Source organism: Poecile atricapillus, chromosome 1 (genome assembly GCF_030490865.1).
Source record: "Poecile atricapillus isolate bPoeAtr1 chromosome 1, bPoeAtr1.hap1, whole genome shotgun sequence".
Taxonomy (NCBI): Eukaryota; Metazoa; Chordata; class Aves; order Passeriformes; family Paridae; genus Poecile; species Poecile atricapillus.
The window spans coordinates 40312611-40456789 of record NC_081249.1 but is presented as its reverse complement, the minus strand read 5'-3'; the positions used below and the strand labels follow the sequence as shown (position 1 = coordinate 40456789).

General features: G+C 40.2%; 1 protein-coding gene across 5 annotated transcripts; it reads left to right on the top strand.

Annotated features, from left to right (window-relative positions):
- Positions 1 to 30488: 30488 nt before the first annotated feature.
- Positions 30489 to 136994, top strand: MBNL2 (muscleblind like splicing regulator 2). 5 transcript variants are annotated; one of them, XM_058832682.1, is made up of 9 exons: positions 30489 to 30633; positions 68211 to 69045; positions 103020 to 103184; positions 106190 to 106390; positions 107497 to 107760; positions 113343 to 113396; positions 114089 to 114242; positions 118847 to 118941; positions 134037 to 136994. In XM_058832682.1, exons 2-9 carry the CDS (start codon positions 68872 to 68874, stop codon positions 134049 to 134051), a joined length of 1122 nt encoding a protein of 373 aa, XP_058688665.1. In that variant the 5' UTR covers positions 30489 to 30633; positions 68211 to 68871; the 3' UTR covers positions 134052 to 136994. The 5 variants fall into 5 exon arrangements, with proteins under 5 accessions (XP_058688665.1, XP_058688683.1, XP_058688659.1 ...); XM_058832700.1 differs by lacking the exon at positions 113343 to 113396; XM_058832676.1 differs by lacking the exon at positions 118847 to 118941.
- Positions 136995 to 144179: the final 7185 nt, after the last annotated feature.

Genomic DNA, 144179 nt, shown 5'->3' with positions numbered 1-144179 from the left:
TTCTGTCCCAAACATTTTATTATCTTTTTAGTCTGATAGCAGTTTTCTAGGCCACTGTGCAAGCTTTCATGTTATGTAGCAGTTAATCTCACCCAAAAATGGAACAACAGGTTCTTTTTCTACCCAATTCTTCAATCTAATCCAAGAAAAATAAACACCATTCCTTTTTATCTTACTACTTTTCCTTCCAGTGTGTTCTTCAGATACTAATACAGACCACAGTGGAAAGTGAAAAAAAAGAACACAGGCAGAAGAGGTTAAATTCCTGTCTGAAACAATTTGTGATTGGAAATAATAATATCCTCTAAGAGTAAATAAGAGAAACTCTAGCATTTTCTATGGATATTTTGAAGGTCTGACTGCCATGCATGAATGCTCAGATGTTGCTGTAATGGAGACCTTCAGAAAAGAATGGTTAGATAAAAATCAGGGTCTATCCTTTGCTCTTCTTTTCTAGTTTTCTTTAAACTTTCTCTGTATGGGTTTTTTTTCCTCAAGTAAGAGCCATGTAAAGAGGTTCCTCTTAAAATGATGGTGACTTTAGGTAAGAAGTTTTCCGAGAGCATTACAGGATAAACTTTCTAATCCCTGTCTTGAAAAAATGAATATTTAGATGCATCAGTATCTGTTTTCAATCCCATACTTCCATGATTTTGAATTGTAGTTACCTAAGTAGAATTCTAAATTTTTATTCCCTCTACAGAGAATAAAATATAATAGCTCATGGCTTCAGAGATAAATGTGTTTTTGTTGCTGTTGCTATGTTTTCATCTCTTGTATAATTCTTTTCTTTTCTTTTTACGTGTTTTTCTTAGCCTAATTCCCTATTCTCTTGTAGATTTGTACTTCAGATTTTAGCCAGAGGCATAAAGTGTTTCTCAGAAACCCTCTTGAAACTTCTCAGTCCATTCCATGAAATCAGCATGAATGTTCTTGTCTCGTGGGACTCCTAGAATAGATAAAATCTTGCGAGGGCATCTACGAAGTGAAAAACCACAAAAGGGAAAAACACAATCGAGTTGACTACAACCCAGCCTGCCTTTTTACCATGGGTGAGAAAGACCATCCTCTTATCAAAGAATCAAAGCCTCTGTCCAGCTTTCCCTGAAGACAGTGGAATGTTTTCCGTGAACTTGGCTCAGGGCTTCATCAGTGCCCAGCACTCTTCTGCAGTATTTGGCACTGAAGCAAGCGCTCATGTACAGTCAGACCATGGCAATACCCCAAATCACTGCTTCCTTCCCAGACCAAGCAACTCTGTGGCAATGTTTTGTGCTCAAATTCTTTAGGGCTTTTATTACTTTATCAAAGCTTGAAGACTACAGGTTATATTTTTCGGGATGCCATATGGACCATGCAGCCTAACTCACAGTAAAAATCATTTGGACTTTTAAGTTGGGTTGATATAGAAGGAGAAAACTTACACAGTTTTGAGGTATGATTTACAAGTAGCATTATTTCTCATTCTTTGCAGTCTCTCTGGGGTTCTAAGTCACAGTATTGCCATCTTGTACGACTCCCTTAGGGCAAGATGAACCTCGAATTAATTTAATTTGGCCTTTTAGGATCTATTATTCTGTGGGAACCACTGTTTGCACGAGCAATACCAAACATCAGCCATTTACTGCTAATACAGGAAGCAGAATTAAAATTTATTGTCGCTATTAAATAAGATTTATCTGCATTATTTACAAGTCTGTAAACATGACCTTTCATAAATAGATAATAAGCTTTTCATGTCCCTGAACATGGTGTCATTAGGTTATGACATACAGAGGCAATCGAGCTCCTAACTCTAAGTTAGGTTTTGGTAGAAGTTCAGGTATTTCATCATCAACTGCGAGCCATTGAGGATCTGCTCACAGAGAGTATGGAATACACAAAAGCTTTCCAGAACAATATACCTTTTAATATCACTGTCCCCTCCCCTTGTCCTGGAAAAGCTTGCAAAGAGACTTGGTTGCTTTGTTCATACATCACCCTGACCTGGGCATAAAAGCTTCTTCCTTGTGCTCACTTCAGGAGTCTTTGAGGTGCAGGTGATGATGGGATGTTAGGGAAGGTGTGTCTACATCCTCCACCTGCACTAAATTCTGAAAGGAGCCTGGGCAGTGACTAAGAACATCTGGGAACAATAGTTCAAAGTCTTGGATAACAGAAATCTCAGGGAGGGAACTTCTGTTTGGGAAAAGTTCATGCCATCTCATTTTACTTTACTGAAATGCTTGAATGACAATGCAGATTCTTGATGTTTCCAGTAATGATATCTCCAGAAAGGAATTAATATCTCAATAGGGCAAAACAGACACCTCTAGAGGGCTGTCTCCCTCCACTTTCCCTACAGGGACCATGGGGAACTAAGCTTTCAGTGGAGGTGCTTCATTTAGATGCCTTCAACCAGACACTAAACTGCTTTGAGTTTGGTATATGTAGGAAATCACTTAGATGTTGAACTTAATAAATTGCAGAAGATCTAGGACAAACTTCTGCTCTCTTTCAGCAAACCAAAGCACATCTTCAGAGAGAAGCATAAGGCTTCATTCACGCATTCTCTAAGTAAGTGATGAAGAAACATATTTTTGCTCAACACTGAAGCAAATCAATATCTGGTCTGGCATGGTTTAGTTCAAATCTTTTTCTCTTTAGAACTTGTACAACAACTGCCAAGCTGCACATGCAGCAGAATAGAAAAACCTGGAGAGAATGTGCCAGTGGAGAGGAGACAGGGGTTGTTTATGCACTTGAGTACACACTATATGCACAATCACATACATCACCACTGACTGCCGCTCCTGTAGGAGAAGTGGATCGCCCTTTGTGCTCAGCAATAGTGATTCAGAAGAAAACCCAAAGTTTTTGTTTGCTTTATTTTTTTTTCCTCATTCCACTGGCTAAAGGGACTACATAATATACTGTCTAATGTACAATACTTTAATATTTTCTATCCTTTAAAGTTACATTTTTTTGTCATCCATTCAGTGAGTTCTTGCTGTCTGAAATCTCTCTGACAGAAATTTCTCTGTTTCCCTACCCTTGCTCCCAGCTGGCTAGATAAAAATCTTTTCACAATAGCATCTCTCTCCACCTCCATTCCCCACAAAATCACTTTCTGTGATACCATAATCATGAAGATTAATGCACAGAAAAGGAAGAAGTGAAATCAGGTGTCTTACACTCTGTAAAACTAAGTAGGCAATGTGTTCATTTTCACTATGTCCAGGATTTTCAGAATAGTCCCAGCAATCATGAATCTGTTTAAATGCCTTTAAATATATCTCTTTAACCTTTGAAGACCTCCTCCTAGCAATTGACAAACTACTTTCAGTAGCAAATTAACTGTATTTGTAGCTCTTTACTGGCTTTTGGTTCAAAGGTTAGTAAACACTTTCATGTCATATGTAGGATCACTTATTTAGATATATATAGGGGAGTTTTCAAAGTAACTGCATTGAATGGAGTTAAATGTATTTATTCTGGGATGTTTTTGAAATCACAAGAATTCACAGTTGTGAAAGTTTGGAAAACCTGGTGCTGCTGTACTTTAGCTTTTGCTCAATATCCTTCTGCTAAGATTTCTACCCTACTAGATGCTGCTTGGTGCACACAGACCCAGGGCTGAAGTTCCATCCCAGCCTCAACCCATCCTCAGGAAGATGTCTGATGTGCAGAGCTGTCCCTGGGGTCCCTGGCTGCCCTGCTCCTGTGGCTGTGGGACAGCCCTGGCTGACAAGGCCCTGCCCTGCCACCCACCCAGCTCAGGGAGACACCTTTTGCCCACCATCCCAGCCCCAGGGAGCAGCCAGTCTTTTCCTTATGGAGAGGGGCATTATCTCTGCATGGAAGGAAAATAAACCCTGGTTTTCTTGAGAAGATAAAACCAAAACAAACCTTATTTGTAAGGACATTCTCTCCACATATTCCTTTCTGCAAGGCTACTGCATGCTATAACCAGTCATCAGCTATCATTGCTCCACGACAGGTCAAAACAATGAAAATCAGTATCATAACACAACTTGCACTGAGAATTAGAGTAATTTATATGCAGTAAGATTTACTAGAAGTGTTGAGATTACTGCTGAGCAGGGCTATTCCATCCATGAATACCAACGATTTCTGCTGAAGTATTTCATTTTACATGGTTAAATGGGCACAGGAAATCAGATGTTTTGAAGATGACATGCTCTGATAATCTGTGAATTTTCAATGAATTCTGTTGTTCAAAAGTCCAAAAGTAAAATGTAATTAAAGGGCATTGTTATCAGGAGTGGATGTGCCGAGTATCAGGGCACACTCATGCACTTAGTCGCCTGCAGGAAAACATGAAAAAATGAAAACATGACTGGCAAAGGAGTTTCAGTAGAAAAGCAAGAGGGAAGGAAAGACACATGAATATTTTGGTTGGCAAATGTAATTTTGCACAGTTTGCGTTCTTGTAAGACCTAGGATTTTGTATCAAAAGTGCTTTGGATCTTGATGAGCTGCACAGCTGGAACAAGTAGATGTAGAGAATTACCACATTGTTAATAGCTCAAGGTCTCCTTCCTCTCTATTGCTCTCACAATGGGTCACCGATAAGAGCTAAGATGTTTGTTTTGGTTAGTGGGTTTGGGTTTTTTCCCCCAGTTGTAGCCATTTGATAAAACCACAGCACTGTTTCCCTCCTCCTGTGTCCCTGACTCACTACAAAACAACCACAAGGGAGAAGGCAGAACAAAATAGCAGATGATAAAAATGTGAGATGGCCACAGTGGTGCAGGGGGAGCACAGTGGTTCAGAGGTAGAGAAGAGCAGTACAATACTCTGGGAGAAGAGAATACATTAATTATAGGGACAGTTTTATTTATCCAGTCTCATGTTATCATACAGTTTTATTGATCATAGAGCAGTTTAGCATACCAGCAGGAATGCTTTTTTGTATCCCACTGGGTACTACTGAAAACACAGAGTTATTTTACAGTCATTTGGGTCAACAGAATTAATTTCTTACATGTAGTGCCATTGCAATACCCATTTTTTAGTAGTTCTAGTTGCCATTAATGTTTCTACTGATGAATGCATATAAACAGCAGTTCACAAAACTTAAATGGATTAGTTTGAATCTCATCTTAAGTTCAATAAATCAAGGATATACACACATCTAGACAGTTTTAATGTCTCATCAAAAATATAGATCATTGCATTGGCTTTTTTATCCCAAAGCCTTCAGTGAGACCAAAAACTTTCTCTTTTTTTCTTTTTTCCCTATCCAAAGGAGCAGACAGAGGATTCTTAATTATACTGTAGAAAATATGGAAAGTCTCATGGTAAATATCCTTTTTTTCTTCCCTCAAGCAGGAAAGCAGTTAATCTTTGCTTTTTGCTTAGCAGAGATATGTCCCTATATAAAATTTTGGTCCTGACTTCTGTCACAGAGTCGTGACTCAAAACACTGGGAATTGCACTTCATGGTTAAAACATTTATTACCTGAGAAAAAGATCTTATTTCTAATCACTGCCCTAGTATTAGTGCTTCTAAAAATAACCTTCTTGTCTCCAGTCTCGGCTGTATTCTTCCAGTGCGGTTATTGAGAACCACTGAACCTGAAATATGGTTATTGCCTGTCTCATTAGGTCAGTCTCACACTTAATTATTGAATCTAAGTTGTGTTGACATTGCAAAGTTAGGCAGTTTGTCTCCGCTTTGGTTCTCTTGGTAAACCCTGAAACTTGTTCTTCTGCTGACAAAACACACAACCTTTTTTTTTTCCCAACTGCCTAACAGTTTCAGTTTATTTGAGCCATGTGGAGAAATAGTGGATTTCTTTTTATCTTTCTCACTTATGTCCAGTATCTTCTGCTTGACTTCACTGGATTATTGTAGCTCTCCTTCAAAAAAATGACAGGACATACATTGAGATTAGGAGCCAAAACGGTCTTCAGCTTTCCTCAGAGAGAAACTTGCCTAAAATAACATCAATTCTGAGCACTTCTTTATAGCTAATATCACTTAACAAAAGCTGTTACAAAATGAATGTGATGACCTCTACATTTCTGAATAGGTCACTTGGATTTAGTACTGCTGTAAATACAAAGATACAGTGCTACTGCCAGCGTTTCCACGAACTCAAGACACTTTAACAGTCCTTGGCACAGACACCATTAGTACCAAGTGAGCTGTATCTTCTCTCACAAGTGTGAGGTCTGGCAACTTCAGGGTGCCAATTCTACAGTTCTTCTATCAGCTTGTGTACCAAACACACTGGCAGTCTAGGTGTAACTCTTCCCCTTACTAGTCTGTGAACACAAGATTGTTTTATCAAAACATCATCCTGAGATTAAGTTTCAACACTCAAGGGAGAGGATAATTTAGAAGGATTTGCCATTCACCAAATGCTGTAACGACAATATCGGTACCTAGCTTGGCAGAGCTTTGGTATCATAAAATCCCAAGAATGTACACTTCCACAGTCATCTGCAGACCTTCAGGCAGGTGCCTGGTCTATGCAAATAGCTCCACAGATCTCTGTAGAAAAATTGATTATCCTCATCAATTTAGATTGTTTCCTGGTTCATTTAATAGAATTTTTTACCCTGATAGCAAAAAAATATTTGGTGAGCTTTCCAACAAATAGAGAGCCTCTAACCTTCTACGGACAGTTGCTGTGCTCTGTATCAAATTGCAAAGACTTTGATAAAAATTGTTGTCTTGTCTTCTGCTCTCACAGAATGTCAACAAGCTGCTACTAAACTAAAGTAACATGATCTGGCTGAGTCTGTGCTAAGAACTAAGTCCATATCCTCAAGTGTTTTCAACCCTACTGAAGTCGTGTTAAAAATGCTTAAGTACTTATAAGACCATGGGTCCACCTTGCATGTCATATATATGACATGCTGGTCTGTTCCTTGCAAACATGGAGGATAGAAGGTAGAAGTCAGAAAATATGCATTCAAAATTATAACACAGGAAGATAAAAATTGACCATAACTAAACTAAGTCTACACCTTCCTATGCCAAAACATCAGAGAAATGTAACATTAAAAAACCCCAAACATTATTTAAGATGAAAACTGGTCTAAAGAAGAGAGGCGATCGCCATGTATGAAAGGCTATGTTGCATAGACAGCAGAATGTAATTCCATAATGAAGCAATGGAGCTGCTGCCATAAGTCTGATTGCACAAATTTTATGAGGCTGAGGCAGCTGGGGTAGTTTAGCCTGCAGAAGAGGAGGGTCAAGGGTGATCTTATTGCTCCCTACTACTGCCTGAAAGGAGGTTGCAGCCAGGTAGGGGTTGGCCTCTTGTCCCAGACAATTAGTGACAGGACAAGAGGAAATGTCTTCAAGCTGTGCCAGGGAAGGTTCATGTTGGACATTTAAGAGGAATTTCTTCACAGAATGGGTAATTAGACATTGTAACAGGCTATCTGGAGACTGCAGACTCACAGTCCCTGGAGGTATTTAAGGGAAGACTGGACATGGCACTCAGTGACATGGTCTAGTTGAGAAGGTGGTGTTCAGTCATAGGTTGGACTCGATGAGGTCTCAGGGACCTTTTCCAACCTAATTGCTCCTGTGATCATTGATTTTTGTATGAGGCAGAGGGCTCTGTGGCTGCAGGACATATGAGTAGAGGGGACTGAGGGTGAGCAGAATATCTGTCCTGTTAGAGCCGGCTCATCAAAGAGGAAAAGGGTGTTAGAGAACAAGTGGGCTGTGCTGATGGGACTGAACTTTAAAGCGGGAGAAACCAATATAGATTTACTATTTCTCCTATTGCTTCTCTGGGTCTCACTTCCACCCCTCAAAATATAGTGGTAAATTCATGACTGAAATTATAGGGATTGCCATTTTCCTTTCTCTCAAAGGGGAAGGGTGCTGCAGGGCAGGAGTGGCAGACAAACAGTGCACATACTGCCCTGTCCACCATCTCACTAACCATTCCTGGGGGAGTGTCCCATGAAAAGCTTGGCTCATGGATGGACACACACTGTGATGAGTCTGTGCGGTCTCTGTCGCAAGCCCATGGGTGAAGTGCAGCTGCATCCAGTGCTGCTGTGTGCGACGAGTCATTTGTCTACAGGATAATGTCACTTGTCAGCAGTCTGCTCTGAAATGTGTGTGTGTCTGGGAGGGGAGGTGTCCATGCCATGAAGTGTTTTATGCACTGATTTCTTTATTTAATTATGACAAATACAGACTTAGATCTTGTTTTCCAAGGTGATATGTTTTGATGACTTCATGTATTGGTCTTCACTGCTTGTCCAACAGTGGGAAAATGGGAGCTGTCACTTCAGCTCCATACCCAGAGCTGGGTACATTAACTTGGCCTAAATCTTTAGACATAACAGTTTATCTGTCCTGAAGCAGAACAGACATGTTCTGTGATGATGCATCTCCTCTGTGTGCAGCAAAAGTCCCTTTGCAGACAATTCTTTCTTAGGAAATCCCCTTCTATGCGATTCCATGCCTGCATGCGTTGAACCCCATAGTGTGAATGTACTTGACTTTGAGTAGACATCTCTCATGGAATTCAGAAGATGCAAACCTTGTTCTTTGTCAAAAGCCAAGCCCCTCAAGTAGACAGAAGGTAGGTGGTTACAAGTCAGGACAGATAGCAAGCTTGTGTCTGGGGGCAGCTGGTGGCAGTCAATGCTGCTCTGCAGTAATTGTGTAACTTCATGGGGTTTTGCCTTACTCTGCATGCTAAGTAGATTATTCTTTCACTGAAGGGTAAGAAACCTCAAATTACCTCATGCACCCCACAGCCTGCATCAGCAGCATGTCTTCTAATTACATATTGTGCTAAAAGGTGTTAGTTTTTATCAGCTTTTAATTTGCTACCTTACAATTTCTGAATGTCTCCATAGTCTTGGGTTGAGCCAGGGAACAGAGCTGTCTCAACAAAGGTTTTTTATCTATCTTGCCTTTACCATTCCTTACTTTAACTACTATTATCATGCTGTCTTTTAAATGTCTGACTTGTGAAATGAACTCTCCCAATCATTCCAATCTATTCATGCATGAGTTTTCTGCACTCCTCATCAGTCCTGTTGCCTTTCTCTCAATACCCACAACCTCTGTTATGTACCGTGTTGTGTTGGCAGATGGTGAAAGTACTGCTGCAACCTGTTTCATTTTAATATAATGGGTACATAGTAATTTTTTGTGTGTGTTTTTTCTCATTGCCTAGGCGATATAAGATCAGGGTTTGGTTCTGAATGTAGTTGCATACTGAAGAAAGGCTTTTGCTTGAGCTGTCCCTAGTGGTAAACAGGTGTCCTTCCTGAATAAGAACTCCAAATAATTCCAAGTTTCCCTTCACACCTGTGCTATCTAGCGACATTGAGCTTAATCTGACATGATGTTATTTGTTTACCTCACTGGGGTAAGTCCCTCTGATCTTCCTGGGGGTCTTTGCAGGATCTGACCAGCCTTCATAGCCATCACAGCCTGTGGCGGATAGACAAGTCTGTAATTTGAGGAACTCTTTAAGCCAAAATAAGCTCTCCCTAGTCCCCAGCTGCTCGCTCGCTGCTGTGTAAGCCGAACGTGTTTGTGTGGTGACACCACGAGCCAGGCTGGGGAGCAGGCCCGGCTGGAGGCTGACACAGGGCCTGAGCCCTTGGCCCGGCCCACTGAACACCGAGCTGTGGAAGCGGCTGTGTCCACAAAAGCAGTGCAGAGGTGGGAATGAGCCACGGGGAGTGGGAGATACTGGGGATCCCTTCTTTTGGTGGCAGTGCTTCCTTAAACTGTCAAGCAATCTGTGACTTACAGCCTCGTTGAGAAATGGCAAGTTGTGTTAGAACAAGCTTTATGCAGAAGTATCTGTAGTCAACAAAGAGCCTGAAGATAACCAGGCTCTACACCTCAGGTGGCTTTTTGCTGTGTGTGTGCCTCCCTGTGCCCCAGAATTTTCCTTCCTGGAATCTCAGAAGGGAGGTTTCAAGAGCTTCCATCCAAATTTTGGTGTGAGATAACTGTTGAAAAGCAGAGCTGGGGTGATGCATTAAAAATCAAATTGGATTGGTTTGATATACATCAAACATCAGATACATAGCCAAGGCTATTAGGAGCTTCCAACAATAGGCAGATGAAGAATCATTAGCCTTGAAAACCTGGAGGATGAGATTACGATCACACAAGCCAATAAATCACACAGGTCCGTCTAGCAGAAGCTGATGTGATATAGCAGCAATTTGTTTATGCTGTGACGGGTCAGTTGGATCAGTGTCAAATCTTCTTTGCGATAAAATATTTTGATTTTAATGCATATCCTTTCCTAAATGGCTTCTATGAAGCCTTTATATCCAACACCTCTGGTCAATTTCAGGATTACAAATAGAAAATCTAAAATAGATGAAACTGATAAAACAGAATTATTGCAGGGTTACCTCAAGATGCAGATTTGGCATTGAAAGATCTCCAGAGTAAAGCAGCATTACATGACTTAAGTTCAATTCTATCCAAACCATTTAAAAATATTTCTAGTATATTCTTATAGCTTCAGCTTTAATCCCATCTCCTTTTGAGAGAAGATTCCCTAAACCATGTCTTTCTAAGGGTGATTTCAGGGATGACGTGATCTTTTTCTTACCTTTTCTAAAACCTTGACAAAAATTGTTCAGTCAGAGAAAGAGTGATAAAGTTGGGAGGATGACACAGATAGAGAATCTTACGCTCATGATGAATGTATCACTTCTTCAATTGGTATGAATTGATTTGATGCCACAAATTACTACACTTCTGAAAGTCTTACCTGCAATAATGGCCCAAATATTTGTAGCGTAAAATGAAGATTATTAATGTAATAATGTAATAATGAAAATAAGAAACTGCAGTTCTGGCAACAAAGTCTACTGCCACACCAAGCAGAAGATAACATGGCTATGTCAAAAGATTGGGTTTTGACAGAGGTATAATGAGTATTTTAGGCTTGTGCCATCTGTCCTTTTGTCCTTGTTTACTCTGGATTTGTCGCTACCAACATATAGGCAGACACTTCATCTGAGTAAGTTCTTTCCTTCTTCCTGTGCTTGTTTTCTGCTGGTACATTTCAGACCACAATTTCTTTTGTTCTCCACAGATTACAAATCATAATTTCAAATGTAATCTGGCAATTGGAGGATAAAAAATGTTTTTACAGACTGCCTCTATACTTCATTAAAAATAAAAATAAAATTTGGCATAATCTGAACTTTTTTTTCGGTAGGACAAGAAGCTTTGATAGTGAAGAGTTATCTTTTACTTGGGATTTTTTCTTTTAATGGTGGTCTCTGCTGCTGTAAACCAAAAGGGTGATAATTAGTGTCGCCTACTGTTTATGCCTTCTGCCATCTACAAAGATGAGCTATTATTATTCTGTCTGCTAATACTTGGAAAGGATATCAGTTGGAGAACTAATCCAAAATACAGCAAGTAAAGATCATTGTCACAAATGTCTGAAATGGAGAAATTGTTACAGATGTTGGAAATGAAAGGATTTCATTATATTGAATCATTCAGTCCATCTGCCCAGACTGTGCTTTGCTGTGCAGTCTCTAATGCTTCACATAAGTGCTAGAATACTGTAACTATTAAATAAATCATTCTCTTTGAAATGCATTGTGTTCACCCAAAAACCTTTTCCATAATTATGGTGCTAGATAGACCTGATCTTAAACAGTGGTCCAGTTCAGTGGGGCTTTATAGCAGTTGTTGGTCTTCCTGATCATTTCCAGTTACTGGTCTGGAGTCACTGTGAGGAAATTTCTAGATTAGACAGGCTTTCTGTGGAGAATTAGATTGCAAAACCATCTAGAATATACTGTTGGAGGTCTTTATTTTTGTTTTTTTCTTTCTTTACTTTTTTGTTTTGTTTTATTTCTTGTTAAGGAGTTACACTTTTGTTGAAAAGAAGTCCCCACCTTTGCAAAAGCTGTCAAACTGAAATTCTGCATCTCCATATGGTTTCTTCACAGGGACATGTTTTTCAGATGATCATGGTGTGTTCACTGTTTTGCTTGTGTTCACTGGTAGAAATCCAGAAGACAAGGACCATAGAGAGTTCCAGCATCTGGGTTTCAGTTTGTTTGGCATGTACTGCCTTTGGCAACAGGAAGGCAGAGAAGCTGCCATCTTCAGCAGTTTGGAGGAAGGTGTCCCTGAGCCACCTGGAGTGCAGCATATATCACCCTGCTGAGTGATGTGATTAAACAATCCTCCTTGTACTTGACCATGAGTGACATGGGATCCCCTGCACCCTTTTTTCTTCCCGTTCTTTGCTGTATGTGTCTCAGAAGCCATGCTCCACAGAAATGATGTAGAAGCCACCTGGAAATCCTCCTCTTGCAGCTGGTACAGGACCCCCTCCCCTTATCACTAAGTCTTCTTTTATCATTTCTCATTGCCCTCATCCGCCTGAGAAAATCTTCCTGTATGTTACTGGCATCTGTTGCAATTGACACCTAGTGCTAAGTAAAAGTTGCACACTCACAGAAAGTGTCACCAGTGCCTCTTGCTGATTAAAATCCTTAAGCACAACACAGTAATGTTTCAGCATTTCAAATAAATTTTAATTCTTGAGTACAAGTCCTTCAAGTCTGACACTCTATAGAGTCCTAAACTTTTTTCTTGCTTTCTGTAAATAAATCTGACTGCAAAAATAGTTAAATTCCCTCATGACAAGTAAGGGAGAAAACCTCCACATTTTCTTATGTAAACTCATGAATGACAGCAGCTATTTAAATCTATTTGATCATTCAGTCTTTCAAGTCATCTCCTTAACTAGATAGAAAAGTTTCAGTGGGATGTTAAAATGCTGAATGTGTGTGGGAGAGATCTACACTTTACAATGCTGGGGACCAGAAAATTGTGTTGTTCACAGTGCTTGTGTAAAAAGTAAGGAAGTGCTTTCTTACAGTGCTTACTTTTACAGTTTCTCACTAAATGCTTTCTTGCAGTTGGTAAGGTATTGATTTTAAAAAAAAAAAGAGGATTTGAGAACATACTTCACTGTAAGAATCATGTTCAATTCATGTATAGCTGATGATAGCTGACTTACAGCTCAGTTTTTGATGCCTGTTGAATAACCATTCCCAAAGTAAGATTCTTAAAAAAGTTAAGGGGTAGAGGACTTCAGAGACACCCAGTTCTTTCTCTTTTTAGGTACCTTGCTGAACCACACTTCATAAAATAAGTGTGTAAATGCTAAAATACAACATTTATTGTAGGCAAACAGTGTTGCAGATTCACTAGCAACACTGCTGATTTTTTTTTTTCTAACAGTGCAATTCCTTAAACTGTGATTGCTGTTATCTGAAATAATAATGCAGTATGCTGTTTATTGTTTATTATTTATCTTTTATGTAGAGGTTCCTACTTGCAGTCTACATTTGTTTAACCAAGAAGCTCAAAAGGTAACACACTGCTCCTGCTGATCAAAGACATAAATGAGCTGTTTTCTCTCCTGGCTTATTCAATGTATGCAAATATCTCTTGTTTTTCCCTCACCTCTCTGTCTTCCCATTGTTTCCTTGTTTTAGATATGTTTACTGTCACTATACATTTTTAATGAGGTGTCCATAGCTGCTTTCCTAAGAAGCTATTGATTATGTCTGTGCTTGTCAGTCAGTCTGTTTCAGTCCTCTCTAAACTCAGTATCTTTTGAAGCCATGGCTCCAGTTCAGCTGGATTTGTCAAAGGGATTTAAAGGTGATGTTTTCATGAGTTTTAAGGAACTAAAGGCTTTGCTAGGTAGGCAAGCACATCAGCAGGCCACTGTTGGAGAGACTCCAGCGTGACTTTGATCTGTTCAGCTTTCCCGTTAACCAACAAGCACGTGTGTTCTGGCCTGCTGGTCAGAATCCACACAGCTTGGAACAAGTCCAAGCACATGATATGAATCACATTCCCCAACAGTCACCCTTTTGCTAGACTAAGCAATCCAAGGCCTTTTAGTTTATGCTTGTAAAACAAGCTCTCCTTTCCTTGGATTATCTGAATATCATTTGCAACTGCTGGAATTTCAGCCCTTCTCTCTTAAGCATGGATGGGCAGAGCTGCCCACTGGACTCCAGCTGAGGTCACATTAGGACTAGGTGGTGTTAGTTTTTGCTTGACTCCAACGGGACTATTTTGGCTGATTTAAGACCTTTTGAAAACCAGCAAGATCTCCAGCACACTGAAGACGACTTGCCTTGGGCTGGGAAAGTCAGGAGTTACTAACTTAAGATTTTTTTCCTTTTATTTGCTTGATGTTTTAAGCAGTAAGATCAATTTCATGAAAATGGAACTCTGTGAAATGCTAGAAAGTATTTCAAGGTTTCGTTCAGAATTTATCTTCTAAAGGAGATTAATAATTTCTTCCCTTCTCCCACATTTAGTTTGTAGGAGTAGATCTCACAGTAGCAAATTTTACTGCTTGGCCATCCAGTCCTCTGTACCCTGCAGGAAAAAAGCTATTTTTTGAACAAGCTGTTATAGATATTAGTCTTACAATGTCTCTATGTCCGATAAGAAAGGGAAAGATGAGTGTAGGCAAGCAGCTGAACTAACTGGAAGACAGAAAAAGAGAAAGCAAATCTCTTTTGCATTGTGGCTGTAGAGATTGCTGAGAATTTAATGTTGGACATTAGTACTTAGCACTTAAATGTATGTTTGAACTGTAATTTCTAGTTACTAGAAGGTTTTCTGGCTGAGGAAGTGGGTGTGTAAGTGTCCGGCAAGTGTCCTTCAAACTTGTGTCACAAGAGAGAAACTATCTTCTGGCCTGTTTGAAATTTGATGTTTTTCAAATACACTTGTAGATTTTTAGCTGAAATACTGAACATATGTTTGAATTCTGTTCATCTTTTCTTCAGTTGACAAAGAGAAAGGAGTAAAATGAAAACAGTTTTTCTTATTAATAAGAGAAGATTAATTTTTCTACCTAGCTGAAAAGTATTGAGTTATTCTATTTCATATGGAAGTCAGTTCTCAGTAATGAAAGTGTTTTTCCTTTTATGTGATAAGATGGGTGGACTATAAAGTAGCTATAAAAAAAGAGGAATAGGAAATATATTGCTATAAAGAGCTACACCGTGTGCTTTTTGTTAGGATTGCTTCATAAAACCGACTTGCTGGAAGTAATCCACAAATAGGCTTAAAAATAAGCCTCAGAATTTTATTCTGAATATCTCATCAACAACAATAAGGAGAACATTATGCATATTGACAGAGACAAATCTTTGTGTCAAGTATTCACTGTAGTTTCAGAGCTGTTGCATATTTAATTGTGTTTGCAAAACATCTTCGGACATCTATTTTGAACTCTTATGTGAAGGTTTCCCATGATTCCCATTCACTAACCTGAAAAAGGCAATCAACCACATACGTTTAGATAACCAAGGCTGGAAGGAGCATCTGTTTTCCAGACATCTCTGTGTTGTACGTGACCTATGGTCCGATTTGGCTGAAATCTGATAGCGTTGTATAATTTCACATGCCATCATTAGAACATTCCTCTGAGGGGAAAAGGAACAGGCCCTGAGCCTGGGAGCGGCATCTTTGGGTGATCTTCCTGCTCTTAAGGAAGCTCCGTGCAGGATCGCATCCAGCACATGTGGAACAGTGCCCTGAGGATGGGCACGCAGGCTTTGGTGGGCAGGTATGAGCTGGCCTGCACACTGAGCACACAGAAGCCCTGTAACAGTGCTAGGGCAATGCTCAGCAGCACGTCCCAGGGCAAGGTTTAACAGCTGTGGTTCAGTCAACCACAGCAACACGGGTTGCACAATGGTCTGCAAAGGCACGCAGAGACATCCCCTCCTCTGGCTGCACCAGGCCTGCACATGCAGAGAACAGAGACCATGTGCATGTCAGCCAGCACCATGATGCACCAGGAGCAGGTTAATTGATCCACTGTTAGGTGCTGAGCCTCCTACATCTTCAATAAATGTGGTCTGAAGTTTTGACTCCAAATAGGTCTAATGGGGTGCTCTGCACCAAATGTCTCTGGCACATGTGTGGTTAGAAACTGTCTGATGTTAGGTTTGGGGGCTGTGGTTTGCACCCCCGCCTGGGGATGGAGCACATTTGGGGAGCACCTGGAGTGGGGCTTGAGATTTAGCTGAAGGAAATACAGTTTGTATATACAAGCCCCATTCCTTTTACGCAACAATGTGCAGCAAGTATGACTGACTGGGGAATTTGATTCGAAACTGCTTTAAGGGTTCAAGCCAAACTACCAGCATAGACACAGCCTAATTAATTTTCTAATTGTATTTGCTCACTTGTTCAACAATTCCTTTAGATCAACAAGATGTGTACAATTTATGTACAACTCAAAATCCGGTCTCATTCCATATGTTTTCTCCTGAAAGAGCATGTTAGAGTAGTTTGAAATTGAAGAATGGGCCATAATGAGGTGGAAAAATCCAAGTTTTTATTTCAATGCTTTCTCTGGGAAGTAACGTGAGTTGTATCAATATGAATTTTACTTACATTTTGATGCTGCATAAGTAATGGATTTAAACTCCAGAGAAGCAAGTCATGGTATCAGAAATCCTGAAATCGTGGCTACCACTGCAACATGATTGTTCACACAAACTTAAAAGTTATGTTATATTTTTGTGAATTTTTCCAAGTGATATATAGAGGAGTTTGGACAAAGAAAATGATTTGAATGCAAAACCTACTCAAGTTCCTTAAATGTTTAGCAGCCTCTACCTTTACAAACTTGGGAAAAATGCAACAGCCAGAAGATTTAAAAGTATATATTTTAATTGAAACCATAATTTCTAATCAACACTGAGAGTTATGCCTAGTATGAAAGGAATGCAAATTATATCCACTGCCACTGAAACAAGAATAAACTAGAAAACAAGTTTCAAGCTAATCCTTTTATCTATGATTCAAATCAAATCCAAGTCAGTAGCGTCTGAAAGCTGGTATTGCTGGGATGACCGTTCACTGATACAGGTGATGTCAGGCTGATTTCCCTGAAGACTGATGTGTGTATCACAAAACTCCAACCCACTTTCACCACACCTAACAAGTGGTATCTGGACAGTAAGCAGGTGGAGGAGCACAGAGCCAGGAAATGCTTTCTTATCCTGCTGATGTTTTCATTCAAGATGTGGGCAGAATGGTGAGGACACACACAAACCTGCAGTTCCAAAATACTTGGCATCGCACCTTCTGTCTGAGTAAAGCTCTCATGGCTCTCCCAATCTCTCACCTTTCACAGCTATGCCATTCCTTTTTTAAAAACAAATAAATTATTTATCTGCATGCAGGTTGCATGAAAATTGAATAACAGAGCAATATTTTAGAGCAGTTTACCAATTTTTATTACTATCCAGTGAAGTTCAAGGGTAGTAGTTGTAAACATTTTTCGTAAGTTCCAACATAAAAAACATATCTAAGAGTAACTTAGATCTTACCTCCCATGCTAATCCTCCAGTGAAGACTTAAAAAAAATAGGAAAAGGGGAAGAAAAAGTCTAGGTAATATTGCAATAAATTCCAAATTTTTGCCTCATATTTTATTAATCAGGAGTACTTTTATGATCTGGAATGGGGCAATTCTAGGTTTACATCCCAATACATGAAGATTAAAGTCTTTAACCCATGTTGTCTACAGGTCTGGTGGCAGAAATACTATGTGGAAGTCACCTCTCCAGATGACAGAAATCTAATGTGTTACCAACCAAACAAATATAAAAGGGAAAGATTAAAAAAAAAGAGTACCATAAATAATCTTCTGTAGCAATATTGAAAGTGTTTTGAAGCAACAGTTCATTCCTTACTCAGAAAGCTGGAGGCTGCAAAGGTCTCCTGGATTACCATAGTAACTAAAAGAATAATTTAAATCTGTCTTTTAAAGGGTTGTAAATAATGCAAGTGTAATATCAGTCACTGCTCATTGCTATTTCACATGCTTCAGAAGACAATTAGAAGAAGACTTTGGTATCACCATTCCTCTTGGAATGAAGGAATTCCAGCATAATAAAATGTTGTGTCCAAATCTTCCCTTTTCTCTGTTGTTTTTTTTTCTGGATCTATCTGATGAGAAATGAGAACTTGTACAACAGGCTTCATTTACATGTCTCTTTGGGAACCTGAAATGGTTGTAGATACCCACTTCTCTGCTTGTCTAAAAACACATTATCCTAAAGCACTGATAATATGAATCAGACTCTCTCTATGTGTGTATGTACTAAATGTTGAAGGATCTTCTGGGAACATTACAGTGCTAGTACAGAGCTGCAAACTCTGCATAAGGGTCTTCTGCATTATCTGCAAGAGTGGGAACACACAACTATATGGGTGCTGCTTTCAATATTATTAAAAATTTCACCAGAGAAAATATTTTAGGTGGGGATTTAAATATATGGATGAAATGGCACTGATGGTCTTGTACAGACAGCTATAGGAAAAAAGGGAGATAAAATTCTGATCTTGAGTGCTGGAATGAAAAAATATAGCAGGGCAAGAAATTCTTGAAGAACCACAAAGGTAACCTTTTTTGTGATGTAGAAAGTAGATACTTTTGACTCCTTTTGACTGCAATCAGATGGTTCTGTATCTCCCAGGTCAACTTCTCATTGTCACAGTAATTATGATAGGAATGAGAAAAATGCTTTCTGAAAGCAAGCTGAAAATTATTAGCAAATTGAGTAAAATGATGCTTAGAAATTATTTTTTTAGCAAACAACTTATACACATTTTTGTCTCATCTAACTACAGGGGTGTCCCTCTGTACAGAAAAGATACAGAAAAGGGACAAATCCAGCATACATCCTTAAAATAGCCCAGCACGTATGGAGATCTGGACAAAACTGTTTTCTTTTCAGAGCCTCTGTCACTCACATTCATCTTTCCCCTGGATTTGTTTTCTCAAATCCATCATTGTATCTGTGCTTTCTGGCTTTGGCTTAGTATACTGCTTGTTAGCTTCTTTACAGGGCCTAGAAATAAAGTCTTCCTTTTGCTTAGACTTCTCTTGAGCCCAGACAGCCTGATGCACTGAGAATATATACCTGTGGTGTTTGTGCCAAGGCTGTTTGGCCATGATCCAGGCAGCTTTTATGTCTTGTCCTCAAGGGAAACGTGCCATTGCTGCCTTTTCTTCCTGACGTGTGAGACAGCATATCAGGGAACCTATACCTAAGATAGTAAACCAGTAATATTTACCACTAGTATTTGCTGTATTTATTGCAGGCTCAATGGGAGCAAGTAGGAAAATCCTTTAGTATAAACATGTGAATTCATATCAAAAGACAGGGAAGGAAAAGGATGGTGTGACAGACAAATATATATATACACATTCATATATACTCAATACAAAGAAGAAACTTATACGCAGACTATTAAGGCACAAATCTTTGTATTGAAGTATTGGTAGGAAGTATGTACAAATTCTATGATGGTTCAGGTAGGGAAAATATAGAAGAAATCAGATATTATAGCATTAGTTTTAGTCCTTATTAAAATAGACAAGACCCATGTAGGTGGGCACAGAAGCCTTAGAAGAGAACATACATAGTTCTAGTCAATAACACAAAAAAGAGGATTTACTTTAATTTCTGTCTTGATAGAATTCTCTTAAATTAATATAATCCTTAGCCTACTAAACTTTAGTCTAACATTATATTGAATTCATAGCACTTGCTTTGCACTTTGAGGAGGCAAAGTGCTGTGAAGTATTGATCATGCAGCAAAAGGATGGCATTGAGTGTTCAAAACTACTGTGTAGTTTTCCTTGGAAGTAAAAACATATCACTCTCACAGCTTTTGTTTTGGCAGTGAGAAAATGAAGGCCAAAACTCAGATTTCCACCAAGTTAGTAGTCCAGTATAATCCTCAGTTTTCCAAATTTATTAGAAAGATTGGTGACAGAAATAGTTCTGTAACAACCCCCTCAATTTATATATAGTGCATTATTTTATTATCCAGTGATTTTGTATCCATTTTTCCAAACTCATTTTTCTTGTGTTGCCACTCTTTGTATTATCATTCCAGTGGATTGAATTTGTTTTTCAGAGAACTCAAGTACCACACTAATGGGACTAATGGTAGGTAAAACAACACAATTAGAAGGGCTAAATTCTGATGACTTTTGTTATTACCTAGGAATTCACAGAGTTGCATTTTTTAGCTGCAGCTGGATTTGAAATCAAGTTTTAAATCAAATGAGAACTTACAGAAATATTCTTATATAATTTCAAGCCTACATGGCTCCCTTAGGATGTGTTGCTATACAGAATAAACATACCTTTAAAGATGGGTGATTTATCCATAACATTAAGTCAAATGAATTTATATTGTATATTTATATAGTATCTAAGATAATATAGCCTAGTATCGCAAACCACAACTGAACTTGCCGTGGTGAAGTACCATGCTTCCATAATGCTACCAGGAGAAACAAGTTTCACAGCTGCATTTTTTAAAGTTGGTTTTGTTGATTTTTCTTTTTCCCCAATAAGGCTATTTTTAATTTTTAGCATAAACAAGATTCTAACCTAGGTAAGTAGAGGACTTCCACTGTTAAGTTCCTTTGCATTATGTTGGTCAAAAAAAAAAAGGACACTCAACAAAACATATGAGAGAAGAGCCAAAGATAAAACGCTCTTCAGATTTGTAAAACAAAGTAGAGAAGGACAATTAAGTGTCAAGGTATACATTCAACATACTTAAGGCACTGTTTGTACCCCACATGCTGTAAATTTGGTCCAGACTAGCCAAATCACAATTAGAAATAGGATGCTGCCAAATCAGATTTCTGTTCCATAAGTAACATGTGATGTGAAATCAAGTACAAGATTTCCCTGTTTACTGACAGGTAAGTTAACCCACAGATGCAGTGCTTCTTCACAGTGCAGTGTAGAATTCATCCACATGAAAGCATTTATATGAATTGTACATTAGTGGTGAATTATGTAGATGTGAAAGCATGTATCACTTTCCCATCTGCTGCTTCACTTTGTATTGCTCTATTGATTCAGAAATAAAAACTCTTCTGGTATTGCTCGAATAGTTGCTTAGTTCCAGCTCCATGTTCTGCCAGGGTCACCCAATGTGATTTTCTCATCTGCAGCTCCTAACTGGCCACTACGAGCCTTTTCTCTCTGATTGCAGATAGATTGCTAATACCCAATTCAGATGGCAACTGGGACTGGGGCACCCAGAACCACCTGGCTGTGAGTCTGCTTCGTTGCAGTTGGGAAACTTCTGCTTGTTTTGTTTATTTTATTTTATTTTATTTTATTTTATTTTATTTTATTTTATTTTATTTTATTTTATTTTATTTTATTTTATTTTATTTTATTTTATTTTATTTTATTAAAACATTTAAATGGGTTAGCTGCCTCTTGTTTTCAACAGTCATTTTTCATGTCAGAATTTACATTACTTACTTCATTAAGTCAGGTCATGAGGTTATGCAGGGCAGAAAATTAGAAGACCTAGAGCCCAACTAGAATTTAATCTGGTTACTGCCATAAAAAATAATAAAAAATGTTTCTGTAAATGCATTAGCAACAAAAGGAAGGCTAAGGAGAATTTCCATTCTTTTTTGGATATGAAGGGAAACATAGTGACTGAGGATAAGGAAAAGTCTGAGGTGCTTAATGCTTTTTTTGCCTCAGTCTTCAGTAGTAAGACTGGTTGTTTTCTGGGCACCCAGCCCTCTGAGATGGAAGATGAGGAGCAGAATGAAGCCCCCATAATCCAAGGGGAAATGGTCAATGACATGCTATACCACTTAGAGACACACAGGTCTATGGGCCACAATGGGATGCATCCCAAGGCATTGAGAGAATTGGCAGAAGTGTTCACTGAACCGCTTCCCATCCCATATCATCACTGCTGGCTAACTGCGGAGGTTCCAGCTGACTGCAGGCTGCCCTGTGTGATGCCCAGCTATAAGAAGGGTTGGAAGGAGGAGCCAGGGAACTACAGACCTGTCAGTATGACCCAGATATTGGGGAAGGTCATGGAGCAGACCATCCTGAGTACCATGTGCTGCATGCAGCACATGTGGGACAGCCAAGGGATCGGGCCCAGCCAGCATTGGTTCATGAAGGGTAGGACCTCCTTGACCAACCGGATCTCATCCTGTGACAAGGTGATCTGTCTAGTAGATAAGAGGAAGGCTGTGGATGTTGTTTGCCTGTACTCTAGTAAAGCCTTTGACACTGCTTCCCACAGCATTCTGGAAAAAACAGCTGTTCATGGCTTGGGCAGGTGCAGTGATTGTCTCTCTGTACTCGGCACACTGATGAGGCCACACCTCCAATTCTGTGTTCAGTTCTGAGCCCCTCACTACAAAAGAGACACTGTGGAGCTGGAGCGTGTCCAGAGAAGAGCAATGTAGCTGGTGAAGGGTCTGGAGCACAAGCCCCACGAGGAGCAGCTGCAGGAGCTGGGGTTCTTTAGCTGGAGAAAAGGAGGCTCAGGGGAGACCTTATCACTCTCTGCAACCACCTGAAAGGAGAGAGTAGCCGGGTTGGGATTGCTCTCCCAGGCAACCAGCAGCAGGGCAAGATGAAATGGCCTCAAGGCATGCCAGGGGAGGTTTAGACTGGATATAAAGAAAAATCTCTTCATGGAAAGAGTTGTCAAGCATTGGAACTGGCTGCCCATGAGAATGGTTGAGTCACCACCCCTGACAGTATTTAAAAGACTGTAGAGGTGACGCTTAGGCACATGGATTGTTGGTGGACTCAGAAGAGTTGGACTTAAGGATCTTAAAGGTCTCTTTGAAACCTAAATGATTCTATGACTCTATGATTACCTTGGTTTTGTACCTTCTTGCTTCCAGAAACTCCTACCTGTATTTTCACACCATAACTGAGGCTCAGGTACTTAGGAGGGCACCTAGGATCGTCAGTACATTGCATGTAGAAGGAAATTAATTATTTAAACTTAATTCATTTGCAGAACTACTCTATAGGTATAAAATTCTGACATAACTCATGTGAATTTGTGCCAGTAACTCTAGGGATCTGTTACGTATTCACTGAGTATATCCCTATAAAAGTAATTTGCACATTTTTAAAAATTGCTATAGTTTATAAGGGACTGGATATCTGGATTCATTCTCTAGTTCAAATGATAAACTATAAAAATATTTGCATTTTTTTCCCTGGATAATTTTAAAATCAAAGTTCTTAAACAGCCATCATTCTTAGACATTTAATAGGAGAAATGCTAAAAATGTATTCTAAATTGCAGAATAAATCTCTTTTCAAGAATAAAACAAACCCCAAACCTACAAAAAAACCACAGAAAACAAACGTGTGTTATTAATTTCATCTCTATTCAGAAACCATTTAAACATACCAAGGCTCCACTGGAACTTCGAGACATACTTAAGTGGTCTGAGAAGCAGTGATAAACTTAAACAAGTCCTTAAAGTTAAGTGCTTTGTTGAAACAGAATTCAGTGTTGCAATTCCCACCCTGTAAATTATTAAATAGATGTAGGTGAAACTGTAAAGTATGAACTTTAGCAACCTTTCTAATGGGTCTAAGGAAACTTCTCTGGCAAGGACTAACAATATTTAAAAATATGTGAGCTGCCATTTTAAAGAATAAAATGGTTTGGTTACATTTAGGTACAAAAATAGTATTTTAAAAAGGCATGTGGTGAAACAGATACACAATGAAGTTTTGTATAAAAATAAAAGAACGCTATTTTAAAGGTACAACTTCTTCAGCAGAGAACCTGCAGCACTAACTTCAGCCATGTTTTATATAATGTCATGGCCATACGACTGTGTCTGATTCCTTGATGCTCTGAAATTAGGTGAATATGGCCTGGGTGTAAGTCCTATTTTAATGCACACCTGGTTGGATTATTGCTTTTGTCTCTACTGGCCTTAAAAAACTATAGGATAAAGCACCCTTACAATATGTTCTCCTATATATGAGTTGTCAAAACATTTGGATCTTGGCAAATGACAACATATTTTATGCTAAAGCTTATCATCTATATGTAAAGCATCGAGATGGAAAATAAATAAAATTAGTTAATTCTAACCACAGAATGCTTGCTGGATAGTTTTCATGGGGGGTGGCAAAAAAAAGTAAAAAAAAAAAAAGTAAAAAAAAAAAAAATGTGATGAACTTCAAGGAGAAGGATTATTTTCTTTTTAAAGCTTCTTAATGCAGTATGCCTCCTCCCAAAGGGAATGACTCATTATAAGACCTTCTTTTGACAAAGAATAGTTAATTGTCACTCTAAAAATTACCCTGTTGTTTATGTATTTCTCATTAGAATCTGATTACACTCCATTTGCCTAAACAGGCAATGGTAGCACCAATATTCATCTGTGAAACTCTTAAAGAGCTAATTACCCAAAGCTTAGACTAATTGTCAGCATAAAGGACGGAGAACACGTCTTTGAAGTAGAAAGCGTTAAGAGAAAATGCCAGTCGTTCAAAGATAGCCACTTGGATATGCAGATCGACACGATTTCATTAGCATGTAAAGCTTTTACTGGGCAGAAAGCCACGCTGGTTAAAAAAATTAAATGAGGAAATGAGAAAATAGAAAATCAATTTGTAAAGACTCAGGTGGGGAAACAAAGTAATTAATGACAGGGATTAAAAGTAGCAAGAAAAGAAAGTTACTTGCTGGAGTACTAGCAAGCAATCGGATTAAATGCAGTAAAAGGGCATTTTACATAAACGTTAGGAGGAAAAGCAAGGAAGAATCTTACCTCAAGTAACAACATGAAATACGGTAGGTAAACAGCACAACAGATTTTTGGTATTTAGAACAAAGGGATTATGTTTCCATGTGAGAGAGAGGGAGGAAAAAATCACCTACAAAAAAGTTAGCAGCCAGGTTCTGCTGAAATCCAACTTCAGTCCTAACAGAGTTAAGCAAGAATCTGTGTTCAGCTGCTAATAAGGCATTTCCCTAGGTGGTGGGTAATTCCAGAAGAGTATTGTCAAAGTTGCATCAGTTTTGAAAAGCTTGAAATAACTTCTTGAATGACTACTGGTGTTATTCTTAACCATAGCAAAAAGATTGCTAATTTTGGATCTTATTAGCAAAAATTAGAGGTCAAAATACAATTAAGATCTGTCAACAGAGCATCCAAGAAAGTACTTACTATAGTTCTTTTGCTGTGGAGCTTGTGTCTGTTTCCTCCTTTGTTTTGAAAACTGCGTGATTCCAAGTGCTACAGACAGCTGTGTTCACATGGCAGCCATTGATTCCTTCAAAGCTTCCCAGTCAATACAGCAATAACACTTTGATTTAAAAGAACTTCCATTATACAAAATTAACATTACACGGATTAAAAACAGACTTGCTGTTTGATCTCCAGATGTTATTGTTAATGAAAAGACATAAAAAAAGTAGTTATTGTAATGATTTTTTTCCCCCAGAAACTTATTCTCGTGCTTAATACTTTTATCAATGATTTAGACAACATAAAATATTGTGGCAAAGTTTGCAGATGGTAGTAAATACTGCAGAGCATGTACTGCTTTTGACAGTGAGTCTGAATCATCTTATTGAGAGACACAATCCAACAAAAAAAGTCAAATTAAAAAGGTCAAATACAATGAATTACACATGGGGTCTGGCTACATTGGCTGTATGTATAGAATAGGAAACTTGGGGTCAGGAAACTCCACAATGTTACATATACAGAAGTAGACTGCATGTAGGGCAAGAGGACAGGCTCAGCACTGGTAGTTTGTTTTGGTCCTGTTTAATGGCTACCTACCACATGACATCATTGTATGACACGCTGTCAGACAATACTGAGCATGCAAACTCATACCACCGTGTTCTATCAGGGAATAACTGTGCACACTAGGCAGAACAAATGTGGCCAGCTTTAAGGGGCATAGAAGAAAGTTTAGCCATGTGCATGCAACACAAAGTGTCACTTGGCCACAGGGTCAAGTGAGAAGAGTCAGGGTTGGAAAGGAGTCATATATAGGTAGTATGGAGATGTCCCTCTGCAGTCCTGCTGGAGGACATGAGCACTGTGTTGCCCTGAGCATGTTCATTGCATTTACAGCTCTTCATTAAAACAATGAATGTATTAAAATCTTGTATATCTTGTATATCTGGGCTTCAGCTGGTCGGCTGTCACAGTATGGAAAGCCTTCTTTCTGGTGCACAATAGCCCAATTGTACTTTGTGGGTAGAGGGTTACTCTGACACACTAGAAATGAGCTGGAATATTAGTGGGAAGCCCTCATTTTCTGCAATTATATGGAGAATCTTTCTTCTCAGATGCTTGTCCTCTACAGGTTTTTCACACAGTGAATGAAGTGCCAAAGAATTTAATGAATCTATAAATGGGAAATAATTTGCTTCAAAGTCAGGGCTATTCTGTCTTCCTTTGAAGCACAGAGCGACAGTTTTCTCTTAGGATCATCTGGCAATATGGCACCACTACAGACTAAAGAGGAAGCCAGTCCCTACCAGGCCTTTGGTCAACTTCAGCTTCTCCATTTCTCTGAGCACAGCTTGCAAAGCTCAGTCTGCTGTGGGATAAGACAGCTTCTACTGTGATTGCTGAAGATGAGAACAATGTCATTGGGCTGGTTCTCTGTGGCTGTGCCTTGGGAAAATTTAATAGTGCATGGTACATTGTATATCTGTAATCTATTGATTCAATATGGCCTTGAGTACTGAAATAATGAAAGACTGCAAAACTTCCTAATAAATGTATCGTGAATGTATTTGAAGTGTTATTTCCCAAGAGCATCCTGAACAGATGGGGCAGATGCTGCAATTGTCGTATGAACAAATTTAATGTTGCATACATGAAAAAAAAAGACATTGCAAAACTTGTGCAGAAACAGCAGCTTGCAGACTTTGTTTCCTTGGATGACGGCATTGCACAAATATTGGGTGAATTGTTTATGGAAATAAGTATATTGGAATAATAATGGATAATCCATAATAACATACAGAAATAAACATACAACTAACTTGTATGAGTTCATGTTTTCTCCTTAATATTAAAAAAAAAAATAGGGAAAAGAATGAGTTACGGCCCTAGCTATGAATCCTGATGGCTTCTGTATGCACATATATTGGTGCCCACATACAGGAAAACTTGATACTCAGCTGAATTTTTCCATTCTTTAAAAGATGACATAGGCTTGAAGTGGCTTGATGGCCTTTGAAACAGCAAATTAATCTTTTAAAAATCTGGAGACAGGCATAATGTCAGTGAAACCATGCCAGCTTTCCTTTCCCGCTGTGCATGAATATACAGATACAAAAAGGGGTAATTTGTAAAGTTTCTTTTTACTGGTAGCCTTGAAAATAAAGGGGCAAAGAGAATTCATATCTGAATTTAGGAGTTTGCCATGGTCTGAAACAGACTGTTGGATTTTCTTGGTAGCCATTTTTACATGAAAGCAAATAAAAACACAGATTATGCCAGTATGGGCTGAAGTTACTTCATTCCATACATCTTTCCCTTGTAGGAAATTCCCAAACTGATTTTAGGCTAGAGAGAAAGGTGCTGCAAGGCATAGAGATTGCGTATGCGGGGTTTCTAGTGACACATAAATCGAAGGAACTCCTGGAATGGCCGTGTTTGAAATTCACATGTGGAGACACATGAGGGCACCACTGGGCGGGGATGGCTGCAGGTGGAAAATGGACATGTGCTGGCCCCTTCTGTGGGCCAGCTCCTAGGACTCTGTGGATTCCATGGCTAGTGGGCAGCTTCAGGGCAAGCCCCTGAGACAGAGCTGGTGCAGCAGGGAAGGCAAGAATGGAGACTAGAAACACGGATGTCACATTCTCTTAAAAGAGTCGACAGAGAGGCTGGCAAGTTTCAGCAAAAAATCAGCATAATTTCTGAGCATCATTTTATAATTTTATAAAATAGGAATAGTTCTAGTCAAACATCTTTTTAAAATGGTAAAAGCCCCTTTAGTCTTTGTGGTACATTTGTAGTAACAATTAATAATACAAATAAGACAAAATAATCCCTGCAAATATGAAAGAGTTAATGGTATTTAACTTTGTCTTGCCTTCTCATCAGTTTTCTAGGCTGCACTTTTCCAAGTAGGGTAATATTGACTAAGCCTCATTAAACTGATTGAGAAATAATTTTTTAAAGAAAAATGCAAAATTAATGATCCATACTGCAAGATCAATAAGCCACTTCAGAATGTACATTGATAAACTATTGCCACTAAAAATACTCTCAATTTGGTATGCAAAATGAAAAAGATGGGGGAAAGTGCTGGCTAGGCACTTAGGAAAGCATGAAATTCATACAGGGAAAAGCTGGTGAAGAAAGGGTGCTCTTGGCACTGACCCACTACTCAATGAGTCAGCATGAAATTGCCATTGCAACAAAAACAAATCACATTGAGGGATTTATTGGCAAAAGTTCTATATGTAAGTCACCATTAATTATTCCACTTTCTTCATTACTGCTGAGGCTTGGCTGGTCTACAGTGTCCTATTGTGGATGTTACATTCAAATGACTAGAGGAGGGCAACAAAAATGATACAAGTTTGAGAAAATGCGGCAATTTGAATCAAAAAGTAAAGTCTGAAGGGAAAATATGACTCATTATAGTTTTTTATCTAAAAGATTGTCATAAATGGGATAACATCAGTTATCCCCCACAGTCAAAGGAGGACGACAAAATCAAATCAGGTTAATTTTCAGAAAGAGGGGCCTGCTCAAAGCCAGTTGATGGGCACATCAAGTTGCCTGAAGAAAACAGGCACCTCATGGGTGGTTTTCAAAAGCAGGGTAAAAACCTGTGTTAGATTTGGCCTGAAATATATTTAATCCTGCTTCTGGGAGTAGATGCTTAATAGAAGGCCTCAAGAGAGCCTGAGTTTTATAGTATGTGCACTAAACTCTTATTGATGGAATATCCTGTTGAGGCTTTTTGCATATTTAACAATTTCTTTAGCTCTGCTTTCTCTCATTTAATGAAGATTAAAGCAATGTGCCAGGGGAAAAAAGAAATTACAATCTTATTTATTTTCCTTCAAAAACTGCCATTCAACAAGATCAGAATCATATAAAAGCAGGGAAGGAATAGATAGAGATGTTGCTGTTGCTGCTTCTGGTCACCTAGAGGCTACCATAATCAGCATTGGGTTATGTTGGAGCAGCAGCAGATTTTTAGATTTTATTTTCCACCCTTTTCAAAACCATTGTCTCCTCCTACAAACTGGGGGAGAGTGCTTACTGGACCTGGTGGTATCCTCAGCTAGGCCTTAGCTTGTCTTTGTGTATACTCTATTCTATTTCCCTTTCTAAGTAGAACAATATTACCATAATTTTTTTCACAGGGTATATTCAAACACATTAAACCATGGGGTCACCTTGAACAGACTGGTTAGAACTGGTTTCCAATTTTCCTTAAAATATTAATTTGTCACTCTGCTCATTAATCAAATTAAAAAATAAAAAAAGGATTTCTCTTTTTGTCCCTTTTTTCAGCCTCCTAACACCAAAAGGATGTGGCTAAGGTGAAAGGATCACTTTCCTTCTCAAAATGTAACACATTTTTCAGTAGCAGTTCAGTTACTGATCCTTGTGAAAGACCTCAGGGACAGTCTAAAGGAATTTAGATGAAATTGAAGTGCAGCTGCTTTCCGATTTATTTCCTGCTCCACCACCCTTACATTGGGATCCTGCAGGGGTTAAGATCCATCGAGGATGGGGCAGCTGCGGCCTCACCCCTGGATGTTGCCTGGCTTTCTGGAGAGCCCGTTCAGGCACATGAGCTGCCTGGAAATGAATTGTGGTGTTTGCCAGGTGAGGCTTCAGCCCTGCCAGCACACAGAGCAGGGGTTCTCAGGGCTCACGGGGGCCAGGGGTCGCAGGGGAAGCGCGGCCGGAGCGGGCAGTGCTCCAACAGCTCCGCTGAACCGCACATTTAGCTTCACCTGGCACAGGAGCACAAGCACAGTTTGACGTGCTGGAGGCAAACCGGGAATCATTGCAGCTGGATGGGGAATACTTCATGTCTTTTAGGGAAAGGTGCCAACCCTTGTTCCAGGGACAGCGGCCTCTGGGAGAACGGGGGCAGAGGGGTACGGGGGGCCTGCGCTGCCTGCTGCGGGTGAGGGGAAGAGAGCCCATTTTGCCTGCGAACGACAGTTCACAGGAACAGAAACTGCTCACGAATTCGGGTCAAAATGCGGGAAGAATAAGCCCTGGGAGTCAAGCCACGCGTTTGTTTCCTCCAGAAAATTGTCCACGGTAACCGGTGACACGCCATAGCTCCAGCAGTCAAAAGGAAGCCGAACGACACGACGCAAAACCAGGATTTTGGCCGCTCTGCAGCACCGCCCGCCCGCCGCTGCCCCCGTTGTTTTGCGGAGGAAACGCTCGGGCCCGTCCCCGAGGCGAGACACCGCGGGCCGGCCCGCATCCCGCCGGAGCCCCGGCCCGCACCCCGCCGGAGCCCCGGCCCCCGCGCTGCCGCTGCCCCTTCCCCGGCCCCGGCGGCGGCCGGACGGCGCGGGCTGCGGCGGGCGGGCCCGGCCCCGGGGCGGTGCGAGCGGCGCTCGGCCCCGGCAGGGAGGGGCCGGACCGCCCCTACGCGAGGAGCCGCCGCCGTCGCGGTCGCGGCGGGAGAGGTGACAAGCCGCCGCTGCGCGGAGCCGCCTCCGCCCGGCTGGGAGAAGCGGGTGTACCCCCGCTCCGCGCTCCGCTCCGAGGTAAGGCAGCCGCCCGCAACGCCGCCTGCCCAGCCCCGCTCCGGGGCGGCTGCGGGGCCCCGGCACGGGGGCAGCCTGTGTCCGCTCGCCGCGGGGCCGGGCCGCGTGGGGACGCGGCGGGTGCGCGGCGGCGGCGGGACTTCGGCTTGCCCGGCGCCCCGGGGACGAGTCGCGGCAGCGGTGCCGCCGGCCCCGGGGTAGCCTGGCGGCCGCGGCGGCCCGCGGCGCCTCCCTGCGCGGGGAGCTGCCGCCGCTGCCCGTCCCGCCGCACCCGGACCCGCCGTCCCTGCCGCTGCCGCCGCCAAGGACGCGGGAAGGCGCCCCGAGCCCCGCGCCGGTTCGGGTGCCCGCTGCTCCCGGCGCTCGCCTCCCCTTCGCTTCCCTGGGGAAGCCGCCGCGGCGTGGGACGGGGCGGGAGGCGGCGGGCGCTGCTGCCGGGCCGTCGCGTCTGGTTCAGCGGTGATTTATGGTTTTGTTAACTCAGCATTTGGCACGGCGTGCGAGCGGGGAGAGCGGCGAGCGGGAGTCATAACTTTGTGTTACTTATGGAAGGGAAAGGGCCCCGTGGGGCCGTGGCCGCTCCAGCGGCTTCCTCCAAATCCTCCCTCCCCGCTCCATGCCCGCCCGCTTCGTCCCTGCGCCGGGGGCTCGCTGCGGCCAGCGGGGAATAGCGCTGGGCGGGTTCGTGGGGGGGGGACACGACACGGGACTGCCACCCGTGAAGGTGAGTGTGACGGGGGGGGGGAACTGTCCGAAATGAAATGTTTTTCTTACTCCTGGATTTGCGTGGAAACCCTATATATTTATTCCTTGTGTACATATGTACTCGTCTGCATATACACAGAATATTCGCACATATTTTTTGAACTATGAGAACATTGCCTATAGGCTTCTGTTTCCAGATGTTTTGTTTTCTGTTTCTTTTGGGCATATTTACGTTTCTTTTTTTTGGGAGGGAAAGAGACAACAGTAATGTGGCTGAATATGTATTTGAACAGTAGCAAGGAATAACTTGTGTGCCTTTAATTCAGCTGCAGAGGATATCCATGTGGGATTAATATACTTAAGTGATCGTGTCACACTGACGTATCTTGTTCAGACTTGTAGATTTTTAAAGCAGTGTGGACTTGTAGGTAGTAGCGGAAGTGTAATTAATTTTAAACATGTGACTTGGCCTAGTGCTTATGATTTTAACGTGGTATTCATACCTTGGTAAATATGCATAGATTTAGCCATCTGTCCTCTATTTTCCCTTCGTGTGTGCACGTACCACACTGTGCAAATGAAAAAGGTACTTGCGGTAAGCTTTAGGGCCAAATACATATTTCAACTCTTCTGGGAAATGCTCTGAAGTTACTCTCAAGGACTAGTAGAAAGCGTCTTTCATACAGTTTCTGAGTATATTTAAAGTTTAAAAACGTGGTTGCTCCAGCATCAATTATGTCAATTTGTAGCTTGTATTTGGCACTGATACTATTTGCATTTGTCGGGTAAAGTTGACACTGGTGCTGGAAGGGATATAGTTTTTCCTACTGTGGACAAGGCCCTTTTGTGCAGTGTCAACCTCATGCTTTTAGAGGATGCGTGAACCCCTGGGCAGAGCCAGCCCTGCAAGTTTCTCTCCCCATTGATAAGATGGTGGTGGGGTGCCAGCTCCAGTGTTCCTACTGGAGATCATAGCAACAGAACTTCTGCCACAGGCTGGAGCTCCCAACTGGGGCACGCCAGTCTTCGGCACTTGCCGTAGTTGCAGGCATATGCTATGGCTTATCTGTGTGTCAGTGAAATTTGGAATAGCCATGGGCCTGGTACAGTGTGGGGGGTCTGTCTGTCTGTAAGGCAACCTGCAGGACAGTGCCTGTTTTCCTGCAGCTGAAGAGATGGGCTGTTTTGTTGTGGCATCCCTGCCATCACCACAGGAGTGGTACCTATCTGCATTGTGCAGAGAGGTGGGTGGATGATACAGCATAGGTCACTTCAACATGCCTTCTCCTCTGAAATTTATGTCCTCTATTATTTATGGCCCTCTCTCTGAAGAAATGGCCTGGGTTTAGTCAACAGCAACCCTGCCAAAATGTCTAATCTTTGGAACTGGTATGTTTGGGATTGCGATGCTGAAATCTTCATCTGAGCATCATTTTCTTAAATTTGGCTTTTATAGAATAACAGTTGTCATAAGAAGATTAAAAATAAAGTCTACTTGCTGCTAACACTTGGTGGGTGAAATTTTCATCTTCTATACTCCAGATGCTCTGCAGTTTCTCTGCTGGTTGCAGTCTCTAGAATTGTACTGTGCAGTACTAAATGGTTTTTCTCCTCACCTAGGCGTTCTTAAACTGTGGTAATATCTACCATAGTAAAAGTTGTACATGAATCCTGCCACCAATGGCATGTGAGTGCCATTTGGGGACCCTTCTTAGTATGGCTTTTCCTTGGGTTAAAAGATTGGTTACAGGATGCTGGAAAAAGTTCTGTTAAGTTTTTGTCCTGATTTATGGCAGTGAGAAAGAAAAAGTGTATTAAATTGGTATTCCCATTGCTGCCTGATGGTGTTAGATTTTTTTTGCATCCTCTGGGTAGCTCTTGGAATCTCAAAAACACTACATGATTATTTTACTCCTTATGCTGCCAAGTAGAATTATATAGCCTAATTTATTTAGATTTGGCGTGTTCTCACTGAAAGTCATGCCATGCTAGGTGAATGAACAGTTTTCTTGTTTATATTGCCTTCCCTCCCTACTCCCCTTTTAATAGGCCCTCACAGGTCTTACTATAGTTCTACTTGAATGTTTCTGAATTTTGTTGAATCTGGCAACAAAAATAGAAATAAAGAACTATGAATCACATTAAACTTGTTATCAAAGAAGGTATTTTCATGCTGTCAGTTACCAGGGTAGAAATCTCACTTCTCATGGCTCCAGCCAGTCCTACAGTCACATTTACTGCTCTTCTATAAATTTTTTTTCCTGACAGTTTATTGTTAGCTCTCTGTGGCTGAAGTACTCGGGACAGATGTGAACATGCTGCCTTCGTCTTTGAAGAATTACAAAGTCACCTAATTGGCTTCCAGATCACACTGTATTTTTCTTCATAGCCCTCTATCATAATTCAGACTTTTCCAGTCTACTTATTATTCCTTTCCAGATGTCTTTTAACAGTCAAATCTTTGCTGGATCACTTTTCCCCTGATGAATTATTATTTATTTTCTCAGAGGCATCTAAGAAATAAAATGACTGATGGATTATTTTTTTCTCCTCCCATTACCTTTCTTCAATATTCTCCCACGTTCATTTGCAAGTAGAGCTACTTAGAAAGTGTTCATTAAAATGTCATTGAAATGAAAGTCAAGGCAGAGTGTTAATCAAAAATGCTTTTCAGTTTCAAGTCACTCATTTCTCATGAATAAACCTTTAAAAACAAAAACAATCTCTTTTCTTCTGCTGATACTTTCTTTCCTTGTGTATTTTGCTGTCTTGATCATTGTGGTTGGATTATTTGTGGTAACTGCGTTTGACACAATCGATTGGCTGAGGGCTTTAGAGAAACACAGTATCAGAACACTCAACTAGTTTCAGAATAAAAACATATGGCTCAGTCAACTACAGGTATGAAAAAAGACTAGACCTCTTCAAAAGTCTTAAAAGCGCTGAAGAACTCAACAGTTTATCTTGCCTTGTAGTTGCATGCCAACATGTTCATGTCCATTTCATGCAGGAAATGTTGAGCTCTCTTTGGGTGACTGATGAGAGTGATGACTGTCAGGGGCTGTTCCTCTGCTGAGCCCAAGGTAGCTCTGCTGCTGCCCAGGGCTCGGACATGGTGAGCTGCGGGAGAGCGGGTAGATGTTTGAGCACTGTGAGGATGTAGCCTGGAAGATGGGAGGATGATGCTGTGTTACTGGGGAAGGACATGCATCACACGTTCTGGAGGAATCAGATTTCCTAGATTGGAAGGCTTCTTGGGCTGCCCAGAGTGCACAGGGGACACAGATGACTCTTTGCCTAGATAGAGCTGAGACAGCAGTGCTGTTATTGAGCAGCGTTTCAGTATGAAAGTATAATGTCAGTGTAAAGTCCAGAAATACTTCTGACCTATGACCAGTTGGGATCATGTATCTTAAAGCAACAAACCTAGAGTCTGTCTGTGGCTGCAAACTCTTGACAGGGCTTTCTTCTGCTCTCCACTGAATTCCAGGTTTAGGTTTTACTTCAGCTATTCCTCCTTGTTTGGATGGTGCTGCAGTGTTTATGCTGAAGGTTAGATAGGTCTGTTGTGCTTTCACATTGGCAGAATTTGAGACTGTTGCTGGCTAATTCACCTGGTTGTTTGACACTGATGTTAAAACGTAGTGTATAGGGAACTGAGCTTTGTAGGTCTCAACAGTGGAAAGAACAAGCGATGTGGAAGCAGCTTTTACTGCTGCCTTTTCTTCATTGCCCCTGGTTTATCCAGGAAAGATCCAAACCATTCATAATATTTTTGTGGGCCCTTTTGAGGCATCCCCCCTGGTGAGAGACAAATATTCCATGCCTCATGGTACCAAAAAGGAGGTCTGTGAGGTTGAGTTTATATCAGCCCATACATTCTCTGAAAAGAGATAATTTAAAATATGGGGAGATCCATGTCCTTTCTTTCATTTGATGTCCCTGGTACCATTAGGCTTACTGAAGTGAGCCAATAGTTGCTTTTGTTGTTTATCTTTTTCAGGAATGGGAGATTTGGCATTAACCAGTGGTTGCTCAGGACAGTATATCCACAAGTTTCCTCAGCAGTGGTAGGACTGACAGTTTCAAGGAGGAAGAAGACTTCCAAGTATTTTGTTAATGATTTCAGACTGGAAGGAGTGTGGTTGAATTTGCAGGTCTCAGTGAAAAAAAGACACCCTATTTTAAGATTAAGAGATGTCTAAATGGGCTTGGCTTGAGCTGTATAAGCTGGCTGTTGGTGGCTATGGGTGAGGCGCCGTTTTGTTTCCTGAGAGGGATTTCCAAGTGTGCACAAGGTTTTCACAAAGGGGAGTATTTCCTTGCTGTGCAGTATGTCTGAATGGATGTCATAGGCCTTGAGCGTGGAAAGACTTAGTATAGGCTTTGATACATTAGTTATTTCAGCATTTTTTGGCAATTTCTCCATTTGAGGGTTTCTATCCTATGCATATGGTGAGATACTGATAACATCAGGGTGATTTTTAGGTATGTTACTGTAGCAGAGTTTGTCAGGAGTTGACTGTGGTTTTGATTATTGCTGATGTGTGGGTCTCTGAGCCCTCAGGTCCTTGCCCTGCTGCTGTTGATGAGATCTGCAAGATTTTGGAGTTTCTCAGTCCTTAGTCTGCTGAGGCTTTCTGGTTCCTGGGAAGCTGGTCATGCTTTCACTTGCCTGAATGAGGCAATGATCTTTCCATAACTGCAGTAGTGTTGTGATATCCATAATGTTCAACTTCTCCGTAAAGTGTTAGGTCAAAAATATGATCAGCTTTGCAGGTTGGTCCAGGTGTGATCTGTGAAAGTGCCAAGAGGACTACGAAGAAATGGCTTTCCTTAAAAAATGCAAAGTGATAAGGTTTGGGGATTTTATCATGTTCAACCCTGTGTCAAAGCATCTGCTGAAATTCTCAAGCTTCGTAATTCTGGGACATTCTGCTACCTTCCATTGCAAGATATTAATGCTAGTCTTTCTAAAGATGTTTCTTTATTGTAATCTTTGAATAAATTTTAGCTTTGGCTTTTCAGGTTAATGAAATCTAATAAAGAAGTTTTAATATAAGCACCTTAGATTTCATATTTGCAGAACAGGTGAATGAAGTGCTTCTTGGTGTCTGCTTGTCTTGGGCGCTGTATTGTGAGGAGTGGGGAAAAAAGATATGGGATTTTTATCTCATCTAGAGAGCTTTGGGTGATGTAATGTATATAATATATTTCACTCATGGAATTGTGTATTGCCTGTTGGCAGTTAGAGATAGGTCTTGCATTACTCAATTCATTCACTTAATTTCATAATGCTTTGTGCTCTTTGCTTCCTGTTTGTAGTGGAGTGTATTTCTTCTGCTTCTTGCAGTTACTGGAGAGTATCTGATTGCTCTGGTTCTTCCCCTCTAATTCCTTGGAAAACCCAGTCTAATTTATACCATGGCAGATGAAGTGTGCTGTGTCATTCGGATTGCTGGGTCCCACAAGAGAGGCATGTGATTTGTCTTGGAGACACAAGCTGTTGAATCCTGGGAATGGTTAGACCTGGATATGCCTCCTGTGGGAGCCCTGGTGAGTGTGGACAGGAAGGATGAGGGCAGGGTAATGTTAAGATTAAGGCACATTCCATCAGAAGATGGTGTTGGTGGTTTCAGGCAGTCATTTTTTATTTTAAAATAACCTGTCCTTGCTGTTGTGAGTTAGAGGAAGGGAGAAGAAAAATCTGTCCACTTCCTGAGCTATAAAGAGGCCAGTTGACTAATAATGTGGCAATAACTGGAGGCTAGAGCTGGGTGGATCTCAATACTCCTCCCTCACAAAGCAGCAGAGTTTGGTCATCTGAATTGCGGTGGATGGCCCTGGGGCTGACAGGAGGCTCTTGCTTTCTGGAAAGCTTACACCATTCTTCTTTACAAATTTCAAAGATGACTGAAGTGTTTTTTTCTTACATGGTACCAGCAGTTCCTCAACTGCTAGAGCTGGTCCCCACTGCTGCTGAGTCCCTGGGGGAGTCTGCTGCTGGAAACAAACTGGGATGGGGGGAAAATGTCATTTGTACAGAACTGTGCAGAGGCTTTTAGGATTGAGATAATGAATTTTCTAAACAGGAGGAATAATTGAAACTGCTGTAGTTCCACTTTGCTTACTCCAGCAAGATTTTGTCAGCAGGTTCTTAGTTATTTGTTGATTTCTGCATAATAGAGTGAAAAAAGGAGAAGAATGAATGGATATCCATGAAAGTCAGATTTTTTGGCTTGACTTCTTTTTTTGTTGTTGTTTGTGGGTTGGTGGGTTTGGGGTTTTTTTGGCTTTTTGTTGTTGTTTTGGTTTTTGGTTTTGTTTTTTTTTTTTGAGCTGCCAGTACTCTTGAAGTTACATTGTCTCAAAAAGAAATCTTTGGAAATGGCCATAATTGGAAACAGCTAGATAAAATTTGGGGGCTTTTAAAGGACCTATAAAGTACTCCTATAGAAAATAAGCACTGCCAACTTCATTTATTATTGTTAGGTAGCATGATCTTACATACCTTTGTAAAATAGATGTGTATTCAATATGCAAAATATCTGAGAGTACTGAAATAGAAGGGTCTGAAATTCTGGGACATTTCTGTACAGGATGCAGAGCTTTTAACATATACCTTCTGTCAGCAGTACAAAGAGGAATCAAAAGAAGCAAATGCAAAACATCTGAGTGGTAGTCCCTTGTATATGCAACCAGTAATAAAGGGAAGAGAAAACTAAGTCTTTCTAGTTCATCCCATGTTAATTGAGCACATGGTCACAGCTTTTGTCAAGGCAGTACTTCTAGCTCAGATGAAGTCCTATTGCCATATCTAGTTCCAGTGAAAACTCACTTTTAGGGCTAGGGGTCTGGGTTGAGGGAGCTGGGCTTATTTGCTTGCATGAGAAGTAGGCAAGGGACAGTCCAGTAGCTGTTATAGCTGTTGGAGGATGATTATGAAAATAGTAGGACCAAACTGTACTTAGTAGTGCCAGGTGACACCAAGGGAGACAACAACGGATTGTTTCTTTGGAGATTCAGGTTGGATGTTGGGGAATTCTTGTTACTAGGAGAGTAGCGCAGCACACCACCAGTTCATCCAAAGGAGCAAATATCTGCCCTCTGAGCTTCTCAGGGCTCATCAAAGCAAAGCCATGCTGACCTACTCTGCTCTTGATGATAGTTTTCTTTTGAAGCAGAAGCTATACTAGGTAAAACACCCTCAGGTTTGTTACAGTCAAAGTTTCTAGGAGAATTCCACCCCCTTCCCTCCACCTCCCCCTTCTCAAGTGAAGAATTTTTTTGACAACTTTGGACTGAGCTGACCGGCTACTGTGGGATACTTGGTGGTAAGCTTACTTTCATACCCTCAGTACAGCTTTTGTAGTTCATACAGTAATGTTTCAGTGTACTGTGCTTCGAATAGTATTGTTAACCTAAGTATTTATGACCTGAGGACCAGCAGAATATTTTTGTCAACACGTTTCTTTTGTACTTACCTGTCCCTGAAGGAAGGGAACTCTTTGATGGTTAATACCCTGCCCAAATAGGCAAACCTCTCCTCATGGGTCTGCTGAAGGTAGCTTTGGCAGATGAGGTGGCATTACAGTTGCCAAAAGGGCAGCTGGCCTGCAGGGAAATTTAGCTTAAAGTCACAAGACTATACATTTCAATTCATAAGACTATACAAAATAGCAAATATAGCAAAAGACCTGTAACCTTCATCTTGTACTTTTTCCCTGCATTCTCCTTTGCTTAGTAGTACTACTTTTAAGTAAGCCAAAGGTAGCAGACAGGATATCTTATAATCTTATTTTGGCTGTTTTAATATATATTGGTGGTCATATTTTATCCTTATTAGAACTGATACGAGGGGGAACAGCCAAATTAATGTTTTTGTCAATTTCTAACACTTCTTTTTTTTTTTTGAGAGAGAGAGGAAGAAGAGAGTTGGAGAAAAATAGAGAATGGGTGAAGTAGCTGTGTTAGAAAGCTGGATGCTATCCCTGTACAGACATTTCCCTACAAATAAACTCTCCGTTCCATCTTTGGATCTCTGGTGAATGAAGTCCTGTATGCATTTTGATTTTTGAGGCAATTTTTTCTGTAATTTGCTTCATTTTTTGGGTGGTGGCATTAAATATTGGCATGTGCTACTTGGAACATGCTGTTTTTAGAGGTCATGCTGTTGGATGCCATTTTATCCCACACAGTGCTTCTGCTAGAAGACCTTGTTTCTTGCCCTGCATTACTCATACTTGTTTGCTTATTTTTTTCTATGTGAAAACAATTCTTGTTTCTCTTTGTGTTTACAGCTACTTATTACTTGGTTTCTGTTACATGACATTTGGGAAAAATGAAGGTTCATGTTCATGTATATAGTATTTTGTGACAGAGTAATTAGGCAAAGATCCACACGTAATGTTTAAAGGCATTATACAACAAAGTGTTCCTGACACTTCACAGTAATCAGAAAACAAGCTGAAACAAAGCAACCTCTTTTGAGGTGCAAATGGAAATTTGGAGCAAAACTCATGACTGAATGCATCTAAGTCTAATGTTTAAAGAAAAGCTTGCCTAAGTGAACACAAACTCATAGACTTCACAAAACAGAGCTGCCTGTTAACCAAAAGACTAGTTGCTTGCCAACAGTTCACTTGGCATAGCTTTCTCCTACCTGTCATCCATACTTCACAGAAAGAAATAAAACCCTGCACTTACATACTCCAGACCCTCTCTTCTTGCCAAAGTAATGCTTTTTTAATTATATAGAGTCCTCTGCTCTTACATGTGTGGGTTATTAATTGCTGTAAAAGGGTGAGGGATTGAATGCTGCTCTTACTGATTTTAAAAAACAAAAATTATCCAATTGGCTCTCATTTTCTGTGAAGTTTCCTGGAGCCTATTTTCTCTGCTTATAGTGGAGATTGCTTGCTGATTTTGCTGCATGCCTCTGAGCACCTACCCTACAGACTCAGACTGTTAAGAGGCAGCTTGTAGGGAAATGGGAGGCAGCATCACCTGTTAAATTAGGTTGTTTTACACCTGTATTGCAGTAGTGTGCAAAAACAATTGGGTAATTTTAATGAATTAGAAAGAGCAAGTTGAATTATTTTTTTTGCTAATTGAAGATGGGAAAATTCAAAATGTTACTTAGTTTTGGTAGCATTTTTTTGCCTTTCAGTTTATAATGGATTAATCTAATAGAGCTTTTGATTTAAAGGATAATTAGAGATTTCTCATCACATCACTCATTTAAAGATGTATTATTTGCAGTCATTGCTAGAATTATATGCAGGATTTCAAATATATTTGAGGCAGATAACTGAATCTACATTGATTTTAAAACTACTGGGTTTGCCTGCAGAAAACTTGCTTGGAATACATCTCTGATATAGTTATATGAAGTATTAATTTTGGTAATTTAGAACCTTCTTGGGGGACAGATCCTGCTCCTGTCTTCCCAGTAGGTTGGAAATCCCCAAGATAAGGGACAGAAATTTAGTATATGTATCCTCCACTGTATTCCTTGAAATACAAGAGGGTTTTCCTATGCCCATGTGACTCTGTGGCTGAGGTTAGTAGGTTTTATGAAAAGGTGATTTATCAAATGGTTTCCTCCTGTTGTGGGTTTGAATAGGAACTACTCCAAATCTGAGGCCAGAACAATGGGTATGGAGGAAATTAGTCATGGAGGGGTCTGAGGAGGAAGGAGCGTGTTTTTATCAGCGATGGAAGAACTTCCCAGTACATGGGGGTCTCACTAAAGATGGTTTATGCATCAATGGGTAGTGCTGGATTACACCTTTGCATTGTTTCCAATTGAGTATGAAAAACCTAAAGGTCCAACACTAATTTCTTAATTTGACGCATTTGGGAAGTATTCTTCCTAACCACATGGGCTTGAAATACATTTTTATGAAGGCTTAAGCATTTGGTGTTTATTTCAGCTGAAGTTGAAAACTTGAGAGTCTTCCATCAGGTAAATCCCTGGCCATGGTTTGTATTGCACAAACTAGGGGGACATGAAGTCATTTAGCAGAGAGAGATTCGTCTTGAATTTATGATGTATGTTTCTGGCTTACATAGTGCTTGTACTTTCACACTGTGATTCCTTGTGATTCATAAAACATATTCTGGATAGGGTTCAGCAGCTGTTGATAAAGGGTTTCTGGTTTGTATATAATGCTTTTACATTCTGCTGGAAGATTTTGAAAGATCTGTTCTGAAAGGAGTATTTCTGGGGAATTGGTTGCATTTTTTGGATGGGTACAGGTATCTAAATATATGGCATCTAAAGTGGCACTAGTCAATTTTATATCTGGGACATCTGTGTGGGGCTGGCAAATATAAAACATATCAGTAACCCAGTCCTTCCAGCAATGGCCACTGAAGGCCAACAGAGATTCCCTTGGGCATCTAGAAGAAACTAGGTATCTGGGTTTGGATGATTAAAATTTAAATTTTCATGTTTTAATACTTCTTTGATTTGGTATTTAAGATGAGCAAACTGAAAATGGCTTTTTATTCAGCTGTCATGAAGAAAAACAGAATCACTTTCCTGAAAAAAACTTTTGCATAAGTCAGTGTTCTAGAAGTAAGGCAATGTAGGTGGTTTGCCAATTTATTTTACTGAGCTTATTATTTTGCCGATTTATAGTGTCTGTCTTATGGAATAGCAGCATAATGGTTATTTTACCAACCTTCCCTCTCCCCAAAAATGTCCCCCTCCAAAACAGAAAAGAAAATCGAGAGGAGAAGCCCAGTTCAACTCTTCTTAGTTTAAGTTGGTGTCAATCAGTTGTTCAGAGGAGGAAGGCGTGAGTGAGTGCAAAGATTGCTGTTCAGTCAGGGGGGAAAAAAAAAACTGGAACATGTTCAGCATAGCTTAGAGAACAAGCTTATGTAGCTTATATAGCAACATAGCTGGAACATGCTTATGGCAAGCTGAGGATTTACACCAAAGCTGTAACTGTACATTGTCAAAATACAGGTGTCCTTTAGCTCTATGCTAATGTCTTTAGTTATTTGAACTGAATTTGAAAATCTAAAGAGCTATCCAGTGTATGTAACTGAAATATCTAAATATTTATGTTCATAATAAGGCTTCTTCTCTAGTAAGATTTCATCTCCTACATGTTTAATGAAGGACGTGATAGAAGAAGCCTAAGGGTGACCGTCTCAGGTAACCAATACAGAAACACAGATGCTTTTAGGATATGATGGAATCTCTTAGAATAGCTACTTTGGGATAGGATGAATCACAGCCCACAAATGCCTATTTCTCTTCAGTGACTATAAAGAGAGAGGGGGAGTAGAGTGACTCAGTGAAATGTGGTTGTTTATATTTGGTCAAATGTATTTCAAGCTAAGTGCATAAGGCTACAATCCTGAGGCAGCTCAACTCTCCATGGCACCTGGTGTATGTGTCTCAAACATTCAGCTACAAAAGCCTAGTTGGAGTGAACTGCAATTCTCCTCTGGCTGATGCCTTCATCACCCTTCCCAACTGGAACCACCCTCTAAAGGAATGGTGCACATGTACTTGGTCTTCATCCCAATGAGGAATTGGTGTCATCCTAAAATAAAGTCAGGATGCAGACTGGATGTGTGCCTGAACCCATGTGTTTGGATCTCACAATTTAGACATGGCTTAAACGCCTTGTACAAGCAGCGGAAGGAGAGAGAGCATTTGGAAAGCTTCCAGGAACCACCTTAATTTTGGTAAGATTGATTCCTAACATGTAGTTTGAATATGTGCCTGCTTCTGTGGAATGTTTCCATTTTATATTTCTCTCAGCATATATATGATGAAAATAGAATAGTCTGTTTTTCCTTTCTGTGCACAGACAATCTCCAGTTTTCTTAGGTTAGGGAGATGTTGGGATGTCTGGGAGGTAAGAAGTTAAAAGAGTTAAAAAGCCAGACTTAAAGTTCTTGTGGTAACCCTGTTTTTAAAACAAAGATTAGACCTGTCCTTTCAGAACCTGTTCCCAATTAGTAACTTGGAATTTTGATATTACTCTTTAAATTTTTTGACTTAATAATGATTTCCACCATCCCTTCAGCCCCAGTATAGAGATTGTGGTATTTTGCAAAAGCTGGCATCAGTGGTATTATATATGAGTGCCTAGTTCTAAAATCTTGGCAGCTGCTTTGACTTCTCTTTATGCTGTCATTCAGACCATAGCTACCAAAGCTGAATTTTGCTCGTAGTAACAGTTGTGGGAAGTTACTAAGGGAAGAGTCTATTACTGACACAGGAAATAGTTTTGCAGTTCTTTTTGTCATTGCCAAACTTATCAAAACGTCACTGTTGCCATAGGTCATCTATGCACAGTTCAAATCATCAATCTGCTGCAACTGACTATCACATAAATTGCTTGGTGACTTCGGTGCTGGTGTTACATATGTTCCACCCTTCTTGCAAAACTCCCTTTAAATTGACAAGTTTTGTTGTTTCTGGAATTAGACCTAATTGCTGTGATTCAAGAGTAAGGAAGGAAAAATAACTGTGTGGGTTCTGCATTTTTCAGTTCTCCTCCTCTTTATTACTTCCAAAATAGTCCACTTTTCTTCAAAAGTTGTATCAAGACCATTCAGAAAATTGTGTGTGAATAGTCACTGATAGAAGCATTTTTCCCTTGATTCATTAATTACAGGAGCATATCAGGCAGAGCAGATGGCATTTTCTGAGCTGGGAATTTACCTTTGTTTATTCTTTGTTGAGTTTGACATCTAAATTTCTTAGCTTCTCTAAGATGATGCTGTTTTGCCGTCAAATATATAGTATGTTTGTATAAATCGGACTGAAAATTGAATTTCTGGCCTTTTTCTTTGCAACTGATGTGAAAAATGAATGGATGCCTGGGCATATCTCTATTTGAGAACTAGTCCCTCCTCAATGTACAGAGCAATTATTTTTAAAAAATTATTTTTGTGCAGTCCATGAAATCATGCCTTACTATGGTACTACTCAAGTGCCATTTTTGAGAAAGAGCATATATTTTCTCTCGAACTTTTTGATGGGTCTTAGCTAAAGGGTTCAGAAATGGGATGTGATGTATTTTCAGCACGCCAAATTGAGTTGAGGGTCTTCTGATCTGCTGTCACGGGAGAATCTATAACATAATGACCCACACGAGGATCTGGGTGGGTGTGTGGCTGCTAGTTTGGTGTTTGTGATTCAGGAGTCCTGGGAGTGCTCTCTGGAAGCACCCCAGCCCCGTTTCACTGCAGTTAATGCTCTGCAGTGGCTGAAGAGCAGTGTGTGCACTGTGAAGCAGTGGCACTTGAAATTGGGTAGCTGCTGAGCCCGCACCTTTTCAGGGCTTGTGTTGCTGACTTGGCTTGGGTTTGTGGCGGGGAAGGGTTGAGCAAACTCGCACATTTCCTCCCTCTTTTGGAGCGAACGAATGGGCCACAGAAGCTCTCGGTGGCCTGTGGTCTGTGGAGAGGGCGGCTGGCTCCTGCTGACCGGTGCTGCCTGTGCTGCCTACTCTCCCTTCTCTGGCAGGGCCACCATCTTCTTCTGTGTCGTAACCTGCTCGACTAGACCAGCCAGACTCTGGCTCTTGCATCTCTTCCTCGCTGTCCCTCCTCTGCCCAGCCTCACGCCATGTTTTGGCCCCGATGACCTTTCTGGCACCCCCTCTGCAGTGCGCTCCAAAGGGCTTGTCTCACGCACGTCCGTGGGGCACCAGCCGAAGGGTCATGAGAGCGACAGGCGAGGTTGTCTTCCTGCTGTCAGCTCCAATGTCTGGTCTCTGGCAGATGGGAGCAGCAGTTACAGGGGAAATCCGGCTAATCTCCTGTAACTTGAGCCCATTACATGCTCAGTCGCACTGTGGGGCTGGTGCCTTTCCAGCCACATATGGACGGATTGCTGAAGGAATCGGACGCTTACTGCAGAACACTTTCTGAGATTTGCACTGTAGGGATCAGAAACAAAAATTAAAAAGATGCTGTGAGTCGGCTGAATATTAGCAGGTTTTAAAGTTTCATCAAATAGGAAAATATTTTCATATGCATAGCAAAACCTATTAAAAAACCTTGATATATTAAAAAAAATACCCTCAAAAACATCAAAAAAGCAAGGGATCAGCACTTTGCCAAATTTCAAGGCTGTCCCAACATGGGTAGAGGAGCCAGAGTTCCCCAGTGAGTTACAAATATGGCAAAGCAACATGTTTTTGTCTAGGCTATCTCAGAAATAGGCAAACTGTGTTTTGGCAGGAAAGTCAATAAATCCTGCAGCAGATGTCCAGCATGGAAAATTTTTGACAAGGGCAGCTCAAGTTTGGCAGAGTCAAAAGAATGTGGAAAATCCTGACGAGATGCACCAAGCTATCTTAATAATGGGTGGAGTTACCTCCCTTGTCCCCAGGGTCTCTCAAACCCACCAGAATCAACTATTTGTGGTTTTGTTGGGGTTTTTTTGAGGAGGATTTTGTTTTGGTTTTTTGTTTTTTTTTTAATATAGGGCAGAATAGAGACGAATGGAGGGGGTGAATGAACAGAAAGTATGGGCTGGCTGGCAGGAGCCTTCTTGGCAAGAGCACATTTCAGCCATGCCTGGAAGGGGAGGGTTTTCACAAATTGTGTGGGAGATGGTGAAGCCCAAAAGGAGAGTTTCTGCTTGCTAGATAGAGGAATAATGGATTTTTGGGAAGCTGTGTTTATAATATGCAAAATAGTCCACAGGAAACAATGGGGCCTTGGGACAGAGCTGCCAGTGAATGAGAGCTTTGTTTTCCTCTTGTCTATTCATATTTCTAAACTTTTAGTGGCATTTTAAACACATTTTACACATTTTTTTGTATAATGGCTTGAATTGCCTAAACTGCTGCCTAAAGTACTGTTGCGCTGCAATCCCTTTTTGGATAAAGATTGATTTTCAGCTTAAGCTCCTTTTTGTATTTTTCTTAATTGCAACTCTTGTTTAATAATCCTTGGCTGGTTTGTTTTTATGTTTTAAAACTTTAGAAAAATGTATAGGAAAACTGATTGACAGCAGACCTTGTGTACCAAGCGTGTTGAGCAACCCGCAGCTTGACTTGAAAATGGCAACTGGTATCGTAGTCCTTATGCCAGAATCTTGACACAAATGAACATCAGTTGCAAGCTAATTGCATGGACTTCAGTTTAGATGCTGCTGATGGGATTTGTCTGCCATGGATATGAATTAAAACACCATCGGATAGATTGTGTTTTCATTGAGAAACATCCCATACCTGCAGTCCCTAACAACCAGTCTGAAATAATCGAAAAGATCTTATGGTTGTATTGCTGTTAAATGCAGACACTGCACATAAGATTATGCAGTATTAAAATGAGAATATTACTGCCTGAATCGGAGTGTGTTTTTGCTGCATGTTAAAATAAAAGCTAGTTGGTTTGATATATTATGGTGCATGTGTCACCTTTACAAACGAAACAGCACCACTGCAGTTTTGCAGTTTCAGAAATGTTGTTTGTGCTTGCATTTACAAATAGCAAAAGCTTTGAAAATCCTTGTGCAAGAGATGGTGAAGCTGCTGTTGCAGCGGAGGGAAAGGGAGTTGTTTGCTTTTGCTGCGTATGTTATTTCATGGAGCTATCGCTTTGCCTCACCAGTAAAACTCCTTCCCTGTGCGAGGGAAATTCCTGGTTCATTGGTATGGATGCATTGTTTTTACACATTAGAAGTGCTGTGTTGCTGTGTCAATCATCCCGTTAGGATCAGTTTAAGAGCAGTAGGGCTGACGAAGCTGGGTGTGATTGGCTGCCATATGCTGGGAGGGCTCTGTGAGAAGGAAGGGCTGCAGTCTTTCAGCAACAGAGTTTAGGCTGTGTCTTTGCTTCATCATCTGAGGAAAAAAATCCCCAGATAAGTCACAAGGCTTTCTGAGAAAAAAAGCCCAAAACATTACAGGCTGCTCATCGTTTCGTGTGAGAATTAGTTACCATGATGCGATGGGAAAGATATGGCTGTTTGTTTATATCAGATGTTCCTGTTCACGTTGGGAATGTGTCGAATAGACAGGGCTAAACAAGGTAGGAGGATCCTTGTCTTTTATGGAATGTTTCAAGAGTTTGCTGCAGTATACTGCATACTGTATGTGTTGCTTGGGGGAGTCAGGGAAACATTGTTTCTCCCGTGAATGGATTCTATTTGGGTGAAATAGGTGGATTTTATGGTAACTTGTTTTCAAAGGGTATTAATTTCCAGTGTAAATAGCTCTCTGCAGAAATAGAACATGAGTATATGCATATTAAAACAAGTAAAAAAAGAAATAGGTCAGTGTGTTTCAGAAGTGCTGCTACCCTAATTGGATTTTTAGCTGGGTTGTTGTCTGGAAGTGCAGCCCAGCTTTAAGAAGGAGAAGGAGTCAATCTGGAAATCTGTGAAGTTTATAGCAGCTATGTTTGAAGATTTAGGTGAATTAGACTGGCTGATCTAAATAATTCCCTATTGGAAGCTTTAACTAAAGCCAAGACTGCCTGTTTTAGATTTATAGAAGTATACAATGAGATTACAGTATTTTACTCTGTTATTATAAAAGTATGGGTGTTTTTGACTGCGCTGTGATTCCTTGTGCTCTTCAAGGAAAGCTGGGGGAATTTTTCATATCGTAGTTTAGCTTATTGTAGTTTATTGTGGAAAGCTGCCCTTTCCAGGTCTTTGTCTAGGCAGCAAAACAGAACCTGTACACGAAAACAAGGAAAACAAGGTTAATAATACGTGCTGCAATTATCTGATCTTTATGCATTTTTAATGAGAGAACACACAGCTAGCAGAATAATTTAATGAGCAGGCTGGCTTTTAGAGCAATGATTTCACTGTGCTAAGGCACATCAACTTTCAGAGGAGGAGCCTCAGGAAGGAATGGAGAAGATTTATGTTAAATGCTCTAGAGAGAAAGAAGAGATACTTAGTCAGACATCTGTAAAATTCTGGAAGAATAGAATAGTCTTTAGTTCTTATTAGTATTTATTAGATAGGAAGCAAACTTTACCATCATGTTGCAGGAGGGCTCTGAGAACATTTCCTCATCCTGTGATATGCTGAAGCCTCTTCAACTTTCTCAGACTGCCATATGCATTGATGGTGCTCAGTAGCTTTCAGGATGAAATTACCAGAATTAACACTCTGACTTCAGCTGTGTTATAGCAGCATCATTTATATGTACAGTATATAATATAGTTGGGTTTTAATTTTTTCCCCCCCCTAAGATTAACCTTTGGTGAGATAACAAGAAAATGTTGTCTTCTTATTTATCCTGTAATAGGCATGTGCATTGCGTATAGATACTTGTATTCAGCTAGGACATTGATAGAAAAAATAAGCATACGTACTAAGGGAGACTAAAGATCAATTTCTTAAAGAGAAATCAGGTAGAAGAACCTTTTGCTGCCTAAAAAAAAAACTTTCAGTGATGTAATTTTGAGGGGAAAGTTTCAAGATTTCCTTTATCCTAGGAATGAGTTATACTAGTTTGCTACTGCAGCAAGTGGGCCCTTCTAGACCAACTGTCCATTGCTCCTCCCATTTTTCAAGGAGAAGTACAGGACACGTACTCAGAACTCCTGATGTCACCTCCTAACTCCTCACAGCTGACTGCTCAGAGAAGGCTGATACAACTTCCCCGCTCCCTGGCCAAGTACTTGCTGGAGACCTGTGGCTAGGTTGTTGACACATACTCAGTTTATGAACCGGTTATTTTTGAATGCTACAGTCTTTGAAGTAAAAACAACCTCGTGTCTTCTGGGAATTTCAAGCTCTGCCAACAAATGAAGCACATGCCAGGATGCAGAGCATTATTATTACAAATCCATAGGGTATGGATATGTACATTTAACTCTCTATCACTATTGATGCTTAAACGTGCTGTTCATGTGCAGACTGTGTTAAACAGTGAGGCAAAGACTGATAATTAGAACCAAATAAAATGATCTTTTTCAAGCTATAAAATATGAGACAAATATTTATTTGCAAGTAAAGCTATTTTCATGCACAGCTTTCAGAGAAAACTTTTCTCTGAAGAAAGAAAGTCTCTTACTTCCAAATAATTTCAGTGTCTGGTTTCCATCCCTTAAAGATCACAATGTATAGAGTTACCCTTGTTATGCCTGACTACCAAAGTGAAAATTTGCATTCATCACTTAGTCAAGTAGCTTGTATCAAACTACTGGCAGAAAATCAAATGACAAAAGGATTAAAAAAAATATTTCCTGGTTAAGGTGCATATATACTACTGCTTTATATGGTTAGGTAAATGAACCTTTGTCTTGGAGAGTAGAGGTGGTACTAAATATTATGTATTTACATTTATTATGTAAATAGTTGGTTTTAAAAGTATTTTGGACCAGATTTGGGTACCTCTTTTCATTTTGTAGTATATTTTCTGTTTAATTGCTCTGTGTGTTTCATCAGAGCTGTTAGTGTGGTAACCTTATGGTCTGTAGTCTGTCTGTTTTCAAGGAATAATTACTTTATTTACAATTTCTCTCTTTATTTTCCTAAGGTAGAATTTTCTAATGAGTTAGAGTTCCTGAAGTATAGTGTTTGACAACAGAGCCTTTATAAAGACAAACCAACTTCTTTATTTGTAAGTGTACATTTTACAGAAATGTGAGATAATTATGTGCTACCATTTTTAATTTATTTTTTTTTTCCTGAGCAAGAAAAATGGCTCTTAATGTTGCGTGGGATTTTCGGCACTCAGGTATCACCTCTGCTGAGAATGAATCTTCTTCTCTGTTGCTCAGAAATATGTCAGAAATAATCTGTACTGTGTTTATTCGTAAAAACTCTGTAAAATGTTCAGGTTTCATAATACTGAGAGATGAGAAAAAGAGTATTTAATTGAAATTACGTATTAATTATTTTGCATACAGTTTTAACACATTGCTAATATTTAAATTTCACATGATAGCTATTATTGATACTGTGCTTCCTAATGTTACTAGAAATTTCTGACTTTTGAGGATTGTTTTTTTCTTTTCCAGGGAAGAAACAGTTTTTTAAAGTCAAATTATTTTTTTCCTTTTTTTATGAATATGGCTGTTAAAAAATTTTAGCAAGAGAGAACTAAATCACTTGCTTTAAAATTTATTAGTATGTACTTTCTTTTTAAAACCTTTGATTGTGGAGCTAATTTGATATGTTTAAAACAATGTATTATGTGCACCAGTGCTATATAACTGGTCTGTAAACAGGCTGAAACTATAGCCTGAGGAAAATAAAACTCATTTCAAGAGAGTGTCAGTGCTGAAAACTAGTTCAAATAATGGCACTATTAACTGTTTGACTAATTAAACTAATCTCCTTATACATTATTAGCAAATGCAGTGACAGTTGTTGGTTATTGATATACAGAGTCTTCTTTTTAAAAAGTCTTCTTTTAAAACCAAACTTTTTGGCTCTATTTGGAGTAGAGGGTGCATGAGGAGGAAGAAGTTATGCAGCCCCTTTCTAGGATCTGCCAACTTCTTAATCACCACGATTTTTTATTACTCTTTTGTAACCGGGCCATTAAAACACTGAGCTCTCTCTCCGATAATTCTGGCGATGTCATGTTCTTAGTTCAGTATTTCAGGCATGCTAAAAAAGGAAAAGTCTGGGGCTGTGAAGATTGAGGAGCGTACCTAACAGGGGGATTATATGCAAAATCCTTATAACTAACACAAAGAAATACTAATTATGTAGGGGACTCTTTGTGCTACTGATGATTACTAAAGCTGTTGAGAACTGCCAGTGTGCAGTTTGCTGCTTCTGCAGAAGACCTGTAGGATTCCTGGAGTCGTAAGTCTGGCAGAGGACTTGGTGGGCTTGTGATACCTGAAACTTTGCCAGTTAAAAGAGCTCAGCTGTAAACAAATTGATAAATTCAGAGCTTCACACTCTTTTTATTATTTTTTTTTATTTTTTCCTTTTTTTTCTCCCTCCTCTTTCATATCTATATGTATGTACACAAATACATACACACATGCATAATATACACACATACGTAATATACACACACTCATAAAAATACAATTTTTCATCTTTGTAATTTTTGTACTACACAAACAATAGCTAATAAAGACAGTGGGAGGGATTAAGTGATACAGTCGTTGCATAAAGGAGTGGATCAGGAAATAAGAACAGATGGTTTATATCAAAGTCTATTAATTTTTTTCTGGTTTAAATCAATGATTTTTCTTTCAGCAGTTTCTGAGTGGATGATAAACATTTTGGGAAGTGTTTTGGGAAGATCTGGGTGTCATACATTGCTGAACTCATATATAGAGACAAGGTCAGTCTGGAGGTTCATGAGCTGTAAAATCCTCTCTCCTGCAGGGAGCACAGCACCTCTGACAGTAGGCAGAATTAGAGATTACAAGTAAGGAAAAATGCAGAAATGTTTGCCCGTGGTAGTTCTATAGAAGGAGAAAACTAGGATTTGGTTAGAAATGTCTTTTTCTCTTTTTTTGTGGGAATTCTGAAGGCAACTTTTCAGTATGCTTTTTGTGTATGATTGCTTTTAAGAGGCCTGGAAAATATTTTTTTTGGTTTTTTTAACTGTCTGCTGTTCACCTCGATCCAGACTGAATACTTTTTAACTTGAGTTTCTGAGGAATTTTATGTTGTTGTTTTGGGGTTTTTTTCCCCCTACTGCTCTGTTATATATACTTCAGGTATGTTGAATGGCTCAGTCCCCCAGCCCCTAGTTTTCTAAAACTGTCATGATTTATGTAATTTAAAGGTGTCATGGGCAGTGTTTTGAACTTGGTCTAAAACTAACCTACAATTTTCAAGTGGCAAGATTTCCATTATTTTCCATTGTTCAGAAGGATGATGTTACAATGCTGGGTTTCAGCATGTCAGGTTTGTGCCTTCACAGCCTCCTTTGGCAGCTCTGTGGGACACTCCTGCTAATGTCAAGGTGGGTAAAGTGGCTGCCTCTTTGGACAGCAAAGCCCTGTTTTTATTCCATTTAAATATTTTTCAGGTATTTCCTTCCACTTTTCTGACTATCTGCAGTGCTGTTATCACCAGCTATATGCATATTTCAAGCCTAGAGCTGCCTTGGTTTGTCAGCAGACCCCTCTGGCTGTGCCCCTGGCAGGACAGGCAGGCTCACTGCTGGCAGGAGCATACCTCTGCACCCAGTTAATGATTCAGGACTTCAGCACTGCCTCGCTCTTATTTACTTAAAAGGCTGTGATAACACGTATGGGATTTCTTTGATGGCTGTGTTCACCTGTGGCACAGCATCCCCTTCTACAGCCTCTGTCTGCTGCAAGGAGACCAACGCCAGCGTTCCCGCCTTCATCTCCTCACCCCCTAGCCAAAAAGTGGTGTGGCCTGGGCCACCTCCTCCAGCTGGCATGAATGAGGCTTTTGCAGAGGAGGACGCCGGTGCGTGGGCTGCTGGTGCTGGGGATTGCAGTGCTGCAGTCCTTATTGGCATGCTGAACATGCTCTGGCAGCACGGCGCGCCGCTGTCCTGGAGTCTAGTGCTTGTCTTTAAAAACTTTTTTGCTTCGTGCGTATTTTTATTTTTTTTTTTACAATTCCTTTGTGTATTTTAGTTCCCCTCTGCTAATGCTGGGAAACACTTTGGGGATGGATTACTTTATTGCCATAATTTTAAGGGAGTTGGTGTGGTAGCTAAAAAACTCTTAAGACTTCCTCTGTCACATTGGAGATGGCATAAAAGGCTTTGAAAGTGGCCCCACTGATGTGTTTATAAAAACCAATGCACTTTCCACTTCCCCCCCCCCCTCCTTTTTTTTTAAAGACCTCATTTAATGCTCAGGACTGTGCAGTGAGCCCACTTTCAAAGGCTTTAGTATCCACAGTAGCAGCTCTTTGAAGTGGAAACGCCAGCAGGGAACAAGCCTTCAGCTTAATCCTTGGCGTAAGAGGTCCTAAGTGGTGTAAGAAGCCACAGCATCCCTCTTGGTGGGTGGAGCTGGAGAGCAATACCTGCAACTGAATCTGTATCCTGGACCTTATCCATAGAACTAGAACTGGTTGGACAATTCTGTAGGGCAGGAGGGATCCAGTCCCTCTCAACTCTCTGGTTTTTCACTCTGGCTCTGTCTGTCCCAGCTTCTTTCCCCAGTTTCTTGAGGAGGAGAACCCAACTGAAGGGCAAAAGAGCAAGGCCTGAGAGCAAACCTGTTTGTGCTTGGGTTTGTTTCCTCTCTCAAGTTGGTAAATCTTTCTTCTGAAGTGGAGAGCCAGTGGCACAATCCATCTAATGGTCCTTGTGGGCATGTGTCTGTCCAGCTAGGTTGGTGGCCTCATGGTGGCCCCGGGTGCTTGTCTCCCCTTTGTCACAAGGAGGGTAAAGGAGATAGTGCTTTTTGGTCACCAATGACTCATTTAAGTGCTCAAAGCTAGGTGGGATGAGTCTGTCATCTCTGAAATACACTTTTTTGAAACAGAAGGTGAAAGGGTTGAGTTTCTTGCAGTGGGGTTTGTGAATCAGTGTGTCCCTGTGGATTTGTAGCCATTCTTGGTTGTAGAACTACACCGCTTGTAAGGAGCTGCCTTCCAAAAAATGAAGAAGGCAGAAGCGAGCAATGCCTTGCCTGGCATGTGGCTTGAGCTGCCAAGGGTGAGAAGCTTTTTGAGGAGGGCTTTCCTTCTCAAACATAGTAGCCATTGTTGATTCTGATGACTATTTAAATAACCCAATTTTTAATTGAAAAGTTAAAACTACTTGTTCATAGTTTTGACCTTCAACACATTACTTGCCATTTAGCTTCACTCTTGTGCTGTTTGCTGTGTGCAAAACAACTGTCTTTTTCACTGGTAAATGACTGAACACTCCCTACATCCTAGTCAAAATCTGGTGGTCCTCATTGTCAGTGTATGTGAATTTCTTACTCTTTCTGTTGTCAAAAACCTCACTGTTGCCTCTTTCCACAGTAAAGAAAATGTAAGCCTTTCCACTGTGATGATACTGTTACTGTTCTCTCACTCTTTCATCATTCCAGAGTTACATGCTCCCTGACAATACACACCAGTGTAATTCTTCTTTGTTTTGCTTTGATAGTGCCAAGTATTCTGCTTGTTTTATACTCCATCAGCTGCTGAATATTTTGCAGAAGTCTTAATCCAATTGCTTCTAATGTGCACATGATCTTTCCTCTGTAGCAGTGTCTTCTTGGAACCCAGTGTTGTGGGTTTACTATTCACTATTTGTCTGTTTTTCCCCTCACCTGCATTATTGTGCCCATCTTTATGTTAAAACTGATGTGGTTTTATCACCCAGTGAACTCATCATCATGAGATCTTTTTATAACTCTTCACAGTCGGCTTCGGGTATGACTTCACAAAAATTTTATGTCAACTGCAAACTGTCTTACTGCTTATGGCTATTGTGGCAAAGCAGAGAAGGAAGCTCTCTTGGCAAACCTAATTATGAAAATGACAGTATATTATTAGAAGTAAAACATGATATTTAATCTTGTGAGTTTGTTGTGAACTTCTGCTCTGACTTTAGTCTTCATACTGTCTGCAAAGGCTTAGCACTTTTAGCTGCTCTTTTAAATTAAATTTCTTTAACATCAATAAAGCCTAAGTCATCACGATAATTTGGTTCCACAAAAATCATCAGTTTACAAAGATGAGATGATTAATTTGCTTTCATTTTGCTTAATTTTGAGCTTTCAGGATTTGTATTTCCTATCTCTTCCCTACCATTGTCAGAATTGTACTACTTAATGAAAACTGACAGTTGCTTGTAAACATACTTGTAGGTGATAAGGTTATATGAAATGAACTTGATGTTTTCAGATTTCCAGTGAAATGGGCAAGAGATAGCTGTGCTGCAGTAGGGTTCTGTTCTTAAACTTGAAGATACTTGTAATAGGAATCAATATAAGGTGGTGATGGTTTGTGGGTTTTTGTTGTTTTTCTTAAAGAGAAATGAAATTAAAACGGATTTAGAAGTAATAGTCTCATTTCGTGAAGATAAACACCTGTATTTCACCTGTCTGGGACTCCAATCACCAAAACATGAGCATGCTTTTCACTTAGGGGAAAGATAAATGTGTTGATTATAATCTTTGAAGTGCTTCATTGGAAGGTAAAAAAATTATTCTCCTGAAATAAGACATTAAAATTTGTGGACAGGTTTCTACTTTTCTGATTCACAATTTTTAAATTTTTTTTGTGTTGCTCTTTTGACCCCAGTTTTGCAGTTAGGAAATTCAGGGTACATCATGCAGGATTATTCTTTAGTTGTTTTCCTGATGGACTTTGTTCATCTGGTAAAAAAATACGGGACCTTAAATTGTGGATTTCCATTCAAATTTACAGAACCATAATAATTAAATTGACCACTCCCCAATATGTAAATTGAATAAACTTTTTTTGGTAAGAAAGCACAGAGCTAGAATATCACTGCATCATTGTTGTCTCTCTTTTCTGTCTTTTCAGAGTATAATTTTTTTGGAGGGGTTGGGGTTTCTTGGCTTTTTTTTTTTTTGGTGGGGGATGGTGGGTTTGAGGGGGATTTGTTTTGGTTTGGGTTTTTTTTTGTTGTTTTGTAGGGTTTTATTGTGGGTTTTTTTTGCTTTTGCCTTTTTTGGGGTGTTTGGTTGTTTTGTGGGGTTTTTTTTGTTGGGGTTTTTGTGTATTTTTGGGTTTTTTGTTGTTGTTGTTGTTGTTTTTTGTTGTTTTTTGTAGTGGGCAGTCCTGATCAGTTGCTATAAAGTGGTACCGTGATTTCTATTCTTTCAGGTGATGGGCAGAAGGATAAATGTGGAGAAGAGGTATTCAAGTAGGTTTTCAGGATTTGAAATGAACCTATGCATTGTTATAAAGTGATTATCTCTGTGAAAGCCAAATATTGGTGCTGCAAACTGCAGCCAATAAAGTTGCAGAGGATTACTAGAGGGCATAACTTTGACCGAGACTGAGGTTGTTAATTTATTTATTTTTTTATTTTCATTTGGCTTGGTTTATTTATTTTCTGGTCTGGTTTGATTTTATGTCTCACCTGTTTTATACTGGAAATGTTGTATGAAATGGCAGAAATTCCTACCAGGTGTCAGGGACCAGAGTGTGTGCAGGCTGATATAAAATCTCTTATTTACAAGCTAAGCAATAGTGCACTAAAATGAGGCACATTCAAAAGACACATTTAAGTAATTTTTGAAAACTTGTTTTTGGAATATGTGTAAGCACAGCAGCAGCAGTCCACTTCTTACGTTTATATAGTTTTTCTTATCTCTGAGTGGTGTTGACAATGTTACTTATTTTACCAAATCAAATTTATTTTTCCTTTTTTGCTATTTATTCACTTTGTAACACAGAAATTTTGACGTTGTCTTTCAAAAATAGTGTTGTATATCAAGTTGATATTTGTGCATGGTTAAAGGAAGCTCTTAAACTATTTTAACACAGAAGTTATGCATGGCGATACATAATGTAAAGTGCAAAACAAAGTGTGTCTTTAAATATCCTTCTGCCACTAAGCTTGAACTACAAGAAATTAATCAAACTTTTGAAAAGGACAAAAATGTTGAGATTTACATTAACCAGTCCAAATTTTCCACTGCAATGTGAGCTGAAAACTGTCTCTTGCCAAAAGCCAATTGCTTGTGCTCAGTTGTCAGAAGCATCTCCATTGCTTTAGAAGTGCTGGCAAATGCCAGGCTGTGCTTACCTGTTCTGCCATTCCCAACAGGGTGGAGAAATCTCTGCAGTTACAGGTAAGCAGAGATAGTAGAAAAAGGTCTGGAAGAGGGCTCTATCAAACCATCGAGAGGAAAAGTGTTCGGTTTTCACTGCAAGCCATTGTAATTCATTGTGTCAAAGCATGAAAACATTTGATTTTTAAATGTTTTAAAGACTTTTTTTTTTTCTCTACTGCTCTCTTCACAATACATAGCTGAGTTAAAATAGAGGCTGTAATTTGAATATTGAGAAAATTTTTGATTTAACATAGGGACATGCCTGGCTCTGAGAGACTAATACTGCCTAGCCTGTCAGTATGGCTGCCTAAATCCATTCCCTTTTCAACTCTTAAGAGAAATTAAAACAAAGACTCTATATATTGAAGTTGCTTTTCAAAGATACTGGCTGGACTTTTTTGTTGTGGTTTGGGGTTTCTTTCCCTTACAGAAACCTGAATGTAGTTTATGTCCTCTTACTGTTGCAGACAAATGAACATGGTAGAAAAATGAGTATGAACACATCCAAAGTCCTTACTGTAGGCCAATAAACTTTCTGAGTTTATTTCTGTGTAGCCTTTCTGTGTTTAAGTACTTTATCTCCTGTTAGTTGTAAATTAAAAAAAAAAAAGGAAAAGGTTGCTCTCTGAAATGAAACTGAGTTGAAAAGTAACTTTCTTCAGTGGCAGGGGGTGGTGAGCTTTTTGGACTGAGGGAGACATGTTACACAAATCAAAACAACAGATCAATATGACCCATTTTTATTGGGTCAGTGCTTCTTAATTGGTGCTCAAGCAAAAAGGAAGGTCAGTAGCAGTACTGCACACCAAACCCAAGATTCGTCATCCTGGAGCTCAGGAAAAAAACAGTTTACTTGGTAGGCAATGTCTGCAGATGGTTATTGTGCACTCCTTCCAGTTGTAACTCCATTATTTGCCTTAGGATTAAATAGAAGTATTCAAGACTTCCAGGAAAACAGACATTCACCAGAAGTTGCAAGTCATATGAGAAAAGCTCTTCTTTTCTTCTCTGCCAGGAGAAACAAAAACAGTTTTAGGGGAAAAGCATTCTCTTTCTGAACTTGTGATAGCTATTTGACAGCTGAATAGTGGTTCACTAAATGCAAATTTATTTTATTCCAGAAAGAATGAGCTTGCATTATGTATTGTGAAATACAACACAGGTAGCCTTTGAAGTTTTGAATGTTTGTTTTGTTTAGGGTTTTCTGTTGTTTGCTTTTTCTTGTGGACAAATGCATGAATTTTGAAAATCAAGTTTCTTACTGTCATCTTCACATGGAATATGATTAAATATTTTCTTTACTCACCTTGGAGGACCAAAGATAATCAGGCAGGAAGCAATCTCTGTTTGCAATACAAAAAGGTAACCTACCTTCAGAAGAGACCAATAGAGACCAACTTGTTAAATACTACCTTTTTTTTTTCTTCGAGACCATGCTAAAACCCACATATCTGTTTTTTTCTTAACTGGGAAGGGTCTTTGAAAAAATGGCTTTTAGTGGGAGATTTCAGCTGTTGTCTGAACACTAGTATAAAAGCGCTATTTAAAAATATAAAAATAAATAATCTTTGAAGGTACTTGTTAACTATCTGCGATTCTATAGGTGACTTTAAAGTTAGGTTGCTGTTTTTTTTTTTTAACTGCTGTAAGATATGAAGTATTCTGGCACAGGCACCTAATCAGGCTTTGCAGTATGTCCTGTGAGATACTTAAGCAGTAAAGCACTTGTGTATGTTCTGCTTCATGAGGATTTCTTTCGTTTTTGGACGTTTTTAAACTAAAATACTGGTGTTGTGTGTTACGTGCATGGTACTAATGGAGCAAAAGGGGAATTGAATCCTTGTGATAAAATGGACTCTGATGAAAGCTTGCTTTGGCAGCCTTCAGCTCTGAGTACTAAAGACACTACTGAGGTTTTTCTTTTCCCTGCCAAAAGCACTTTGCCATTGTGATAAGTTGCTTCTTCCAAAATATGTTAGAGAAGCTTGTGACATGCTTTGGGTCTGGTAGAATGCAAGAGTGCCTTGCTTAAGCTGCTTTCCTTTCAGCAGGCTCTTAGGTTTTCTGACTTCTCTGTTGGGTTGCTGAGATCCCGGCTTCTGGGAGTGATCCTAGATGATGCAGCTTGGGGTGCAGAGGAAGGGGTCTTGGTGTTTCTTCATCTTGTGGTAGGTTTTAGAAGTCTTTTTCTCCAAGCTCCGCTTTTGCTGGAGCTTTTAGTTTAACACATTGAGGAGTACTGGTAAAACAACACAGATTCTCTTGAAAGCTTTTGTAATCAGTCATCTTACTCCCAGCTTCAAATGTGGTTTTCAAATCTTTGTGAATCTCCAAAGAAGTCCTGAAGTGTTTCCTTCCATATCCATGCTCCTCTCCTGAGAGGATATGCTTTTGTCAACAATTGTGAGGGACAGTCCGGCTTCCTCTTGGTACCCTACTTTTCATGCACGTTTTAAAGGACATTTCTGTCAGAGCAGCATTTGAAAAAGGGATTGAGGAAATCCATGGAAGAAAAATTCAGCAAGACTTGTTAAATACAAAGACATCAGTTACAGGTTGTTGGGAGAAAATTCTTGGAAATTATCACACTCTGCCTGCCCTGGTTCTGCACTCTTCTGAAGACTTCTAATATAAGCCATAGTCTCAGGCTGCATTTAGGGCAAGATGGACTCTTGATTCATCTGCTAAGGTCATCCTTGTGTGTGTTGTTATCCTGTGCTCAGGTAAAAGGTGGAGAAAATGGCACAGGAATGCAGGTATTTTATCTCAGTACAGTGTTGCTCTTGAATTTAGTGTAGGAAATCTGTTCAGCAGAATGGGTTTAGCACTTACAGGCAGTCGGAGTTAATAGCATTAAGTAGTGCTCTTGCTGCCCTCGCCTCAGGAGCTTGGTTTGGATGTACCATGCAACTTTCCAGAGCTGGGTAATTTGCTGGAGTATATTATTAATAATGCTGTTGGCAGTCTTAAAACAAGTGCAGCTTTTGAATTCAACATGTTGTTAATTTACATACAGTGCTTGGTTTATTCAGACTTACCATTGTCTTTCAGTGCAAAAGGATGCTGCTTGTCACATAAACAAATACCTCGGCAAGAGTTCTGTCTTCTTGGCTTAGAGCAAAACTGGACTAGAGAAAATAGAAAATTGACAACAGCCTGAGCTCTTTTAGATTGTGCTCCTGTGTAACAGCATGTTATCGGTCCTTTGGCAGGTGAGAACAGTCATTTGATCACACATTCCCTCCATGCCAGTCTATAAAAATTTCACAGTACATAAGCACACTTTTCTCTAAATATTTTACAGTCCTAAAAATGCATAAATAAAATGCATGTCTGCAGCTGGGTGTGAGTAGAAGCTCCTAATGCACTGGGGTACCCTTTCCTGGGGAATTGGGTTTGATTAATAGCTATTACGTGCTGCACTCTGCCAAAAGCAAAACATTTGTGTCCACAAGAGGCCAAGTGGTAACGTCATTGCTGCCGGGGATGATTAACTCTGCTTGCCGAGGCACAGAAACAGAAATTGCTTTTGCCCTCTTGTGAAGGTGGGAACAGAATTTTGTGTATGAAATTCATATATCTAGAGGATAAAATCAGGTTAATTTGGACTTAGAAAGTGTTTTAAGTTGAAAACTGTGAGAAGGTACAAACCAAGAGAGGAGGAGTAGAATAAAAACAAAAGTAGTTTGCTAGAAGAAGAAAATCCTTTCCTGCAATTGCATTTTAACTGAAGCATAATAAGCATTAGTTTTTCCAGCATGACTTCGAAGCACTTTGGTATTAGAAAATACTCTTGTGGGCTGTAGTCATCCACTGACCCAAAGTTCAGCAGAAATATTTCACGGTCCATTAGCAAAGTAGTACAGTGGGTTGCTGAAAAGGTCCCAGGCTGTGTCGGTTGTTTCACAGTCAGTGGTACACCTTCCTCCTCACCTACTTCCCCAGGGACAAAGGACATTAGTGTTATTATATTGTAAAGCCAGCTTCAAAGGGAAGCGGCAGGTTTTAACAAGAAGCTCATTGCCCTACTGTAAATAGTGGGGGACATACTAAAAAGCCTGAACCTGGCACATTAGTGATCGTGACAAGGAAAATATGGCTCATTTAGCAAAACTGATTTGAAGGTCATGCTCAGTTTAAATAAAGCAGACTGGTGTTTTCTAGTCTGTCCCCGGACTTCAGTCAGCTTAAATAAAACAGTTAGGATTGTCTCTGTGTAAAGTGTTCATCTGAATTACAGTTCACTAGTGTTTATCACTGGTTGTATAACAGGCAAAGAGATGTTGCAATAGTTGATCTCCACGTCAAGCAAATAAAATAAATAATGCTTTTTTTGTAGGTCCTGACACTTCTGACTTTAGCTGATTCATGTTGAATTAATATAAGACCCAGGATTAGAATTTTAGTATGTTTGGCTACCAGGCACAAACAAGTGGGCAGCTTCCCCGATATGGCAGTTCTGGCTTCTTCCTCATTTGAGCAGTACTAGTTTCTTCAATGCTACATGGGAGCTGCTTAACATCTTAAAGTGGAAAAAAACCCTGAAAGTGATTAAAGAAGTGTTCATAAATTTCATTTGAAAGAAAATGCATTCATCATGCTCTACTGTAATTGAATGGCTCTTCTTAAAAATGTTATGGTGACAGAAAGGTTTCCCATTCATATTTGCCATCCAAGAATGGATAATGTTTCATGGAAACCTGTCCTCTTTTCTCTTGTTTCTTGAATTTAGGGACTATTAATTTTTGTGACTCCACAATAGTTCAGAGGAGAGCCAAAAGCTTGATTTTGGTTTTAATCCTGTCTTCTGACTTAACTGTGCAGACACTACTATACTATACTGTGCATTGTCCAGTTTTAATAGATATCTTGTATAAGGGTACCTATAAAAAAGATGAATATTAGAAATTGGTTTAAAGAGAAGAACACAAAGCCGGTATATACTCACTGATTAATGATACCTCCGTACTGTTGCATCACTCCTGGTCTTTTTTCCCTAATTTGGAAAGCTGATGGTATTAAAAAAAAGCCTATCCACCACAGGAGAATCTTCTACATGTTCTTTCCTTAAGATGTAGTTTATTCAAATGTGATTTACAAGTATGCTGTCACATTATTTGTCTGTAAAATTACTTCAGTTTTTATTTAATTCATGTAGGCATCTTTCAATGTGGGATCCTCTTTGTATTGGCTAGTGGGGGATCTTGCACAATGAGGCTTAAATCGGCATGTGATGCCTGAGAGCCAGCCTTGTTTTCTAGGGACAGGGAGCATGTCCTGAGGGATATAGCACTGTAGCTAAAGGAGCTTGCAAAGAGGAGCCAGACCTGCTGCAGATGGAGTGCCCCGTCCTGCCTGCTCTGCTCCCTACCCCATTAGGAGTGGGACGTGAGCAGGTGGCCATGACTGTTGGGTTGGCTGGCACATGTGAAGCAAGGGAACATTATTCTGCACCTGATGAGGCAGATCAGAACAGATCCAGCTGTAGCCTGCGATTAAGCTGCAGTCTTGCTTTCCTCAGCAGGGAGTTTGGGGGACCTCAAGAGAGAACTTCACAGGGGAGTCAAGGAAATGCCAAGTAGCTGGAATTTAAAGCAACAGTGGAGTGAGCTTGTGGGGTTGTGGCTGTCCTTTAGTGGGCAGTTTATCTTCTGTTTGGAGGCCTTGGATGCTATTTAAAGCACAAACAGTGGGGGAAAAGGACATTTAAGAGTGTAACAATGATGTTTAGTTGAAAAACGGAAGCAAAGTTCCACCATCTTTTGGATTAAAGCACCTGCCAATGTTCCCTAAACATATGTCTGTGTCCTGAATGATTTGAAAGTGGGGTCCACTATGCAGCTGCAAACAAGAGGTATGACTTAGTGGGATTTGAATGCCTTTTCCTGGAATGAGTGTGAGGGTTCGGTAGTTGTCAGTCTTTGAATATCTGTATATGCATTGCGAACGTTCAGGATATGTAACTTGATCTGGTTACAGAAGCATTCCTATGCGTTACACTTATGCAGGGAATCTTTCCACTGGGTTTTGTCTGTAAACATAGTGAGATGCTAAGCAAGTTTCCTTTGCAAATAGGTCAACTGCTGAAGAAGCAGCAGTTTTTGGAAGCAACACAATTCTTGTCTGTAGTCTGAAGATGCATCTTGGAGTGGGACACATTGGTTAATCTGTGTTTTCAGATGTCCTGAGGCATCTGGAAATGGTTGTGTTTTGTCCCACATCATCTGACCCAGGTAAAATCACTGATTCGAAACTAGTAAGTCCAGGCTGAAAGAAGTGGCTAAGCTATTTATTTCTTAGAGGTCAGTTTATTTCCTGAACTAAAAGGAACATCATGAGAATCTGAGTTAAAGTAGTATGTGGTCAAGACATTGCTGCCTCATGAACTTGTGCTGTGGAGTGTGAAGCTAGTGATGCTTATGGTTAATCCTGCCTAGGTGTGCAGAGCCTATTTTCTGCTGCTTCCAACCAGACCTTAAAATTTTGCCATGAAATTTTTTGGGCCTGGTGTCTCCAGCGGGGCCATTGTTACTGCTTCTTTGTTAAAAAGTTTTTGAAATTTAAGACTATGAACATGATTTTTTGGAAGAAAGCAAAATTAGTTTTTGTTTATGTGTAAATGGATAAAAGTTGTAGCAGCAATCTGCTTTGGGCTAAGGGTTTAAAACTGTACAGTATCATTTCCCTCAGGTTAGAGAGTTGACCTTGGTCTTCCTTGAAAAAGATCTCACATTTGGCTAAGAAAACAGTTTGTCTCTGAAGAGTGGCAGTATGTGCACGCTGGGTTTGAAAACTAAGTTCTCAATACATTGTCTTGGCATTGGAGTATCCAGCAGGTGAGTTTTGGTCAATGTAGATAGGTCCTGAAGGTGAGTTTTTTCCCACCTGAGTTCAACAGAATTTGGGCAGCAGTCTGTAAGCCAACATGTTTCTCCCTGCTCGTGACCTAGAGAAGGCTCACCTTGCTTTCACAGCATAGTGAGTCTTTGGGGTCTGGGGGGATGTTTTGGGTTTGTCTTTTTGTTTCCTTGTTTTTAAAACAGTGTATTGTTTACAAATTATCAAACTTATAAGGCTAAATATATTTAGTATATCTCTTCTGTCTGGGAAAAAAGAGTTCATATACTTCAAACTGTATGGTCCTCTCTAAGTACAACTGAGGGTTTTCTAACTTTATAATTCTTGAGTTTCTGATATATTTATAGGAGAAATATATAAATTGATAAATTTTGACAGTAGGAGCAACAAATTGACCCCCAGTGTTGACATCTCTTACTGAACATTTTAATGTGATGAATAATACAGAGTGTTTAAACCTCAAAAAGTGTAAAACTGTTTTAACACCTTTCAAGTGGGCTTAGTGGTTCCTCTAGAGGTCTGTGGTGAGACCATGTAGAGGATTGTGCTCCTTTACTGGAAGTCATCAGATACATGACTTTTGAAGATGAGGTCTTTGTTCATTGCTACATGTTGTCTACTGAAGCATGAATACATCATGTTCAGGATGTCTCAGCTTCACTGTCAGATACTGCGTAATCCATTGCCACATAATCTGGCTGATTAGTAAAACAAATTACCAATGGACCCAAGCATTTCATATTTTGTAGATAGCAAGAGCTGAAAAGAGCTTTTCCAGCTGAAAGATCCACCTGGTTTGTAATAGGGCGGGGCTTTGTATTCACTTGCAGTTCCCAGAGATGAGGCTGTCTGCCCCATATTCCTCTGAGAATTTTTTTCTATGGGCTTCTAGTGTCTGTGTGCTTTGTCTTGTTTAAAATTAAAAGGGTTTTCTTTTCTTAACCTTGACAAAGGCCTTCTACTCCTATGCCTTGCTAGCTTTCTGCGAAAGGGAAGTGATGCTTATCCTAAAAGGGATCCGAAGCCAAATAGCTTTTACAAACACATGTCCATGAATTTAATTTCACTTAACCTACAAAAAACTGCTTTAGTAAGTGTGCATTCTTGATCAATTCCATTGATTCAACCGTGTGAGAAACTGAAAATAAACAATAATATTTGTAAAAAGACAAAAATAATTTGTTCTTATGTTGATTACTTCCTTCATCTTCAGTAAGTAAGAATATTTTGCAGCTCAGTTGTTTGTTGTAAGTTTTGATAGATTGTTTAGCTACAGTTGGGAGGGGATCATTCATGATAATAACAAAACAACTAAACAAAACCATCAAGCAAACAAAACCTTCTGCCAGGATAAGGGACACTTGGTGCTGAGGGTTTTATGCTGGTGAGGTACCATTGATTTTGGCAGGACAGCTAACTCTGGCTGACATGTTGGGACACAATTAGAAATAATGGGAAGAAGAGAAGAGTTTGCATTTGCTGGAGCCACTGGTTTTCTCCAGATGGGTGGGTTTTGCAACACACAAGGTCAGGTTAAGCTATGATGTTAATAATGGCATGTGGCCTGGCAGGCATTTTATTGAGGATTATTATGGTTGTTGTTGTAATATTTTCTTATGTAAATTCCATTATTTTCCGTTATTTACGTCCCTGTTTACTCAAACTGCTGGATTTTTTCCTGTAACCACAGTGTCTTCTGCTTTCCTTCTAAAATTTCTTCTTGTCCCTCTCTCTTCCGATGTTGACAACCTTTCTCCATCTTTCTTCCATTTCCTATAAAGTCTCTCCCTTCGTCTCTGTTTCACAGCCAGCCATTTCCTTTTCCTACCTTCCTCTCTGTTTTTTTCCTTCTCTTGAGCACTTTCCTCATAATATTGAATTCTGCATTTCTTGGCTTCTCCCATAATTTCATTCCCTGCTTTGTTTTTTCTCTCCCTTCTCCTCATTTTGCATCCCTTATGTTCAAATTTTCAAGACAGCATCTCTTCCTTGGTTCTCCTGGTGCAGGTGATGGGCAGAGGAGGTGTCCCAACTGCCTAGCATGTGGTTGTGAACACGTAGGTCATGGAAGTGGTAGGGATGAAGCACTCCAAACTATTCTATCCTCACCATGTTTGCATTTGCCTCCTGCTGAAGGCATGGCCTCCTTCAGAAAGGACTCAGTCCTGTCTCCTGAGTTTGCGCCATTAGAAACTCTTGAGGCACTTGATGACTCTTGAGAAATCAGATGGCATTGTTATGTTTGACAAGACATGGATTTTTGAGACAAACTTTTCATGTTTCCCTTTCTTTAGAAAATCTTGATGTAGCATGAGGGTAAGAAAGAGGATGATGTGTTTCACTCTTCTACCCTCCAACCCCAAATGCTTTTTGGTATGAATTCTTGCCGTAGTCTCACAAATCTCATATGTGATTCTGCTTTTCATGTTTTTAAAAGCCATGGCTACTGCCATTTCCATACTGTGTGCTGTTTGCTTTGCTGCCACACGCTGTGTCTGGTTTTTTTCAGTCTTAACACCTACTACTTGAGAAACAACTTTGTCAATTTTATGGTGTGCAGCCCTGCAGAGTATTACTACTTGTGACTTTCAGCAGTGTGCGGTACAACATTTACCCTTTTCCCAAAATTTCCGTCTGTCTCCTACAGCTATTACTGAAAACCGTTACTGACATTTCTGAATTGGAATGTGTGGCTCCAGGGAGAGTATTTCCTCTTTTACATTTAGCCAGCTAAATCATCAGCCCAACAAGCTATCAACAAGCTCAACAAGCCCTTGTGGAGAGGCTCTTCTTGTCTTTCCTCCTCTCTTTCCTTTTCATCGGTTATGAGTATTTTCTCACCTTTTTGTATGCTTTCAGCTTAATCTCATTCTTCATTGATGCTGTCAGACAACATTGATGGAATATTTAATTTGAGGATTTTTTAATTTATGTACTGTACTGTAATAGCATAGAATTATTTCAAAATTTACTGGTTCTCTTGCACCATGTTGTTCTTTATGACCAAGTAAAGCTAAGTGTCATCCAGACCCTTCTTATTGCACATTGGACTTGAAACTGAATTTTTGAGCAATTAGCATTGCATTGCTTTTATTCATGCTAGCAATAAGAACTTTTGGTGTAAGTATTGGTCGTATAGTAAAACCCTTCTGGTAGCATTGCTAAGTAATAGAAAAGCCTTTTCACGTGAAGACCTAGAAGTCAGATCTGGGATCTGATCCTGAAACTGGGTATGAGTAATTCTTACTCACTTAACTAACAATACTGACTTCAATTAAGACCAATGAATCCAAGCACAAAATGGTAACTGTTCTGACATGGAAAAGCTGACAGTGTTTTTAGAACTATTTTTATTGATGTATTTTAAAATCTCACTTGTTCCAGTCCTTCCTCTTTTCTTTTTCCTTGCACAAAAATAATCCATCAACTGTTTCTGGCTGGTATTTGCAAAGTAAAAGTTGTGTTCCTTTGAAGCTGAATAGAAGGAAACATCATGTTCATGGTTTCACTGTCTATGTATAAAATATAGTTAGTGGTTAAAATTTTTTGTAATATCTAACCCTTTGATTTTCAGATCTGTTTTTCTGTAAAATAGCATAGGTATTTTACAGTCCCCAGATAGTTTAAGTGCCATATTGGAATCTGAGGTTTTGATGCTGAAGGATGTATTTGTAGAGGTACACAAAGCCTAAATAAATCAAAAGAATATTTAGCTAAAGGCTGCTTCATATTAGAAAGGACTCATTGGAGCATGGTGACTTGGTGGTTGAGCCCTTTCATGAAGGGAACAGCCTCTAGGTTAATGGGAAAACGAACTCCATTGTCTGCATATGGAAGGTTTTATTTCCTATAATTTTGGAAAGACTTTTTGTGTTTTCTTTTCTTGAGAAATAGAGGGAGACATAAAAAATCTGACTACCATCCTCATTTCTAAGGAAGAACAAATAACGAGTAACAACTTATAATGTAGTAACACAATCTAAAGGGCCAAGTGATAAATTAATGGAAACGGGTTCTTGTATACAGTTTTGGAGACTAAGCACATTTGATTAAATTGTTTCACAACTAGCGTGCCTAATTATTGTGTCTGCCACATTCATCTATTTAAATCATTCCCAACTTTTGGATTGCTGCCTGGAATATTGCTGCAGTACGTGGCTCAACTGGTTATTCCCTTGTCATGTGTAACTTCACAAAGGAGGATGATTTTATTTATTTATTTATTTATTTATTAAAAAGGAGTCAACTTTGGCTGTATGTTTATAATATGTGATAAAAAGGGACTGTAGGTTTCATAATGTTGATTTGTATAAGTTGCACGTGAACTGATGCTGTATTTGTTTTGTCAGGTCAGTGACTTAAAAAGTGCCTTTGCCAAGTCACTTTTACGAGCGAGGACTGCTACACCCGTGTTCTCAAAATCCCGTCTTTGCCAGCCAGACATTGCCTTCACCTTACACCTGGCAGAAGATACCTCAGCTGTCTCCATTTGCCAATTAGTTGATGGGAAACTGAAAGCAGAAAAAGGATTATTATTATTATTCCTGGGACATGAGCAAATGACTGCATTGCTTTTCTCGGGTAATCAATACCGGCAAGCAACCATCAGAGGACTGCTATTCTATCAAGGAGTGCCATTGCACTGATGGACCTTGGCTTAAAACCGGTGCATCCGTGATTACAATCAACAAACCCACGTGTTTTACAGACAGAAATGCGACTGAGCATGTGTTTTCCCAGCCAAAAGTCTACAAGCGGGACTTAATGATTGATGAGTGACTGCTTGCTGATAAACTTTCTCTGCTTGGTCTGCTTTGCGTGTGTTGAACGTCGTTAATCGTCCCCCGCTGTTTGTTTTTTTAACTTTCTTTTCAATTAGAATTGAAGTTATTTTTTTCTGATTCCCTCCCCACCACCCTCCCCTCCCCTTTCCTTTGTCATTAGTTTTGGAAATTTCTTCAGCATAATTCACCTGACAGCAACTTACAAGTTCAAAATCAGCTTCTCATCATGGCTTTGAATGTTGCTCCCGTAAGAGATACAAAATGGCTGACATTAGAAGTGTGCAGGCAGTTTCAGAGGGGAACTTGTTCACGCTCTGATGAAGAATGCAAATTTGCACACCCCCCTAAAAGTTGCCAGGTTGAAAATGGAAGAGTTATTGCCTGCTTTGATTCCTTAAAGGTAAGAAAAAGAAACTGCATGTGTAGTGAAAATGCTACTACATGGTAGTGAAAGTAAAATAGGAAATGATGAGTGATTGTTCTTGGTAAGATGTATATTGAAACAAATGTTGTTTATCATAACGTTTATTTACTGAACCTTTTAAGATTTCTTTCTAAGGTTTTTGTTTGTTTTTTTTCAAATGTCACTATGTTGTTTACAAAAATTGCATGTGACTGTGGGATACAGAATTGGTTGCAGCTGGTAGGACAATTGTATTTTCCCGAGTAGATTTTATGAATTATAATTGTTTCATGGTAAATGAAAATACACAGTGGCACAATACTATGCCATTCCCAGAGTCCTAAAGAAACAAATCATATGGAAAGAGTGCAGATTTTTTCCTTTAGATCAGCAGAAGTGAGAAAAGTCTATCTATTACTTCAGATTTGACACAAAGGGTTGTTTACTCTTGGTATTGGAGACTCAGGTAAATTAATAGCATTGATAATTACATGTATGGATAGTGCAATTATGAGCAGAAGTTTAGGAACAGCAAAGGTATTCTCTTCTTTGGAGGATATTTAGCAATTATATTGTTAGGGCATCAGCTTCTTCTGACTTCCTAATGACATCAGGCATGCTTTAGAAAACTGTTTTAAAATATTCAGTGAAAATAGTTCATGGACTGCATAAAAAAAGATTAATGACCCCCTGGGATTTGAGGAGTACACAATGTTTTCCATGATGTGGATTTGTGTTCTTGTGTCAACAGAAGGAGAAAGCTTATTTCATATAGATAATTAAAGGGTAAAATTGAGAATTTCAGATTTTATTTTGCAAGTTTTACTTATGGCTTTATCTTCTGGGCATGAGAGAATGTCTTGGCTTGCTATTTTAGCTCTGAGGATCAAAATTTCAGTTACCAACAACTCTTCTACTGTGAAAGCATCAGTCAGAAAGACAAGAAAATTCAGCATGGTCTATTGCCATTATAACTTTTTCTTTTTTTTAGTGCAATGCATGATATTGTGCTAGGCATCTGCCTTCTGTTTTTTCTCATTTCTTCTTTTCTTTTGAAGATTCAGAAGACAGTATCTCAGGGCAAATGTTTGTGAGGGGGTTGTGTTCTGTAAAGCCTGTAAGCCAGAAGAGCACCTTTGGAGTCATGGCAGTATGTCATCGAGGGCTATTAATGACCTTAATCCATGGATTACTGCACGATAAACTGTAACAGCTTCTTTGTAGATGTTCTTGTATATTGGTTGTCTGCCAATGGGATAATTTTTTTTTTAAACAAGCAGACTGGTGTCTGCAGCAAGTGAGCAATACTCTGATTTTACCAAAAATAAGCAGGTCAGTGGAAGGGGGTTTTTATGTACTATTTTTATGTGTTGTAAAGTCTTGGTTCTGTGGCTGGGAGGTTGGAGATAAGCAGCAGGGCTCGGTCACCTCTGGGCTGGCAGGACAGTGGCTCTGCAGTGAAAGAGGTGCTGCTACTGCATCATCCTGGCCAAAGCAGCGATGCACCTGTCCTTGCTGCCTGAGGACAGCATCGCTCTCCCTGATAGTACTGAGCACTCACAGCGGAGTTGCCAACTATTCAAGCTGGAGACTTTTGTTCAGGGATGGTTATTGTCTGCAAATAAAAACTGGAGTCATAGACTAAGCTAATAATACCATGAAGAGAAATCCTGAGGGATTGCAGTGGATAACTTACTGACAAACCAGCATCATTGCTTAGTGGAGAGAAGTCCAAAACCCTGTAAAAAAATGTAGTTAAAGCGAGCAGCTGTGTTTTGACCTAGTGTGGGAGGACATCTGTCCTGAAGGGCCAGCCCACTCCAGCCCAGCTCTGGTGGCTGAAATGGTGCTGCTCTGTCCCACTGACCATAATCGCCCTCTCTCATGCAGAAGAGAGCATGCACCTGTGCCTTCCACCTTGCATCGTCTAGTTGAGTCTAATGGATTAGATTGCTGGGAAAGATGGGATTATAGCAAGAACTTATATTGTGACCTGAAGCAGCAGAGGTGGAGGCACGGGTTTCTTCCCAACAGCTCTGCTAGAGGTTGAAGGAAATCCCATAGTGGGACAACAGTGCCTTCAAGTGCAGCTGCTTGGCCCTGAGCATGAGTTGGAGTTGTGCATTTCCATGTGTTACCTGATCCTGCTGTGCACAGGAAACTGTTTAGGACCATTGTGAGTGCACGGCTCTGGGCTGTGCTGACTGGTGTCCTCACAGTCATGATCTCATTTATTCAGAAGAATGTTTGTAAATTGGCATATCCACAGCAAGAATGTGTGTGCCTGGTTAGCTCAGTTTGCTTATATTGCGGGCTAACGGACTTTAGGTTAGTAACATAAAACTGATACGTAGCTTTTGGAAGTACTGGTGTTAATCATACAGTTTCAGAATAAGGCTTTGGCACTCAACAAGTGGGATGACTTTTCATGTAAATGAACAAGCAGAACAGTCTAGAATTATAGATAAAATCAGAATTTAATTAAAAAAAAAACATGAGCTATTTTCCTTGCTGAATGTTGAACCACAGTTTAATGCAGGCAATTTTTCAGCATTTATTTATATAGCATCTAGAGCTCTGGAGACTTAGCCTTTTAACTGTCTTGCTTTGGTATACCTGCTGTAAAAATAAATTATGCTGAGTCTCTGGATAAACATCTTTCTACCCAGAAAAGACAGAACTTTTTTTTTTAGTCTATGATGGAGTTATGTTACATTTAGGTGATGCCTGGTAGTTACAGCTGCACCCTTAGAAGTCAGTCAAACACAAGATACAGGACTCTGAGACAGACTCTCCTTTACACACTGATTGACCAAAAGAGCCCCTGTTCTGGATAGGGATGTATGCTCCCCTGCATGCCATCTTCTTCCCAGATTTCCAGGGCAGACAAGGGAGCATGCTATCAGTATCTGCCAGGTGGATCAGACTACCAGGGCACTAGGGTGAAGCTGCAGGAGAGAGTCCAGTGAAAGGTCACAGAGATGATGATGAAGAGACTGAAGCATCCCTCTAATAAGGCAAGTCTCAGAGAGCTGGAGAAGGCTCAGGGGGACCCCATCAATGTATATAAATACCTGCAGGGAGGGTGCAAAGAGGACAGAAGCAGGCTCTGCTCAGTGATGCCCAGTGAAAGGGCTGGAGGCAACAAGCACAACCTGAACCATAGGAGGATCCCTCTGAACATCAGGGAGCACTTTTTCACTGTGATGGTGGCCGAGCACTGGCACAGGCTGCCCAGAGAGGTTGTGGAGTCTCCATCCTTGGAGACACTCAAAAACTGTTGAAGATTTAGTCCTTGAGCAGTTATCTCTAGGTTACCCTGCTGGAGACCAGATGACATCCAGAGGACCTTTTCAACTTCAACTATCCTGCAACTGTGTCACCAGAAGCACCTTCACATAGACTTTCCTGTACTTTTAGGATTTTTCTAAGCCAGCAAAAGCTGGCTTTGGGGCCAAAGGATGTAATCCCAGCCAGGGACACTTGCCTCCATGTCATACCATGCCCTCCTTTGTGCTCCCACTGATATCTTTGTGATTGTGCAGTGTACCAGTTTGGAAATAGGGATTGGATAAATTGTTGCTGTAGTTGCTGCAGAAGAGAGGAGGGGCTATGTGGCACCAGTGGAGCACTGGATCACTTCTACCAGTGCCAGTGCTGTGGCCTTAGGCTGGCCCTCTGGAGTAACATAATTGCGCCATAATCAAAATTTTCCTGTATTAAAGAAGTATATTAGTAGTTCTGGTGGCACCAAGTAAAAGCTCAACAAAATGTAATGGATCCTGTTTACTTTTAACTGAGAAGGCAGTTTTGGCTCCCAATACCTGTCCTTGCAATACTTGACTTTAAACCCAGCAAAAGTTGCAACAGCAACTCATTGGACTGATTACAGCTTTGAGGAGCCAAAATGCTCACTGTGGAAGACTGTCTGGGCTCTGAATATCCTTCATCTGTGAGATGCTCCAGGCTAGACAGAAATAGCTAAAGACTAATGAGCCTGGGTCAGATTCAGGCCAGGAACCTGCTGGTTTCAAGCCAGGTTTTGCTGCATGGCCTTCTGAGAGGCAGCTCAACATTTGTTTCTCCCTCTCTGGTAAAGGACAGAGTCTGCTCTGTTCAGAGCAGGGCATTTGTGGGGTATTAGGACAATGCAGGCAGATCATCCCCGTCCACCCCATGGGTGGTGGAAGTAGCAATTGGACAGAGGTGTGCCCATTAGCTGGCCACAGTGTGGCTGCCAGCAACGAGGCTCCCTCCAGCAGAAGCCCTACATGACTGGGTCACCAGTGTGGCCACACAAACACACCCAAATCTGTACTGTGAGCAAATGAACTTGGTGAGCTTGATGTGCAGGATGAAAGTGTCTCCAGCCTAATCTGGTTCACTGTGCTTGAGGTGAATGAAGGGGACCTTTCCTGGCAGGGCCCTGAGCCCTGGTGTCAGGTGGGAAGGTAAAGGGTGCTGAGGATGCACTGCCAGAGCCTCGTCTGCTGCCGTAACCATCCTGAAACCTTTTTGGAGCCCTTACAGGCTCCCCTTGGGATGCCTTTGGAAGGGTCTGTGAAGTGACCTGCCTAACCCAAAAGCTTGAATTTCAGAAAGTGCTTCATTTATGATTTTATACTTCTCCCTGGGCTGAAGTAGCTTAATCTAAAATTGAATGACGTGGATGTATAGCACTTAATATATCCCATTTAGATCCCTTCAGGGTGGACACTATAAGCAAGTCTGTTTTCAAGGCTTTCTTGACCTGTTAGTAGTAAAGAACAAAATCCTTTCAAAGGAATACTGATATATAATATAATGTGTGAGGATAAGACATGCAACATCTTGCTGTATTTTAATTGGAATAATTAAAAAAAACACATTAAAACGAATGGTGATGTTTAGGAGGGGGAAAAGGGGGAAGTTTGGCAGATAAGAAAATACAAACATGTGCATTTTGCTTAGAGTTAACTCTTACGTTTGCAGGCAAGTCTGAATTTTCAGTCCTGGTGTCATTTCTTGACTCAGATTTATACCCTTTCTTCAGGTCAGCTACTAAAAGGATATGTTGTCTAAGTTAATACAGGTAACAGAGATGGTATCTTCAAGATACTGTTGTTGCAAGTTCTATGGTGGTAACAAGGAAACAAAAGCTTCTTTAGGGCTCCAGATAACTTTTTCAGAGTGCCTGAACACTTCAAACTCTTCTATTTATTGAGCCAGCAGACTACTGTGAACTGGTCATCTGCATTTTCATGAAAGCCTTTTAAGAATATTTCTATCTGGTCTCAGATACAGGCACCACAGAATAAAAAGTAATTGAAAGCTGTGCAGAGACTTGCTTACCAAGTTAAAAGGTTACTGGGAAAAAAAAAAAAAAAAAAAAAAGAAATTTTAGGAACATCCACTATGTTGAAAGATATGGAACTGAAAATAATCTTTTTAAGATGGCCTCAGCTTTATTTAGAAAAAGGGGGAAAAATGCTTGTAAAGTGAGCAGGGTGTTTGTACAAGAACGAGCTCAGAGCTGGGAGGCAGTAGGTAGTAATTTGTCTTCCTGTAATTCTTTTGTGGGTCTCTAAATGTTTTACAATTGTCAGGGACTCAGGATCATTTCACAATTTGAAGTAAGTAATACCTGCTCACATTTGGCAGGTGAAGCATTCTGAACAGACTATAGATGAGCATGGAAAGGGGATTAGCTAGTTTTGTCTATACTAGAAAGCATTTAAATGACTGTTTATAGTGTCCTAGCTGGCTGAATTTCTGTCCATCACTTGGTTATGTGGTGTGACACCATTCACAGACAAGGTGAGTTCAAGGACTGTGCCCACAGCTGGTGGGAAAGAATGACTGAAATGGGCAAAGTAATTTCTCTTGGGCGACAGAGTGGCTTATACCTCCTGGGCCCATGAATTTTGCCTGCTTTGCTTCACAGTGACCCAGTTTCAGCAGGATGTTGGGGAATAGGCTGCCCTTTTCAGTAGCTGTGGGCTCTGGGGATGTGGAACTTGCAGGGTATAACTTTTCAGATGGAGGATACAGAATCCAGGTCTCACTCTTCCTGCAGAGCAACTTTGGTGTGTACTTTCTTTTTCACCCACCTCTTTTTTTTCTTGTAAAATGTCCAATAGTCTCTAGGTAGTCTGAGAACACTACCTGGCAGAAGCTTTCATGTGTCTGAGTTTCTGCAAAGTGTGGGCTTGACAAGAAAGTGCCAATCAAGGCCAGTTTTAGATAACTCTATTAACTCTGTGGAATTAATTCTGACTGAATTAACTCTGTGGGTTCCCTCTGTGTTCAGAATATCAGTGGCCACCCTGGGGCTGACTAAAGCCCCATTTAGCCCAGTGACCCAGTAATGGCCAATAATGGATGTCTTGAATGTGGTGTGTAAACATGCAGTGGCTTCTTGGAGTGCTTTGCTGGCTCCTAGGGATGTGCTGCCCAGGGACATTGAGAGCCAGACATGGCATGCTTGTACCTAATAGCTCTCAGTCACCATCTCTCCACTGGATTTGTCCTGCTTTTTAACCATGCTCACATTCAGCATGAACAGTAAGCACCTCCACAACTTCATTACGTACAGTGTGGAAACCAACTTCAGTTGTTCTTTTCAAACCTCCCCATCTCATGGATACCCCCAATTCTTGTACTTGTAAAACAGAAGAGATTCTCCTCTGAATTGTCCTAAGGATGAAACTGGGTGGGTTTTTTTCCACTGACTTGACTCTGGAAGGGACATGTTTCTCCCTAGTGAGTTCAAAGGAAGCCTTATGAGAGAAGGTTTTAAATCTGCTTTGTGGAAATGCTGTTCTCAGGACAGGTTTGATTCCCAAAGGCCCTGCTTTTTCAGGCTATGGCAATTTTTGCACTCAGAATAAAGTGCTGCATGGAATGATGCCATTCTATTTCCTGAGACTATATTTCACCTTATACCAAATCCAGGAAACTGTGAGCAGCTGCTAAAAAGAGGTGGTTACATGCAGGCCTATCACAGCTAGCTCCCCATTTTCAACTCTGTTCAGGTCATCTTGCAGCCATGCAACTTGAGTTGATCCAAAGGAAAGGGAAGAACTGCATTAAATTTGTAGTTGAAACCACAGATTTGGGCAGCACCATCTTAAATTACCAGCATAAACTGAGGTAAAAGGGGTTTAAGAACTGATAAGCTTTTTTTGAAGACCCCCTCCTTTATCTCTGAGCTTAGTATTTGTTATTTGTTTAATCACCTGTTCTTGTTTGTTTTCTGATAAAAACTCTCTATGTTCCCCTGTAGTCCTCAGCAAGCAAAAGTTCCTTTAATACTTCCTTTTTCCTGTTTGTCTCCCTCTTATCTATTCATGAAGCTGTCTCCATGCCAGCTCTTCTGGGTTAAAAGGGTTAAAAAGAAGGTAAAATTAAAAACCAAGTAGCTGAACTGCTGGGCTGACACACTTAAAAATTCATGAGCTTGACTTTAATTGGTAAAGAGAGAAACTGCAGTAAGCCTTTAGCTGTTGTATTACATGGTATTCAGCTTTTTTAAATTTTTTTTTTAAATTTTTTTTTTTTAAAAGGCCATTGATCATTGCAGGGGCCACCATCTTCCTTGCTAGGGTTTGTCTCTGCTGAGAGGAACATTTCTGATTTATCTCAGAACAAAGTTGGAGGCACAGCTCATCCCAGCCACCTGTGGGGCTTAACCTGAAGCTAAGCCAAGGGCTGGTCTCTGTGGTAGAGGACCACTAGCCATCAAGTCATCAAGTCTTAACCTGCTGCCCATGTGTCTGCCTTCAGACCGAGACTGTGAAGAGCAGAGAAGTTGAACCAGTTGAAGTTCATTGAACCAGTTGAAGTTCATTGCATAGCCTGCTACAAAAGCTGTGTGTCTCCTTCAAGGCCCTGTTTTGTTTCCTCATTTGTCTTTCTCAGCAGCAGCACCAAGAGCACAAAGCTGTCCTGGCCATCGCTGCTGTCACCTGTCACCACCTGACCTGCCAGATTTTAAAACTGCGCACCTTTTTATAACTTAAGTTCCATTTTCAAAGGAGAATGCAGTCGGATAGTGAGTTACACGGGCTTTCCTTCTCTCTGGAGTCAGGGGAAGGCTCTGTTCCCCAGGGTGTGGTTAAGTGGCAAAGCCTCTCAGTGCTCAGAGCAGGCGCTTTTCAGAGCAGGTGTGTCACAACAGCCTGTTGTAGTCCTACCTACCTCTGGCCTGGGAGGGCCACCTGAGGAGAGTGAGGGGGTGTTGCTAGTGCAGTTCCCAGATGGGAACGGAGCAGGGGGTGTTACCAGTGCTGTTTCCACTCCTGTGTTAGAGCTGGCTGAGCCAGTGATCTGGCCTGGGGAGGCTTGCAAAGAGCATTTCTAAGTACTGTGCCATACCCCTTCACATCAGATGCAGCTGCCACTCAGTTATCAGTCTAAATCTTATTATGTGAAGAAGAGCGGCAAGGCAGATTAGTTATGGCCACAGGAAACCTTGTATGAAAGGGCATGGTGTTTGCCAGATGTTCTTCAGATTTTCAGGCACTCCGGGGTGCTTCATATACCCATCAATTCACTGTGTAGTTTTTGTTGCTGCACCGATCCATGTTCCCCTAAGCCTTATAATAACCAGTTTGTGGGTGTAGTGAAGGCAAAATTCAATCAGAGTCTCTGACTCATCCCATCACTAGGATTTTGAACACAAGAGCAATTGCTCACTGCCCACTCCTCCCCCACGCTCCCTATTAACTCAGGTCACTCACTGTTCCCACAGGCTTGCTCTCTCCAGGTCTCCCCACCTACTCCTTTATTTTTCTGGCAGGTGGTTCCTCTTTCATTCCAGGTGCTTTTTTTTCCCCTTGGCCTTGTGTGTGTAGCTTTCTCTCAGCTCGGGCATCAGCTGTTCTTCCTAAGCTGTTATACTTTGCATCATAAAATACGAAAGACAAGGCTGTGCTTGTCTGATGGAAAAGCCTAGCAGAGACAATACCTGTATTCCTATTGGTCCAGTTCATCCCCAGCATTGCAAAGATACTTCAAATCTAAAAATCAACATAGGAATAAGGAAGTTTATTTTCAAGTCTATTTGACAACTGTGCCCTCTTCCAACTTGTTATTCCCTCATATGAGGACTGGCACCTTCTTTTGAGGAGATGGACTTTATTGGAAACCTATTGCAATAAGAGGAAAACTGTTGTGGTTTTAGAGATCTTGGAACATCATTGAAAGCCTGCTGTGAGGTGTAAGTCCCACAACTGAAATACAAAAGGCAATTAGAAGTATCCCTTTTCTTTGACCTTGATGCTTGTCTTGTGGCTGTGGGTGTGGTGTGTCACTCAGTATTAGATTCCTGCAAGGTCTTGACCACAATAAGGAAGAAATTAATAATGGTGGAAATAAACTGTCTTCTCATCTGCTTTGTTAATGAGTTGTGTGACAAGGTGATGTGAGCAGTGCCTCAAGAGTCAGAGAGCCCTAATGCTTGGAAAGATCAAATCATCAAGCAGTAAAAACAAAGAAGTAGAGAATCAGTGGAATACTGCATATGAAAAACATATGAGGGGTGTAGCAGCTGTGGTGCAAACCTTGGTGTGTACTTGCTGGCTCAGGGGCCCAAGGGAGGTGTCCTGCTCCCTGTGGGCTGCTGTCACCCTGCAGGCTCACACACTGAGTGACAGCACAGCACTGATGCCATGCTCCTGACTGACAGGTGACGTGGTGCAGTCACTGCAATGTAAATCTTCCTTTTCTCATGAGTTATTACGAATTTTCAGCCCTTGCTTCCTCATGGGACCTCTTGCTTTGAGTGAGAGAGGATCTACAGTGTGCAGTGCAGCTGCAGGGATGGCCTGGCCTAGCAGCCCGTCAGGTGCGCTTGCTGCCACCTCACCTGCATGTCCAATAGGCCAGGCAACTTCTAAACTTTGTAAAACCCCAGTTTATTTACTCTAATTTGAAATTGAGTTTGGGCCCTGAGCAATCCACAGTGAAGCTGTGCGTCTGACTGAATGGGCTTGTTTACCATCTTACATGTTGTCAGGAGAGGAGCTTACCCACTGCAGGCTGGTGGCACGTGTACAGATATGCAGTGGCCTTAAGAACTGCCCAGCTGTGATTCAAAGCTAACTGAGCTGCTGGGACCTTCTCTGTTGGTTCACAGTGAAACTGAAAAAATAAACTCCAGCATGTCAGAAATTGGACCAAGCCCTACTGACTGTTATCAAACAGGCCCCTAGCCTTCAGACCCAACTGGGTATATGCAACATAAGCCAACTTTTTAAGCCAGATATAACATGTGAAGGTCAGGAGATGTATCATGATTGTTTGAGGTTTGTCTCAAAGATAATTTTCTAGATTAGGCCATCACTTTAAAATTAATATGTATTTATTTTCTGGGGATTGGATGTGAGTCTCTGGCCTTGATTCAGTTTCCCGGTCAGAGGCATCTGGTTTGGGATGCCCTGGATACTCTTGATGGCTTTTCAGTGGTTTGTCAGAGGAGTGTGTTGCCTTTGCTGGCACCATGCAACAGTCCAGGATGTCCCAGGAGGCTCCAAGCGGTCCTGCTGGGTTCTCTGTGGCAACAGAGTGAAGCCCTTCTTGAGAGGCAGTGTTATCTCTTTTATTAACGGGAAACTCTGGTTCAAACTGCTTTGAGTAAAAAGGTGGACAGTGAATTTGTCATAGTGATGACCTAGGTAAGAAGAAAGCTGGGGTATAGGCCAGACTCAGAAAAAAATGTTTTCTGTAGCAGAAGAATGCCCTTGTGGAGACCAGGAAGGAGATGAACCAATGGGTAATTTAGACTTCACCCTTAGTAACATGAACAGCTAATGTAAATTTATTAGTTTGAAATAGTTGTGACCCATGTAATTGGGCTTATTTTTTGCTACCTATGAGAAAGGTAAATCTGTGAAAAAGAAAATCTCTCTAGGCACAGGAATGTCATGGCACTGAACTCAGCCTATTAAAAATAAAAAGATGGACAACCTTTTGCAAATTTGAATTAAATAACAACCATTACTAATGCTTTATGAAGATTTTAAAGCTAGAAATTAACCAGAATATACATTTGAAAAAACATGAAAATTACAACAAGGAAGTCTTTTTCCTCTGAAGTATAATTCTCCCTTACTTCATTTGCAGATGTGAACATATGAACATCTGTCAAGTGCCATCAAATATGCATGTAGTTTATTGATTTCAGATACAAAAGAGAAAAGAATATTTGCTTTTCCAACAGTATCTTAATGGTAATTTTCCCAAACTAGTGGATAATAATGGATGTCATGAAAATTAAGACTATTCCCCATATGCATTTTGCCTCACATTGTGCTTCAAAGCACTGGTCATACCATATGTGCCAGCATTACTAAAAATGCAGGCATGGGATTTGCATGTGCAGAGTTGGAGGTGTGTGGATATTGCTGTGGAGGTACTGCGAGCATCTTATCATGTAAGTAAATTAGTGTTAGTATGAAGGAACATGGGGGTGATTGTGTGCTTCATGCTGAACATGTTGATGCTGTTCAAATTCCAGCCTGCCACAGTTCTTGGTTTAAATCAATATAAATATTAATTTGTTGCAAAACTCTTATTCCTTCAGTGAGAGCTGTGTTAACTGATTAGTATGCATGAACCAGTTTGTGTTTGAAGTGCAGCAAACGTCTATGAGTCTCCTTCTTTAATTGAACCTTCTGGCTATAATTGTTTTTAGCCTGGATTCTTGAGGAAATGAGGCTTACACAGTCAGTCTGCTTCTCTTTCCCTCCTCTCCTGCTAACTTGTCAACCCACTGGCCAGTTTCAGCCAAATTTGACAGCGATCACAGTCTCAAGGATAATAGGGTTCCTACAAGTTTTTGAAAAACAGGTAGCCTAATACTAGAGTGGAGTAAGAGAAAGAGAGATACCCATAAGCCCTCCCACATGGAAGAGGTTCTTAGAGCATGCAGGCAAGAGGAGATCCTTAAAACTCGGTTAACCACAAAGAAACTGGGGTTTGGGATTTGCAATCAAATGTGTAAAGCCCTGCCTTCATTTGAGCCAATGTTTGCAGCACTACCCATTTAATGATAGTAATGGTCTTGGTGTTGGGCAGACATGTGGCAAAGTTACAAAGTGCCTACAGTCACTCCCACTTACCTTTAGCCTCCACTTGCTTCTTGAGCCTAGTTTTCATTATATTTTCCGTATTCAATCGTTAAAAATAGCAAATGTATCTTACTGAGTCGTTGGTACTTACCATGACTTCCTTTTCTTCAGGAAGAAGGAAATTTCCACCAGGAATGCAGACTTAGGGGTGTGCAAGGCAGTGAAAGGCTGCTGGATGATAGGTGGGGAAGGTGACACCCCTCACTGAAGCTGTCTGTTGTATAGAAAGCACCGCAAAAATTTTGCAGGCAGTAAGAGAGAGCAAGAGAAGATGTAACACTCTAGAGTCTGTGGCGAGTGCTCATCTGGAAGGAGGAGGTTTGCAGTTACCATCCCTGCTGCTAGGTTTCTTGAGGCATTTTTTCTTTAGACAGCCACTTGAAGGGAAAAAAAAAAAAGATACTGTCCTGGAAATAAAGGTGACTGTGTTTTATGTAAGAACCATATGCTGTTCTGTCCTAAGCTCATAGCATCTCATTTTATTTTTGGGGTAGCAGCCCTCTTGGGCTGTTCCTGTATCCTGCAGGAGTAAGTTGGTCTTCTTCATCACTCAGGGCTGCTCTAAGTGATGGTTACTCTTTCTACCTTTCCTTGGTCACTTTCTTCACCCAACCTTGACATTGTTGTAGTAGAGTTAAGTCCCTCACTGTTGGACCTGTAAGATGGTATCTCAAATGAGAACTACTATAAAAAAAAATACCATTTATCCAGCTTTCCCTAAAGTACCAACAGTAGTACAAGCAGGTTTTCCTTTATCAGATACTTCAGTATGCCAGCTGTTACAATATATGTAATGTGTTTAACGAGCAAGGGAGTTTATTATTAGGTAATTAAATAAGGCTGTTCTTTCTAATTAGTTATTTGCCTTTCAGTCCTGGATGTTGCAAAAAGATCCACTGTGATCTGTGTCAGCTGTATCTCAGTGTGCTTTGATTTTGCTATAAAGCAGCTGTGCATCTCAGCAATGCAGGTGAGAATCAGGGGTGTGAAAGTAGCCAGCAAGTTTTTAATGTGAAATGAGAAATGTTATCACTGGCTAATTAACTAGCGAGTGAAGGTTAATTAATTCAGAATATATCTGTATACATGCCCAAATTGTATTTAGTGGGTCAACTTATTGATACAGATGTGGAAATATCAAATGAAAAAGTAGTACAATAAGTTAATAAATGTGTAGCATCTTCAGATGCCATAAAGAAATGGTAGCAAATTGATTTTTGGTTCGGTTCAACAGAAGTTAATTAATTGCTATACCTAACAGATTCTGTTGTTCCCAGCATGCTTGGGATCTCAAGCGGCTTTATGGCTTGAAATGAGATGTGATTAGAGCAGCCCAAAGGAAGAGAGGATGATGCTGGTGAGGTAGCAGGGCCTAGCAGTAGTCTCTGGTGCTCTGCATCTCTGCATACCAGCAGAAGGCCACAGAGAGGACAGCACAGTTTGGAAAACTATGTTGGTTTTTCAGTGAAATTCCACCGAATACAGCAGGCATATAGAAAGGGGAAAGCTGAGGACAGATGTGCTGCTGTTAAATGTGACATGAAGCAACCTTCTCTCTAAACTCATTGTTTCCTGATAAAAACCACAGCAGGTATAGAGAGCATGGGAATACCGGGGTTGTTATGAAGATATTTAGATGGTAATGCATGTTCTTAGGTTTGGCTGTTTCATTCAGACTGGCTTGGAGAGCAGTGTTGTCATATGGAAAAAATTACTGTGCAACTATAGACAAAGAACATGAAAGAAAAGCCCTCAAGTGATCTCAATGGGAGGCTGAAACTTCCTGATATGGTATCTGCAGAATCGTTATTAAAATTTAGTTTGATTTTTTTTTTATTTTGCATTTCTTATGTGCACACTGTGTCTAATTAAAACCCTAGTTTAAATAGATAACCATAATTTATCAGTGTAAATACAGCAACTTTAGCATGCTTTCCCTTTCCCAAAGAATGTGGAAAGGATGTGCTTAAATTTTATGTAATTTTATTAAATTTGTGTAATTACAGGTGATACTTTCTGCTGTTCTCTCTATAAGGCACCATTTGTCTGATTATGCAGCTCAAACCTCTTAAAAATTTACTTAAAAACATTTACAGTATCTGTGAAAGTTATAATTGGCAATGACTGGCTTTCTCTCATATTAATCTTAAAATTTGTGAGTAGTAAATCAGAAGATATCCATCTTATATTTCAGCACACATCCCCTGCAAAACACCTGAATCTGCCTGTTTTAGCTGAAAGTCAGTCTTCAGTCTACAAGTCATAATAAGTACTTGCGTCATAGATAACCTTGGATATTGGAAGATGTTTTTTTAAATGGTGGCTTTTGACATGATGTTCTCTCTTTTTTGTAGCAAATTGTTTAAATCTGTCCCTTTGTTTTCCCTTTTGTGAAAGGGATGCAACTGGGGTTATTTGGGATTTTTTGCTTACCCTTTTTCTTTCAGAAGTAGGAGAAATTACTAAGCCATTCAAGGTTAGTAAGGAGAGACAATACTTTCTATTAGACCTGCGAACATAGCTGGGGAAAAAACAGACCAGTTTTTGTGTTTATAAGTCTTTCTTTGGGTAATGTTTATAGATCATCTTGGAAACACAGTGTGCCTGTCAGTACTCACTTGTTTAAAAAATGAAAGTATTTTAAAATATCTGGAAAAAGCTGCATCTCTGACACAACTTACTGTGCACCAAGGAGTCCATGAATGCATAGCTCACATACATACATACAGATATACAGACAAAATGTTTAGTACATGCCTCTCCTCAGCCTGTTTTACTCAGTCAAAAAACCCCACCACACTCTGTTTCTCTGTTTGTAAGGCAGTCTTTCCTTTCCTTGACTCACCTTGGCAGCCCTTGCCCATGCCTGCTTAGGTCTAACCCAGCTGATTTCAACATTGGTGACCAGAGGCGTGTGTGGCACTGCAAGCAGAGTCGCCACAGGAGAGGAGAAAGCCTTGCTGCCTTTCCCCAGCAGTCATAGTTTGATACATCCCTGGGGCTGTGATTGCCTTTTCCACGGTTTCTCACACCTGTGTCTCCACTGTCAGTCAGCAGTTGATCAAAGCATCCGTAATGTTCTCTTCTGCCGTGGCCAGCTCCCTCTCCAGGTTATAGCTGCGTGCCTTGCAGTCTGTGTCTGCGCTTATGGGTGGGGCTCATATCACATCCTAGAAATGCTCTGTTCTTTCATGCTGGTTCTTGCTCACCAAATTCCAATTTCAACATCTTCTGTCATACCCCGATGCTTCTGTCTTCCCATTCCCAAATAAGCAGGAATCGTCACCACATTTCATTAGCTTAGCTGGAGCTTCTGAAAAACACAGATCTAAAAACCACGGATCTGGTGTCCTGGAGATATAAAGCTTAATGGTATAATCAAAGTAGTTGGTTTCTGCTTCTGTGGCTTCATAGCCCCTCCAGCCTGTGTCCCCATGGATGACTTCTGCAACTGATCCCATATTCTAAGCCAACTGTAAATCTCCAGTTGATTTCATGGGGCACTTCTTTAAGTGCAGCCTGGTCTGCCTGTTTCCATTTTAGTGCCTCAATGGTTCTTGTCTGACCCAGGGAATTAAGTGGAGCAGGCTTTCTCTCTGACTGGGGTATATACTTTTTGAAGCTGTATTTATAAATCCATTAATTTTAATTGTTTGGGAGCTCTCATCTGGGATTTCATGATGTGAATCCCTACCAGTAGGTTTCCATGAGGGCACTTTCACAAGAGAAAAGCCATTGACATTGATGGTCAAGGGTTCTTCAAAATTAGCTGGCCAGTGATGTGCATCAGTATGTACTTACACTGTTTCTTTGAATAGCAAGTAAGTTGCTGGTTTTTTCTTGCTCCTGAGGGTTTCTTTAAAAAACAGAAATAAAAAAGAAGGTAATCTGTAAGATTTCTCTTCCTCTCAATTCTCTTTTTATTTTGAAAGGAATATTTCATGCTTTTGCAGAGGGTGTATGTGTTTGACTCTTTGTTTTCTTTTGCTTTTTTTCCCTCTTCTGTCAAAATTCCGTCTCTGTTTTCCATCAAGGATATGTGAAAAATATTTTCAATATATATCATTAAATAGTTTCCTTGTTCTTATACTACTCCCTAGGCATCTGCTGCTGGCTGCTTTTGGAAACAGGATACTGGACTAGATGGACCTTGGTCTAACACAGTACAGCTGTTTTATTTTCTTAAATGCTGAATCATTTGTCACCAAAAAAAAAAAATATTTCTATTTATTTACTTGTATGCAGCTGCAGTGGCTCTTGAGAAGCAGAGTCTGCGGTTTGCTCTTGAGAATATGAAGACAAATTCAGAGGTGTACAACAGCTCATCTAAGTAATTACAGAAGTGTTCCTAATTGTAACCTTCTGTCGAGTGCAGAGGCAACGAGCATGTGGTGTAACAAAGTGAGTGACTCCTGGAAAATCTGGTTCTTTGGGAAGAGCTGGAGACCACAACAGCAGAGAAAAAGGGCAGCTACCCCAGCTTGTACTCCTGAGGGAAATACAGGGTGCCAGAGGGGGTCAAAATCTGCCCCAGTCTTGTTAGCTGTTGTTGCCACTGCTCAGTAAGGGGAATAGGAGAAAATTGGGGGACAGGAGATGTCCGAATTCCTTAATACCATATCAAAAGTGTGGGTGCTAGATATTTTATTAAATAGTTTTAGCAAAACTGTAAGGACCCACAGCTAGAACCTTTCACACTTCTTTTTGAAACTTGTCTTTTGACATAAATTTGATCCTGAAAAGTAATAAGAAGTTAATGGTTATGTTGTTGTTGTTTGCTTGGGCTTTTTTAAGAAGCAGACAGAAATGTAAACTCAATTGCCTTATGTTTATTGTTTTTTTTGGTTTTGGTTTTTTTTTTGCTATTCCATATTTATGTACCACTGAACTCATCAACACATTTGTGGTATGCTGCAGTAAACCCAAATGTTACTGTTATTAATGACACTGGACTAAGGAAAATGGTCTTACAATGAGAACTTGAAAGACAAATCTGAAAGGATTCCTGGGCATTAATTTTATCTGCTTATTTGGCCATACATAAATATGGAAGTTTTATTAGGATTAGGATTTGCTTTCCCAGAATTTTCAAACAATTTCTACATTTAGACACCAAAGTAAGACTTCTGCTTTACTTCCACAGTATTTTTACCCATTTTGTCATCATTAACTGATTTTGTAATGAAGTACATTCTCATTTGATTTAATTATTTACAAGACGGTTAGTGTTTTTTACTTAACTGAAGTTTTATTGCATGATGCATTCACCTTCTACCTTTATGTTCTTATAGAAATTTTGCAGACCTTCAGCCTTTATGTTACAAATCATCAGAGCATTTACAGATACTGGGCTTTGTTGACTTGTTGCTCAGGAGTTAGTTAAAGTTGGCTGAATAGCTGTCCTAAATACTTCCTGGCTGTAGTACTTGGAATAGCAGTTTTCACTTCTCTGGTGATGGTGCAGTAGCCAACAGGCAATATATTTTTATCTGACTCCACTGTCCTTGAAGCACTTACATTTTAAGGAGCGTCTAAGTGTATTTTTATTTTAGGTTTAAACAAAGAAAAAAAAATTCTGGATTACGATTATTTTTTTCCTAACTATAAGTTAGCTGAAGTTTGTAGGGATATCAGTGGTAGTCTCTGATCTGTTCATGAGCACGATCAAAAGACAAGACCGGATGCAGTTTGTTTCATATATAAATTACATTTCCAAATGGAAGACGATGTTTATCTGAAGTCCATTAAATAGGTGCTTATGTAGCTAATTATTTGAACACACAAGTCCAGGCTGGCTCACCCCATGTTTTGTGGGAACTGCCAGTGCTAAGGTAAGGGAGGCTGGGTTGGGTTGGATTGGATGGGGTTGCTGGCTTTTCTTCTGGTTCCTTAGAGATGGGCGCTGGTTTGTAGTCAGCACCAGCAATCCCACACCTCTCAGTACAGCTACTCGGGGATAATCTTCCTGGATAATCCTGCTGTCTTGTGGGAAGAGACAGTGGGAGCTGGGGACATTGAGTATTTGTGTGGTGTCAAACAGCTGAGGGACCTCACCAGCTTGCTGCTTGGATCCATGAGCCACGGTGCCTGCTTGGGTCATGCATGGGCACAGAGAAATGTCGCAAAGTGAGTCTCTCATTTCCAGACTGGCCAATCTCAATTACCTGTACTCTCCTACAGCCTTAGGGGGTTTGTGGGGGTTTTAAGGGTGTTGGTGAGCAGTGGCAACGACCATGTTTCTATCACAGCAGAGTTGTCATCATCCTCTTAGCTGCAGTCAGAGATCTGAAAAATACTTCATTATACATCTAGGCTCTAGTGTGTATGGGTGACTTTGTTTTTAGCAGCACACATAAAAGGTAGATTTAAAGTGTTAGGATCATGGTTTTGAGATCTTTACAGGTTATCATGTATTTGTGTGTCTGCAAGAAGTAGATGATAAATTGGCAGACAGCTGTTTGATGATACATAAATTGTTGTCTGGTACTCAAATAGCTTAACATTTTCCAACTGTGATCAGATGTGTCTGAAATTGTTCAGCTTTACTCCAAGAGAGCTGCAGTTCCTCATTAATTCTAGTACTCCATGAGTAGTTAACCAAGTCTGTGTAAGGCTTTGCATTTCCAAAGAGCTGTGTTTAATTGCCTAGCAATCGGCCTTTATGTTGGTGTTTTTATTAAATGCTGAGAGAAGTTCTTTGTATCAGACTTGCTGGTGTGTTTGTATTGTTTTCCTGTAGTCTCCAAACTGGTAATTCCACTTGTTAAACTGGGTTGGCTTTTGCAATCTCCTTTGTTGTGGGATTCTCCCTTGCTTCCCCCAGTACATTCCAGAAATTGTTTGCTTGAAGGCAACTCTATTTATAAGCTTGTTTCATTTCTGTTTGATGTTTGAAAAGGTTTTTCATAGCTCTTACCTTTTCTTTGGTTTCTATGATATGCTAATCAAATGTTCTTTAGCTACTTAAAACTGAACACTTTATTTGTTAAATATAATCAGCCAAAGGAGTCCTCCAGGCATGCACTGCCATTCTTTACTGTCTCTCTTTCATTGTTCTCAGGATTATAGCATGGGAAAATGAATAAAGTATGGTCTACAGTATGGGTGGTGGCTGTAGACATGATGAGCCTTTTACTGAGGCCTTCACACCTTTAAAGTTCATGATGTTTCTTCTTCTTAATGCACAGTTGACTTTTAAAGCTAATTTGGTACTTTCTATTCACTAAAACTTTAAGACGGAAACTACCGTTGATGAGAAGAATTCAGATAAATACTTGCTGATGAAACACTGGGTTTTCAGTGTGGGATGGTAAAGTAAAATAAATTAAAATCCTGTTGATATCTACTGAATATGAATATCTACAATTTCCATAAAAAAATGTTAACAGCACTTCTGTAATCTTAGTGTTGATTTTAAATTAATTAAAAGACTTTTCCCCCATTGGCAGTTTATTCCTTTGTAGTGAGGTTGTCAAGGAAGATTGAGATTATTTACTATATTCCACAACATCTTTTATAGGAAGGCAAGATACTTGTAATCAGTGTGCTTTAAAGGTATCTAAAAATCTAAAACCAAATGAAACTCTTTAATTGTAAATAATGATGTGCTTGAGATGCCTTCATGTTGAACTCATTTCCAAAGCAATCTCTGTGTCAGAAGCCGTAGTTTTAGAGAGATAGAGGTACTCCTATAAAACTGTTTGTATGTGATTGGTCTGCCTATATATATAATCCATTGATTCTGTAGCATTTGACTTGTCTGCCAGTGAATGGAAATGAGTGCAGTCCTTCCAACATCCTCCAGCTTTTACCTGTGTGCTTGCAATCGACTCAGCAGTGCCTCGGGTCAGAGCTTTGCCCTCATAGGAGGATGCTCCATCTGTCTCACAGGTCTTCTAGAGGATCCCGAAATGAGTTTTACGTTCCTGTACCATGTGTTTTGATACCCTGCTACTTACCCTACAGAACAGCTTATGTGCCCCCAAGACTGGCCTGAAGATGAGAAAACATCTTTGAAAGTAGATCTTCCTTTGGCTTTTATTGTTTTATTTACTTACTAAGTAGTATAGTTTAAGGATTTAATAGCCTGAAGAGTAATATTTTGTAAGCTTCCCTGCGAATGAGTTGTAGGAGATAAATGACAGTTTGTATCAGGATCTGTACCTTTTGGGCATGACTTTAGATTGCACGTGGCAAAGAAGACCTAACTCTAGTCTTTGTCTTGATAACATGCCAAAATAGCTTTCATTGCTACATGTGCTAACTTTTATGCAGCCACTGTTGACTGAGAATCCCTCTCTCTGCTGTGCTGGAAATAGGCTACTACAGCCTTGTTTAAATGGTTATAGTGTTTAAAATTTTATTTAATATGTTATTGTTAAATTGTAGAATCCTCTAAACTTCCTCCCACCTTCCCTCCATCCAGACACTGAATCCCCAGTGATTAAACAAGGGAGTTGACTAAACCCTGTCTAGTTGCTGGTTAGTGATCTCATATTTTGACTATTTCTCCTGATGAATGGTACCCATCTATCACAATTTTTCTTTGCTGAAAAGCAGCAGGATGGGAAAAAACCACTGAATTGGCCATTTAAATCCTTCTTTTCCAGACTGTCTGCAATTACAAAGGCTTTTTGAAAAATCTGAATCAAGATGGTTTCAATTATGAGTAACATTTCTAACCATACTGCACTCTAACCTGTATGTCCTTTAGGTTGAATCTGACATACCACAATTATTGTAATCACTTTATGATGTGAGCATCAGACAAATAGAAAATAGAAACAAATAGTGAATGGTTTCTGGCTGTGAAAGAGCCACTCTTGTGGAAAGCATGAGATCATTATGCATTTTTTTCTTCCATAAAACTTTGCTTTGGTTTGTAGAGTTTTAATTTAATGTATTCTTCAGCCTTGTGACATTTATAAAGAATATTTAAACCAAAGTCCTCTAAAGTAGCTGTGATGAATGAGTCTCCTGGGAGTAATGAAAATAATGGTTCAGCCACGCTGCCAGGCCAGGTGATGAGCCGAGTACCTTCTCAAAGTCCACGTGCAATTTTGAGGTCTTGGTGGTTGTGGTCTTTGCCTTCCTGCTCCAGAGAGGAAAGTTCTCAGCACTTCTGGTGTCTCTGTTCCTGCTTGGGAGCAGAGAGCGAAAAAGTGGTATAATCTCCACTTAAAGTTTCTCACTTGGTTGTTGTCGTCACTTTGGCATAAAAAGCAGTGACAGAAGCCTTGGCTGTGCTGTTGGCTCCTGACCGCATCCTGCCTCTTCCCTCCCAGCACCCAAACAAAAGGAAACATTTGACAAAAAGAGGTTTGATGGGACTCTCTGTCTTGTGACTCCTGCTCAGATAAGGTGCAGTTAGTGAAAACACTTTACCCACAAAGGAAAGTCATAAATTATGTTGTACTTTGGTTCCTGTTTGCAGAACAGTATTTCAGACCCTGACTTTGTTTCTCCTGAGAAGCAGATGAGCATGGTGCCAAACCTGTGAAGGCTTCCAGGAGATGGAACACTGAAAGTTGTCGGTTTGTCACTATTGCAGCAGAGCCTGCTTGTCTCCCATAGAAACTTTAGGAGGATGGAAGAACAAGTAAACAAAAGTGGTTCCTTTCTCCAAGTGAGCTTGCACATACTAGATGTTGTATGCCTGTTCATACTTGATGAACTTCTTTTCCCTGCTAAGAGAGTTAAAGGTGGGAAGGTATCATCTTCAAAATGCTAAAGAAAACAAATTAAAGTAGTCTGTGTTCATGTCAAATGGATCAATTCAAGTAATGACTTTTTTTCTTTCTGTGTAAACCACCGGGGCTTTGCTCTGACACTGCAAAGTCTTGGTACACTAGTACATGATCCCTTTCAATGTAATTTGAAGCAGAACAAAGTGTTTGCCTTGAAATTATGTTGATGTGCTTATAGCATTATATTCTCCAAAATGTTGTTTGGTAACTCTTTATTCCATCAGTGGAGTGTATCAGCTTTGAACATACAACAACTGCTTGTATTGAAGTATTTCTGGATGAATGGACCATCAGATTTCATTCTTTGCATGAATGTTTTGCTTACTACCATTGTGTTTAAATACTTTTATTGCTCCATAAATGCTTGGGGTTGCTGTGATCATTAGCCTTTGGTCAGGCATGTTGATGAGGCACACATGAGTGTTTTAATACTAACAAACAGTGTGCCATCATCATCTGGATTTAATCTTCCCCACCACTTTCCAAATAATATCCTCCTTTTCTGTGGTTTCTAAGTCTCTCAAAATGCAATTATCTGGGCTGAAACATTTCAATTACTGACTCAGAGTGTTTATTTAAAGTTTTGGTGAAACACTTCAACCATCTTTGAAAAACAGTTGAGATGTAAATACCTTTGTTTTCCTTCCACTTTTTTTAGACTGGCTTAATAATAAATTTGATTTCTCATTGTTTATAGCTGAACCTTGAGATCCAGCACCAGAAAGGTTGCTCTGATATCAGTAATTCGCCTTCTGCTATTTTTTGTGAAATTTCACTCAAATTTGGTCATTTTGTAAGTGTGAAAGCTCGGCATCCATGCACACTTAGCAGGGGCTGTGTGCAAGCAGGCAGATTGCACATGCACTCAGCTGTTTTCAGACCAGTGACACACCTCCGTCTGGTGTCAGGTGCTGGTGCCAGGAGCAGGGAAGAGGTAATGCTGAAGGTGAGGAAGTGGAGAAGTGCAGAGCTGGGATTTGGCCAGGTGAGCTGGGTAGGAGCCAAGAGTTGAGGAAAATGTATTGGAGATGTGCTGTCCAGGCAACATCAGTGTGTGCTCTCTTCCAGCCCTGTCCTTCCCTGTGTCTCAGTGTGAGGTGGCATGTGGAGGGGTCAGGTCTCCACCCAAAGGGTGCTGGTGCAGCAAGAGAGGCAGGCAGTGGCAGAGTTGGCAGGAGATGGGCTCTAGGTCACATGTTCACCTCTTCCTCTGGAAACCAGTGAGTGGGTCCCTGAAACTGGGATCTTTGCTGCTGCCATGTGGTGGGTGCACTCCCAAATCCCAAGGTGTCTAGTGAGGCATCTGCATGTGCCACATGGATGCAGCAGCAAAGTGAAAGGAGGACAGACACCTGCAGCCAAAAAGTGCAGGCACTTCTCAACTCTTTGACTGTATTTGGTCTCAGTTTATTCTGCGTAGAGTGGGAGTAGTACTGTCTAGTATCACAAGAAGACCAAGAAATTCATTCATAATTTTAGCAGAGCCATTCCTAATGATCCTGTAGAGCCAGCCCTATGCATAGGCCCAGAAAGGGAATGAGTAGCTTGCACTGAGGCCAGAAGGTAAGTGAACATGTGTTAGAGTATTGACAACTGACTGTCAGGGTTAAAAGAAATGCCATTTGACTGCTTATTTGCTGTGTGGGGAAGGCTGTGCAAAATAGCAGATGTGGTTATGTAATTGAGGTTGGTATCACTGCTTTTACTGATGAAGATAGGTACCAGGGAGATTGTCAGGGTATTCCAGTGTCATTGCCATATAATAAATGGTAGGCAGTCTAGTGTGTGTGTGTTCCTCCCAAAGTCATGGATATATGCCTTGGAAAACCTAGAGGCATTATTTTAATTTGAAATTAACCTAGAATTTTATTTAGTCAGTGCTGAATCTGTCTTAAGGAAGAGTATAGTTATCTGCTCCTTCAACACAGTATTGAGAAGGTATAAGCACTCTTGAGACCACAATCCCATATTCTAGTACTGGAATGAATATAGTATTCAGGGAAAGTAATAAGACATCCTAATGTGTCTTATCTTTTCTCATAACCGTGATTTAGCTGCCTAATTCTGTAAGCTTCCATTTGAGATAAATGTAACTGCATTATATTTCTTGCTATTTTTGCTAGATCTTCTGGAAGCTTCCTAATACCTGGTGGAAGAGGATAGATAGCCCTTCAGTAAAAAGAAAAGGGGGTGGTTTTTTAGCTTACTGGAATGCCAGGGCTTCATTCTTTCCTCTTGCTTGAATTTATGGACCTTTTACCAGTGTTCTTTCTCCCCCTTTTTTTAAGCTGATTTAGTTTGTTGGTTCTCTGGGTATTTCTCACTGCTAACTCTTATGTCCTGCTGCTTCAGAGCAGGGGGTCTCACTGCCCCTCTTGCTAGTAATGCTGTTTTCCCCATTCCCTGGAGTTCAAGAGAAATTCAAGACTGCAAGAAAAGATGGAAGCTAAAATGTTTCACTGATGTTAAGAAACCGATTCCCAGAAGAGGAGGAGCATGAACTGGGTGTAGAAGAGGTGAGGAAAGGTGCCCTATTTCCCCATGGCTTTTCAGGTCAGGTATACTTGATTGCTCTCTGTAGGCAGCCCCACAGTAATATGGTATCTTTAATCTCAATAATTTATTTGCTGCTTCTCAGCAGTTATAAAAATTAAGGAGGATTTTATATGTGATTCTTCCTTGAAAATGCATATATATTAATTTTTAGGTGTTTATTTCTTTAATTTTTCTTTGTTTTCAAGAACTTTCCTGGTGTCAGACTCCAGCCCTTGCTGGCTGGTCCTAGGAGCAAAGCTGATGATTTATTAATAATGCAGCTGCGGTGCCAGCGCTGCCACTGAGAGTGGGTAAACACTCCTCCTCTGCAGAGGGACAAGACTCTGTACTTTTCACCTCTGCAGTTATGTAAGGTGTCCTTGGCCATCTGTGTATTTAACTTGGCCCTTGCTTTTTCCATTTGTTTACAAAATGGTTGGCCATGAAAGTGTGAAACCCCCAACAGAGAAGAGTCCCTGGGAGCCCCAGCAAATAGATGGGTGCATGGTGCATAGTCCTGAGGAGCAGCACCGGCACTCTCCAATGACATGTCAGGTCACCTGGTAGCAGTTCAGGGCTGCTGGGCATCCTGCTTGAGAGCTGGGGGCTGTGGTATGCTGCTATCCAAGGCAGTCACTTGCTTCTGGTGTACGTCAGGTCTGCCCTTCTCAGTAGTACACCAGTGGATCCCTTAGTATGTCAGGGACTTGTGACATCATACTGATGACCTTATCCATATGGTGAGACTATTCCAAACAATAGGCCTTTTCCAATTCACGTTTAATTCACTACAACTCTCAGGTGAAACTCTGAGGCTCCTTTGGCCAGGTGAGTTGCTGTAGGAGGCCAGTGGAGTCAGTTTCATAGCACTCTACTCCCATTTTCTTTCTGACCTAGTCAACCAGGCTCCTCAATGCCAAGGCATATCTTCTGCTCCTTTTTGATGCCGCATAACTGATTCTATGGCTTTTCCTGAGGTGCATTAAGATTCCTGGTTGTTGGTGAGGGAACCATTGCCGGCACACCAGTCTGTTGTGTGGTCCTTGCTGGGCTTATGGGCATCCCATCAGCAAAGACCTCTCCCCGTTACTCGCTATTTCTTTTCTGACTGGAGATGGTGGAGGATATGTGCTATGGACATTGGAGGATGAAGTCTCTGTGCTGAGCCACAGTGCCTTTCCTTTACAGGCCACTTAGAGAGAAATAAGGTGTCTCAAGGCTTGACTGTCAGTTCTGCAGTTACCCTTGCCTGCCTTATCACTGCGAAGTGGTGTTTCCTAAGCAAGGAATTTAATCTCAGTCTTGTTCATATGAGCAAGCTTGCATTAAAGTCAGCATATATCTGCTTGAAGGTTTTTATGGGAATTGGAAAGGAGGTGGGGAAAGAGATATGTCAGGAAGTGGTGCTGTGCCGTACCCATCTTCTTGTTTGGTGTTCTGCTGTTCTGCTACACCACTGTTGTCTTTTCTCTTGCCAGCTGCCCTCTTACCAGAGGACAATTTACCTCTCTTTGCTGGGATTAATTCTGGAATGGCTACTTTTGTCTGCTCTCGAGATATTGAGAAAATTTGAAGAAAACTGCCTCTTATCAAGCTCTTTTCTTCTTTTACAGTTCAGTCAAGTTAAATTTAATGTATGTTGTTTACCAGCAAAAATCTGTGTCACCTTGACTTACTGTGTGATCCAGCCCGCAATTCACACATTTCTTCTCTGTCTTCCACAAACACACTCAATCCTTGAGATGAGCAGGTGTGTTAAAGCTGCCCAGCCAGCAGTTAACTATGTGTAATGCTCTATCCTGAGACTCTGTGAAGGTTTTAGATATTTTTTTCTATACTGCAGGAATCAGTGAATATGTTGACTTGTCTGGCTGGGCAGAGTTGGAGGGCTTAAATCACTGCTCTGCTTCTGAAAGCCATCTTGAGTCCCATGGCAGGCTGCCTCCAGTCCTCCCACAGGGGGGCTGTGTTTGTTGCAGCCCTGCACAAGGCAGCTTCACGCCAGGTGAAGACTCTCACCACCCATGTAATAGAAATCAGACATCTGAGGAATTTCATCTGAAGAGGTTATGCTTCCCTCCACTTCCTTTATGTTCATTCTGTTGGGATTTTCCCTTATACTACTACCTGTTGGTTGTCTTTCATTCTGTGGAAGTTGTCTGTGTGCATTAGAGTGAAGATTTATTTCAAGGATTGTCCACATTTCCTTGTGATGTACTGCTGGTCAATGCTGTTAGCCAAACATGAAGCTAAGGTAAGAATAACTGGTTGATTTTGAGTGCCAGTGGAGGGGGGAGAATGAGAAAAGAAAAACAAAAGGAGCTACATAATTGGAGAAGAAATAATCTCTTTTGCCCTATTATTCTCAAATTATTTTCAAGGCAGTAAACACAGAAATAAAATAAAATGATATTAAACTGTTGTCTCTTTGAGTTTTCTGCTTATTTGTTAGAATAATCTCGAGGATGTTTGTCAAACAACTTAGAATTTTGTAAATGGTTTGGGGTTTTTTGGCATCTGCAGTATCTGCCTGATTTCTTTGTCTTCTAAGCAATTTAATATTGAGTACACTTCCCTTGATATTGCAAGGCAAATTATTAAACCATTCTCTATAGCTATGCTCAACATTTGTTTGAAAGAGCATCTTGAGAGACTCAGAGCTCTTTGTGCATTGCAAATGTGCTCTTCAATAGAACATTTTGTCTTTTTCCATTTAAATAAATATCTCCTATTAAGTCTTTAGTGGTAAGACTCTTACATCATTTAGACGTTCCATCTTTTTGTAAGGCTTCCATTTTTGTTCAATATTTTTCTATTTTTTCTGTCAGTTACAGGCAGTTCTTGTTCTCCACTTTTATGAATAAAATGATCAATTTTATTTTAGTTTAGTTTAGTTTATTACAAAAAATTGAAGTCATTAAAAGAGTAGCTAATGGGTTTTCTTAGCTTGTTGGGAACAGACTGAATTCACCTGAGAATTTTTTTCCTTCTTTCTTTTCTACCTTAAAGTAGGAAAGTGAATTTGCCTTCTACTTTTTCTTGAAACGGAAGTGTGTAGGTGCGTATAAATATGTATGCACACTCACTAACTTTGGTGGGTGGATTTGCAAGGTGGCTTTAAAAATACAGAACTAAGTTCTCAGCGATGTTTTAAAGTTGTTTTTAAGTTGTTTTTGTTGGTAGCTTTTCTCTGTTGTTTTTTTCCTTGCCAGGAAAACAGATCCATGGCCGAACCATTTCAAGTGTAATATAAGAGATGCTTGTGTTGCTTTGAAATACATTTTTTCCTTTAGGTCCTTGTGTTTGTAAGGCGTATGGCAAATAGTAAGGCTGAGGTATTTGAATTCAGCATCAAAAGCTTAATATTTCTATTAGTAGTACAGTTTAGTCTTTTTGAATTATTTTTCAATTTCACAAATAGTTCAAGATAAGGGATCTTATTCTGGTCTCAATTTCTTTCTACAAAATTATATAAAATTCTACTTAGGCTGAAAAATTGTGTTTTCATATGCATACGTGTTTTCAAGGCAATGTACTCTACATGCAAAATTATGCAAAATGAAAAAAATATTGAATTTTTTCGTATGCCTTAAGGCAGAAATAAAATGCTACGTTACATTTTTTAAAATCTCTGACTAGTCATTCTTAAGGCTTAACTAAATCCCCTAAGTCCTTGGACATATGCATAACTTTATGAGCATGTGTAGTCCTACAGATTGTGTGAGGTGGTGCATATTCACAGCAAGTGCAAAGGGAATACTTTAATGGGGCTGTAGTGTCTGGTTTTTTACTTCCTGAGTGAAGTTAGGAAGCAGATTGACCTGCATAGGAAAATTGAATTCATGGATTGTGATGTAAGAGGGAAATGCTTTTCAATTCAGTCCAAACTGAAGTCTGAGGGTTTTCCATGAGTGTTGAAATTACTGTTGGTGATTGAACTCTCTTGTACTAAAATATGTAGGGAAATGCATGCATTCAAATCCTGTAGAATGAGAGGAATCATCCCTCTCTGTGTGAATAGTCGGTGTTTTCTTTAGTGTCTTGGGGCTTTTTTCCTTTTTGATATTTCTGCATCTGAAAAATAACTTTTGAATTGGATGTTTTGGGCTCATGGAGTTAGTGTGGCTGTCTATGCATAGGAGCAGAAGCTTTAGTGTCTCAAAATACCTACCCTCCTATTGCTGGGTCTGTTTTTAGCCTCAGGGAGCACAGGATTATCACAATTGAAAAGTTCCTGGTTTATGAAATACTGAAATTTTTTAATTGATTGGGTGAGGCCACACATGTTCCCAACCAGAATTTGCTGAAAGGCTGCTGAGGAGGAATCCCAAAAGAGAAAAAAACCAGTTTTTGCTCTTGACAGGAACTCTTCCAAAGAGGTATTTATGGCTTAGGTACCACCCCAGCTGCTGACACTGCTGTCTTTGTGGCTATTCTTGCTATGTGCTGCCACCACCCTGGACAGTGACCTGTGCTAGCTCCCACTCTGCTGGGGTTTGAACAGTGTGTAATATCCTCAGCAGGCAGTGTTTAGCTAAGCAGCATGCCCACAGCTGTAAAGGCATTACTGTTTTAAAATGTGTTCTGATCTTTACAGGTGCAAGGCATGCAGAAAATTGCAAAAGTTTTTTTTTTTTTTGATTGGGAGGGGTAGTTGTGGCATCAGGTGATTATTACTTTTTAAAAATTTGTGTGTGTCTTTTCTAACTCCAGCAAATGTTTAGATCTCATGGTGTCTATCTGGAAACCAGAAAACCTTTTTTCCCTTCATAGTACCAGTTGCTCAGATGCCTTCTAAAACCATTTATGTCTGGAAGTCATATACTTCTCTTCTTTTCCCTTTAGACTGCATATTCAGTCTTGAGACAATTTCATCTGCATTTTAGGTTTAGCCTGTTTTCTTAAGGAAACAGGTTTTGCATAACTGCACTGTCCATACTTTTGCCAGCATCACCCTGTCGCCCTAATAACTTCTGAACAATGTAGCCAACTTCAAGCAAAGTTGCTAGAAGCAGACATCTCAAAGACATATCTCAAAATTCTTACTGGTTATGCAAAAATCTGTGTCTGGGTGGAAGAGAGATTCAGAGTTTTCCCCTATTAAGGAAAGGGCAGGAGCAGGCACTAAGCCCTCCCAAGTGTGGTCTGCCAGCAGCGTGCATGTCTTGGCCAGCTCCTCAGGACACACACGGCTCCAGTGAGTTATAATTATCCTGTGAGTTGTTTCCTGGGCTATAGTTAGAAGAGATGGGAGGGTGCTGTGGGGGAGAGGGAAGGAGGGAAGTGGGGTACGGTAGGAAGGTGGGAAGTTACAGAGAACACAGTTGAGTAGGGGGAGCTGGAAGCACCCTGTGGAGTGATGTTTGTAACAAGGGACAGAGGTCTGCAAGGCAGCAGGCCTCCTGCTTTCTGCTTCTCATTGGATAACCTGTTTTTTAAAGGCGTGTCAGATGTTAGGCTACAGTGTGAGGTGGGGGAGTCATGCTCTGTTATTTCCCACTACTAGCATCAATAAACTGCCTGAAATTCCGTGCCTGAGCAAAATAATTCTGGAAGCTTTAGTTGATTCTTGCCTTAAGAGGTAGAAGAAACAGTCTTTTGCCTTTTCTTTTTTTTCCCAAACATATTGCTTTTATGAAATATAATTTTAATAAGTAAAAGCATACTCATTATTATACATAAGCAATTCCCAAGCTTGAATTAATTATTGGTATTGTTACTATTAGAGTAAAATACTGAAAGAAGTTGTGAATTTATGAAATATTCAAAGACAGGAAATGGATCCTTAGGGTGTTAACATTCAAAGTTATGGGGTGTTACTTCTACATTCACCTCATTTTGCTTATTTTAAATTTAAAATTCTAAGCACATATCGAGCTTTTTAATATACTCTAGTCTGTGGGCTGTCTTGTGGCATTGATCTTAGACAAACTACCTGTTGTTTTTAATGGGAAAAATCTCTTGATTAAAAAAAAAATAAAATAAAGAAGCCAATGGTGTGACATGGCTTGTTAAGGGATGTGTTTTTGAAATTAAGCCAGTCAGGTAGCAGCTCCCGAGACCATTGCCCCTGCAGAAGCGGAGCCTTTCTTTGCTGTGCCCTAGTGTTGGGCACTGAAGTCCTTCGAGTTCCCAGCTCCTCAATGCACCCTTTCCCTCTCCCAGTGCTTTGCTAGAATGAAACCTGTTGGACAGCCTGACACAAGCCACAGCATGATCTATCTGGATAATTAGCAGTAGAAAAGTACTTTTTCTGTTAAAAATTTCTATTACCTGACTGAAGTGTGATGTTGGGCAATAGGCTGGTCAGCTGTAGAGGACAAAGGCAGAGAAATAAAGGCCAGAGTTAGGTACCATCCTTCCTGGATGAGGGGGAGTAACAGACTGCTGGGGGTGTAATCTGATGTCAGTTCATTGTTCCTATCCATTGCAGATAAGGAGACAGCTCATTGAAAGTGATTTTTTAGCGTGAACTCCCATGGGAAGTGCACAACCACTTATGATGTGCTTGTTGATAACCTTCACTTCATGGGTGACAGGAGTTTCTAGGGACCCAGTTTCAAACCAATTTGTCTGTGCCCTCAGTTTCAGAACTCAGACTCGTAGCTGGGAACAGGTTAAAAGTTGTAAGAAGCAATTACTTTTCCCTGCTGCCTGCCTTATCCTGCTGAGGGATGTGTGCCATCCTGTGCCAGAGGGACTGAATGTCTGTGGAACAGCTCCTAAACTACTGTGGTTTTCAGATGAAGCAAGCCTTGCTCCAGAGGCTTGATATTGATGTGCCTGAAAGTTAAAGTACTTGATTTTGTCTCTGCATTTGTGATGATGTGGCCTTCTAGCATAGCAGTTTTTTACAAAGTGGACTCTTTGATGGTCACCCAACCAATACGTTGAATACGCCTGCGTGTTGTGTACAGTTGCCTGTTCTGCTTTTTGGCTGATATGGGCTGTCATGTCAACTGGACTTCACATTTGACTTTTTAATAAACAAAAAATTTCAGGGTCAATATAATTTCATTTGACTGAGATGATACTACGAGTTTGAATTTTTGTTTGTGCAGTGAGCAGTAGCTGGGAAATGGAGCTTTTGGAGAAAAAGGAATGAAAAATTCCTTATAGGTGTTTTCCTGCTGCCATTGTAGGTCCAAAAAGTAAAAAAAAGCCGGTCTCAAAATTTATTTGATTTTGGTAGAGAGGGCAGATTAATTTACTCACTATTTTCAGTGCTCATTCCACTGCAGTTTATTTTGGGTCATTTAATTTCAACAAGGCTTGATCTGTTTAGAGGGCATTCTATAGCAGTGTGGCGGGACCACACAGCTCTTTTACAGTATGTACGTTCATTGCTAACCGGGAGCTCAAAAAACTGGTAAACGATGCACAGACATGAATAACTTCAGAGAGGACAGTACATTTTTGTATGGTAGGATTATTTTGAAAGTTTTCAGAAACAACCAATCTTTTGTGCACTGTGGGTTGCTTTGCAGAGCTTGAAGTGATGAAGTGTGCTTTCAGAAGTAAGACTGGAGGTCTAGCTGAAAGCACTCTTCACGTTTAAGGTACTTCAGAAGCCACTGGGTATGAGAGTTGCTCTCAGTCCTTGTTTAAGGAACATTTTTGATTCCAGAGGTTGATATTTCCATCAGATTCAGGAGTTTGATATGGTTTTCTGTTTTAATTTTTAGATTTGCTGTAGGAGCCATTCATATACAAAATAGGGTAAGGTAAAATAGATCTCAACTGAAAATGTCTAAATCAGTTGGCCTCATCAGCCAACAAAAAAGCATATGCTCATTGTCTGTGCTGAATCTGCTCCAGTTTAGCCTTATGATGGTAAAGGCCATATTCCTCCCCAAATGAAAGAGCCAGCTTTCTTTTGTGTCCATCAAATCATGACTGTTTATGGTTCTGCTCATGCCAGCTGACAAAGTAATGTTCCTTTTGTGTAATTCATTAAATCAGGCAGCATTAGTGATTCTCTAAACAGAAGGAAGGCATGATGTCCTGAAAGTGGCTGCATCTGTATTAGGAGGTTAAAACAGCACTGAGACCATTGTTCCTGAGTGTTGAGACCATTGCTTTTTCTTAAATTTTTAGTTTTCTTGCATTTTCTGTCTTTGTCTGTTTAGCATACTCCCAGCAGCAGCCAGAGGCAGTTCAGGAAAGGGCTGTTCTTAATTGTTTAATAGTGTGGAAATAGCTGTTTGCATTCCCATCAGCCTCGACACAGGAGAAACTTCCTGAACATGTTTAATTCACCCTTGAACAGCTAGTTATGACATCCTTGTAGCAAATTAGCTGCAGAATCCATGCTGTTTTGGCATCTAAGTCAAAAGCATTAACAGTAACGCTAGTTTTGGGACATTTGAAGCCTGTTGAAAGTTTTTTAGCAGTGTATGTGTGTGCATACACAGTGTCAGTCTATGTTTGTACTGTGTAATATTCCTACATAGGAATCTGGATGCTTTCTTGACTCTAGAAGGATATTCCTGCTTGTGTACAAATAGTAAAGCCCTAATACAGTAAATGGGAAGTTTACAAAGCACATCTTAAAAAATCTCAATTTGGAAACAACTTACAGGAGTGTATCCAATGCAGTTTGACTAATGCTTTAGGCCCTCTAGTCACAGCTCTTAAAATTCTATATTTGTTTGTGAGCCATGTCATCAAGGAGCTTCTGATCTCAGCAAGTCCTGCCCTGCAGCTGCACAACCTCCTGGTGCACCCTACAACTTCCTTTCTGGGGGAAAATATATCAGTGCCACTCTTCCTATGTTTGGGGTCAGCTTGTACCTCCATCTCCTCTAACCCAAGCCTCCTCAAGATGACAGCCCACCTATATTTTTATTGTCCCTTATTATCTATAACTGTCTAAAAACTCCTGCTTTCATGTTGATTGGAGCTCTCCTTTTGCTGTGTACCTTCAGATTTAGATCCATGCACTGCTTCTAAATTTAGGCTGTAAAAGTACCACCTTTACTTCTGTTCTTTTGTACTTGAATGGAAATAGTTCAAAGTTGCGCTGATGTAATAAAAACAGGAGGCTGGAAGGCAGTGAACTGGAATAGGGATGAATGTATGAGAGAACACAAGCAGAGAGTGGCAAGTCTAGATCCTCACTGCCATGATCACACAATTATTTTTAATATGATGTACTTAAAAGCTGCATTTCTCTTAAAGAAGGTTTCAATTTGTTATTCATCATGAGATGTCATTTCATAAAAAACTTTTATGTTACGATAACACCAGATACTCTAGCCAGGATGTCATGAGAGGTAGTTCAGCCAGTCTGGACAGTTCTGAGATTATTAATTGTACAACAGTGATCTGTACTTAACAATGAAAATGCTGATTCACAGCCTTTCTCTTTTTTTTTTTTTCTGTGGCTAATGGCCTTAATGAGAGGTGGTGGGCTGAGGCAGAGCTCAAGGCCATCAGCTCCTCACAGCCCTCTACATAGTTCCCAGGAAACACCTTGTGTTTCATTAGTTCTTGATTAGTTTATGATGTAATATTTTGCACGAAGGCATTAAAATATCATCAAAAGCAGCCAACTGATTAGTGTGGCTTCTTTTTCCAGGGTCGTTGTACAAGGGAGAACTGCAAGTACCTTCATCCACCAACACATTTAAAAACTCAACTGGAAATCAATGGCAGGAACAACTTAATTCAACAGAAGACTGCAGCAGCAATGCTCGCCCAGCAAATGCAGTTCATGTTTCCAGGGACACCACTACAGCCAGTGGTAAGTATGTTTCTCTGATGGTCTTAATGGTAAGTAAAGGTGAAGACTCTATTGACCTGCAAAAATCTGAATTTCTCTAAATAGCATCAATAAAAATATTTCTTGTCTGTTTACTTAAGGAGTGGTCAAGATTCTAGAGATATGCTCCTTTATATTTGCATTTCAAGATGTAATGGAGTGTTGCTGTGGACTTGATTTATTTTTCTTTTATCCCATAATAATTTGCATCTTTTTCCTCTTTTTCCCCCCCTTAATGCATTTCATATCATGTTTTCAAGATTTTTACCTGTAATCCTTCTGGAGGTGAAAATTTATATAATAATAATAATAATTTGCTAGTAAGTAAATGGAGTAGGAGTACAAAGTTTCTCAGGAGTCTATGGGTTTCAATGGCTTTAAATATTATTTAATCCCAGTACCAAAAACAAAGGTTAATGGGTAGCATTTTTTTACTCTGTTGAAGTCTGAAATGACCGAGGATAGGACAGAGAATTGGTGGTGCATGCAATTAACAAACTCAGTGTTTTGTCTTGAGGTGCCTGGGACACTTCAAATCCAGGTGATATGGAACTAGAGTCTGGCATGCATGAATAGCGTCTTTGGAAATGCAGTTGCTCTGGGCAGCCCTTGCAGTTGGGCTCCTTAATGTAGCATGCTTCCAAAGCATGGTTTGGCAGGTAATTTGAATTAAACTTTTCACACATGGCTGCTAATGATGTTTTTTCGATCTAAATTCCTAGTGTAAAGCATCCCACTGGGGTGGGTTTTTTTTCTCTAACCTGAGGCATCTGGAGGTTGGCATCAACTTCTGCAGTGTGTTTCCAAGGTCCGTTTTTAGTTTATCACAAGACATGGGCACTCCTAATTACTATTTGTTTGGCTTGTTCCAGACATCAGCATTTGGATTAGATTATTTACTTTTCAAAGTGCCTTTGTCTTTCCGTGGGCTACCACAGAAGTCAAATGTAGGTATCTCAGAAGAAGACATCTGCTTTTGGTCACTGGAAGCTCACCCCAGATGCCTTTTTCAATAATGCCTTTTTATACTTGAAACATCTGCTGTCAGGTGGGATTGGGAATTGAGTGTCAGGACTCCCTGAATTTCTGGTACATGTTCATCAAATTATGTCTGGTGATGCTGGCCTCCAAATGCATCTTGATATTTCTTGGGGATTTACTGCTCAAGTTTTCATCAGAAAAAGTTTTGATAGAGTAATAGATTCCACCGCTTATTATTATGAGAAAAATTGAAGTGGCAAAATTATACTTTTTTCTTCTTGTCCATTTCATCATTTGAACTTTACAATTTCTTTGACGTAATGTCTTCTGTACTGATTGCTGTGATAAAAATGCCAGGTCTGTCTCACATAAATTGCCAGATTAAGATGACTCAGCCTTGACCAAATGGATAAAAAGCGAAAGAAAATTTCACAGAAGTTATTTGATGATTTATTCTTAAAATTATATCTGACACAAAGCTGTTATTTATATTTCACATAACACATACTGTCTTCAACATAGTTGAACCATTGTTTCATATAAATGTTCATTATTATGTTCTTCAGAATTTAGCTCATGTTTGACATATAAACTGGATTGCTTGATGTCAAGCAGATTTGGTCATTGATTAAAACACAGCATAATACACTTTTAAGGGCAGTTAGATGCCATTTCTGTATACTTGGTTATATATATATATATACTGATTAATACATATATATATATATATATATATATATACTGATTAATCTCTATGCTCAGTGCATCTTATTGGTACTAAGTCACATCCATTTATAATTTAGTAATTGGTTCTAAAGACAAAAAAATCCAAAGAAAACCAAACACAAACTAAAAAAACTGCCTTCTAGCTCCTGTGTTTTCTTGTGTGTATTTTCTACCCGCTTTATGTCATGCAGGCCACCTTAACGAGAAAGACACTTCTCCCTTTGTTAAAGGGTTTTGAAGTCTTAGTGTTGTGCTGTTGTGTTCCGAGCTGCTGGCTTATTTAGGAACCTAATTTCTGACAAAGCTAATCGGAGATGTGTCCTGTTTTTCTGCATAGTTTTTCCTAATTCACAATTACAGCTTTGCTCTCTGGGGTGCTCAGCTCTGCAGAACTAAAGCACTTTCCAGGTCTGAGCATGGGCTGACCATGGTAATGTTCTTCCTCTACCCCCTGTGGAGCTGGTGGTAACAAACCCCCTATTCTGCCTCATCACGGCTGTTTTAGCATCATACAAATGCTCTTTCTTCTGGTCATGACTTCACTGACTCACTGTAGGAAGGAACAAAACAAGATTTTTAGACCCGTATCATTCCCTCCAATCAAAGTTTTTCATATGATGTACTAATCTAAGCCTGAATAATCCCTTTCTAAATATTGTGTCCAGCTGAGATTATAATATTTATTCTGCTTGCCACTGGTGACAGCTGAGCATACAAACGTTTGTGAAGGTGAGTTTTTTCAGTGTATGAGACACGGTAACATATAATTGCAGGAAGTGGCAAAATACAGTATGCAAACATACTGGAAGTTATATCCCAAAGAGCTCATTATATGTACTCTTATTAGAAATATGTCTTTAATATAGTTAATAACGCTTTAGCTATGAAATCTGAATACTTTGAAAAACAGTCTTTTTTTCCCAAGGAAAACAGGTATTGAGAAAAAGCAATAAAGTCTCTGTTATTTCTACATTTAGATGTGTAAATAAGCCTGCAATGTAAACTGGACCTCCACACAGATTCAGGTTCAAAGTAGGACTTCCTTTGCATCAGCAGACTCTTTTCCAATAATAGAGTTACAAAGGTGGTTCTTCTTGTGCTGATGGAATGTGTTACATGATTAAAAGAAAAGAGAATGTTGTGTGTTTTTGCAGCTGTTTAAAGTTTTTTCATTAAGAAAATGAATCAGTGCCAGAAAGAGCAGCAAGCAAAAGACAACTAGTAAGCTATCGATTAAGGGGCTTTTTTTTTTCATCTTGGTGTGTGTTTTCCTTTTTCAGCCCACATTTCCAGTGGGTCCCACAATAGGAACGAACACGGCTATTAGCTTTGCTCCTTACCTAACGCCAGTAACACCAGGAGTTGGCTTAGTCCCGACTGAGATCCTACCCACGCCGCCTGTCATTGTTCCTGGAAGTCCACCGGTTTCAGTCCCCAGTTCAACTGCTACCCAGAAACTCCTCAGGACTGATAAACTGGAGGTACTGTAGACTCCACTGTGACTATAAGCACATGCTCTGTTAGGCTGTGTGAGAGATCCTGGAGGGTGTAATTGTTGTTTTAGAAGCAAAGCTTAAATTTAGTTGCTACAGATAAAAAAACTTGTAACCGGGCAGGATTTCTGCACTTGCAGCCAGTGGTAATTAAATACTGTTATTTTTAAGGTAGTGGTTTTGCTTGTATTTAATACACAGACATCAACATGAGTTTTCATTTTTTTTAAAGTTCATCATCTCAAGAAATCTCAGGTATATGTCCCTGTAATTGCATCCCTTGATGAAATATCTAACAAGCGCATTTTTTATTTCACTAATAATTGCCTTGGTTTTTCTGCACTGATAATAAGGGAATTTTATAGCTTTATGGATTGATATTAGGGGAATGGCTGCCAATGCTGAAGGGACAAGCCCCCAGCTATGTGCAGAGCCTCCCAGCTGTTACTGGATCACTGCGTGGCTGGACTCAGTGGAATCTGTGATCTGAGTAGACAAGGAAGCCAAATGGTTCTTGCAGAAATTAATGTCTTTTCCCAAAAGCCTAAGCACCAGTGTCTAGAGCACGTTTCTTCTTAGGAAAATCAGTGTGTTCATTCTGCCCATTTTTGAAAATTATTTTTAAGTAGGCTGTCAATTTTGTTTGTAGACTCCATAAAAAATACAGTGCATCTGTATTTTCCCTGGGTTTCAGCAAGAGGAACTCCTTCCTTACCAGTCAACCTGCGAGAGTACAAAGTGTAGTCAGAGACAAAATATTTTGTGATTTCCAGCTAGTTTTGCAGTTACATGAGTAAGTATCATCCTTCCCAGCTGCTTTCTAAACAGGAGAAAGGAAAGGTATTTGGGAGTGCTTCTGTTGCAGGTTAGGTTTATTCAGTACCAGAGAGCTACCTGAGGATCCAAGAGCATAAGGGTAAAATAGGTGCACTCCATTCACCCACCAAAAGATGAAGGGTTTATTAAATTGAAGTTGCTGTAAAACTTGAACAGGGGAAGGGGGTAGGTCTGTCTTCTGGGGGCGTGGGACACTCCTTGGCCTGTTCACGTTGCCCTGAGCTGTGCCCCTGCAACACATGTTGTTTTGCACGTAGGTGTGCAGGGAGTTCCAGCGGGGGAATTGCGCGCGTGGAGAGACTGATTGCCGCTTTGCGCATCCGGCAGACAGCACAATGATTGACACAAACGACAACACCGTAACCGTGTGTATGGATTACATAAAAGGTCGTTGCATGAGGGAGAAATGCAAGTATTTTCACCCTCCTGCACATTTGCAGGCCAAAATCAAAGCGGCGCAACACCAAGCCAACCAGGCTGCAGTGGCAGCCCAGGCAGCTGCGGCAGCTGCGACTGTGATGGTAAGTGCTGGCATGTATGGCTGCCTTTTTTTTGATGCCTATTCTGCTTTGATTTAATGCTGTTTGCTTATACTTTCTTTTATCTTTTGCCTCTTTTTAAATTTTTTTGAATTTTTCTTCTTTTTTATTTTGGTGAAAGATAAGAATTTATAAAATTATTACTATTGCTTGATGGGAGGAAGCACTTACTTTTCTTTATGCCCTTATTTTAATGCTGTATTTCTATCCAAGACAGTGAAGCAAATGACACTCTATACCACTTCTGTTCTCTGCCTTAATTATATGTAAATTTTCCCCAAGTATTTCCAAACAGAAACAAAACTGATAAGCTTCAGTGTTCCCAGGAAAACAGGGACACATATGCTGTTTTAGCTCTTTGACGGCAGATATACATGTGGAAATTTGGAAGAAAAGCAAAGAGAGAACGTTTGCTTCAGAGATCAGTAGTTGAGCAGAAATCTGCATTGAGATTTAGCAGAGTCCACCTTAGAAATGAGACAACCAGCCAGCCACCTTGGTCTCACTGTACTGGTAGTGCAGAAAAACCAGGACACTCATCTGATCTACCATTAGTGCCTGCCTGAGGATGAGAAAGAACTGCCCTCTGTAGATCTACAACTATCTCCAATGACTAAAAAGTGTTGCCTGTATCTTTTTGAACTTTGGTTAAATACACTTGATGCCTAGAGACTTCTTGCCTTTCCTGCTGTTGTGGGCCAGTTACTTGAATCATGAGGTTTTAAAGTAGTGAACTATAATGGGAATCATTAGGAAAGAAACATTGTGGCTACAGTCAGAAGAAAAGAGAGTGAGGGCTTTTATTTTCAGATATTTTAACCTCTTACTTAAAACTGTTCAGACAAGACAGCTCACCCCTTCATCAGGATTGGATTCCTCTTACAGTTGCTACCAGGAAAGTTGATGAATTTAGTGGTATTGATAAAGTTAAATAAATTGAACATGCAGAATCTGACTTAAGAGACAAAACTGCTGGCAGCAAATCAAAGAATCATTGTCCTCATTGCTGGCAGTGGACGAATAATTAAGCAGATGTGGTTTGTGGACTTGTGGGCAGTGCATACAATAGTTATAGACAATACAGTTATTCTCTGGTTAAAAAGCCTACCAGAAACACAAGACAGTACAGTACATAACTACCCCAAGCTATTGTATTTAACGAATTAGAAAAGACCAGACTTTTTTGAAGGACAAAGGGTAAGTTATGTAAGAAAGTAAACCACTGAACAGAATATATCTTCAGTTTTAATATTCTTCCTCTAATAGTACCCACAGCCTGTGTTTCAAATTGGATGATTTTTAGTTAAAGCTTCCTGTGCTTGCAGAAATTGAATACCATCTGGAAATTAAAGCAGAGAAGATTGGGGTTTTATTCTGATTAGCTTCTGTTGTGCAATATTTATTGTTCATTTAGAGAATGTAATATTTCTAGGCACTATACTAAATAAGAAAGGAGAGAGATGAGGGGATTAATTTTTTTTTGCACTTTGGTAATGGTTGCAGATATATATCCTGTGGTTTTAAATAAGGCTTAATTAGAGTTGCATTAGTCTCAAAGCAAGATGAAGCGTCTTTGGAAACACAGAATTGAAATGTTAGCAGTCTAATGTCACAGGAGAAGGCAACAGGGACCTGTAATTCAGGGGTAACATTTTACAGAGAAATATGTAAAAAATATTCCAGCCCATTTCCCCTGCTTAAACAGGGGAGCTAGAGGAGATTGCCCAGGATTGCCTGCTCGGTTTACTAAAGTCTCTAAGGATGGAAATTCTGTAACTTGAAAATGTGCTACATACTTCCAGTAAAAATAAATGCTTTTTTTTGTTTTTTTTATCGTACATTTAAATGGAATTTCTTTTATAGAAATTTGTTTCCATTGCCTCTTCTCCTGCCTCTGGGCACCACTGGCTACATCTTTACCCTGAAATCAGGTATTTGTATACCCTGATGAGATTCCACTGTATCTTCTCCAGGCTGAATTCAGTCCCTTGATCATCCTTCAGGTCCTTTATGGGAGTGTTTTCTGCTACACCCATATCTTTCTTGTGCTGGGGTGCCCTGGACAGAGTGCTCCATATGTGACCTCACCAGGGCTGAATAGAGGGGAAGAATCACCTCCCTCCACCTGTTGGTGATACTCTTCCCAGTGCAGCCCAGCATGCCATCAGCTACCTTTGCTTATGAGGGTGCATTGCTGGCTTGGTGTCCACCAGGAATTTTAGGGTATTTTCTGCCAAGCCTTTGTGGCCCCCAGCGTGTACTGGTGCCTCGTGATGTTCTCGCCCAAGTGCAGGTCTTGATATTTCTCTTTGTTGGACTTAGTAAAGTTCCTCTGTGCCCATTTCTCCAGACTTTCTAGGCCCTGTGAGCAGTAGCACGTCTATCTTGTCCAGCTATCAACCACTCCTCCAAGTTTCACATCGCTGGTGACTGGCCTCCAGCTGGGCTCTGTGTTCCTGGTCACATCCCTCTGAGCCTGGCACATGAGACAATTGTCAGTCCACCTCCCTGTTTCCCATTTAGCCCATGATAAATAAATTTGTCTGTGAGAATGAAATGGCATTGAAATCAAGATAAGCAACATCCAATGCTCTCCCTTCACCTAGTCTTATCCTAGAAGGATGTCAGGCTGGTTAAGCACAATTTCCCTGTCATAAATCTAGGCTGACTACTTCCCATCATTGTCTTGGCTTTCATGTGTTTGCAGATGGTTTTCAGGAGGATTTGCTCAGTTGCTTTTCCAGGGACTAGGGTGAGGCTGACCAACCTGTCAGTCCTCAGGCCTCCCTTCCTGCCCTTTTTGAAGATAGGAGTGTCATTTACTTTCTTGCAGTCTTTGGGAATTTCCCCCAGTCACAGGGATCTTTCAAAGATAATTAAGAGTAACCTTGCAGTGACATTGGCCAGCACTCTCAGCACCCAGGGTGCATTCTTTATTTCCTATGGGTTTGTGTACATACTTGTTTAAATGTTCCCTAGCCTGATCATCCTCCTCCAAGGGAAAATCTTTTTCACTTCATACTTTCCCACTGGTCTCCCACTGGCCTTGAAGGCTAGTCTTGCCAGTAAAGACTGAGATGGAAAGGATTTTCAGAACCTCAGCCTGCTCCATGTCCCGTGTCACCAGGTTGCCTGCCCCATTCAGCTGTGGAAACACATTTTCTGTAGTCTTCCTTTTGTTGGTGAGAAGCCCTTCTGGTTGTCTTTCACATCCCTTGCCAGATTCAACTCCAGGTGATCTTTGACTCTCCTAACATACCCCTGCAGGGACGCAGGGCTGTGTCCCTGTTTCTTCTGAGACATCTGTCCCTGCTCCCACCTCTTGTGGGCTTTCCTTCTTTTTTTTGAGTTTAGTCAGGAGCTCCTTGCACATTCATGAAGGCCGCTGCTGAGTGGATCTTGTTTGTATTCCAGGAGACATTAGAGCATACCAATGTGCTGTATGGCAGGCAAATACTGTGCCTCGGATGTTTGATCATTTTTAACATTATCTTTATTTCCTTTTTGTATCCTCTTCCTCTCCAGCCTGTAGCTATTGATTCATTGGTTGTTAGTTATGTAAATCCAGTATTGAGAAGGAGGTAATCTGATGGAACAGAAAGAGGCAAAGGAGGTTTTACTATCAGGATGAAATAAAAGAAAATATTAAGGTAGGAGCAGTTTGAAAGCTTGAAAAGAATGGGAGACTACATGGAAGCAAGGTTGATGAGTATGTTTAGGAGCAGATCAAGCCTTCAGGTTGGTGAGACTGAACTTGCTGGGGAATATGAGGGGAAAACCAGAATAAAGCTTCAAAGTAGGAAGGAGATGTTAAGAAGAGTATGGAGAAAAACTGGAAAAAGGCAATACAAACAAAGAGATAATAAGTTAACAAGTGAGACTAGATAAGATCTGTATTTGGATAAAGAAGGTAATTAACTGAAACACTTTACTCTTAGCAATGTTGATTTGAACTTGTGGAGTTCATCATTGCGTAATGCTGAACTCAGTTGTACTGCGTCGCCTCTGTGTAGGCTTCCCTCTGTGGTGGAGGCTGAGTGGCTCTGGGGCTGTGCCCCAGGCAGTGGAGTGATGTCCTCTGCAGTGGTACCTGGACAGTGCCCTGCTTAGACAGAAGTCTGTCCAGATCCCCACTTCAGACTAGGTCTTTCTTGTTGTGTCTGGGTCGTGGGCCCAGAGAGATGAGCAGATCCTGTAGATCAGGGTGTGTAATCCAGAAAAGTGCTAAAGAAGAGATGAGGAGGGTGTTGAGAAGACTCGTGAAACAGAGACAGGAACAAGGAATAAATAAAATGAGGACTATCCTGCAAAATACCCTGTTGGCACCTGATAAACTTATGACCGCAAGGTGTTTGCAGGCATTATGTGCCTTGTCCTCTTCCCCCACCTCAACTTTTGTTCCATATTTCCACATACTGATTTCAAGGTAAACATAATCTGCATATTCTAAAAAGAGCTAAATATCAGCCTGTGTTTAAAACACAAAAGTAAAAATTTCAATTTCTAAATAAATTTTCCTTTCCTTTCTAAAAATTTGTAAGAATTATTTACACTATAAAACTTGAAAGTAATATTTTATATGAGAATTATTTTTACAGAATGCTGTCATATCAGCCATAAGTTTGAATTTACTTTGAAAGAATACATAAATGTATATGCCTTTGTACTATGCCTAAATACTTTCTTCTGAAACATTAATAATGCTGGACTAGTATCATAACTCATATGTTAATGTTGGCTTATGATCTGGGAGCCCAATTTTACTCCCTGCTCCTGAAGCTAATACTGAAGGTTATAGCAAAATTTAGAAAGTATGTTTTCGATTCTGAAAGATCTTTTTCCCTCTCAATGTAATGTGGTAAGTTACAAGATAAAAAAAATCTACAAATATGACCCCGCTGTAGGAGAAAAGAAAAGGAATTAATGATAAGTTAGTGTAACTGGACATACTATGTACTCTGTTTTGTATTGGCAAAGGAGAACTCTCTCATCCTGACCATTGAATGGTCCACTTCTCTAAATTAAAAAACACTCACCTTGTAAGCACTGATATCAATAGCTTTTGTAATGCATTACAACTTACACTAGTGTTTTGTATCTGAAAATGTGGCCTCCCAAATCAATTTTCCCACTTCAAAATGTGACTGAACTAACTTATCAGGAATTCCAATAGGTGTATCCTTAAAACTTTCTGCATCTCTGTGAAGTGTTTATATGATGCTTAATAGTGTCTGCAAGCTGCTGTTTTACTCAACTTTCCTGAATTTCAAACATCTATATTTTACTCTCTTATATGCTTTTAACTAAGGTATAGTAGATGCATTTTTGCTTCGGTACTAATTCAAAATGTAATATTCATTTCTTTAGAAGACATTTTTGTTGTTGTGCATGCCTAGTGTTTTGTATGTTGTATATTGCATTCAGAATATTTTTTTCCTTCTCACCTATCCACAAATGCAATGCCGTTCCCATGACGCACCTCTGCTTGCTGTTTACCTGTATGTTAATTCGCTTGACTCCCATTGGCCCACTGCCATCATGTGCTCGCTGCCTGTTATTAAAAGACTCAGTCGACTGCCAAAGCAATGAAGCGACCTCTCGAAGCAACTGTAGACCTGGTACTTTGACCTTTCACCTTTTGCTTTGCATGTAGCTTTTTTTTTTTTTTTTTTGTTCTGTTTATTTTATTAGAATTTTTTTTTTTCCTTCAGAGAAGCAACTAATGAAATTTGTATCGCTTTACTTTTAAAACATCAACCGGAAATGATTTCACATACTCGTTAATTTACCGGAAGCTCTATTTATCCATCTCATTCTCATACGTAATAGACTGCAGACGATTTAGTTTGGTTCCTAACACAGTTTCATCTTTTTTAAATCTCTCATGAAAAGTCGAATTGAGATAAAACTGCTTTTGTAATTGAAAACGCGTAATGTAATCCATTAATCTGTATAATAATAGGAAATGATATTTAAATTTAAAAATAAAAGAAAATACTTGGCAATGAAACACAAGTGGTTTTTTCTCCCTGTAATATTTGAAAACCTACTTAAAGGCAATGCCATTTTCGTTGCTTTAAAGCAAACGTTTCTTTTCAGTAGTTGTGCTGCTACAGTTCTAGGTTAATAGTACCATGCTTTTGCTACCAATAACAAAATTTCACTCATTTTACATTGCTGTGCTTTGAGTTAATATGCATGGCGAGGCATCTTTAGCTGCTTTAAAAAATAGTAAGTTTTTGTATTTATGTATATGTTATGGACAAGGTTTTAAAAATGGCGCCATTTTAACTAACTTTCTTATTTACAGGCCTTTCCTCCTGGTGTTCTTCACCCTTTACCAAAGAGACAAGCACTTGAAAAAAGCAATGGTGCCAGTGCCGTTTTCAATCCCAGTGTCTTGCACTATCAACAGGCTCTTGCCAATGCTCAGTTGCAGCAACATGCAGCGTTTATCCCAACAGGTATGTTGTATCCACATGGAACTGGTTTTGTGTCCCTGAGGTAGCCTCTGTGTCAGGCAGTTGCACTTAACAGAAGGTTTTATTATGCTCCCTGCCCCACTTGAGGTGAAGTCTGCGCAGATGATTGCACATTATTTTAATTCCTCTTGCAAAGGACGAGAATTCAAGCAGAAATTCAACACGCCGTTAAAGCTGCTTTTTTGCACATTCATAGCCTTGCTTGTCATTCTCCAGAGTTTGCCCCTTTTTGCCTACCGTAAATTGGCCAGATTTTTACTCATATCTGTTTCCACTAAAAAAAATGCTGGAAAAGCATCATGCTTCAGAGGTGCACAGAATCCTCCTGCTCCCTTGGCTGCTGTCTTGCAGCTGTGGGGATTTCTCCAGCCCCACACGAGCACCCTGAGAAAGGGAACACCAGCCATAAACTTCCAGTCAATATCTGCGTGGAAGCACAGCGTGGCAAAACACATTGGCTGCACTAAAGGGCTTTCAGCCATCAGATGCATTTTCCTGGTTTTGGAGCACCACCAGAACTTTTCCTAGCATTTGTGGCTCATAGCTGGGGCTATAATTCTTCACAGGGATGACCTAAAGATGAGTGAATGTAATTTACATTTCAGTGCTCAGAGCTCTGTGAAAGCATTCAGAGATGGCTTGACCTGTACCCTGGCTTGGTAGCAGGGCTTCTCTTTAATTCTGTGAGAGAAGGGATGTGCTGGGTGCTCTGTGAGCAGTAGCAACACAACCCTCTAAATTGTGTTAGTCACCCCCACTCCAACTTCCCAAAGGAGAACATCCCTTCTAAGGAATTCTGTGATTTCATTCATAATTAACAAATTATGTATTTTATTGTCAGGGTGTTCTCAAGTGTGAACTTCAGAATAGTTTAAAACTACGTGTTTGCAAATGTGCTCGACATTTCAGCAGTGTTATTTTAGTTTATAGAAATAATGTCGGTTAAACAAGGAATGAAAGGCAACACATGATCATTTCCCAATCTATCAGCATTCCCATATGTTTTTAAAGATAAAAAACAAACACAGATGGCTTTGACTTCATGGAATTTTTCTATAAGGCCTCAGTAACAACCTTGGAGCCTGCCCCCGTATTTGTAATAGTAAGTAATAGCATAGCCTTATTTTTAGCACATTGGTGCACCAGAATATCTGTGGCAGAAAACACACTGACATTTATGGGAGTGTTTGAAAAAAAAATAAATAAATGGTGAAACTGCCTATTTGGACATGAATGGAAGACTGCCCTGTGCTTACAGAACATACGGAAATGTCCACGAATTTATTTTACATTCAAACTATGAGAATTTGTACCATGATAGGTAGTTTTCCTTCTTAAGCACTCCCTTTCAGGGCTTATTCCTCTTATTTGCAATTGACAAGGACTTCAAATTAACTATGGAAAATACAGTAGTTTAAACCTTTTAGAGTGAAAAAGCATTTGGATATTTTCCAGACTTTTGGAATGTTCATGCTTCCTTAAGTAGCTCACTTTTTGTACTTTTTCTTGTCCATCCTTCTTTCCAGCTAATTGTTGCAATTCTAGTTTTAGCTGACAAATTTCTGGTGGTAGGAAGGGTGGATCTTGGAACCAAACCTCAAGGGACAGGTTGTTGTCATGCCCCAAAACAAGTGCAAAAAAAAAAGAAGAAACAGAGGTATAAAATAGCAGATGGAGCCCAAGCCCCAGAGTAGAACACCTTTCTTAAAATCATGAACCTCCTGCTCTTTTCAAACACCATCAGCTCCAAGGAAGGATATTAAGGAGAGGAGTGGGGTATGGGAGGAGTTCAGGAAAGGGGAACACCCTCTGTAAGAGTGGGTGTCATGAGCTTTCCATTAAAGATGATACATCTGATATTCCCACATTTCCTGGGAAGGTTGGATTTGGTGGGTGTAAGGACTGTCATGCAACCCACATCTGAGGAGCGATGCATGACGTTATCTGTTGGATTTTAAATGATTATATGATATTTTCTAAACTGGTATAATTTTCAAATGTGTTCCTTGTGTGTGTGTGCGTGTGTTAAATTTTAAGACAAGTTTTGCTGCTGGAATATATATAAAACTTAATTGTTTTATATAACTTCTCTGCTTTCTTAACCACTGGCTCCCCTAATAAAAAGTGTGGGGCTTGACTTAGCATGGCTTACCTCTGAAGTTCTGCACTTTGTTTGTTTCACATCAGTTTGATTGCTTTGTCACCTTCTCCTTATTGTTTGGTGAACGATCTTAAAAACAGCAGATCTTTTCTCTCTTCCCATTGCTGTTTGTTAGTGTTTCTATAGCCTCTAGAGGAGGAACTTTGTGTATTCTCTGGGGACTGTTCTTGGGTAAGGTCATTCATAGTCACGCAAGTCCTGCGATGGTCCCATACGGGGCTGCAGTAGTGATTCAGCAGGAATACAGGGAGCATATTTGACTCTGTGTCAAATATGCACCTACCTGGCACTAGTCTCCTTACCTGCTTGCCTTCACCAGCTTGCTGTATGCACTGTACTGGAAATAGGCTGATCTCTTTCTTTCATTTGGCCTTTCCAGAAAAAGTTAAAGGTGGGCTAGGCACCAAAGCCAAACTGCATGGCAGGTGAGCAGTCATCCCACAGCATCTCTGAGGTGCTTTGGGAGCCTTCTGCTGGAATGTTACACACTTGGAGGTGTTTAGCTTGGGACTTGTCAAAGTACTGTTTTCTTTGTGTTAAGAATGAGTACATTAACATTAAACACATCAAAAAATTGGTGAATGTTGATCTGCACAACATTGAGCTTTCTGAATTATGCAATGAGTTGTAAAAGTCCCAAATACTGTGATCTTTAACCAAAGATGTTTTAATAAACAAAAACCTGTTGCTGCAATAGCACTAAGTCAAAGGTACTATTAATAAAGTAAAAAAGTTTATGAAGTATCTTGAATATGTACAGAAACATGCCAAAACCCACACAGTACATATAAAGGAGTTTAGTAAGAACACAATCACCTTTTTGTGTTTAAGCAAAACTGTGAATGACCTTACAGTTTCATTTAACTAACTTACTTCTCTGTGGTTATGCTTGAATCTCACTTTGAATGTTAACTCTAAACAGCTAACCTGTTTCTTCCCTTTATCCACTTTTTTCACCTATCATTGCATGACACGCAGGGTCAGTTTTGTGCATGACACCCGCTACCAGTATTGGTAGGTTCCAAATTTCTTTATTGATCTCTTTTTTTTATACTGTATATGATGTATATTCACTTGTTTCAAAAATCCTAGGCGAGATTTAGCCACTGGCTAGAATTAAAGGTTCGCTTGTCCTTCTGGTTGACTTTGCAGAGTGTTTAGATTTGTAGATGAAAGCTGCAGTTTAGACATGATATCACCTGCTATAACAACTACACTGCAAAAGCATAATACCATGAATTCCAGTCTGCTTTTCAGTTTCCAAAGTTTTATTTCTCTTTATATTTTATATTGTCTAGTACTATAAAATCATAAAATACTGGAAAAAGCCAGCAAATTTCATCAGTGTTTTAAAGTTTCATAGTGGTGTGCCTATTTCTCCTTTGCTGTGTGTTAGAAAGTTTTATCAGCGTTTCCCAGACATGCCTACTTTGATCCACAGAGGTTCTGTTGAGACTTGCGATCTGAATCTCCTTCTTTAAATATATTTGCAGCTTTAAATTAACATTTTGGGCATATAAAGTGGAAGTCCAATGCAACAGCCTCTGAGACAAAAAAGTAATCTTTCTCTCTTGCCCTATCCCAGTGATTTTATTTTTGGGTTTTGGGCCTCCTCACATAAACAGTTAAAATATCAAGCCTTTAAAACATCAAATTAATAATTCCCCCATGAAGATGCTGATTAAAATTCATTCTTAAAATGAGCAAAAGCAGTGTCTTTCACAAAATCGATCTTGCTTTTTTAGATCAAACAAAGTAGTATACATATCAGGATAATTATTATCATCACTCTCCTGATTTTTGCCTCAAGCAGATGGTAATTTAACTCTGATAAAGTTGAAGAGTTATGCAGTGCTAGTAGGAAAAAAACACATTAATTGGATTATAAAGGAAGACAACGAGTATCTAGCTTACTTCAAAATGAAGATACATGAGAATAATTCATTTTTAATTGTGTTTAAGAATTAAGATGAACATTTAACAGTTTTCTTCCCAGTATAAACCGCTGGGGTTTTTTAAGTTGGATTTTAATTTGGAGAGCTTTATAGCTGTACTGGGGGAAAACAAATTGTGCACGTAACAATCCGCAGGTAACGGGCTATTTTGGTAAAGGCCTCATTTGCACAAATAATCTTCTTCGTAGAGACAACACTCGCATTTTCAGTGGTCCTTACTCTTTTTTTTCTGGGAATCGCCGATTGTGTTGACAACCTTCCTTTAATTGTACTTGTAATAAGCTATTTTCCCTTTTTTTTTATTTCTCCGCCACGCTTTCTCGCTTTGCACTGTGATTGCATGCCATCTGCCGGTTTAACCCATGACGATGGCTTGCCGCTCTTGATATTCACCATGCCAAAAATACCACTTCTCTTACCATAATGCTGCACCCTCCTGTTCATTGCTTCCATGGTTCCCCTCCTGAAAGTACCCATGATGCACAACGCTACGGCCGCCACTGTCTCTGCAGCAACAACTCCTGCAACAAGTGTTCCCTTCGCCGCAACAGCCACAGCAAATCAGGTTTGCTCCTTTTAAAGCTTTCTTTCACAAGATCCTGAACTCTAAATGAGTGCTGAGATTTTTATTTTAATTTTTTTTAACAAAAAAAATTCTCACAGAGAATTTTTTTTTATTATTTCTGTGTTTACCCCATCAAATTTTACTTTTATTTTTAAGTCGTTTATAGCAAGTGTTTGTGGGACAGGTTGCACTTATTTAGAGTTAACATTTGTTGCAAATAATGATGTAGCTGTGTTTTGTGTTGCGATGTTTGTACCTAATTATTGTGTAATTAACCCAGCTGGAGTTAGAATCACCATAGTACTGGACTACTTACAAAAGTCTATTATTAACTCCTAAGTTCAAAAGAAAGATCATCACAGGTTTCAAATGTTCAGGTGTGTTAATGTAGCCTTCTTCTTTAGGTGTGGAAGTGACTAATTTGTAAGCTTGGAAGCGTCAAAAATCACAAGCAGGACAAGGCAACTGGAAAAAATATTGAAGGTTTTCTGTAAATATTAGTCATGAAAACAGCAATCAGGATACTTATGACTATGCCTGCTTTATATTTGAATGTGTATCTTTAACCTGGGAATTACATTTCCCTAAGGAAGAACGTTGATAGAAAGAATCCCAAGGGTTATGGTCTGAGGTAGGCTAAGAAAGATACTTCTCTTCTTCTGCAGTCTGCATTACTGGAAGTTTTCATTTTGGTTGGATTTTTCCTCCTCCTGTAGGACCCTGTTCCCAGAGAAGACATATCTGTTGCAGCCTGGAGTGTGTAGCTTTGACCCTTCTGTTGGGGCAATTCCCACCCTGATGTGCCAGGAGAGGAGTTTGCACAGCATTTGGGTCATTCTGGCTTTTCTGGTTCTGGGACCATGCTCAGGCACTTCCACCTGAGATGTGCTTCCCCTCAGGTTCTGAGAGGTCAGATGGAAAAGGAAGCAAGCAGATTTGCTCACCAGAAGAAAGCAAAGGGTTGTGTCCCCATTACCTTTCCTTGTGTTGCTCCTGGACAGACTGACAAGCTTGTGGCAGACTCTGTAGAAATGCTGTCCTGTTGGCTCCTTCCCCTCCACTTGCCAAGGACTTAGAGAGAAATCAGTGAAAATGTTTTGCTTAATAATATTATACTAAGAGGTTTATTTTTTTTTACTAGCATTCCCAAAACTATTTAAGTATCCCATGGAAAAATAGAAGTCTAGTGCAAGAGTTTATTTTTACTAATTTAGGAAAAATATACTACCTCTGAAATACATCCTACTTTCTTAGAGAAACACAAACCAGTCCACTTTTTTTTTTTTTTTTTAAGGTTCTTTTGCCAACATTGTGATGTTTTGGCTTCTAGCATTTTCATCAAAAGAGGGTTGTTATTTTGTGCTTGCGTTTCTGAGAGCTAGCTTGTAAAAAATGCTTGGGAGAAGGATGAAAGTGCAGCAGGCAAAGGGTGAATTACATGGTCCTTCCAGAACTGTCTACAGCAGAAAATGGTTTGGTGGTATCCAGTATAGTTTGGTGATCTCCAAGTGGTGACAGACAGACTTGAAGATGCTAAGGGACTAAGGAAAAATGGGATGATTTAGGGAGGGGTTCAGCCAGGGACCCTCTCCAGCACAGGAATGCAGCTTGGGCAGCTCTACCACCTTCACTTCTGAGTGCCAGAGGGGGCGACTGTGGCTAAAGGTAGAATAAATACATAGATGCCCACACAAGTATCAGTAAGCAGGTTTTTTGTTTTGGTTTTTTCCTTTTCTTTGTTAATGGGGACCCTTTCACACAATTAACTAGTGACACCGAGAAGACAGAGGTGTGCCTTAACGTTCTTTCTCATCTAGCAGGATGGTAGGCAGAGCCCCTTCTTTCCCAGTGCAGATTTTGTTTGCATTGGAGGATTATAGCATCTCAAATTTAATAGGAGTTGTAGAAAGTGTCTGTATTTATCTAGTACATATATTTGTGTGTCTATACATACAGTTCCATGCTGAAATTAATGGATGGTTCAACAGGAGGATGTGTTTTCACTTGTTTAACTTTAGCCATTTGTATGTTTGGCATTTAGTTCATCTACTCTTCTGGAAGTCCATGTTAGGGCAGGGTAAATTGCCCTGGAGGGTCCTGCCTCTGTCCCTTGCCTGTGGAATGAGTGTAGGTGTGTTACAAAAGCTCTGCACCACTGCATGTGGAGGAGATGAGTCTCACCTCAGGAGCTCGTTGGCTTCTGTAGCATGTGCCATCACAGTCTTCTTTTTCCTCACTCCTGTCTTTGTTTTAGTCATTGTAAGTCTTTAAAAGCTACTGTAAAAAAACCCATGTATTTCAAAGTAGGGAAAGTAGTAGTATCTCCTTCTTTATAAGAGACAAAACTCCAAGTTTTCTGTTTATTTACAACATCCTAAGATCGGAAACAAAGCTACAATGCTACAAAAGCCCCACAGTAACACTGTGGCACAAATTGTCAGTATTTCTTTATACTGAGAAACACAGCAGGAGCAGGTAATTACTTTGCTGATTAACATTACTTTTTTCATGGTCATAGCATTCTTTGTGTCCTCTTGTATGGGTTTAAACTCTCCTGAATATTTCAGGAAAGGACTTTTTTTTTACTCGCAACTAGATAAAATTTCCTTTTCTAGTCTGTGCCATGCTGCTTTACATATCTGTGAGTACAGTTTCCTCTTTCCAGTGTTCCTACCATTTTTTATTTTTTTTTTACAATCTGCAGCCTTCAGCTTGTCCCATTTCAGCTCCCATGGCTTCTCCTCACAATTCCAAGCATGAAAAGAAAATTGTAGCAGAGCTTAATCATTTATCTTAGTATCATTTGGTTTAGTATTTTGACCTGGGGAAAGATTGCTGGTCTTCCTGGGATTCAGTGTGATGATCCCAATGCCTTTGAAGCACAAGCAGAAGGGAAAAGTCAACATCCCAAAAGTTATGGAGTCTCAGCTGATGGCTAATAAAGCATAGTAACTCCATTGGGTCCAGTAAATAATTCAGTATGTGCTATCAGCTTGTATTTTGAAAAAAAAAAATTCATTCTGTCATGTCTTCTATATATCCTTTCTTTCAGAAAATAACATGAATAAGAGCTCAAATAATACGAGGAAGAGTTCTTAATTAAGACACACCTGCACTGGCACACACTGTCAGTCATGCTTGGCCAGCAGCTCTGGGCATTGTGTGTTCAATATAGGGCACAAGGCACATGAGAGGATTGTGTAAAGTTAAAGGCTGTGTACATCTATGCAGGGTGACACCCATTAAGAATATATGGAAAACTGGGCATCTCTTGCTTTTCCTTTCTTACAAAGGTTAGGTTTTAAAAATAATTTTCTTCCAGTGTACTTCAGAGGGGAAGAGAATTGCTTTGGCGTGATGCAATGTAAACAGGATGCAGCAAAAGTGCTTTAGCAAACCCTGTTTTACAAACTCTGATTAAAATCTTACTCTGATGATACAAGAGCTGGTGCTGTTGCTGTTCACTCAAGGCAGTACCCTGCTTACTGTAGCTGCTAGGCTGTGGTGAAAGGAAATGGAGGGGAGTGGACTTCAGCTTTCCAGTAAAAGGCAGCTGGAAAGGTACATGTCCAGGAGCAGCATGACAGGTCAGAGGTAAAAGGCCCTTCCCCTTTTCCTTCTTCCACCCTTCACAATTGCTCCAGCCATTCCTGCCAGGATAGGGTTTGAAGCCTCAGCTGCTTAACCTCGCTTTAGCAGTAGATGCTTGATGAACTTTCAGTTCAGTTGTGTGGGGATGCTGATATTGTTTTCTTGGAGCAAAGTTTGAAGTTGTGTGAAATGATGGCGAGAAGCAGCGTTAGGACATGAATACACAGGGTTTGGTCCTAGCTCCCTCTAGTGCATGCATGTGGGGAGAGGAACGTAAAATGTCCTGCTTCAAATATTAATACAGTCCTTGTGTGTAAATATATACTTCAGAGATCTTAACAAAGCTTTTGTTATTCCTTCAACTAGTGGACTAGCAATACTCAAGCAAGCAAGGAAACTGTTACCTGCTGAGCTTCACTCACAGGTAGAATCGCAGAATCATTTAGGTTGGAAAAAAACCTCTAAGACCATCAAGTCAACTGTTAACCCAGCACTGCCAAGTTCACCACTGAACCATGCCCTTAAGTACAGCAGCTCCACATTTTTTAAACAGGCAGGCTACACATCTTTCTCCAGGCATGGTGACTGCTTTGGGCACTGTTCCAGTGTTTGACAACCCTTCCCATGAAGAAATGTTTCCTTATATCAAATCTAAACTTCCCCTGTTGCAACCTGAGGCCATTTTCTCTCATCCTATCACTTGTTACTTGGGAGAAGAGAACAATCCCCACCTTGGTACCACCTCTTTTCAGGTGGTTGTAGAGGGAAAGAGCAATACTTACTTACTGTTTTTTTGGGCTAAGAATGTACAGTGCTGTAATTTCAGGATGATACAAAAGTCATAGATCTTAAGGAAAATTATTTTGGAAGTTTGTTTCTCTTCTTGTTTTGCTGTTTGTTTAGTGAGAAAATACAGGGTTAGAAACTTGGGGAAAGGTTAGATAGAGCCTACTTGGAGGTGAGGATATTCATGTCAATGGAAATGCAGAAAGATGTGACTTCCTCCATCCTGCACACCAAAGATCATTTAACAGAGGATGATTTATCCTGACATTATTTGAGAGTGGTTATTCTGACTTTTGGGGCTGAAGTTCAATTTTAAATAATGGCAAACACCTCCTTGTGGGGACTTTAAATTTCTAAATTAGAAAGCCTCACTACTGTTCCATTTGTATATATATATATATAGATATATCTCAGTGAGTCCTACAAGGATTAGGCTAGAACTCAGCCCAAAATTATGACACTTAAGTGTTGGTGTCTAAGTATGGGTGTCTACATGCAAGATACAAGTTTAAGTACCCATTGTAGACTGTGAAGTTTGTCAGCCCAGTCAGATGAAATCTGGAGAGCAGCCTGGCTTGTCCTTCAAAAGTCTCACAGGGCTTGGTTCAGTTGCCTAAACATGTGTCTGATGATGTTTAAGATTGTCCTAAGATAACCATGCATGTCTAGGTTACCCAAGACATTTTCACAAGCTTGGTGGATGCAATACAGGACCTACAGACAGATTTGCACACCTACTTCTGAACTGGCAGCTGGATGACAGGCAAGAGACATGAGCCCTTAGCCCAAGTGATACTAAAATCCTGGTGAGCACGACCCAAGCCTGCAGACAGTGATCACATGAAGGGATCTCCAGGCTTTGCTGGCTTATTGACTACGTTGTGTCCCCTCAGTGAGTGTGGTGGGGGGTTAAGACACCAGCATTTCTGTGTCCTAAACTGTATCCTTAGGTTCTGCAAGTATTTCCATATACGAAACCAGTTCACGGTTATTAAGAGGACATTTATCAAACTCCAAACAATTCCAAGCAATGTGAGTCTTGCTCACATCACATCAGTCCTGAACAGTACATGGCTTTATTTTTTGTACCAATGAAAATGGGCAGAGACTAATAGTATGAAAATAGCATAATAAAGAATGCTGCTTAAAGATGTTATTTAGTGACATTATTCTACTTGTTATGCTACCTTTTATCAAGAAGGAAATAGATAAGAATATATGCAAGGGAAAAATTAAATACTTAGAGCCTGTGTCTAAAAAGAAATATAAGATCAACAGGCTGTCTCATGCTTAGGCTTGTGATTATCTGGCACAGCTGCTTTAAATTATGCATCAGCGTTTGCACTGAATTAGGTGGCAATTATGCAGATATTAATTATGAAATGATTCAGTAGCCTTCAGTTCTGTCAAAATCTGCTAGAATACAATGAAGCATAATAAAAATAGTTATGTTTGAGTGTTACAAACAAAAGGACAATTAAAACGTTTTCACCAGAATTCAGAAACTAGTTAACATAGTGTAAAATACAAACATGCCAAACTTTTGGGATTTGGGACACCATGTGTGGTGGCTTTGTCAGGAGGCAGCAGAGCCAGGACGTGCAGAAACAGAGCACCTCTCCTTGCCAAGGTGCCTGCAAAGGCAGCGCCATTCCCAAGGGAGGCTGATTCTTCTCAGACCAGAACATCATGGGGCATTGACTCGAGCCTGAATCTCCCTTTCTGCACGAAGCAGAAGTTCCAGTTGCTCCCTCCTGCAGATATTCCTTGGTGTCCCCCAACAGGGCTCCCTCTCCATTCCTCTGTAAACCCAGGAGAGGGCAGGGCATAGCGCTGCTGACAAGGCTTTTACTGTCGCACGTTCCCGTTCTTCCTCATGGAAACCTGGTGTTCTTTGTAAACAGGGAGAAAATAGCAATATACTGAGAAAAGTAATTGGAAAACCTGGTAAATATTAGGAAATGGACTTTTTTTTGTCGTTGTTTAAAAGCAAGCTTTTGAGAAGGAAGGTGGGAGGTGGAAACAAATGTTATTTACATCCTTAGTGCCAGCCTACAAGAACATTACAACTTAAAATCTGAGCAAAATTCATGTTAGTGGTTTGAAAATCTTTAATTGCAGTTTCTGAGAGAATGAGGGAACAGGTAGGAAAGTACTTTTTCTGGGAATAATGAGTATCTAAACAATTTTAATTGGGGTTTTTTTGTTGGTTTTTTTTTTCCTGACTGAAAGCTTTGGTCTAAAAATTCCATAAAGTTCCAATGCTCCTATAGAAAATTTTGTTCTAACAGGAGAAAGATTTGAATCTGACTTGGAAAAGTCCAGAAAAGGAGACAGAAGAACAGGTTCCATCCTCAAGACACATTATCAGAGTGAATACTTTCAGGGAGCCAACTTGGAGCAGAACAGTGTTGGGCATCTAGTGAGCTCACCTAAGGACTGACAATCTTGCTTTGTACCTGCACCAGGCTGGAAAAACAAACATAAGTAACCCTTGATCATGAAGAACCATTTCTCTAGAGAAGGTATTTAAATAGCAATAGCTTGTCACAGTAGGAAAGGCAAACTCAAACTGCTTGCTGCTTCTTTCGTGCTAGACACACAAGAATCACAAGCCTCATCTCACTCAAATTATCTTGTCTGACACCGAGTTACAGGTAAGTAGCTGTGACTCGCACACTCAAGAAGTGAGAGTTTCCAATATTAAAGCCCACAGCAAATTTTGAACAGTGTCGAGAAAACATCCTTTGAATTGACTTGAAACAAGTGATGCTACAAAGTAAGTGGCAAAACTATTTTCTAAGGCACCAGAAAAGCAAAACCAAAAGATGAGTCTGGAAAGTATAGTGGAACTCTATTTTAGTCTCATGCAAACTTCAGCCAAATCTTTGTTTTAATAATATTTTTGGCCTCTTGACATGGCATGTTGTTTCTTTGTAGATGATAAAAAGCTCCAGCAGGCTTGTATACAGAGCTTTAGATCGCATGTTCATATACAAGAAGCCAGTGGGGAAGAAACGGAAAAATCTCTTCTGTTTTAGTTTTTGGTTTTTTTTTAGAAATTCTCCCATCATACCCCTCTCCCCTGTATAGGACTAAAACCTGACTTCCTCTGGTATCCTGCTAGATGGCACTGTCACACAACATCAGCACTAAGCGAAGGCTTCATTCTTTTATGTAACAAAAATCAAAACAGATTTCCCTTCTCTGTTACAGAATTTTAAAGAAAAAGTGTTGATGTCTGATATGATAACTTCATTTTGTGTTCTTGCTTTCAATTATTCAACAGCCGATACTTTGACAAGTGGAATAAAAGTCTTTTGGGGTATATAATTATTATTTAAACATAGGGAATTATTTCTAAGGTCCACTAATTTTGTAGGCATTTGGGGGGAAATGAATTAGTTTCATGGTGTATACATACGGCTCCATGTGAGTCTGGGTTTTTCCATCATAAAATTTTAACAACACAGAGCAGTGCGGAGCTCCAGATGTACTTGTCTAGGATTCTGTCCTTTAAAATAATTGCATCTGGACATCTCTAGGTGCTTCTTCCCCTTGAATTAAAGAAATATCATTTTTATCTTGATATGTTGGTAAAGTATGATTTATTGCCTACTAGAAATGCCAGTCTTTGGGTTTGAGTGTGCAGGAGGCTGCACTGGAAACATCTATATATTTATTTTTGTTGATTGTATTTGTTGTGACTTTCAGCTGGATGCAGAAGTTTGCTAACTTGCCTGACTTCATTTTTGGTGCAATATTACCTGCTATGGCACACATTAATATGTGTGTCTGTTTATGTGAGAGTAATCAGATAAGAAGAAAATTAAGGTAGTGGCAAGTAGTCAAAAGTCAGGAAGGTTAAGATTTCCTCAGAGAAGTGAGTTTTATAAAACTGACACAAGGTCTTATGAATAACCTTGATGAACACGAATTTGTTACTTTCCTGTGTTTGACTTCAGTTCTGGATGTTGTCTCTTGCTTTGAATGGAGTCTGAACTGGAGTGCCAGATTTTGGGAGAGGAGGGGTTTCAGAGTAGTGATATCTGCTGAGGAGCCTGCAGAAATGCTGGCTGTGCCCTGCGTGCAGTGGTGCCTTCACCTAAAAAGGGTGCTGTATGTGTAGTGGCAGCCTCATCTTGCATGATGTGGGCATGCTTGGTGTCTAAAAGGAAAATGCAAAGCAGGTTTTGTTAAAAAAAAAAAAGGCTAAGTGAGGATGTCAGGGCTGGAGAAGTAACACCCCTGCAAGAGGAATATGGGCACTTCCATGGATAATGCACAATTTGTGCTCTCAGTTTCTCTGTACAAGCCTATTCTGGCAGTTTCTAAAATTCAAGAAGAGGAGGAAAATTACCTAAAAGTAGGAAGTGAAAACCACAGATTACTGCAGTAGCTCAGACCTGCTGGAAGGTAAAATTGAGTGGCTGTCCAAAACAGTCACTGTATGGGTGCTCCTAAAATACTACAGCAGTAGTTCTCTCACTTCTATATAGTCTGCCTGCTGCCTCTGCAATGAGTTAAAAATAGATTTTGGTAGAATATATTAGAGTATGTTATGATCAATTTTTAGCACTGCATTATTTATTACTTTAAAGAAGAATAAATAAGGCCAGATTGCTTTCATTTCTAAACCAACTAATCCTCTGTTTCTCCAGAGCGAGTAAATACTTACTAAGTTGAACTTAAATATTGTACGTTATTACTTGAGTAAATACCTATTGAAGCTCATAAGCAAGCTAAGAAGTTGGCAGCACAAGTGGCTTTGGTCTCTTCTTTCAGGACCTTGTGACAATTAAATGAGAAGAATGATGCTGCTGAACCCTTCAACCCTTTGGGATCCCATAATTGCCTTGAACTTTTTTTTTAGATCGTCACAAAGAGCTGGATTCAGACAAGGTCTTTGTCAGTTTTGTGACACCCTGATGGCCAACAGCTTGTGCCTGATGGAATGAAAATGTGTGAGCAGATGTGTCCACTTTAGCGTGGACATCTGACCCTCAGCCGTTTCCAGAGGCATACTGTCAACATATGGGACAGGCAGAACTGGGCACACTCAGATTTAGGGAAGAAAAGAGGCTGGAGCAAGGCACAGGAATTACCATGTGAGAGAATGGGAATGAGAAAGCCAAGGAAATAGGACTGCCAGCCCTCAGGAAACACCTGATGCCCCCCATGCCTGGCCCTGTATGGACAGGCAGCCATCTGGGGCCCAGATATCTCACTCACTGTGTTCAAATCAGAGGTCACTTTATTGATAAGCAAGGTAGACAAATATATTTGGGTTGCACTGGATTAATGGAAAAGCAATAAGATAAAATCTTTCTGCTGCCCAGAATCGAGGAGAGGACCATGGCTAGTGAATAAAACAAAGCACTTATCCATTAAATGATAATATGCTGGAAATGAGAATGAGGTTTCAGGGGAGAAAGGATAGCAAAGGAAAAAGTCCAGGCTGCATTTACTGCAAGCAAGTAACTGCTCAGCTGTCAGCAGTTGAGACAGAGGGAAAACCTATCCCATGGGACAGTGTTGGTGGGAGCCCTGGTGTGGGTAAGTGGAATGTTTGGGATGGTGCTCCGTGGAGCTGCTGCTGCAGAATCTGTGAGGAAAAAGAGGTGAAAAGTCCATCTGTAAGGCTATGTAAAAATTAAATAAGACCAGGTATAACTGATACAATAGAGATTACTTTCAAGAAGTGTCTGAACACTTATTTTTCCACTACTAATTAAAAAAAAGAAAAACAAAGTTGTTTATTTTGAAGAAAAGGAGCAAGGGACATACTACAAGATAACATTCTAAGAGAAAATGAAAAATAAAGACATGGAGGCATTTCCCAAAGGCATGGAGAAATATAAATAGTCTTGGGTTCCTTGTCATAAGGAAGAAATACTTGGTGTTATTTTTATTTTTAGAAAGAGAGAGAAGTTATGAGACAGCCTGATATGAACCGGCTGTCTGAAAATATCTGTCATTTTTAATGTATACCCCAGATATATCTGACCAGTCTGCTACTCGTGTGAAAAACATGAAAACAGAAAAATGTCACTGTGGAAGGGTTCATCTATCCTGACACAGGTATCTGAAAGTTAAATATCTTGGTGCAAACTGTTCACCATAGACTCTTTAATTTGGTGGAGGGCAAAAAAGCATCATGGACTGATAATCTGTCTCACGCTAAAATAAGTTTCCTGAGGTAGCCTAGGAAGATGTAAAATGGGTGACCAGCTGAGGCATTCATGTCTGAAATGCTCTGAGATAAATCTTGTTTACAAGAAACTCCTATTACTACATTGCTTTCAAAATGGAAGGCTGAGCAGACCAGAATGTTTGCTATGTATGAGTTAATTTTTGGAGAGGTAAGTGCTTTGCAATGTAAAGATCATATGCAATCTTAACATCTTAAAATATATTAGGGTTTATAAAGCACTCTGCATTTTTGAGTAATATTTTAAAAACTTCTGAAAAAGAAACATGTCAGTGGTAGATGCAAAGTCATGTTTTCCAGCTGATCCACTGTGACAGACCTTTAGTTGAACAAGAGTTCATGTACACGGAATTCATACAGAATGGTAAATTTTCTGTATTCATCATTGTATAATAAATCTGTAACTGGAAAATGAATTTAAGTCAGAGACTGCAAAGAAGCTTTGTGAATTGTAGCTTCAAAACAGAAAATCTCACATCAAACAGTGTTCTTGTAATTCCTAGAACCTATTCATGATTCTCTGTAATTTGGTCAATTCCATGAACTGTATCAAGTAAAGCAGTAACCTGGATGTCAGAAGAGAGTTCACAAAAATGGAATTTTTACTTTAATTCAAGACTTGAAATTTTACTTTTTAAGTCTTGAGACAATGGCTGATCACAGCCACCTTTGCTGGGTCTGAGGAACTCCCAAATCAATTTATCTGCACTGGTAGTTGGTGAGAAGCTGAAACCATTGGCAGTAACATCTCTCTTGGTTGTTATTCCCCTGGATGACACAGCAGAATTTTACTTACCAGCAGCCCGGAATTTCAGGATGTTCTGTGTTGCATGAGGGGCTTAATGACTACTATGATCACTCAAAAATCCTGAAGGTTAAAGTCTAAAAGAGCCATACTCTGGTAGGAAGGAAAATCTTGATACTTAGGAGCTGAAAATGTCACCTCTAAAGAGCTGGAAAATTTTGAGGAGCGAATTTAGAAAGCAGTTTGCAGAAATTTAGGTTCAGTCTTTGTGTTACTACTTTCAGGGAGGTCTGAACTACCACTGGCACAGTATGAATGATTTTAATCTAAAAGGTGGACAGCTTTCTGCCACTTCAAACAGGTACCAAGCAAGAAGATGATGAAGAGGGTACCTTTATTGTGATTACCTCCAAAAAATGCCCTTTTCTGTTATTAAATCTTCTGTGAGGTACTACTCAAGACTCTAAGTGCCAGGTCATTCTGCTTATGCTGGCAATAGTCTTATTAGATCTTTTACTGCAGCAGCAGCAGCAGGTGTGTTTTCTGGTATGGCCATATCCACACCTGTGGATCTTATCCATACAGAGCATGAGAAAATGCTTTCCCATGCTTGACCTGTAGACCTTTGTACATGGGGCAATGCCCACTCTTTATATAGTCTTGTTTTCCAGGGTTTTTTCTTATTTATACCATGGTAGAAGCATCATGACATTACATCCGGTTGCTGTGAAGTATATTATAATAGTATTGGAGCAAATACAAGTCATATATATGTGCATTTGAGATGGAATTCTTCAAAGACTAGTGAACATGAAGGCGGCTGGACCTAATTGCAAGTAATGAGGGAGTGCAGACTCTGTAGAAAGTGCTTGCAGTGATGTTCCTTCTCTAGTACAGCTCATTTTTCAGCATGCTAGTGATGGAGCAATTAGCATTGATGCAGACATAGATAACCTCCACCTTCCATCACAGTTTATTACTTCATTTGTAGATTAAACAGGACAGGTTCACAGTGTGTTTTCCATGTAAAGCAGTTTAGCATTTTATGTTTCTCTGTCAGACAGAATGAAAAAAAAAAAAACAGTGGCAGAAGCTGATGCCTGTGTATGTAGCTGTGGCAGAGCTGTGATATCTTTTGAGAAATACGGTGTGAACATGTAATAAAAGACTATGGGAGACATTTTGCACTTTGTGGCAAAGGTTAAAAAAATAAATGTAGCTCCTCAGTTCTGTAACTCTGCACTGGAGAAACTTGTTCTGAAGGAGAGACTTGAGGGCTTTTTCCTAGGAGAACTCCTACGTGTACTAGAAATAGCCGGGTGCAACGTGCCCTAGTTACGGCCCTTGTACGAGGGGTGGCACATCGAGGATGATGTGGTGGGAGCAAGCCAGCTCCACAGCCACTGGCAGCGGGAGAGCCATGGCAGCAAGAGCTCCAGCTGCTCCTCTGGCACCTGCAACCCATAAACAGGACATGCTTGCACAGAAAGTGTTTACGTTGTCTTCGCTGTTTTCCTGAGTTTTGACAGGAGGAGAGAAAACGCAGGAATAGGGACATGGCAGTGAAGTTATTACCTTGGGCTTTGTCACTCACCAGGGCAGGGAAGAGAAGGGGTCCCTCCTCTTTCACATTTCCCAGGAACCCTCTGTCCTGCCTGGCACACAGCAGGATGGCACTTGGATTAATCACAATGCCAGGAATAGTCCTACCATTTTCCCAAGAAACAGCCTGAGATTAGGCCTTCTGCCTTCTCTGTCACACATTTTAGGGGAATTGTGAACACTGGTCTTATGGGACTGTTTCACCAAAGTAACCTTGGCACATGGGGCAGTTACCTGTCTCCCTGTACTGTGAGGGGAAAAAGCTATAGGAAAATGCAAGTTTATCCCCTCAAAAGTTGGCAGATGATGTAGTCAGCTGCAGTGTCTGGAATTCTGGGATTTTACTGAGTAAAAAACTTACTGAGAAAGTTTCAGGTTATGTCCCATTAAGTGAGACCTTAGGATCCTTTAAATACACTTGTGTGATTATGGCTAACCCAGTATAGCTAAAGCTGTTTTATTAATTACATTGACATGTTGGGTTGTAACATGCTAAAAATACTAGTGCTGAAAATCTTGGTCATTTCTTATTTTCAGCACAGCTGTGTTCTTTATACACATTGTCAAATCACTGTGCTGGAGCTGCACCAGGGTTATCACAGGCAGGGCTTTATTACTTGAGCAAAGGTATTTCTTTGTTATTTCAAAAGGAAACAGAAGATAGGCGATAAGCTAACAAACTCACAATGGGTGGAAGTTCATTAAAAATATATGTCCTTGTTGTGTGCATGATGTATTTAGATGTTAAGTCCTTTGGAGCAGCAGGTGTTTGTACAGTGTCATTACAATGGGGCCTCACATGTCACCAGATTTCCAGAGCTGATGGCAATCAAAGATGGCTTTTTGGCTTGCTGGCAAGGTCTTTAGGGTCAGGGAGATGGTGCTTGTGTACAGAGAGCGAGGCAGTGCAGCTGTGAGGGGCAGTGGGGGTGATGGGCAGGGGACTGGGATGAGTGCCTGCCACACAGAGCCAAGCGTGTTTCTTTTTGGTGGTGTGTATGTCAGAGGTAGTATGTTGCTGAAGTTACTTTCCAAACACCTTTTCCCCGCCCTCTAAATAGAAATATTGCATTAAGCAGTGCTCTAGCTTCATAATACACAAGTAGGTCCAAATGCTGTTATGACTGCCTTGCATACCACCTGCAAATACAACTTAAAAACACGCCAAGTGCCAAATGAAACAGGAAGAGCAGGCAATACACTCTCAATTCCTTGACTTGTGGTTAAATCTGGAGCACAGGATAGCAATGGCGTGATAAAATATCACACCCCTGCCTTTTGATATCACTTTCACTGACAACCATTTCAGGCAGGTGATGGAAATCTGAACCATTTTCCAATACTGTGAGCAGGTGGAGTCAGTTGCCGAGTACATTGTGCATTTAACCTTCACAGTATTGGAAGCACGAGAGTTTGCACCTGTAAAATGATTGCTTCACCCTCCATTTGAGACACCATGAAGGTAAAGCAGCAAGGTTAGTGACTAGTTAGGTGCACAAAGGTACCACTATAGTAATCCCCCTGGAATGCTTGCCATAAGGAAGCGTGAGAAAACCTCTCAAGTTCACTGATCTGCAGTTAATCTTTTTAGGGAATAAGCAGCTGCTAAGAGTGCATTGAAAAGACACTTTTGCTTTGTGAAAACACCTAGCCCAGTACATCTTTTTGCCTGTTAGTGGCAAGGAGCCGTGCCTCCACTGTTTCCCCTGGTCATTCCTGACTTCCTGGGATCACGGTGGGGGCTGGAGAATGGCCCCAGGCACGGATGCACTTTGAGCTCCTCCAGGAGGTGCAGGACTTCCACCTCCACTGATAGGCAGGGTGCTGAGGGTGCACACCCTGTCTATGGCCAGGCCTGGATTCAGCACTGCCCTCCAGTCTTTTGACACATAAAGTACCCCCTCTGTGCGTTCTCATGCACATGAGGACCTGTGTGCAGGGGAAGACAACCACATGTGTGAGACACAAACGCCTCCAAGGCAGCCTGAGGACATGGGACGCTGTCCCACCTGGGACACTGTCCCACACGGGACGCTGTCCCACACAGGACACTGTCCCGTGTGAGCTGTGCCTGAGCTCAGGCCAGCGCCGGCCATCTGGGCGCACTGCTCTCCCCACGTCACCTAAAAGCGCGATCACGCTTTCCCTTTCTCTCAACAGATAATCCTGAAATAGCTGGCAGGAGTGGAACGGAGTGTCACGAAGCCTCCCTGCGGACGGCCAAGCACGGCTACTGTACATACTACCCCGTCTCCTCCTCTCTAGAGTTGCCACAAACTGCATGCTAAGTCAAGAATTTGTTCTTATGGACAAATCAAAAAACTCAAAAAAGCTAGTGCTGCTATGTCATATATGAATATTAAATATGGTATGCTTACTATACTCCAACCTAAAATAGTTAACTACCTGATACCAGCTGTGATGTTTCAAGACATAAAGGATAACATTTAGTTTTAAAGGTTTTCTAAGCATAGTTTAATTATTGCAAATACTGTCGTTTCTCCATAACTACACCTAACAAAAATGGTCCAGATCAGTTAGTCTCGTGAGATTCCATGTTTATGAATCTTTCGAGCTCAGCAATAATTGAGTTGCATTGGCTAAAAACATTCCCCAGTTGCAGGTTTAATTTTCACCCAAACTATGATTCGGGGTTTTCTTCTCAGTTAAAAAAAATAATCTTGGTTTTACTCCCTTGGTGAGTTGATTCCAAGACAGAGGAAGTAAAACGCAGCCCGGTGTCCTGCACATCATCCTGCCAATCAGATCTTTTTAGCCAGAAGTCCAAAGTAAAGCACAAAGTCTTTAGATGCACATGGTTGGTGTTTGACTTGTATGGAGAAGTTGCATTTGAATCATAGCAGAATAGCAGAAGAAAATTTTAAAAATTTTGCACAGTATGAACTTCATACCCCTTTCAATCCCCAAAAGAACAAAGTCTTGAGAACATTATTTTACGAGTATATTTATAATGTTTTTAAAATAGACTTTGCAGAAGTGCCTAAATTTTGTCACATCAGACTTGATGAAAGTGAGCCTGATGCCAACAGTCAAATCTCACCGGACGTGAATAATCTTTGAAACTCATAGTCAGGTTACCAAAAAAGATCCAAGCTGTTAAGAAGTAATTTCTGTAAGTGTAAAATCAAACAAAACGAAACAAAACAAGACCAAACTAACAAAAGAAAAGGCAAAAAAGAAGGCTGTAGATGAAGAGATTGTATGATACTCTAATTTAATTAAAATTCAGTTGAGTCACCAAAGCTTCATAGGTGACTTTAATCTAGGCTATTAACTGAACACTAAGAATGTAGAATGAGATTCAGTGTAATAAATCATTACTGTATTTGCATTTTTTTAATTGGATTATAAGATTGTAACCAGATTAGAGTGGAGAAAAAATAGTTCTTTTAATTGTTTTCCTTTAAAAACATATTTTATGTCACAAAAGTATGAAGATATCTTTAATACAGTTATATACATGTTATATATACATACATACATATATATGGATGAAGCAGATTTTAATGTTGTTTACTTTTTTAAATACTTTGTTGATTTACAAGGTAATTATATATGTATAATTAAAATTTCATTTGTTTGATTTGAGATTTGTTTCAAGCACTATTGTACCAAATATTTCATATTTCACATTTTATATGTTGCACATGTATCACATAAATGACATAGTTTTTAAATTATTGTTTAAAAAAACAAGACAGCTGTTATAAGTGGATATTATGTATAATTGTTTGCAGCATAAGTTTTCTATGTGGACATTACTAGTGATTGCAGTATTTTAACTTAACCTCTTCAGATTGATTGTAAACTATTTTAAACTTCGGCAGCACTGCCCGTTCTGAACGACTGAAGGCACTAACCATATTATTATTATTTGTCTAGGAAATTTATTTTCCAGGCTAAATCTTGTTTGTCCAATGTCTAATTACTATCTATTTATATATAAAGCTGGAGATTTGATCATCCAAAAGAAAAAAAAATAATCACAATTCGGTTGTAAAATTAACATAGTGCTTGTAACGTTGCATTAGTTTAATATGTGGAAAAATAACGTATCTTAACTTGTTACTTTAGCAGTTAAGGTATTACCATTATATACTATTAAAACACTAATATTTGTAGACTTTCTCAGTCATTATAACTAGGTAGTTGACACTGCAACTTGCCTATATCTGTCAAAGTTGTTTTTATTTTTTTATAATAGTTAATTTAGGCATTTGGGTAGCTTATTGTATAATACTAAATGGTAAATTATCCATGTTTAAATATTTTATGTAGATAACTTCAAGACATCGTTTTGTGTGAACTTTTTATGTTTCAAAATTACTGTTATTCTATGTTTTTTACAATTAATCCAATATTACTATTTTTTGCCCATGGATGTCGAAGCTTCAGATACATCAGGTCTTTCATCCAGATAAACTGACAGACAAAAAAAGAAAATGTATTTTTAATAAGAGATCCACTTTCCGACTTTATGACTTTGTAATATTCCTGAAAACTGTACAAGTACAAACCTATGCTAACAGTAAGGAGGCAATTACAGAGATGTGCAAATACATGTACAACAGATTCTGCATTTTATTTATTTATAAAGTAATTTTATAGACTATTTCAAAATTTGGGAAGATCTAAAACTATTTTTCTGTATAAATATTATTTGCCAAAACTTTGTTTATATTTTAAAAAAAAAGTCTAATGAAAATGATTAAATTTTAAATGCTTTGTTTAATTAAAAAAAAAATGCAACAAGAAATATAACCCCCTAAAAGAACCATGAGATGGGCCAACATGGAGACAGTGAATACTGTAGCTGGGACATGGTTTCAAGCTACTTGACATGTCTCAGTGCTTATTTTCTTCAAAGGATACAGCACCTCACCAAAATACCTTTTCGTTTGCCTCTCTCATCCAGCATAATTGACGACACGTACAATGAATATTTCGGTAACAGTTAAAAGAAACCCCTCCATTCACCCCTTTCCAGCATATATGATTACTAGTGGTCTGTTAAATAGCCATTCTATTTCTGTTGTGACGTTAAATTCATTCACCCAATGTACAACCACTGAAATAAAAAGAAGCATTTTAAAATGAGAGCGGAGTCGGGGCGATCCTTTCTTGTGGCGTGCTCTAGGAAGAAGGGCCTGGGGTAACAAAAAAATCTCCTAAAGAAAGTGGAGGAATCTTTTAAAAAGTGTATTTTTTTTTTTTCCTTAATTGCTTGTTCAGGTAACAAATCCTTAAGTGCAGGACATGCAGATGATGCGTGAGGAAGACCATGCCCTTCTCCTGCCGAGGATGCTGTACCACACGGCTCCAGCCTCCAACAGCCGTCCCGAGCCCTTTCTGCCCACCCGCGCATGCCAGGGTGCAGGCAGGCACTGGTTATCCCAGGGGTGTGGCTCGCAATTGCCTGACCATTGTGGGAATTTGTGGTGGCACATCCTTTGCTGTTACACCAACAAATAATCCCTGCTAGTTCCTCTGGAGAGAGCAGTATCACAGAGGAGTTGTGTGCCCACGGGCAGAGATTGAATGACAAGCTAGTGACAGAGGAGGGATTAAAACCTCTGGCTGGCAGCTCCGTGGTTTCTTCACACTGCCTTCTCTAATTTATTTTGTTTAAAATGCTTTTAAAGAATGGAAATGCAATTTTTGCAGAATCAAGAAGAGTTTGTGTCATGAAGTTGTCTACGCTTCATTAGCACTGGGCTGGTTTGAAAGGAGCCCAAAGTCACAAGTGATGTGGAAAACCACCAGGTCAATCAGTCTGTTTGGATGTATCAGAGACGTACTAAGCCAGAAGCCTGCTGAGAACGAGTATGTGGGATGGAGAGGAGAAACAGGATGACTTGCAGGGACAGGGAAGGACTGGAGCATTACAGGGCTGCAAGGGTATTGTGGAGCAGAAGCAGCAAATGATTAAAATTCAACTCCTAATGACTCAGGAGCAGAAAGCCTGTCTGTTGACACTTTCTTATGTTAAACCCCACCCTGGACAGTTGTCAGCTGCCAAGAAGGGTCAGGACATGCCACTTTTCTTGTCTAAAAGCTGCTTTGTTTCTTGTCAGCTTTGACACTTTCTTGGCACTGGAGAAGTGCTCATGGAAGCTATGAGCTTTCAGGGGCCACAGCAAACCCACAGTGTCTGTACATGTCCACGTGCAGAGCGTACCCCCTTCAGATAACATCAGAGTTTCCAAAATGAAGCAAGTAACTTCTAGAGAAGAGCCTTTAGAAACTTCTTGTTTTTCCCCCCTGCCATGCACGTCCTTGTGGACAGTCTGTGGCCACTGCTGTGGCCCACATGTCAGGCCAAGGGCTGCAGCAGTGTGCTGGTGCCCAACATCAGCCATCAGCAGACTGCCCGGTGCATACGCACCACCCTTGGCCATGCACCTCCCCGGACCCCACCTGGGGTAGCCATGGCCAGAAGACTTAGTCCCTATGTTTTGCTTGGTTGTCAGTTCAAAAGTCTGAAGTTATCTGAGCACTGGGGTGTTTTCACTGTCCACTGGAATTAAAAGCATGAAACAAAAGGGGATGGGACATTTGAGGGGTCAAGAGCCTGCTGGGATAGTTTTGCATGTTTGTATACAGCAAAGGAAGCCAAAACTGGTTGAACCATGTTCAGGCTGCACTTTGGGAGTGACTCTCAAGCAAGTTACTAAAACAGCAGCTGGGTTTTCTTTCAGAGTTGTTCCACTCCAGAAGAGAGCCCAGGAAGAACTCTACATTTCTGTACTGTGGGTAACAATAGATAAAAGGACTTGTGAGCAAGGCTGATCAGCAGTGCAGGCATTGAATCTCCTGCTACTGACATTTATTGCATTAATTCATGGGACCAAAAAAAAATATCTCACCTGGAATAGCTGAACACCTTCTTTGGCATCTGATTGTACAATCATCTGAGCATACCATGCTCTTTATGCCTGCAATCAGTTCTCTGGACAAGCCTTTTGTCCAGTAGCTTGCCTTTTTAATGTCATATAATTGGCAGTTCTGGAGGCTTTTTTACATGGGTCAAGATGTTTTTTATTGTTTGAGTGTGTGTGAGAGCAAAATCACCTCAGCTGTTGCATTATTACTTGTATGTAATATATTCAAGCATATAGGTATGGAATAGATAGTTTGATTATCTGTGAATGGATAAATTATGGAAATGTGTTCAAAATTGTTATTCTTCTAATTCTGTAATTATAGAAACCATAGAAATTGTAGAAAATAAATTACATGTTTAATTACATGAAAATACCTTCTGCTGTAACAGGGGAAAAATGCAACACTGAAATGTGAAAGGAAGGTGTTGGTGTGAGCTGCTTATTCACTGCTGGGTTGCAGTTGCATTACTTCCATCAAGGCTTCTTGCAATGTGAGGAAGACACTTGGCTTTATGATTCAGGAAAATCACTACAGGAAAGACGGCCTGCACCTCTCATCTTCAAAGGACTGGATTTGAATACTACTTTTAAAGAATACAAATTCCAGTGAGTGTCTTCCTTAGTCTTAATTGTCACAAAACAGTCAAGGTGTGCCCTGTGTGGTTCCTCAGAGGGCCACCAGACAAAAGAGATGCCAGGATGTGGAGGTGGCGAGGGTGACCACAGTGGTGTGAGGTTCACCTTGTAGGAACAGCCTCCCAGGGATGGTCATGCAGGTGCTGCCTATGCTAAACCTGAGCTGTGTTTGCATTTGCCATGACTGCCTCTCCTTTTCATGCAGGGCTTGGAAGAGGAAGTGCTTTTACTTCCTTGTTTTATGATTGTAGCTGCTGCACTGAATGCCAGTGGAGCACATCCAAAGATGCTAAAGCTGGTAGCTGACAGCAGAGCTCAGGACTGCAAGTTTTTCACACTTGGAAAACTGCTCTAGTGGGATCCAGCTTTCTCTCTGCAGCTGTGGAGTCTCAAATGAGACACTGCAAAGTACTCACTTGGCCTAAAGCTGCTGCCATGGAGGAGCACAGGTCTGGGTGAGTATGTTAACTTAAGTCTGCCAGCCCCATGCAAGTGTCTCAGATATTCTATAACACCTTAGATGGGTTTAGTCAATGAATCCCACTTGTTTTCACAAATAACAATGTTTTTTTTATGGCTTTTAAAACACCCACCATGCACAAGAAATCACAAAATCATGAGATTGACTGAAATGGTTTGATAGTTAAAAATCCTGATCTTCTCTGTAGGTATTTGGAGGACATTCAGTTTGCATATTTACACTTTTTCTCTCAACAACATAGGCTGAGTGCAGTTGCGATGGGATGTACTGTCCCTATATGCAAATAATTTGTTCTTTTGAAAGTGTGAAATGACTGTACCCTACTCTATCCAAATTACTTACATTGCTTTAATTTCTCTAAGTCTTGATAACAAGCTGTCCTTGGACAAGCATTGGTGGAGCCTACACATTCATTTTTAGGTTTAAGATAACTGATGATGAAAGGTAAGAGTCCCGTTTTGTGTCCTTCCTCAAGCCAGATGGACCCAAAAGAAAAGCTGTGTAAGCAAGTACAAGTGAAAGAGAATTCACAAGGAAAAAAGTGGTCAGCCTTAAGCAGATTTCAGTGGACTTTCTAACTACAGAATGGTATAGAAAGTGTTTTGCTTTCCTGTTGGCCTTAAAAGTGGCTGCTTTATACTCATTCCAGAGGAAATAAATGAGGTTGAACTCTTCTAATAGAAAATCAATGCAACCCTCCACGAGTGTGGACGTTGCAGGAGCAATCACTGGAGGAAGTCCCTGGGGTGATGGTACTGCCCATTCCTCAGCTGTTATCTTGGAATCCATGGCAAGTGCTTCTGGGCAGTAGTAGAAGCATACTGGCAACTCCTGCTGTGGCAAGGGACTTCCCATTTTATTTCCTGTTTAATTAGATCATGGGAGAGGCTGGACTTCTTCAAGTCCAGTTTTATCTGGAGTTGCAGGTAGGTATGGGAACTTTTGTTCGGTGTTTTTCTCACCAACTTATTTGTTAGATTGATTGCGGTCTCCAACATAGGGAGGATGTGGACCTGTTGGAATGAGTCCAGGGGAGGGACATGAAGATTGTCAGAGGGCTGGGGCACCTCTCCTGTGAAGGCAGGCTGAAAGAGTTGGGGTGATTAATTGGGGCAGGCTCCAGGGATACCTTGGAGTACCTTCCAGTACCTAAGGGAGGCCCATAAGAAAGATGGGGACAGACTTTTTAGCAGGGTCCGTTGTGATAGGACAAGGAATAATGGTTTTAAATTAAAAGTGGGTAGATTTAGGTTAGATATAAGACAGGATTTGGTTTTTACAATGAGGGTGATGAAAAACTCAAAGAGATTGCCCAGAGAAGTTGTGGATGCCCTATCCCTGGAAACATTCAAGGCCAGTTGGGCTCTGAGCAACCTGTTGAGTTGAAGATGTCTCTGGCCATGGTAAGGGGTTGGACTAGATAACATTGAAAGGTCCCTCCCAGCCCAAACCATTCTATGACTCTATATATACAGAGAGCCTATAAAGCAAATGAAACCAAATTAAATCCATTTGTCAGCCAGCTTGGCACTTTCTTACTTGAAGCCATTCTATTTGCCAGATGTAGCACAGTATGGATTGCCTGAACTGTGGCAATAGTTTCTTCCTGAGCATCCTTTTCTGTCTGCAGGCAGAACAGAAAAATGCTTTTACCACACAAAATTCAGGCCTTTTGAATTCTGCCCCAGGTTTCTTGTATAAGCAAATGGAGAGTGACTGAGGCTTTGCCAGAGGGTAGCAACATTGAACTTCTAGGCAGACTTGCTTCTTCTGAAACCTTTCCAGCCCTGCTGCCTACAGAGCTGCCTAGTGTGAGCCCTCCTCCATCAAGCCTGGGGCACTCAGCAGGGTGCTGTGCATTCACAATCCTGCCTCCAGCTCCTTCTTGCTCTGGCTTTCACCCGAGGTTCTCTTTTAAGCATATAGGCACCATGGGAACTCCATGCCACCTGCTGGCTTCCGTGCCTTTATTGTCTGAGGGTGGTTGTTCTTACAAAGCATCTTGTTCCCCTTTTCTTCCTTTGATTCTAGAGATGATGTAGGCTTTTACAGCATCATGTGGTCGGGGAGCTCACTGAGGTCCTTCCACCACTGCAGGACTAATGGGTGCAATGAACAGATTTATCTTGCCCCCACAGATTGAGCACACTGCCTGAAAGATGAGATGATTTAAGTGATCTGCTCTACAGTAATCCAACACCTTTCCCCACCACTACTCATGCACATTAATGTGAATCCTTTACTGTTAAGAGAAACTTCAGGGGGGAAATGTCCTTTTGCTACTTAAGGAGAAGCATTAGTCAATCCTAATTAGTGCACAGAGGCTTTTATCTTCATCCACTTGACTCTGCTGGCTTTCTTTAGGAGACCCTTGGATCCAAATTAAGAGCCATGCTGTTCTTGACCATACAGAGAAGTTCCTTGCAAGGTTATGGAAGCTTTTGTGAGTCAGTTCCTGTGGAATTGACAAATTAACTTCATTTTTGTAACTAAAGCAGGAAACCACAACAGTCTGAGCATTTAAAGCACCATTTAATTACAGATTTGTTTTGCATGGACGGTAAAGTGGTGTAAGCCTTCCTAGAGAGGATCCGACTTCCACACAGGCAATGTCTCATCTGCTCTGTCCAACATTTTATGGTCAGGAAGAAGACAAATGGAGCAGGCTGATTGCAAATGAATCTCTACCTCAGCAGCAGAAGCAATTTCTACTTACTATTATTTGGCCAGAGAAGTCTTCCAGTCTTTCCCAGTGAATGCTGTCCACAGGAAAGGTTATGATGAGCCCTCCTTGAGTATGATGGAAGCCCCATGGAAAGCAGAAGGTGCAAAGCAGTGAGGGGACATCACGTGATGAGAATCCAGTTGGTGGAAACCAAGTGCAGCATAATTATTCTCTTATTTGCATTTCACATCCATCTACATCTGATGTTCACTCTAAAAGGCATTCCACCTTCCATCTTGGTGGAAGGACTTCCTTTTAGACCTGGCATTTGGGAGTTTTACACCCTTTCTTATTTGCTTCCTCTCCCTTTGTTTTAATTTTAGCCATAATGCAGATGATCCAATGAGATCAGCCTTTGGGCTTTGGTGAATGCAGCAGATAATTACTCCTGAAGAGGAATGTATCAGCAGAACTGCTTTCAAATCCAAGTTTTTTGTACAATCTAATTATTCCTATTTAAATAAAGGACTCCCGCACTTCTACTCAGCAGCACCTCTCTATACAAAGGGAGGGTTGTTCCCTCTTGACACAGCTTTTTCTGCTCTTCTCATTAAATGACTCCATTAAAACCAAACATTAGTCCATCAAAGTGCCTAAAATCAATGATCATTTTATATTCAATGGAATCCTTACTTTCTAAAAAATATCACAATGAAACTGCTCTATTTTCCTTCCCCTTATTGTTACTATTGTTACCTCATGAATGCTCCAGAGAGAAACAGCTGCATCTCCTATAGTTTTCAGCTTCTAAGACTTAGCTGGATGTGGCTTCATGCTCTAGGAGTCTATAGACTCAAGCCAATTTGCAATAAAACTAATAAAGAAAATAGCTCTAATAAGATGTGGCATTTGTACAACTTCGATTTAGCTTGCTCAGCAATGCAAACATGTCCAAGGTGAGTTTTATGTAAAAATGTATGTTGCAGCATCATGGTCAGAAGCTCCCATTGACAGGGGCTGATGCCCATTGAAACATCCTGCGTTTGTGGTGGTGTCCTTCAGAAGCAAGACCTGCAGCAGTTGGGCTTCACTGGGATTAAACACTTATTACTGGAGCTGGATGCACAGCTGAAAGGATAGACTTGGGCTGGGTTACTTGAGCAGGGTATTAGGAGAAGCTAGTGTGTGGATTTATGGACACTGCCCATGCTCTGCAGGAGCTGTGGGTAGCTGCTCAGCAGTGAAGAGTACCCTATCTCACAGAAATGGAAGTACATCTTTTTAAACAATGTTTTTCTTTCATGATCCCAAAGTGTGTGTCCATCTGTGGCAATCACCACCAGGATAATTAGGTTGCTGTCAACAAGCCATAGAAGCTCTTCTCAGGTGTCTGGTGCTTTGTCCAGCAGATTGCTAGATTTACCACAGCCTTCTGGTAGAGCTGAAGGTAATGGGAAGACCCGAAGGAGAGGATTCAGAGGCACAGCCTGGGAAATGTGTCTTCATTCCTTCAGCACATCCTGTGGCAGAATCCAAACAGCCTCACCAGCTATCCTGTTTCTGCACATGAAAAATGGTATCACTGTAAATAAATAAAACCCAAAGTCCCCTAACCT

Coding starts and splice junctions, on each gene's coding strand:
- MBNL2 (XM_058832676.1), top strand. CDS start 68,872: ATGGCTTTGAATGTTGCTCCCGTAAGAGATACAAAATGGCTGACATTA. Junction 103,185..106,189: donor GGACACCACTACAGCCAGTG/GTAAGTATGTTT, acceptor TTCCTTTTTCAG/CCCACATTTCCAGTGGGTCC. Junction 107,761..113,342: donor CGGCAGCTGCGACTGTGATG/GTAAGTGCTGGC, acceptor TGTTATTAAAAG/ACTCAGTCGACTGCCAAAGC.